The sequence below is a fragment of the Dermacentor andersoni genome, chromosome 1 (assembly GCF_023375885.2).
Source record: "Dermacentor andersoni chromosome 1, qqDerAnde1_hic_scaffold, whole genome shotgun sequence".
NCBI lineage: Eukaryota > Metazoa > Arthropoda > Arachnida > Ixodida > Ixodidae > Dermacentor > Dermacentor andersoni.
Window position 1 is genome coordinate 196,697,022 of NC_092814.1, and position 144,179 is coordinate 196,841,200.

The 144,179-nt window shown below is 46.4% G+C and overlaps 1 protein-coding gene across 1 annotated transcript; it reads right to left on the reverse strand.

The window, feature by feature from the left end:
* Positions 1-5,512: 5,512 nt before the first annotated feature.
* On the reverse strand, positions 5,513-76,310 carry LOC126547441 (cytochrome P450 4C1-like). Its single transcript, XM_072288112.1, has 12 exons — positions 76,208-76,310; positions 58,124-58,236; positions 45,588-45,700; positions 38,690-38,880; positions 30,863-30,932; positions 30,600-30,726; positions 26,977-27,007; positions 25,309-25,550; positions 19,063-19,236; positions 15,900-15,966; positions 7,750-7,929; positions 5,513-5,703 (listed from the first exon to the last, which is right to left on the reverse strand). Exons 1-12 carry the CDS (start codon positions 76,308-76,310, stop codon positions 5,513-5,515), a joined length of 1,602 nt encoding a protein of 533 aa, XP_072144213.1.
* Positions 76,311-144,179: the final 67,869 nt, after the last annotated feature.

Genomic DNA, 144,179 nt, shown 5'->3' on the forward strand with positions numbered 1-144,179 from the left:
GTTCTCGCACAAATATAGTATCGTGAGCTGTCTAAGGGCTGGCGATGATAGATCAGCTTTTTTCGAGATACCAGGTATTGTGAGGTTGATTTTTGGCTAAGCGAGGCACCATGGAGGAATCGAAGGTCTCGCCGCCGGAGTGAAACAAGCTGGCAAAGATTCATCATAGGCGGTTATCGTTTGGCTGAAAGATGTGTGTGGCCTGTCCGCTGTTAGGCAGGCCAAGTGGTGACGAGGAGTCCTGGCCAGATGCCTTATATGGGTCCTGAGTACTTCAATTTCAATGTGGGTCCTGACAAGGTGGTCTCCAGCGATTGCTATAGTAGCACTCTGAGGCAGGCCTAGACAGATCCGGAGAACTTGACCCTGAAGACTTTGTATTGTGCGTGGGTTTGTTTTAATTGTGTTGTTTATTGCTGGTAAACTGTATCGCAGAAATGCTAGAAAAAGCACCCTGTACAGTTGCAACATGGCACTTGGCGACATTCCCCAGGTCTTGCCAGCGAAAAACTTGAACAGGTGACAGATGCCTGTCAACCGGCTTTTGACGTATGATACGTGTGGGCTCCATGACAAGTCCCTGTCGATTATGACACCTAGAAACTTGTACGATCGCACCCGTCGTATTATTTGGCCATTTATCATTACACTGTAGTTTGCCATGGGTTTGCGCGTAAATGGCACTAGTGCGCATTTTTCGGAGGAAATTTCCAGGCCTCGATTACGGAGGTAGATAACAGTTTGTGTGGCGGCTCTCTGAATTCTCGCTCGCAACTGTAGGCGTGTTACTGCAGACGTCCATATGCAGATGTCATCCGCGTACATTGATAGCCTGACTGTAGTTGGCACGTGCTCAGGGAGAGCAATTAGTGTTAGATTAAATAACACAGGGCTAAGTACACCGCCCTGGGGGACGCCGCAGAAGCTATAATGTAGACAAGTATGGCGTTCCTCGGTGCTTACAAAAAAGGATCGCATGAATAGATAGCTCCGTATCCATTGAAACATCCGACCACCCACTCCTACCTCTGCGAGAGCAGAGAGGAAAAAAGTAGAAGTTCGAATTACTCCGATGTTTTAACATTCTGATAAGGGCGAAATGCAAAAGCACTCATACACTTAGATGTCAGAGAAACACCAGATGGTCGAAATTAATCCAGAGTCCTCCCTCCTTCTCAACCCATTACTCAGCGTCTGTGATAGGTCTTTTGGGACGTTAACCCCTATAATTTCTTCTTTTCAATAGACCACTATACTTCGTTTCATAATTATGTAAATATTTATTATATGCTATGCCAAACGTTCTATATCTTTGCTTTTTGCTTGTATATTTAAATTTTTATTCAAATGACTACTCTGCCTGTGCTGTCGAAGTGCTAAATTGCAACTATTAATTCCACCCCACTCCTTGCATTCAAAGAACTTCATTCTTGGGAGATGCTAGCAACTTTTTTGTTGCCAACATTTCGCGATGCCTCTGTCTGTCTGTCTGTCTGTCTGTCTGTCTGTCTGTCTGTCTGTCTGTCTGTCTGTCTGTCTGTCTGTCTGTCTGTCTGTGATTGAACTAATTCTGAAACAGTGGTAAAGCGCTGACCTTGAATAACAATATCTCACCCTGGAATGCAAGAATACACAATCTCAACCAATGCTATTCAGTCCATCCTGAAATAAGTATTTAAGATATAAGACTGGCTGGGAAGGACTACACCCTTAAAAATAAAGTTAGTAACTAGCTAGCAAATACACGCTTTTACTAGATTACGTATACTTTACTACCTTCTCAGTAGTTCTCTACTAGCCAGCGGCTAGTAAACCTAGTAAGTGCTGCCTTTACTAGCCAGAAAGGCTTCTTAGTAGATTTTACTAAGTAACAACTAAGCCACTACTACATCGTCTGGCCGTGGCCTATTGTGATGTCATAGTAACAGCCTTATGCAAAATTGAGATAAACTGCAGCGTTGTTCATTATGTTGGACTAACGGTTATGTGCGACGTGGTAGATGGTAAGCTTTAGAAATTTTTGCCCAAAGGTTTGATTATTTAACCAAATACATAGGTGCTCATCGATGCAACATGTGTTCCCTCAAACTAAGGCTATAAATACTCTTGGAGTTGCTTTTTCAGTCAGTGTTGCGTTGCACCTTTGTCGTTCTGTATGCGTGTTCTTGCGTATCGTTGCTTGTTGGAGATATGTAGTATTCTTGCCCGGAGTCACTATGGCTTAATGTCCCCGGTAAACATTACGTATATATAACCTTATATTGACACCTTAATGTAAGCGAAAGGACACGATTGCCTTTTTTCATGTATATTTATTATTTTACTTTCTTATGCTTTTACATTACCATCAACTTCGTATGCCAATGCGAGCGGCACTTATAAATCGAATAGGTCCCATTGTATTGTTGGCAATTATATTTCAGTTGTATTAGTAACTGCACTACCAAGGTAGTATTTATTTAGTACTAATTTAATGCTTTTCGCTAGCTTCAGCAGGTAGTAAAAGTGCTTATCATCAGTTTATTACCTGTTCTTACTAAGAATGTCGTGCTTTTTGGAACAAGTAACGTGTTAATATTTAGTTAATGAAAATGACGACCTTTTTTTAAGAGTGTAGGGGTGAAGATAAACGGCGAATATCTCAACAACCTATGGTTTGAAAGGGAAAAATTTTCATCCACCCGAATTCGTAGCAAGAAGCCATAAAGAAAACCCATGCGGGTTTCTCAGAAAGAAAGCCTTGCAATTGAAAAACGTTTCATCCTGATTCGGGATTAGAACTCGGGACCAACGCCTTTCCAGGGCGGTCGCTCTACCATATGAGCTAACCTAATATGTCATCTGAGGTTAGATGTCATCTACAACTTACCGTTTGTAGGTGACATTGTCCTGTTCAGCAATTCCCGGGGTGAGTTGCAACAAATAATTGAGGACCTTAGTCAAGAACGTGTAAGAGTAGGGCACAAGATTAATACGCAGAAGACAAAGGTTATGTTCAGTAGCCTGCTAAGAGAACAAGAATTCATTATTAGCAGTCAGCCTCTAGAATCTGCGCAAGAATATTTTTATCAAGGTCAATTACTGACAGGGGACCCTCAACATGAAAAGGAAATTCACAGAAGAATAAAAAAAGGTGCAAAGGGAAGGGAATAGCAGTCGAGAAAGGCATATAAATAGGTGGTGTGATGAAATTACAACATTTGCAGGCATAACTGGGAATCAAGTGACAGGTGTAATTGGAGGTCCTGTTGGAAGTAGTTCCCAACAGGAGATCTGGACGAAGCCATTCCAACTTGCCATGGCAGGCAAAGCACGGTGTGCAACCGAAGTCAGCCGTGTGCGAGTGGCTGCGATATAACTTGACTTCGGCTCACCAACGAAGAGTAAATAGTTCATACGGCTATTGGGCTTTGGTCATAATCCAAGCAATTGTTAAGAAGCCATTCGAACTTGACAAAGTGCGCAACGTAATGAAAGAAGTACTTTGCACATAGCACTTAAATTCAGTACATTAAAGCGAAGCTATTTCTGCCTGGAAAAACACAAACTCACGTGTGTCGCGCGGGACACTCGCCCGCCCCCTTGTGCACTTGTTTTGTTCACCGAAGGTCACATATCAAGCTGCGCATCATGTGACGAGCACTTGGGCTTGCACCGACTATGATGAATCATCCGTTATATCTACTATCATCATTCCCGGATAAATTAGATCCATTGATGGGAAAAACTTTTGTTCCTCAAATTATTTTCATCTTGGTACTTGTTTCATCTTCCATGCTCTTCACCATCGTGGCCAACCTAAAACCATTATGGTTGAAAGGCGTACGGATCACAATGAAAGAGAAAGCAGGACGAGAACAGCAGGCGTTTCTTTGCTTGCTTGCTTGGTTGGATGTTTCTGACTTAATTATTCTGGCAGTGAGAAGTAGTGGAAAGATGATGATGATGATGATGACGATGATGGTGCGCACTTCAGTGCTTCATTTCTTCCACGCTGTATTTTTATTTTTGTTTGTTTGATGAAAGCGCCACCGCCCTGCTACATGCCCACGCTGAGACGCCTTAATCGCAAGTGCCCCGTGAAGCTCGGCGTGGAAGAGCACCAATAAAAGTTACAATCATGAGGTATTCCTTCAAGATGCTGTCTCAATTTATTTGGCAGAAAAATTGATGATTTTTATTGAAAAAGAAAGCTGGAAATTCAATTTTTTTTACTTTAACGCGCATACTGTAGCGCTTGTACACCAGGCTTACGTTGCCGATTTTACGGGCACTGTCGACGCTGTGAAAGTTCTCATAATGCGCTATTCAGTCTGGTTCCTTTAAAACGACCAAACGCGCGATCGGAGATCGTTGTTCGAAACGCACGTTCAGTTTGCGCTCAGTTTCGCCTCACGCGATTGGCCTAGGCCGCGCCGAGCCGTCAGCCGCCGGGCACGGCTACGCACCCCATGTCATCTTTTACTGATAAAAGACAGTTTTAGCAGAGCGATTGCTTGCGCTCCGCTCCGCACACGTTTCACGCGCACCGGTGGCTGCACAGAATGCATAGATTTCGCTTATCTAACAAGAGCGCCTTCCAGAGATACCACTGACGTTTTACCGCCAAGCTCTCAGCTTGGCGGTAAAACGATTACGAAAGCAACTACACGCTCCCTGACGCACCGCTAAATCAGGTTCCTAGCGGAACGTGGTCAGCGTCCCACGTTCCGCTGCCGCTATGTGTGCTGTGCGCACGCGCGTCAGCGTTCCCAGTAGCGTTTTGCTGAGCGGTGGCGTGCAAATTGTTGTGATAGGCCGGTCTGAGCGGAGCGGACCGTAAACGCTCTGCTAAAACTCTCTAAAATTCCCGAGAACACGCTGTCAAAACCACGACTTCGGCGCAGCTATGTGGTGCGGGAACTTTAAGATGGCGCTGCCAACATTCTGTCACTATATATATATATATATATATATATATATATATATATATATATATATATATATATATATATATATATATATATATATATATATATATATATATATATATGTAGATGAAGAAAATATATATATATATATAGGTGAAGATGAAGTATATATATATAGATGAAGAAAAAGAGTACGACGTACGTTCAATAAGCATAGTATATGTCACTGACGTTGCGGCTGGTGTACCAGCCTTTGTCAAAGGGTCCACCAGCCGAAACGTCAGTCAAATATACTGTGCTTATTGAACGTACGTCGTAGTCTTTTTCTTCACTATATATATATATATATATATATATATATATATATATATATACATATATGGGTGCGTGTGTTTGTGGCTTACCAACTCTCCACGCATGGTACAATTGACATTCTTGATATTAGAGAAGTGTAATTTGTGCATATAGTTTAACTTAGTAGTCCTGTTTAGACCTCCCTTGAGCCTCCCAACATCATTGCGCTTTGTTACGAGTCCTCTTGAAATGAGCTTGGCAGTCGCATGTTTGAAAATATTTTATTGCCGTCTCCTACAGTCACCAATTCAAGCATTGTGAAGTTGGAGTGTTCGCCTCGGTGTGAACTTGACCCTGATGCCTCCGAACACCGATCGTGGGTGAAGAATTGGCTGTGGAGCAAGTATGAGCTGGTCCCGGTGGTCGAGCGAGGTAATGCAGAAGTGTCTGAGCACTGTCGCCACTACGACTTTCTCTTCTGTCATGGCAAACTTCTGTCCTGCAAAAACAAAAAGACGAAATTATTGGCAACACAAAGAATTTGGCACCACGATATCGTTGTGCTACTCTACTCCTCAACAACATGCATTGTGTGGACAGATGAACATTCAGAACTGACAGCGTAGCGTATTTAACACAGTATAGAACTGTGTCTTGTAAAAAGCAGTTGGCACAGCTCAAACTGAAAGCCAAATTCGTAGGGCTTTCTTTCATCTTTCGTTTCACTGACGCCGACACTTTGGTGCATTGCGCGCTGATACGTAACTTTCGCAGTCACCTTTCGCTTTATGTTAGCCGCATTTTGATACAGTAGGTTACACTCGGCCGTACGCTTCATTAAGACGGCAAGTTGGACCCGTTGGTTGGGATTCATAGCAAGATTCGTTACCATGCTACTGTGTTAGTAAGGTTCGTTACTTCGTGTCGTCGTTTTATTCCTTCTTTTGTCCGTGTCTTTTGTTGCGCTGTAACGGACCTTACTATGTAAGCTTCATTATTTGAATACTCTTACTTGTATTCTCAGTTTTACATCTAGCTGGGCAATTTGCGAGCTCTAACACTCAGCAAATGAGTTTATAACGACTCACGATTTACCGTCACACCATGCAAACGCATAAAATAGAACTTCCAATGTCTCGAATAAATGAACAGATCTGGTGTGTTATAAATAAAAATCATGAGCCATTCCACTCTGTGAAGGTGAATGACCAGCGAAGCCGTTTAGTAGACGACACAGAGGTGACATGTAATTTTGAACAAAGGTACGAACACATTTCTTGTCTTCACATGTGGTCATCGTGACGATAGGCATGCACACACATTCTCGTACCTCCTCTGTTATTATTATATTAATGTTATCGTATTCGCCTATAGGCTGAACTCCCGAGAAGCAACGCGTATACGAAGAGCGACGGCACTAACAGAGACTAGAATGCAATCGTCCCCGGCGGGCGGCAAATACCGCCGATGAAGATCGTGCACAAAACGCCAAGCGCATGCGGGGCGTCACTCTTCTTAGGCGCGTTGCTCCTTGAGAGTCCGGACTGTATGCGGCCTCCCCATACCGACAACACAATTCAAAATCGAGAAGGGCAACTTGTCGTTCTGATTTTTTATATACATTCGCGTGGATGACAGGACCGCCGCCCCGAGGAGCAGGAAGAAAGTAGACACGCGTGACGTTTCGACGGCACCGCCACCACGGGACAGCGGAAGGAACTAGATATGCAAGCGCTTGGAACGCCGACAAAGAGAGGTCGGTGCGACCGTAGACTTGACCGACGCGGTTCGGCCTTTTGGGCTAAGATTCGATCGTAAGGCCCGTCTCCCTCTGACCCGGCGGTATCAGCGCGTGACAGTGCACGCAGTTATCGTCGTAGCCTTGGGCTCTTGGGACGCTGCCAACGACCTCGTTATGGGGTGGCTCTGCTCACGGTCCTACCTAAGGCTGTTCAATAGGTTGGTCGTCAGCGACGTGATTGCCGCATCACGGGAGATCTACCAGCGTCACGTCGCTCACCGATAGTGCACTACTGTTTTCGCTTCACTCATGCTTGCTGGACTTCAATGTCTCTTTCTTTTTCATTCCCATTGTTTTCTTGTGAATTTCAATTCTTTTCTCCCTGTTATTTGTGGGATCAACATTCTAATAAAATCTGTTTTTGCCCTTGTGCCTGGGGCCTCTTTGGGTCACAGGTGTGACAAGGGTAGTTCAAGGGCGCGTTACAGGTCCCGGAGCCCACAAGCCGGAGTCCACAGGAGCATGCGCCATTGTGCTTGGACCCTTACTGCACTATCACCAGGATCGGCCCACATTTTTGTTGACGCAGAACAAAAGTGCGCGGAATCCTAGCCATGAACGGCTTCGCTGTAAAATGGTTGCTGTAGAGATAGTGAAAGGTGGAGTACCTGGGCTTCTCAATTTCTATATGTTCTACAGCAAGGAAATAAACAGCTATTCTATCACTTTTTTTTTTCTTTTAAAAACACATGCGCCACCATCTTTTACTGCGTATTTGGACGAATTGCATGATTTGATGCTTACCAACACAATTTCTTGGACCGGCGGAGAAAGGCAGAAAGGCGTACGGATGCCTGCCCTTGGAGTTCTCCGGCAGGAACCTATCTGGGTCAAATACGTTCGGATCTGGAAAGTACCTCGGGTCCTTGTGCAATATTTGGCCAAGAATGACGCATGTGCTTCCCCTTGGTACAACATACTTTCCTGTTGATACAAAGCAAGAAAAGAAATAACCACTAACGCAATGAGATGTCTTTTTTTTTCTTTTTTCGAAGGAATTATTTTGCAAATACGTTTCTTAAAGCATCAAAATAGCCATGATTTTCCAAACAAGTTGTAGATGGCCGAGGTCAACATGTGGGCGTTCTATGGAATGTCCCGGAGGCTAGTCGTTATTTTGATAGCTCGATCTATCTTTGTAAACACTGCATGCCTTGTTGTGTTTGTCATGAAAGCTATAATTTTTTTAAATCCTCTGGCGTTAGCAGAATTCTACTTCTTGAGGCATTACTTGCACGGGAAATCAAAATTCATAATTGACTAATTACCGTATTTTTTAAAACAACTTTTAAAGGGTATTATTTTAAGGCACGTGTTGCAATTTACGAATTGAAGCCGGTGACTTAGCAAAGCATATCCACTTGGAACGAACCATGCCCAGGAATTTTGGACATTGCCCCTTCGGCAATCTACTGAACTTCACCACAGCACACCAACTTATCTGAATGGATAGCATATTCAAAAATTATATCTCGGACGACTTCCCTAGTTCGAACAAGTTTTCGTTAGCAACGTCGAGAGGGTACTTCTCTCCAATAACATGCGCGTTTACGGCCCTTATTCGACGCTTAGTGGAGACTTACAGCGGGGTTTTGTTGCTTACCAAACACAGTGCTCTAACAGAGCACTAAGTGCCAACTAAGCGCCGTAAATGAACATGTTATTACGAGGAAGTAGCCGGTCTACGTTGCTATTTGAAGCTTGTTGAAATTCGGCCGAGATATTGAACTATAATTTTCTGGAAATGCTGCCTATTGAATTACCTGGTGTATTGCTGTTAGGTTGAATAGGGGCCATATAACGTAAAACTATTCCAACCTGTTCTTATTCCAATCTCCTGACGCCAAATTGGCGTAACCACCGACGCAAGCATTGGGCGCTAATCTACAGCGTTGTTTGAAAAGCCCAATCAAACACGGTCCTCGTTTATAGGAGGGCACTTATTTTGCTTTCAAAACGAATAGCATTGTCTACATTGAGCAGTTTTTCTTATCTAATTGGCTGACACGAGGCGAGGAGCACGCTCAGGTAGAGAGGGATTCGATGGGGCCGAGCCAGCACAGTGAAAGCAGGTAACCGGATGAGAAGGGTGGTGTCGGCGTCTGCGATTGGTCCGTTTTTCCTTGCTTAGCTTGCGGTGGCTGGTCGAAAATCGCGGCGGCGTGCAACGGAACGTTAAAAATGCCGCCAAAACGGATCCCCAGCAAAGAACAGTTGACAAAGCAACGCCGTATACGGGTTGAAAGGGCTCGATAATTTTACACTGCCGCGCAAAAATGTTTATTATACGCAAATAAATACACGTACCCCGGCTACTCCGACTTGCCAGTGCCAGAGTGATCGGCGGGTAGCCATCTTCTATTGTTTTAAGAAAGGGGCACTGCCAGGCTAAATTAATGCGCCTTTAAAGCGAACACTTCACGTTGAGGCGGTGAGTTTTCGCGGCTTTATGACTTCGCGTGAAAGATAGACGAAGTGAGCGCAGCCCAAAACCCTTTACCAATAGCAGAGGGCTAATGATGAAAAAGGCGTCAAATCGGAAATAATTACGTTTCTTTCGTTTCGTATATTCACACATAATCAGTGTGCACATATCATAGAGTGTTTTCGCCGTTTTCGTGATGTCGCGTGACGGACAGGCGAAGTGAGGGTGGTCTGAAAATTCTTTGACCAATCGTGGAGGGCTGATTGCAGAATTGGAATAGAAAAGTTTGGAATAGCTTTACGTCATAGCGCCCCAGATTGCCAAAGGGGCAAAGTAAGAAATTCCTGGGCATATCTCAGGGTGACACCGGTTCCGCAATACGCGTTCAGAAAACATTGGTCTTCAAGTTATTTTTTAGTTTAAATGCATGGAAAGACGTTTTGTTAAAAATGTCAGGCAAACATTTTAAGATTATTCAAAAATTGGTGCTAATTTCAAATTTGTTCCAAGTGGAAGCGCATTCAGAGCTCACTGCCTTCAATTTGGGAATCTCAATATGCATATTAAAGGAATTAGTTAAACGTGGATAAGGGAAATTTTGCATAATTGTCAATTATGCTTTTATTTTAGTTCTTGTGCAAGTAATGTCCACCTCCTCGAGTATAAACCAGCTCAATGAGTAGACTTGAGAAAGTATTTTCTTTTAGGTTCTGTTAACGTTAAACAAACAGCCTTGTGTAAGTGCGCGTGTATATATAATAAAAACATTTCCGTGATCGCTCACCAAATGGCGCGACGCGAAAGTCCCCTGACGTCCTGTCAAGTGTGCTAAAGAAATTGCGTGCTTAAACCTCCTGATGCTTTTGCTCTAGAAAGTTTCGCACATGCCATTTGTCACAGTTATATGTTTAAAATCCAATATTATTTTTATATTTCAATTAATAGGTCAGCTCAGAGCATCAGGTGTGAAAATAGATTAGGAAGCCTCTATACACACACGCTTAAAAGCTGTTTTAAGGTAGTGATATCTCAAAATTTTCCGCCGCTATTTGCTGCTAAATTTGGCAGACCGCCATTCTGATTCTCAATTTGTCTTGAAGGAGTGTCGCAATGCAACCTGTTTTGTCACGCGCCGATACATGCGGATAAGAACGCGGGATTGATCAAATTTCTTTAGTTGTATTGCAAAGTGCGCACGCAACCTGTATACGTCTTCAACATGTATATTGCCTTTATATGTTATCTGAATACATGACATTTATGTCTTTACATTGCCATGTCATACAAAAAAGTTGTGGAACACGGTGGCACACACTTGGTAGCATCCCTTCTCATCAAGAAAACGCGACATGCATTAAGCCCTGGTCATTCCCTCGCACTCTCGGTAATAAGGAATGTCTCTAAGGAATAATTTTCTCGGTAATAAGGAATGTCCTATTATAGCCTGCTTAACATGCACGGTAAACAGGTCGTGTGTAGAACTCACGCATGCTATATTTTTTGGTGGCTGGGTGCAAAGCTTATTCAAGAAATGTGATTGATCACTGGCACAGGATGAACGTTCGCGGGAATCGTCGCTTATGAAGGTCATGGTCTGCAAGACCTCTTGGCGGACCATCAATTTGAGTCTCAAAAATCGCTAAATTTAGCCGAAAGCCAAGCATTTAGCGGGCGAGGCAGTTATCCTTTCAAAGGCTGGCACCACCCTAACACAGGGAGTAGACGTGAGCAAGAACATTCCCTATAGATGAAGTGGCAGCGCCATCTCTTGGTACGAAACAAAAACGCGACGTCTACCTTGAGCAGAAGCATTCGATCCCCACCACGAGAAGGCGTAAGCACTCAACACTTCAAGCATTTGGAAAATTGTCCATCGCGTAACGTCAGAGCTAGCGTCAGTGCTTGAGTGACTAAGTTCTGTATTGGATACTTGATTTTGTCAGTCACGAGTAATTATCTCATATGCGGGACGCATAGACAATATAGAAACGAACCTGAAAGCTAATTAGCGATATTGCGGAACGTTCCTGCGCCTATCGCTATGTACTGTCTGGAATTGTTCATTTGATTGGCGAGATTACAGTGTCGCTATAGCAAGGGAAAAAACACTTTACAACGTTAAACATTGATTCATGTTTACCTACTTTTTCTTTTGTAGAAGGAGCTAATAAACAAGCCACTTTTCTTTCTACTATACAGTGGTCGTTTTCAAGCAGACATTGTAGCAATAGAATTTTGCAGACCGCGACTTTTTCTCTGACTGTAAAACCGAACATAATGAGCACCAGAGTAAGATTTCCTTCCCTTAAACTTCCACTGTCTAATATGTCATCAAGGTCAATGTGTTTAATCCATAGATTTAGCTGGTAGCTGCTAAACCAGGGGAACAAAAGTAGTAGGGAGTTAACTTTCTCTCTATCTTTCCCACAAATTCAGCTTGCCGTCGGTGGCTCAGTGCCTATGGCGCTCCACTACAGAGAACGAGGTCGCAGGTTCGATTCCCGATGGCAGTGGCAGCATTCTGACCAGGCCGAAATGCAAGAACACCCGTGTGCCGCATCTTCGAGAAACCAAGTTCATGAAAATTAATGCGCAGCCATTTATTACCGCGTCTCCTGTAGCTCCTCTGCATCGTTAAGACGCTAAACGCCTCCCGCTGTATCTTCTGTATCTTCGAAACTTTGCTTACATAACATTCCCTCGCGCAGAACTTAAGTACGGCTCGGCAATATGGAACTCACATCAAGAATACCTCATAAACTCGATCGAGGCCGTTCAAATCCGCGCAGTTCGTTTCATCACGCCACACTACGACTGTTATCAAAGCGTCAGCATCATTAAATCAACCCTGGAGCTTCCCCCTTCTCGCTCACCGTCAGATAATCGCTCGAGTGTGCTTGCTTGATAGCGTATGTAAAAATTTTACCGGCCCGCGGAATTTTTTTGGGGGGGGGTGGGGGGGGAGAAATAGTCGCAGTTTAGCCCGAGAGGCGGAGCATCGATTGCGATAGCAAATTAGTAGACAGCCATACGAAGTAGGGATAGCAGCTTTATCGGCCATATAAACTTGGGAACATGCGCTAACTGAATTAACAAGCATGGTGTCAGCGCGCACAAGCACACATAAACCCATGACACTTGATGACCGCGGACACTCGCTGTCAAAACGATGGCGTGAGCAAGCGCGGCAGCAGAAGCGAGCAAAGTGGCCTTTGTGCTGCCTACTGCTTCAACGCAAACTGAGCGGCGTGAACACACCACGCAAAAAGGTGTGAGCCGTCTGCAGGTCGCTTTCGAGATACGGCGCGCGCGTTTCTGCCGCGCACAGTACGCAGATGCTGGCGGAATCGAAGACGTTCCACCCCTCTCCCGCGCTGCCTCCCCACTTTCCTCCCTGCCGCGCGCGAGATTGAGCCGCGATCGTCAGTTGCTCTTGCACCCGGCCACGAAATACACAATTACTGCCGGAGCACAATGGCGCCGCCCTCCCTCCATTCCATCCCCCCACGGGTTTCCTCCCTGGCGCGCGCCGGATTGAGCCGCGGTCGTGGGCTCCCCTCGCGTGTTCTCACTCGCACAGGCAGTATACGGCGCGCGGCGACGGTGTTATCGCCCTTGGACTTTATACGGTACGTCACGCGGACGGCGAGCTAACGCCGACGGCGATGGCAAAATACGCCTGGAGTGTCCATATAATTACTATTGCAATAAAAAAAAGCGTTCACCGCTATTTATCAATTGCCGTTGGTCAATTTCTGTTATCTGCAGCTGCCATTGATGGTTGAAATAAACTCTCCAGATGATATTGTTAACGAGAGGAAACCTCAGAAATTTAAAGTAATTATTACCTTCTACAGGTTCTAATATGCATTAATCATGATTTCCTGTATTACACTGTATATGCTTTATTGCGATAGCAATTATATGGACGCTCAGGCGAATGTTTGCCGTCGGCGTCAGCGTCGCCGTGATGTTCCGTATAAAGTTCAAGGCCGATAACACCGTCGCCGCGCGCCGTTTGCTGTATTTACGAGTGAAAGCACGCGAGGGGAGCGACGATCGCGGCGATCGCGGCTAAATCTGGCGCGCTCGAGGGAGGAAAGTCGTCTTCCGTCGCGGCGTGAACGGCCGTTGCCGGACAGGACGGAGGGGGGGGGGCGGTGTTGTGCTCCGGCAGCAACTGCGTATTTCGCGGCCCGGCGCAAGGGGAACTGATGATCGTGGCTCAATCTCGCGCGCGGGATGGAGGAAAGCGGGGAGGCAGCGCGGGAGTGAGGGGGGCGGGGCGTATTCGACTTAGCCAGCATCTGCGTACTGTGCGCGAAAGCGCGCAGTCGCGCGCGCCGTGTCTTGGAAGCGATCTGCAGACGGCTCATACCTTTCACTCTAAGAACAGTTTAGCGTGCCCCTTCTGCCACACAACAATAATCGCCATCTGCCTTGATGCGTTTCCTTTCTTGAAAACGCCGCGCCCGCTACTTTCCTGTCGGGAATGCTATCATGCTGATAACGCGCATGCCGTTCGTTACTGGAAAGTACCGGGCTCGCAGCGTAAAAGAAAGGAAACACATCAAGGCAGATGACGATTATTGTTGTGTGGCAGAAGGGCCACTCCAAAGGGTGTAAACTCTTCGTAGAGTTGTGCATGGTGAGTTTTCGCCGCTCAGTTAGCGTTGGAGCGAAAGACAACACGAAGGTCACTTCACTCGCTGCTGCTGCCGCGCTTGCTCAAGCCAGCATTTCGATAGCAAATGTCCACAGTGATAGAGTGTGATGTGTCATGTTTGCTTGCGTGCGCTGACACCGTGCTTGTTAATTCTGTTAGTAAGCGAATGTTTCCAAGTTTATATGGTCGATAAAGCTACTATCCTTATTGCGTAGAGCTGTCTAGTTATTTGCTATCGCAATGGATGCTTCGCCTTTCGGGCGAAACTGAGACTCCTTTTTTTGTTTTAACCTATTGTTTTCTGCATAATTATTTGAAACCTTTTCTCTTTAGTTTCGGGCCGGTAGCACTCTCAGGCTTCTCTTTATTTTGTATTGTTTGCTCCAACTTTATGTAATGCCCCGCATGAGCCTTTCATGGCACAATTAATCATGAAAACAATAATGAAGAAGATAAGGCTGAATCAAGTAAACAAAACGAGCTGCGAACGGAGTCACGAGAACCGAAGGATTTGCGCTACGCACCTATTTTAATAGTACGCCAGCATCACTGCATCGACTCTATGAGAGGCTTAAGTAGAACTATAAAAAAAAAAAACATTGCTTAGCTAAGATTTGGCGTTGTTGGTGAGTCGAGAGGCAACAAGAGCCTGTAACAACAATTAGTTGAAAACGTAAGGAGCGTTGCAGGAGCGAGCTTCGAAATATACAATAAGCGCATTTCTGCTTTGGCGTTGCCATGTTCTACCCGTGCCACACAATATGGTGGGTTTGGCGGGCAAGTGTTTGTCATGAACAAACTAACGAAGAAAAGATTTATCATCATCATCAGCAGCAGCAGCATCATCATCATCTCTTAGAGTCGGTGCTCTATCTTTGACATGTAACTTGTCAGTCACAAAAAGAAAACACTAACACGCTAACAGCATTGCGAACAAAAAAACGCTAACAGCATTGCGCATGTGCCCAGTGGCGGCCAGGTGTTTTTTAACTTCCCATGCATGCAGAGCTGGTATGATGACTACTTTAAAGCTATCTAATAACTGGCCATCTCGTCCGCCCGCCACCTGTCAGGGTGCCGAGAATGCAACTTCAGTGAAAGGCACGTAAATTATCTTAACTCGTCTTTGCCCGCCCTGACCGAATTAGTAGCAAACTTAGCGTAAAAACAGTTGGCGACGGCAGGAATGTGGCTAACAAGCACGTTTCATTGTTGCAAACTTTGATGAGCCCATCAAATCATGCATCGCTTTAAGCAAGTGTAGTTCACTGCACTTCGGACAGTTCTGTACATTCTGTCCTTAGGGCAATTGTGTAACGTTAGCAACGGAAGGACAGGGCTTCCTCGCGTGTCATGTGCGCCCAGGGCCGGGGATAGGAGCTTTGCAGCAACGGAAGGATGATACACTTGTTGTCAGCTGTTGTCTGTCAGCGAGCACCTGTTAATTAGGCATTGGTCTAAATCACTGCCACAGCTCTCAACCCTAGATTGGCGTCTATGGGAGTGATGAGAACAGGGTGTCAACGTTATTCGTTCTATTTTGACCATTGGAATTAAGAACGGTGGACAAGGCAATGCAAATACGAAGAAACACACAAACACATACACACACACAAACAGCGACAGCTCAAAGGGGAGAAAGTCCGTGGTTCATAGTTAATGACGGCACGGGTACGCAGCGCCGCCTCGCGATGTGTCCAGTCTTTGAACAATAGACGTGGGAAATTTGTTTGGGCGCTACAAAAAGCGCACCCCCCCCCCCCCCACCCCCCCGCTCCCCTGTTTTCTTGCAAACGTACTCACCCACTTGGAAGTCCTCTTCTATTTTCCGGCCGTAGATTGGAAGTATGGTGAATATTCTTTGAGACTCCTGTGACAAGAAAAAAAAGTGAAGAGCGAGGTTTTTGGAAACAGTGCGCCATATCCGATTCTGCACGAGAGTACGGACCCTGAATACAAGAACGCGGAAGCGACACCCAGTACCTCATTCTCCTTGACTCGGGAGCACGGCGACGCCGCAACAGAAGATAGCATTCCAACATGATTATGATCAGTGACAACGACGCCGTCATCTTTGTAAGACCTGACTAGTGCTAAAAACGCAGGACGATGAACGAGGAAGGACAAAGAACCTAACTACACGCCGACCTGTCAGCAGACAAAGGAAAAAGCACGCGACATTTCGCACCTACAGAGAGGAGGCGAGATTTTCATGCTGTCACGTGAGTGCCGCAGCGGCTCGCCGCCAGTTGGTGGGGCCTCCGATTTTACAGCCAAGCTGAGAGTTCGTCATTGGAAACAACGCCTTTCGTGCAGCCACTGGTGTGCGTGAAGTGTGAGCGGAAGGGATCTTAAAGGCGTGGATATACCCTGCAATTCCAGCGTGTCTGGCAGTGGCTGGCGAAGTCGGGTACCTTACGCCGGCCATAGAGTTTCCTGCAATTAGTACAAGCAACCCTGGCGCTGCGATTGGTCAGCCACCGTGCAATTGATGGGTAGTACATGGATTTGTCTGATATTCGTGCTTGGGACTTCGGACGTTCTTGTTGCTTCGATTATCACGCTTTATCATCGTACTTTCGTTAACAGCGGAAGGGGACAGGGATAAAAGAAATGCAACAACATGGCGCTTCTTTCTTTTGTCAGTGTCCCTTTGCGCTTTTACCAAAAATACGATGAATCCTAACCAACTCGCCCACCTTGCTGTCTTGCTGCAGAATATTACGCTTTATCTTTGACTAAATTTCAAAAGCAATTTACCTATACTTCTCAGAGCGCAGCTCTTAGCCACCAGTTCCTGCGGCGAGCGCAGGCGTTGGCGTAACCGAGCGAACGAGCACAGCGAAGGATGAAACAGCGAACGCGGAGCACAGCGTGCGATAAAAGAAGCATGGGGGAATGTGGAGGAGGGGGGCATGGCAAAAGCGTGAGAGGAAAGGCGTAGTGCGTCGAAGATGGCTACGAGATAGCGCCATAGTAGCGCGCGTCGTCTGGGAAGTCTCTGTTCACGCTACTGCATCCGACGCTCTATGTCCCGTCGTGACGATAAATGTAGAACGCTCCGCGAAGAAACGTCGAGCTATGTTCGTTCACGCTCCGTAACAAAGGTTCTGAGTGTGCGACGGGCATCAAAATTAGTAAGTGGAATGTTTTCTAAATGACAATATGGGGCAATATGTTGTCTTGTCTGATAACTGTTGTATATGAATACATGATGTCGTGCGGCATTGAGAATGATTCTGTGGAGACGTTTTGTTTATGTTGATATACATAGGTTGTAGGATATACATAGGTGACTGTACGTTGGACATGGTTCATTTCATCCGCTGAAACATGTTTTGTTTGGTCAAATGTATTGGTTGCATTATTCTAGACGAATAAAAGTAAAGTTGCTTTTGAAACCTCTGTGGCACTGTCATTTGTTTGCATCCTATTCTCTTACCTTGCCAAAGAACCTACTGGGGCAATTGCCGTCAATAACAGCCTAATTATGTTAAATTAAGACAAACGCCACCGCTATAGTTTAATGACATGCTGACGCTGCTGTAACTGCTGGCATAGCGGTCGAAATGCCGGACGCTAAGGAAATTCAAACATTCGCGCCAAGTGGCATAAGATCTTGACGTCACTGCCATTTCTGGTTGTGACGTCATTTCCTATTTTTCTACTTTTTTTCTTCCTCTTAGTTATCCCCCGATACGTAGATGACGACGGCTACAACGAGGCGCCATTTTCTTGACATGTGGGCTTCTATGGGAGCTTCGCTCCCAGTTTACATATACCTTGTTGTCTGCGCCCGCCAATATATCACGAAATGAACATGTGTAGAGCTGTGCTCACGGTTCGCATTAGCGAGTGTCCTAATCGCCGGTGAATTTTTTTTTTATTGCAGAAGGTAATAAGAATCTGTAAGCATGCATAAGCGCTGCTAATTGCAGTGGTTCCGTTTGTCCGTGCGTCCGTGGCGCAATGGTCTCAATATCAGGATTCTCTGCTAGAGGTGCTGTGCTCGAATCCTGCCGTCTGGCAATTTTAGTAATGTTTACATAATAATTTATTACGCAGTGCATTCTTGAAAATGACGAGCTTACACAGTCACGAAGCCGTTTGAAGGCAAAAGTACGAAGTTTAGACAAATCCATGTACTTCCCATATACCCTGCTGGGTCAACCACTCCCATTGCAGCCGCTTTAGACACGAGCGCCAGAGTTCCCTCGAGTAGTTATTGTACGAAACTCTATGGCGCAACTGGGCCGCACCTCACGCGCGCCCAACGTTACGTCGGACTATATTCGCATCCGCACCCCAAAACAAACGCTCCTCTAAGTCTGTGTAATGTCTCGGTGGAAGGCAACAGACAAGCCTAGAACTGTTTTCCTGAACACTTCAGGACCTTTCAGCTTTTTGAAGATCTCCGGGAGAAGACCTCTCCTCTGCAGGCTGTCAGGCTCTTATGTCGTCGAAGTGTTACACGTTGCCCATTTCATGATATAAAGCACAAGTCGTGGAAGCAGAGCGTCCCGTCCTAAATAACCACGCTTCTGTTTAGGCTCCCCATCCCGAAAGTACCCTAACTAATTTTTAAATACTGTAGTGTTAACTATTACTTGTTACCGTAACAAGTGTATCGAAAGACAAGGTTATTGATGTTGAGAAAAATTAAATGTTCTGGTTAGTTCAAATAAACAAATACTACGCTTTCACGCTAGCATGTTAGGCACCCGGACGTACACATCACCTCCATGGTTGGACCTGATACAATGCCTCCGTGCACTGAGGGGAAAAAATTCAGCGAAACCTCTAAAACTGAGAGCATGCTTTACAATGTATCAGTTTTTCTATATACGTTCTTGCATGAACTGTATCATCTGAGGAACAATTATGCGCCCAGACTGGTTCACGCCCATTCGCTCTAGTGCAAGGGGGGAATGAGTCACAAGGGCTGTAACTACAAAGTGAAACACACCTTGATAACGCATTCGAGGTATTTCATAAGTGAAGCGTCTTCTCTTGTCACGTCACATTCCAAGTTTCCTTGAAATATCGAATTGATTTCGTCGACAACCTTATCTTGGACGTCTTGGTGGAGTCCTAAAATGTACAGCAGATATGTCAGTCCGACGGCTGTCGTTTCATGGCCCTGAAATCATAGATTCACGTTTAGAATTTGTAGTCGAACTACCTAAATCTGATTACCATCATGACGGAGTGAGTGCAAGATTACATCAAACTCAGTTAAACACGGGGCCATGTAACGTGAACGTTTGTGGCACACCCAGAGTTAATTCTATACTAGAACTTGAATTATTTGTAAAATTGATGTGATAATCTTAATCATAACTAATAATAAAAATATTAAGCGATGGGGTATTGTGCCTCGAACCGGCAACTATACAGCTGTGTCCGTACTCACCAAAGGATATTACGCTAAAGTTGTTCGTAAGAGAAAATTCTAGCCAATCATGATGCTGGATATAATATTAACGGAAGCGGCCAGTCAATAGCAAGGAGCAATTACGTGAGAAGAGCTTTGTGAAAGCGGCACAATCGCCTCAGGGTTACTCAATAATTTTGACTACCTAATTTATTTTTTACCTGCAATGAAATCTCAATGTACCTGACTTTTCCGTTCCAGCCCCATTAGCGCAGTGCAGCCGCCAAAGAGAAAAACCGAAAGAACTCGTGATTAGCAGCAGAACAGCATAGTTGCTTAACCTCCCCCCCCCCCCCCCCCATCCCACCTTCTCCTACTATCGCGATAAGTCAAAGAAACTACTCAACGATGAGATTTGTCTCTTTCTTTATTGTACTTTTCATAGCAGCTCACGCACTCGGATACGAAGCCTTGAGCATGACTATGCAGAAAGAGTGCTATTAAGTATGCGGCACAGATACAAAGCACAAAGCGCGAACTCCGCCTGAGGTAACTGTCCTAGAAATCGGATCGGACAAGCCCGCTTCTTCAGTGCTGAATGGTTTCAACATTCCAAAGTACGGCGCTATAAGGAGAACGGGACCATTGTTATACAGCATACACGTATGGTCTTATCCTAGTTATATATGTCACGTGCATGGTGCCTTCTCCTCGCAAATGAGCACACGCTTTCTCCGGCGCAAGCTGCCGCTATTTCACTCTTGCCGCTCTCTTGTCCCTCTTTTCTCAATTTTGTCAATTCGCAGCCCGCCCCAATGCTGCTCACGTCATAGGTATACTTGCAGTGCTGCGAAAAAAAAAAAAAAAAAAAAAACGTCGTTTCACCTCAACAAATCTATACTTAACAATCAAACATCAACTTTCTTGTCTATCAGTAAGTGTAGCAACAAAGCATGTCCACGGATGCCGAGAGCATGCTTTCGTGACTCACTATCGCGTACTAGTGTTTACAGGTCCTGCCTGTTTGTGCCTAACCGCTGTGCTGCCTCATGAATTACACTATGCGGCCGCGTTTGCGCTGCAAGGTGTGGTGTAAACTACGTTGCAGGCCTGTTATTTCCTTGAAGTAATTCTGAGACTCTAAATTTACGCACGTTAGAGGCCAACGTCTACCTCTGCCGCCGTACACGATTGAAAACAATCGTGTCCAGGATTGAAAACGCAACTACCCGTGGCCTGTTGGCGCTTTTCGTAAGTAATATTAATAATAAATTGTAAAAGTAATACTAAATCGCCAGTTTCTCCCCTTTACAGCCATTTGTCTTTAGAACACTTCAATCGGAAACTCAATAGGTTGCCTAAACAGTTTATTGAAGGCTATAGTAACTCAGCAGTAATTCTATACATTGTCAACAAGTATATTCGCAAGGTATAACTGCACAATGTGGGGTTTCTGAGGTTGCCGGATTAGTGCAGTGCGGATTGTTACGTTGACTAGTTTGAAAATAAAGTAACAGGACCTGTAGCGCCATCTAGCTTTGGTCTGTACAGCAGTGATCACGCGGATCGCGGTCATGAGTACTGGGCGCCGGCTAATAGGCAAATTAAGAAATGCTTTTACGGAACAGAGATTTTGTGACGAGCCGAGTATTCCAACCAGATTTCTGAGGTTTAGTACGCGCGCATCTTAAACTCTTCACCACGATGCTAACGATGCAACCCGAGCACCAAATACTTTTTCATACTTTGAAGGAAAGGGAATTCTTTTTCAATATAATCTGTGAAAAAAAAAATGCATTGTGCAAGCGCGCAAGGAGAGTGAAATCACTGTAACAGGAGCTCTCATGTAGAGTACGCAAAGGAAAAAATGCGGTAAGGCATAAACATGTAACTAAGTAAAAAGCATAGAAACAAAGAAACAAACAAACGAACAATCACAACCTGCATTGCTAGTAAAGCATTGCTAATCCAAGACGAAACAAAATTCACAATAAATGTAAACGCAAAACAAGCAACCGCAAGGAACTGTAAACAATCAGATGGCATGCTGATTATAAACCCGTAACTAAAACATCACTATGCATACTATTCAAAATACAACATGCATTGCAAGTACAAACTGAAGCCTTGAAGCGATGAAAGGTCATGTGATGCTGATCACAAATTATCAACTGCAGAGAAACAAATGTATGACCTCAGAGTACGTTCAAACGTGTGTCGTTCACTGAAACTGGCAAGGGGGAAGTGCCTCAAAAGTTCTAGGACTTGATCCAAGAATCATCTTGCCAGCATAATAATAATAATAATAATAATAATAATAATAATAATAATAATAATAATAATAATAATAATAATAATAATAATAATAATGTGCGGAAGGTGAGAGAAACTATGGGAAGTCGGGAGAGGAACGCAGTTAGAAAGAAGGCTCAGGAGAAAGTGCGAAGCTCGGAACAGAAAGACAACACGTTTTGAAAGATATCCAGATGAAGAAAGTGTCAATTGTAAAGATTTTGCATTCTGTGGAGAGACGAGTGTCTGCTGAAAGAGGCAGGAACCTGGAAAGGCCTGTGTTCCCTCGTAGTCTTCTGCGGAACCCGCAGTGAAACAGAAGGTAGTAGAACAGAACATGTAATAATTCCATGAATGAGGATGTACGAAAATAGGAAATCGCTACAATTATGCCTTCAGCTAATAGACGGAAGTGTAGGATGATTACTTAAACTGGAAAATTTGTTTGTGCGTGAGGTAAGAGAACGATGTTTATGTCTACTCATGAACTTTTCCTTCACACGCTAAACTAAAATGCAATTTGGATTGCTTGTGGAATTCCCCACTACTGCTGATGCATATTCAAGTATCGGGATACATATTGGTGTGAGCACTTTGCGGAAGGGAAGTCGGGCACTAAATTTTCTTGTATGTCTGCAGACAGAACCAAACGTGCCCAGGCCTCGGGATACTATGAGCTTAGAATGGGTGGAGAAGCTTAACGTGCTATCACAAAGCACAAGGTTGATTATTTGAGCAGCCCTCGTCAGCACTGGATAAGCAACAGGACAAGGGAAGACGATATTGTGGATTTTACGCGAATATGACACAATTCAGACTTTCGATGAATTTAGAGTGGGCCCTTTTAAGTGGTACCATTTAGAGAATGAGGCTAGGTTCGACTAGGCTAGGCAGTGCTCGCATCCCCTTAAATATTTTGATGTCGTCAGCATAAAGAAGAAATGACGACTTCTGGATTGCTCAGAAACGTCATTGGTGGAAATGAAGCAGAGAAGCGGGCCCAAACACGGAACTTTAAAGCATGCCCTCCACCACTAGATACTCAATAAAACAAAAGAAAATTGATCATAGACGCTCACGAAACAGCACCTATCGAGGAGATAGCTGGGTAGTATAGCTACAATAGCAGCTTCAACACCGTAGTGCGCAAGCTTCTCGAGTAGTAGGTGGATGACTGACTACGACAAAGGCTCGGCTGAGGTTGTAGTACACAGCATCAACTTGCCTCCTTTGCGTGACGGGCGCGAAAACCTGCATCATAAAGGCGACAAGGTTGGTGGTCGTTGAGTAGCCAGAAATAAATTTATCCTGATTTTGAACAAGAACATTTTAGAGCGCAGCCCTTAGGTGCCGTTCCTACGACTAGCGCCGACGTCGGCGTCCCTCGGCGTGCTCGGCGTAACCGAAAGAACTAGCACAGCGAAGGATCATATAGAGCGAACGCGGAGCGCAGCGGGGAATGAAAGACGGCTATAGCGAATAGAGCACGAGGAGGAGGGTATGGCGAAAGCGTGAGAAGAAAACCGTAATCCCGCGCAAGACGAGCTCTGCGGCGACGATGGCTACAAGACAGCGCCAGAGTAGTGCGCGTCGTCTGTTCATCGGTGGCGCCTCCGATACCATATATGGAAACAAAGCGCTGCATGAGCGGAGGTCTGTCTGCGACGGCTGCTGTGAATCGCACCCACGCGTAACACAAGCGCAGCCTCTGGCGATATCCCGATTAGCGAGGCAGTCGCGCCACACTTCGCTCCGTTGGCAACGTGCCGCACGAGACAAGTTTACCGCGCCAGCCACTATATCGCTAAATGAAAACATGTATAAAGCTGCGCTAAAAGTAAGCACAGTGGATGGTCAGGTCAAAAAATCATGAGCCATTCCACTCTGTGAAGGTGGATGACCAGCGAAGCTTGTAGCACACGACAAAGAGGTGACACCAAATTTTGAAGAGCTACGAACGCATTTATTGCCTTGATCGGTGGTCATCGTGGCGAAAGCTACGCACAAACATTTATTTTTATACATCCGCGTTCCTTCATGTCATACATTCGTTATATACATTCGTGCTTTCATTTCGCAATAAATTGAGGCAAAGAATTTGAGACGGAAATCACTGCACCGACCGGAAGCGGGCCAGTGCCGTCAGCGCCTTAGGAGATGGAGGGCCAGTATGGGAACGCTGGCATGATGAGCGGCAACGGAGCCAGCTGTGCGGTTCGCGCCGTTACGCCTAGGCGCGCCAACAAACCAGCAGTGGTAGAAGACGACGACGAACGCGCGAGCAGTGGCACGAGCCATTGCTGATGATGATAGTTTTAGCTCACAGATTTGTTGAGGGACACGAAAAGAGCACGGAACCCTAGCAATAAACAGCTTCGCTGTGAAAAACTTCGTGAAGCTGGCTACCCAGAATCTGTTATTAGAACAGCCAGCTTGAAGTGCCTCAGGGCCATCAAGGTAAGAGCGAAGTGTGCACCAAACGAAGGGGTAGAGAACAGAATATGTGGTAATGCCGCAAATTCGTGGGCTTTCGCATCGTCCAAAAAGAGTGGCCTCCCGATGTAATGCTGATGTTTGAACTGCTAAGAACAAGCTGGGCGCTATTTGTCGATCTCTTCAAAAGCGCATGCGCAGGAAGGGAATTCCAAAACAATTTCATAGTACCATGAGACATGGCATAACCTCCGTTCCTTGTGCCTGTAGTGTTGCGTACCTCATTCTTTCTTCATGTGGACGAAAAGACATCGGGCAGACAGACCGCTGCCTAAACATTAGACTTAGAGGGCACCACAGCTCCATCAAACGGTCACCATATTCGCATCTTGCCGCACACTGCCGACAATGCGGATGTGAACCCGTTCTGCAGACACATCATTTTTTTTCCAGCACCAAGATAGGACAACTAGGCAGGTTGTTGAACCTTTTTACATAAAAAAAAATGGTTCCACGTGTGTCAGCCAGCCCTCGATAAACCTTCACACAAGTGAAATAGCATATCTCGAAGAATCTTTTTCGCTGCAAATCGAACACTATCAGTGCCCACACAATAAGGGCCTCAGTCAGAGCTTCTTTCTATATCTAATGCTCTCAGAGTTTTTTTGAATAAGCATAGCCGCGTCCCCAATAAAAATTATAGAACTTTATTAGACTATTTAGGGGGTATGGAGCACGCTTGCCCAATGGTGTACTTTGCTTTGGATCTGTTTCTACTGATAAATAGGCATTTTCTTGCGAGAATAAAATTTTGTTCGAAGTAGTGCTCGTCCTGTCTGGTCTTCCTTCTTGTGTCCTCGCTTTTATTTTTTGCTTTAAGTCGAGTATGGATACATATACATGCACACTGCGGCTACAGAGAATTGCCACCAGGGTTTTACTATTTTGCGTCGTTTTCGCCTTTACGGAAGTTAGTTTATCGTAAAGTCCCGCAGTCATTATTTGCGCAGGCGTAGCAAAAGAAATTCAAACGACTTGTACAACTGCATTGCATCCGCTTAACTTCCTTAAAATATTATTGTAATATCAGCGTAATGAGTTCAAAAGACTCACCGCGAACAAGAACGTGTTCACTTCTTCCATAATGTCGTCTTCGGAAAGGGTAGAGTCTTGCAAGTGATGCCTTAGAAGAACATCTAGGAACGCTTTCGAAAATTTGGAAGTCTGGTCTTTCTTGTCCCCGTTTTTTTCTTGTCTGAGTATCTCTTTTCGTTTTCTAATAACCTTTGTTGCAGAAAGATAAAGGAAGAGATATTGATCAAACAAAGAAATCCAGGAAAGCATATTTCGCAAAGCTCAACGAATAAGACGCGTAGCAGTTTACGAGAAACTTCGCTTAGAGATTTCCCTTCGTGTCGTAAAGTCAGCTAAAAAAGAAAAACAAAAAAAAAAAAAGAAAGAAAGAAAACGAGGCGAACAGCGTGGCTAATGCTTCTTGCTTGTACAACGGCAATGAACATGGCGATCACTATAGGAAGGACTTAGTGCTTCTGATAATTAAGCTTCTTTCATAAGAATTTATCCTTTTATTTGCCATGTGCCATTCGGTGGTATTCGATGGGTACTGCATAACTGCTGCTTGTACTAATGCGGCTATAGAGCGAGCTTTAAATGACGTGTCACAGTTTAGTTCTCTTCCGTCTGAAGACACTTCCTCCATTTATGTAAGACCGACGTTCGCAAAACATGTAGGCGACTCAATCGCAGGTTCGATAAAACGAAAATACCAAGTTCTCTTTAGTTATACTCTTTGATGTCTGCCCCGCGGGCGACCGCGGCTACATTCATTCTGAAGAAAAAAGAGACAGTCGCCCAGCAGTCGCGGTGTTCTGCTGGCCGCTGGATGGATGGATGTTATGAGCGTCCCCTTTGGAACGTGGCGGTGGGTTGTGCCACCAAGCTCTTGCTATTATACTGTCTAATGTTCTACCTAAGTTAAAAAAAGAAAAAAAGAAAAAAGAAAACCCTATCAACTCCCACAACCAAATTTTCTGATCCCCTATTGCAAACTTTGCTTTTGTACGTCTCCGTTTTTTGCCGTTTCCCTGCTTTTCTTCCACCAATCTTCCAATTGCCTCTTGCTAATCTCCATTGTGGACACGTTTACTTTTCCACTGCTCTCGCTGAACCCAAGGGCTTCAAGGAGGCCAGTGGTGCCTAAAGCAACGGCTGGGCTGACGTCTTCGCATTCTAACAAAAGATGCTCCATCGTTTCCCTAGCTTTACGGCAGCAAGCACATGCTTCTTCTTCCTTCTTATATCTCGCTTTATAGGTGCGTGTTCTAAGGCATCCTGATATTGCTTCGAAAAGTAATCAGCTTCCCTTTGAAATATCATAAATTGTTTCTTTCCTGATTTCGTTTTTACCGCTTAAGTAGTTACTCATGGCAGGTTTCTTTTCCATTGCCGCCACCCATGAGATTATTTCAGCCTCTGACTTTCCGCTTGACGTTCTTTGTTACTGTGTTGCCCACCCTACAGGCCGCATACTTGTTGGTAAGCTTCCTAGTTCTTTTCCTCCACTGTGAATCAATGTTTTTCCTGTACAGATACATCAACACTCCCCCAGCCTGTTTACTTTCTTCCATATTGTTCAGTCGTTCTTCATAACCAATTTTACTGCGAGCTTCTCTCACTTCAGAACTAGTCCAGCCCATATCACCCTGCACAGCTTCCTTTGTTGTCTTCCCGTGAACGCCCAATGCGAGGCGTCCCACTGACCTTTGGTTCTCATCGAGTCCTTATTGTACCCCTGATTTAAAGCAAACAACCGGCATTTCCAAAAGTAAGTCCTGGAACCATTACACCTTTCCACATACATCATAGCACCTTGTACCTATTGTATCCCCATAGCTCTCTGTGCTTCATTATGGCTGCGTTTCTCTTCCCCTTTACTGTTATTGTTTCTTCCCGTGTTTCCATATATCTATTTCCTTCGTTTATCCATATACCAAGGTATTTATATTATCTTACCCGAGGTATTTGCTGGCCCTGTATTGCCACTGTCTTTTCACTCTTTTGATTGAATACCATAACATTTGATTTTCTAACACTAAACTTCAAACCTAAATTATTGCCTTCCTGTCCACAGATATTAGCCAGACGTTGCAAATCACTTTGCTTGTTAGCTAGCAACACAATGCCGTCCGCATGAAATATACCTGGAAGCTGCTGCTCTGCTACTGTACCCGCCTGTTTGTATGAGAGATTAAACGAGATATTGCTTCCTTCTAGCGCCCTCTCCATCTTCACCATCTACATTATAAATAGCAATGGGGATAAAGGGCACCCCTGCCTTAGTCCCTTCTTGATATCAACTTTCTCCTCGCTCCTCATCGCTTCCCATTCAACGCAAACGGTATTTTCTAAGTAAATCTCTCTCAAAAACTGTAGACGATTGTCACCTAAGCCTTCCCCTTCCAGAATATCCCACAAAATGTTGCGGTCTACGTTGTCATACGCTCCTGTAATGTCTAAAAAGTCCACATATAACAGTGTGCTTTTTGCTTTTGATATTTCAATGCACTGAGTAAGAACAGATAAGTTATCATCCAAATGTCTACCTATTCTGAAGCCATTCTGAAGTTCTCCCCAAAATGCTATTGTTTTCTGCCCATGCTTGCAGCTTTAATTTGATTGCCTGCATTGCTAGCCTTTATATTACCAGATGTAATGGTCGACGGCCTATACGAATGAATTCCCTCTTTCTCCCCCTTACCTGTATAATTTTAGTTCATTCTACTTTGTCGTCAACTGTCTGGTATTCGTCTATCCTTTAAAGTTTTTTACACTGCTTTCACCAGAGCTTCCTTACTTTTTGGTTCTAGTTAATCAATCAGCCTAACGGGAACCTCGTCTAGCCCTGTGGCTGTGCACTTAGGAATTTTCTCTTCGGCTTTCTTCCAGTTGAAACTTGTCAGCACCAGCTCCTTTTCCACCTAGGTCCCTTTCATGCTCTTTTTTTCTTCAAATACAACCTGGTCGTTGCCTTGGAAAGACTCGGCTATTATTTTTCGGATGTAATTTATTGCCACTTCCCCTTCCAGTTTGTTTCCATCTTCGTCTGGGATATGTTGTTGGATTGTTGTTGACCTCCTTCCTAATAATTTTATGTGGTTCCAAAATATTCTAGGTGCGGCCTTCTTTTTCTCACGTATTTCTGACAACCAACGTTCACCTTCACCTTTTATCGTTGCTTGACCAGTATTTGAACCATATACTTTTTCTCCTGCTATATTTCCCATTTACTGGTTACTTCATCCTGCGGCAACTGCGCCTTCTTTGCCTGCCTGTGCTCTCGGGATGCTTTCTGTCGTTCGGCAATCGCTTCTCGTATCTCCCTGTTCCATCAGTTTTTCGGTTTCTTTTTTCCTTTCTAACGAACATGTTGTTTCTCTTTCCGTATTTCTGTCATTACTACACTTAGAAGCGCACTATATTCCCACTCTTCACCTGGCCATTTGCCAAGTTCTTCTTCGACTCTAGTGACTACATTTGTTATTTGTTCAGCGTTCAAATTTGGACTGGCCATTTTGCCCTCCTTGCTCTCTTTCCCAACTACATATCCCATTTTCAAAATGATGCGTTTATGGCCGCTGTGTGGGGGCAGCACCACCTGGTGGCTAAGCGCCATTTTCGCTACCGACCATGCGGCCGGCTGCAGCGCTACAGCGATCATACTTCTGGGATAATGAATATTTTTGAAATAAAAGCGACAACTAAAAGCCGGAGTTTCCGTTAGTCGCATGAAAATGTAAGCATCGATGAATGTTACTTACACTGGGCTATTAAACCACTAAGAGAATTTTCAAAAGCTGCCAAATATAGCGTCCGCACTTTCGTGCCCAGTTATGCGACGTCGATGCATTCATTGTACTCGTTTTCTTACTACATGTGCAATTCTTTATACTGCTTTTGCACAAGTTTACAATTATTCTACAGTGAAACGGATTTTACATCGCAATGGGGCATTGATCACATTCGGCTATAAACGCGGTATTTTATTCAGCTGCACCAAATTTTAAAAAAATTGCCTGCGACAGATAGGAAAATTCTAACCCTTGATCTATATTACTGAATAAGGCGGTCATTGCTTCTACGAGGAATCAAAATGCTTAATTGAATAATTAACATAATTGCAATACATAAATTTCAGTTAATAATTTTACGGCACATATTTCAATCTACAAATTGCGGTCGGTAAGTCTGCAAGGCATATCGACATAGAACGAATTTTGAGGATGGCACTGCTTTCGTGATATGCGCCGTCGAACTGGCGGTAAAATATTGACTGTTGTTCCACTTACTTTTTTAAAGAAAATGCTGTTATATGCACTGAAGCACTAAAGTAACTGGAACGACAATGCATTTTGTGAGGCATTTCAAAAAAATTAATACCTCGAAACTACCGTAGTCCTGAGAATTCGTTCTAAATCGATACTACTAGTTACAGTTCATAGAGTGAAATGTGTACCACAATGTGATTCATTAAAAAAGTTAATGAGCGCAAATATGTTAATTATTAAAATAAGCATTTTGTACTCTAGTAGTAGTAACGGCCGCCTCATCGAGTACTTTAGAAAGAGGGTTATAATTCCGCTACCTGCACGATAAAATAAATAGTGCAGCTAAAGAAAGGCCCTGTATATATATATATATATATATATATATATATATATATATATATCGAGGTGTTTTAACTGTAACTTTTGAATTATATATGTTTTCCTTCTTAAGAATGCAATTGCCACAAGATCGCCAAGGGGCCAGAAAAGAAAGAAAAACGACTCGAGTTGTCTTATTGTTGGATACAAGATAGCACAAAACCTACCACGTATGTGTTCTACTGAGCAGTTCACTAAATTTGTCAATCTCTAAAAACAATTCAGCAATTTCGCCACCGTGGTCAACACCTCTTCACTACTTTGGCCTTTCATGTGTTCAGACAATAAGATATAACAACACATGTGGAGAGGGCGAATTCTTAATAACAGCTTGCAACGGCTGATTAATTCATTAACGGCTCGAATTCTCCGTTGAGAAACAATGAGAAGCGATCACGGAGCTCAGGCATAAAAACTTGCCTATGTGGTACATATGAGCAGAGAGAAAATGATTCTCAATATCTGAATAATGTCCATCGTGTTATAGTATGGCAATTGAGCCTTTATCACCCTGCATGCTAAGTGCTGGTGATGAGCTACCGACGTGCTCTTGTGTGGCTCTCACCGATTGAGATGGATTTGGCCCTATGGTAAGGGCCAAATTTTTCTTACACTGCTACAGAAGTGCACAGAACACCGATCGACTGTTTATCCCACATGTCCCGGTTTTCATAAGCATACCTCATTGACAAAATTGTTGAGGTCCTTGGCAGCCCTTGTAAATTTTCTCTTTTGTCTAGACAGGTTGTAGGCTGTGTTCCACCACAGCCATGGCTTGCTTAGCCTCTCCATGCCACAGTTCAGCAGGCTGCAAGCGCTCGCGGCGACACCGGAAAAGCTCAGTAAAGTACTTGTAACTTTTTTTTTTCATGCAGTACAGTTTAGATACTTATTCAAAACACCTTACAGGCCCGAAGACTGGATATTTTATGGGATATACTTACGTATGCAGGTTCTTAAAGTAGTTATGTTGACTGGTCCCCTGTGCACCCAGCTGTATTCCCATGGATGACTCTATGAGAAATAAGAACGCTCTGAATAAATGGAGTACAACTTTTTGTCACGGCATTACAAACAGCTACGCAATATTCTTCGTCCGTGACTTTTTGAAGATGTTAGCCAGTGTTTAAGAAACGCTGGGCTGTTCCTTCAGAAACGAAGCCTTGCGTTATTCATGGTTTAGCTTTTTTTTCCTTCTTTACTTTCTACTTACTTATAAGTGTGTCTCCTAACTATTGAAAGCGTGTGAACTTACAATAAACCCTCACTATAACGAAATTGCCTTAGTCGAAGATTTACGACGCGTCCACTCCCAATCCACCTAGACTGGAGCAGATCGTTGAAAATGAAGTGGTGCTAGACTCCGCTTAGAATGGAGTGCTACACGGGACACGAGACAGTTCGGCGCAGCATACGCGGTGGCACTTCGCTGTACTTCGTATCAACCTGGATACACCAACGAGCGCTGTGAAGGCCGAGTAATTAACGCAAAATGCTGGGCCAGTTGGTGTTCATGCATTTGCTGTGACATAGTTACTAGCGCTAACAAGACTAAGGGGAAAAAAGGTGGGACAGGACAGAGTGCTTGTCCTGTCCCACATATATTTTATTTCGTTAGTCTTGTTAGCGCTAGTAACTATATCACAGCTGCGAAGGTCCCTCCAGGACGTGAAGGCAGATCCTTGGGATTGGGGCTACATCAGGACGATCATAACCGAGAAACTAGGCAGCTGCTGAAGGACGTGAGCAGAATTTTTCTGTTGTAACGTATGCGCTTATCGAGCACATCTTTCTTTCAATGGGCTACGTTCTACGAGCTATCCGACTGTTCGAATGCACTCCCCGCGTTACTACGGCTTTTTTAGAGCCTCTTGCTTTAAAGTAAATACCCCTTATAACAAAGTCCACTTTCATGACATGATAAGAAGTACTGCTGTATATTTTGCACCCCACTATAGTATCAGACGATATTAGATGCACTATTAACCACATAACACAAGAGGTATACGATACGAAAGCACTCTATGCACGCGAAAGCATATTTGCTGGGAACAGGAGCACTGAGAAGCCATTATTAAACATAGCGAATATTTGAATTTTCAGAAGAAGGAATAAAATGTCTTTGCTTTGAATTGAAGCATGTGATTTCAGAAATGACATTTTATTTCTCTGAGTATACTGTTGAATAAAGGCCGCATTATACGAGGGCATCGCAAATATTGGACACTGCCTGCCATGGAAGAAAGTTTATGTATAGCTCCTTTCGTTTCAGCCAATTCCCCGAATGGGCCTGGAACCATTATTTTAAAACTTAGCCTCTCTATCTTTGTCTCGCTATCTTGTGAACGAACTGCTTCAAAAGGACGTTCTCGGTCGTGGCGACTATTTACTATTTGCTCATTTGCAAGTTGTAGAACCGAAAATATCTTAATATATCGCTGCGTGCATCTAATGAAACATGTTTTTATACTAACTTTCCTAGCTGGGTACTGTACCATCACCCCCCTCCCTTGTTTTTGAAGGATAAAAGTATTCAGTATAACCCTCCATTTTCGAAGCTCATAGGTATCGAACATTACAACTGGATTCACTTTCAGCCAACTGACTGTTTAAATGCCCTTAACAACTCTTACCGCTTGCTGCTGGGAGTGGCGTTCACGAACAGTTACTTCTGTCGTATGGGAATGGCTGAGAGCGCGATGTGTGACTCATTTAGGTGCGAGGAAACCATCGAGTACATATCGTGTATTTGTCCTCTCTACGACGTACAACGCCTCTCTCGCCGGACAACTTTAAACCGACTGGACTCGAGACCGTTCTCTGAGTTAAAGAGATTCCGATCGTGGCCACATCGGTCACTGGCACAAAAAGTGATTCGTGCACTAGTACAGGGGCCATATAGCGTAAAACTATTCTAATCTGTTTTTATTCCAGTCTCTTGGCGACAAATTTACGTAAACGCTTACGCAAGCATCGAGCGGTGAGCGGCAGTGTTGTCTGAACAGCCCAATCAGACGCTCTCCTCGTTTATGGGAGGTAACTTTGCTTTCTCAACGATTAACATTGCCTACATTGAGCATTGTTTCTTATCTAATTGGCTTACAAGAGGCGAGGAGCACGCTGAAGTGGAGAGTGGTTCGATGGGGCCGAGCCAGCGCAGTGAAAATAGATAATCGGCTGAAGAGGGTGGTACCGGCGTCTGCGATTGTTCTACTCCCCCGTACTTAGCTTGCGGTGGCTGGTGCAATGACTGGGTAAGAATGCCGCTGAAACGGAGTCTCAGTAAAGAAGAGTAGGAAGAGCGATCTCATAAACGAGCCGGAAGGGCTCGATAACATTATACTGCCATGCAAAAAATTTTATTACACACAGATAAATCCATGCTTTCCGGCAGGTTCGAGTAGCCAGTGCCTGAGCGATCGGTGGGCAACCATCTTTTATTCCTTACGGAACGGGGCAGTCTCCGGCTATGCAGAAGAAAAAAGAAAAAAACTTTTGTTCGGCATCTTAATGCATCTTTAAGCCGCACATGTCACTTTGACGCGGTGAGTTTTCGCGGCTTTGTTCGCGTCGAGGCAGGAACAAGATGGGGCCCCTCGGAGTCGTCAATACTCCAATTGTACCAAGCACTATTCGTAATGTATATACGGTACAGCATTCCGGCGCTCTCAAGCATGGGACTTAGCTGTGTGGGCACGCTGGAGAGCATTCAAGCTCAAGCATTGCGCACATGTTTAGGCCTCCCACGATGCACGTCAACCAATGGAACAATAGCGGAAGCTCGAGCTTGTCCTATTGGGGTATACTTGCTCTGTGAGCCTCTTCGAATGTACCTTCGCGTGTTGACCCGACACAGGCACCATCCTCTGTCATCGCTCCCTGCCACCCGCCCAGGTTCCAGCTTTTCAAGGACTATATCGCGCCATCACAGCGTTTTGCCATCGAGATTTTCTCCCGCCTGTATTCCAAGAATACCCCCGTGGGTTCTGCCTAAACCTGTCGTTACATTGCAGATACCTGGAATTACTAAAAAGTCATCGGTTGCATCTATTGGCCTCAGGCAACTCACCCTGTGGCACATTTCTGCAAAGTACGGAGATACTGTACACGTGTACACCGATGGCTCTGTCACACCATATGCCTCCACTGCAGCCTTCGTCATTCCACATATGTTCATCGCTCGGCGGTTTAAACTAGACCATAGCTCAACATCAACTGCCGCAGAACTTGTTGCTATCCGGGAGGCACTTCGATTTCTCTCCGAGGAGCCTCCTAATGCATGGGCGATATTCTGCGATTGCAAGCCAGCTCTTCAAACGATTGACTGTGTCTTCAGACGATCCCGTATTATTCCATGGCTATAGAAATTATAGAACGCCTCGACCACGCAACTAGAAATGGCCACAATGTCACCTTTCAGTGGATACCCTCACACTGTGGCCTGATCGGCAACGAACAGGCAGACGCTGAAGCGAAAACTGCTTTAGATAATGCTTGTGAAGTACGCATTCCGTTCTCACGTACAGACACAAACGCCCTACTTCGTCGCGTAAACCGCAACTCTACGTTAGAACACTGGACCCAACCAGATCGACGACACAAGCGATTACACAAATGGGACCAAGAAATGATATTTCGTATGCCTCACAAGCTCAAATGAAGCCACACGAGCATGGTGCACTGGATTCTCCTTGGTGTCACATTCACCAACCGTTATAAACATATGATAGGTGCCAGTGATACTAGCCCAAACTGTGAATGCTGTGAGGTGCCAGAAACACTTGAACATATATTTTGTGTGTGTCCCGCCTACGCGCAAGAACGACAGCAACTTGTCTCTTCCATTGCAAAGATCCACGAGAGACCGCTATCGGACGAGTTTCTTTTAGGTCCTTGGCCTAATGCAAACAGCGGAGCCCTGGTAACAAGAGCCGCTATAGCTTTTCTTTAAGCCACTGCGCTGGACGCACGGCTTTAGAGAGTCCACAACTCTGTGAATTTGTATCTACGCATCTCTTCCTTATACCATCATCATTCATCAGCCCTTTCCCTCCCCGTCCCTCTTCCCCAGTGTAGAGTAGCAGGCCAGAGCAAGTTATAGCTCAGGCCGACCTCTCTGCCTTTCTGTAAATAAATTTCTCTCTCTCTCGTGACGCTGCCTTCTGGATAGGCGAAGTGGGCGCAGCCCGAGAGCTTTTGCCAATAGCTGAGGGCTAATGTCGAAAAGTCGTCTAACTCAGAAATAATTTTTCTTTTGTTCGATCTAATCATGCATATTCAGTGTGCACACGTCATATCAAATGGGGAGCTATCGCGGTTTACGTGACGCAGCGTGACAGACAGGCGAAGTGGGGGTGGCACGAAATTTTTTTCACCAATCGTGGAGGGCTCATTGCAGAATTGGAATAGAAAAGCTTCGAATAGGTTTACCTTATAGCGCTTCTGGTGCGTTATAACGTAAAGTTATTCCAAACTTTTCTATTCCAATTCGCTCTGTCATAAGCTACTCGCACCTGCCGGAGAGCATGGGTTTATTTGCGTATAACAAAACTTTTTGCGTGACCGTGTTACGTTATCGATCCATTTCGGCACGTATACTACATCGCTTTGCCAACTCTTCTTTGCTGAGTATCCGGTTTGGCGGCATTTTTAACTGTCCGTTGCACGCCGCCGCGATTTTAGACAAGCCACTGCAAGCTAAGGGGAAGTGGACCAATCGCAGACGCTGGCACCTCCCTCTTCGTGCGGTTATGTTTTTTTCAGTGCGCTGACTCCGCCCTATCGTAACCTACTCCACTTGAGCGTGCTTCTCTCATCTTGACAGCCAATTAGATAAGAAAAATCGCTCAATGTAGGCAATGTTATACGTTTTGAAAGCAAGCAAAAGTTACCTCCTATAAACGAGGAGAGCGTTTTATTGGGCTGTTCAGGAAACGCTGCGGGTCACCGCCCAATGCTTGCGTCGACGGTTACGTAAAGTTGAGGTCAGGAGATAGGAATAAAAAACATATGGGAATAGTTTTACGTTGGTAGGCCCCCAGTACCTGAAGTGAGCCGATCTCAGAGACCGCTTATAGTGTGCCTGTGCATCCTCTCCCGTGCGCTCAGTGCTCCCTCTTTTCATCATTCTATTCCCCCGTTCCCTTACTCTCAGTGTAGGATAGCAAGGCGGACTCTCGTCTGGTTGACCTCCCTGCCTTTCCTTTCCTTGCTTTCTCTCTCTCTTAACAATTCTCAAGTTAAGTGCATCCTCTTTAAACTCGCACGTCACTGCAAGATTTCTATTGACGGCTTTCCAACAATACCAGTAATTAAGGAATTGTTCTGTGTCTAGTTCTTTGTTCAGAGTGGAAGGAATGCGTAACTTCTAAACGGGATCAACTATATACCGCCCATAGTCGGTGTGAATATTTACCGTGCCCTCTCGATTCAAATTTATTTGTCCACTACAGTATCCTCCTTTTCGAAGTTCCACTCGCCTAAGCGGAAGTGTGCGTCTTCTGTTTGTTGAGTCATGTCGGTAGCTGTTTCGTTGGGCGTAGGAAATTCGCATCTAATGTATGATGGAACTCTTCACGTGGGGCTTGTCCTGTCTTCCTGGCTCCTTCATTGCCAATGATCAGCTGCCAATGTAGGTGGCTCGTACCCAGATCAATGCACAAAAACTTAATGAAACTCAGCCCCGATTCCACATATTTAACCCATTGATTTCCATTCTAAAATTGAGCCGCAACGATGTGCTTTCTTCTTTTGTGCCTCAATGCAGAAACATTCACATTGTGTTTCACAAGGTAAAACGGTGTTGTGCATGGAGCTCATTTATGCTTATTATCCGTCTTCACTTTACATATATAGGGTGTCCCAATTATCATGCATAAAGATTTAAAATATGCAAATGCCACGTAGCTGGACAGAACTAAAATAGTGTTGTTTGCCGTCACTTGGAGATACTCAGATTATATTTTGCATTCCGCCTAATAACATAATTAGTTTTAATTAATTAATCAACTTTTCAAATATTATATTTAGATGAAAATCGTTAGCGAGAAAATTGTACAGTGACATGAAAAACTCCCGATACAGCTTTCTGTTTGCTCAATATGTGATACTAAAAGTGTTTTCTTGAGCGTGAAACAAGTCCGCGAATACACGCGAAACTGCTTCGAGCGGCCAGTCGCACGACAATTTATAGGGAGTTTTTCATGTTGCTCCACAATTTAAAAAAAATTAAATTATGGGGTTTAACGTGCCAAAACCACTTTCTGATTATGAGGCACGCCGTAGTGGAGGACTCTGGAAACTTCGACCACCTGGGGCTCTTTAACGTGCACCTAAATCTAAGTACACGGGTGTTTTCGCATTTCGCCCCCATCGAAATGCGGCCGCCGAGGCCGGGATTCGATCCCGCGACCTCGTGCTCAGCAGCCCAACACCATAGCCACTGAGCAACCACGGCGGGTTCTACAATTTTCTCATTGACACTTTTCATCTAATTATAATATTTGAGAAGTTGATAAATAATTAAGAGTATGTCTTTAGGCGGAACGCAATAAATAGCCTTAGTATCTCCAAGCGACGGCAAGCAACACTACCTTGGTTCTGTCTAGCTGCGTGGCATTTGGATACGTTTCAATTTTAGTGCATGATTGTTGGGACACCGTGCATACAAAACAAGGAATACCCGCCGCGGTTGCTTAGTGGCTATGGTATTGGGCTGCTAAGCACGAGGTCGCGCGATCGAATCCCGGCCACAGCGGCCGCATTTCGATGGGGGCGAAATATGAAAATACCCGTGTACTTAGATTTAGGAGCTCGTTAAAGACATCAGGTGGTCTAAATTTCCAGAGTCCTCCGCTACGGCGTGCGCCATAATCAGTTCTGGTGCGTAAAACGCAATAACTTAATACTTCTTAAAACAAAGAATAACTTATGCGACAAATTATGCAGAACGCATGCGTAATTGGGACGGCATGCTTCTTTGAGGTGCCCGGCAAAGCAAAGTTTACCGGAACCCCTCTAAGACAGGCTCCCGCCCCTATTTATTCAATATATTATTACCTTCTTTCCTTTAAAGATTGAAATGAACGGGGTAAGGACGCTGTTTTCTTTTAACATCATTTCCCATGCACAGAAGCCTGCATTACTCTGTAATGTTTACACGGAGAGCACGCGACCCTCTACACATTTCCTCATTTAGGAGAGCTCAACATAAAAGACAATAATAAAAATTTTGACTTAGCGACACACTGATGTTCTTTTTTTTATTCACTTTAGAGACAAGTGTCTTTATTTCTTGTTCTTATCTTTAGAACATAGGAAATAACAAATCAAAGGCAGCGAGTTCCGTAGACCCTCATGGTATTCTATACGTCAGAGAACTTTATAGGGCATGTCTTCCGGATTGAACTCTGATGTAAAAAAGGACCTGCAATCCGACATGAGGCAGTTTGCTGACATTACACTACATTCGCATCACTTTTAACTATGGCATTGGCAGTGGCTCCATTACAAATGACAGCCCTTTGCAAGGCCACGTCCAGTTACATACATTTGGTCGAGTAAATATCTATGCTAAATTGTCATCAGCCAAGCTTTCGGGCAACCACACCCTTTATGTGCGGAGAGGCATTGATCTCGCTACACAGTTCGCCTCAAACTATACAATATACGTACTGGGTACGTTAACTGCGCGCGTTTGTGATTCCAAGACACCGTGTTTGGCATTAGCGTTGTGATTCGCGGAATATTGTTTATATAAGCTGCCACTTTACCGCACAGCACGTCGAGGGTAAAGTGTGTCATCATGGGAAACAGGTCGACGAAGTCCAAGTGCGACGAGTCCCTGATCTTCTGCACCAGTACCCGGGTCTGCTCGTTGAATATGCCTACGCAACTGTCGAGGACGCGAAAATGGAATGCCGGTGTCAAAAGCTTCCTTCGTGACCGCCACTTGTTCCCTGTGCTGGTAAAGGAATACATGACAAAGTTTTGTGAGGTCCTTTTGAAATGAATTTGTGGATATCTTACAGCTGTCAAACATCAAATTTCCTCCCTAATCCACAGTGACTTGTTAATTCCAAAGAGAATGCAGAGAGGAAAACGTCGTGGCTAAGCTCCTTGTTCTAATGAGAGAACGGCTGGAAATTGACACATGCAGGCATCTGGAGCAAACGAAAGATGAAAACGAAAAGATAATATGTTTAAACCCGCCAGAAATATGAGGTGCTGCAAGAGGATGCGGCGCACATATATGCGTAGCCTCTGTAGCCTTCTATGGGACCATTATACAGGCAATGTGCAGATTGCACCGCTACTGTGCAAAGGCAGTATACACATATATACAGTTCGTGATGATCTGTTCAACAAAGATTCGCGAAGTTACCTTATATGTGTCTATCTACTTTCAGATCTGACTTCATGTGGTTAACGTCGCCCGTTAACTTAACATGCCGACGTATTCTGAATGGATTTACTCATGTTTGAGTAACCATAGCAGTTCATATTGTTTTCTTACTGACTGCTTTGATTTTTCACCCGGGCAACTGCTTTCTTTTGAAATACTGCAGTTCTACGATATACGCCTACTGAAAGAAACTACTCTTTCACTCTATATGTTATTTTTATATGAGACACAATTTCACTACGCTTGTAAAGGCTCCACGCCACCGTCGCAGAGTGTCATGGCACCAATCTAGAGTATTGCCACCAATGATATCAAGCACAGGTGACAGTACGGAGGGCAATCACAGGGCGCATGACGCGATCAGTTTGTTTTAGCGCGGTTTTGAAAATTTTCTGAGTTAACTGACCTTTTGCACGTTAAGAATTACAACCCTGCTACCAGCGCAATTGCACTCCCGCACTAAGGAAGTGATGATAGCTTTAGCTTGTGCGCATACGTATTGTCCTTTACAAAATATCGGTTTAGCAGAGACGTGGACGGCAGCAAAGCAACGCTGGTAGCGACGCCTTGTGATGTTTGTGCACCCACAGCGCGTTCGAAATACCTTTGTGAGGCATGGGCGGTCTTGTCGAAGAAAAATTAAAAGATGTATGTATATTAACGATCATATCACTGATGACACTTACGAAAGCAGTGAAGTATATGCAAACCTGACTGACAGTTGCAACAAGAGCACTGTGTTCACGCTGGTTACACAATACGCCACAAGACGGCGCCACAAACGTGGCTGCTCTAGGGCAACACCGGCTAAAGAACTTAAGGCCTTCTGGCTGCACCCTCTCTCTTTGAGCTACGTCACGCAGAAGAGGCCCACATAGAAGTTCCGTGCAGCGTGCTACGAAGCTACGAGCGGCGCACCTGTGGTGAAAATGAGACGCGGAAGACCGAGTGGGCGACGATGGCGATAACAATTGGATTAATTCCGGGAACCCTGCCGCTCCTTGCATAGCTTTGGGGTTAGAAAAGTCCCGGCATGCTGCGACATGCTTCCGAGCGCACTTTTTTTCTGGACGTGAACCGTGCATGTAGTCTCTGCGCTTGTGCTGCGATTGCGGTTGTGTGTCCGGCAAGCCTTCATTGCCGCGGATTGTGGATTACGTTCATGCCAGGATATGCCTAATAAATTCTGCGGGACAAATTGCTGGAGCAATTACAAATCGGGGCCGAAAAATCATGCGTTCGTCTTTCCGCAAGATCAGTTAGAATATTGGGTGCCAATGCTAAGGCAAAGAAGAGAAAAGCTGGAATTCTGCGGAATAAGGCAGCTGTTTCTTTTTACACAGTTGCACGAATGTTTTGTATCTCCATTGCTAAACTCATTTGAGGTATTGTAGATATGTGGACTGCGGTACTGTGTGTAATAATGCCTCGAAAGCGAAATTATTCGTTTAGAGTCTAATCTAGACTGGAATAAATACATGTGTCCCAAATGTGAAGAAGGGCACACCGGTGAAGTTGTCATGAGATATGTGTTATGCTGCAGTGCTAACATTTTGTTGGAGAACTTCTGTGGTCGCATGAACGGCAAACTCTCTGACGCCTACGATAAATCAAGTCAAAGAAACTACTCTGAAGAAGAGGGCAGCACTGTGACTTTTCAATATAAGCCATGCTCCCTGTCGTCATTTACCCGAAATTCTTTCTCAGTCCTAAGATTGAACCCTCTCATTATTAGGGACGGGCCTTTTAATAATGCAGCACGTAAATAGTTTTGCATAAATAAAATTATCATGGAACACACTCTATTCTCTGCGGGCCATTTGCTCAACTATGCGTGAAAAACAATAACTGCGCTCTGCTTAACGTTACCCATAAGGGCGCGATCCCTTCATTCAACCCGTATCCCCGACCACGCCGCCGGCCTCTTCTCCGTGACGTCGCTCGCCGAGCGCTCAGGCCTTCTCTTGTCTCGGTGGTGTTGTCTAGGGTGCCTCGGTGCCCTCCTCGCTCGCCGCTGCATGCAAGTAGCGGCGGGCGAGGAGGAAGTCGAGGCGCCCTGGGATGCTCACGTTTACGTCTCCGGTAACCCGGTTATATGGACGAGGTAAAACTCTCTAATGGATCATTCAGAGCGAAAGGACAAGCTTAACCACACAAGGTGCGACCCTGCTGTCGGAAGGCAGGAAGAAAAAGAAAGCAAGAACAAAACGAAAGGTTCTTCGCATAAAGCTAGGCGACTGAAAGGACTTGCGCTGACATGTTAAGGTGTCCATGTTGCACATGGTGCCGTTAACGTTTGCGTTTCTCCACATCAATCGTTGCTTCAGGTGCACGTTGGCGAACGGGAAGAAGCAAGATGCAGATACTACGCGCTTTCAGGGAAGCAGCTGCGTTTGCTGCGGCATGATATTCTGACACCACGTAGCGAATGACGTCATTAGGCGAATGACGATATTTTTGAGCTGCCTTCGACATTTCGTCGCACACCTTTGCGCCTTTTTCTGCCTTTTCTTGTAACATATACAGCGCGTACCACGTAACTTGTGCCAAAATGTTTTTTTAGAACTATGGGAGTGCCACGTAGCTGGACAGCACCAAAGTAACGTGACTTGTTGTCGCTTGAAACAAGTCGGGCTATCTTAATTGGGGGTGGGCGAATAGTGATTTTTGAGAGCGAATCCAATACGAATCGGATTGCGAATCGAATCGAATACTTTGCGAATAGCTCTAGAATAATGAAAAACCATGATCACAATTAATAAAGACGAGCTGCACATCGCAGTAGTCTTAAATTTAGCAATTTTCTGTCATTACATAGTATCTTATGAAGCGTTGTTTATTAAAATCACAAATGAAGCATTAGGAGCAGGCAAGTAGTTTCTCCGCGTGCACAGGGCTCTGAAGAGAGTGCGAATCATCGCTGTCTATAAAGACTGTAAAGTATGGCTACTTAAGTGAGGTTGCCTGCTTCACTGCGCAAGTTCTGATGTCTTACGTCTACTCTAGGCCCCCAGGGGCCAAAATTTACCGTACTTTTGCTCCAGTTTTGTGTTTATTCGGGCGCAGTTAACGTTTTCAAATATTCTAAATGTATTCGAAAATATTCCCATCTACGATTAGTGAGTATTCGATTCGAAGACCAAATCGAATAGGAGACTATTCTATTTGTTATTAGGGAATTTCGAATATTCGCACACTCCTACTATTTTCTCCCATTTCGCTTAATTAGACGATCATTTATTATTAATTAAATAACTTCTCATATTCACTTCTCAAATATTTGGTGTTCCTCAGCAGTTTCCTAATCAGAGCAAAATTGTCTATCAAAAGTAGGCCATCACGAAAGATTCGCGATTCATCTTTCTGTTGCTCTATACGTGCTATATAAAATATTCTTTTTTTCAATCCTGACAGAAGCTCGCAAAAGCTCGTGAAAGGTAACGCACGAGTAGTCACGCGGCCCTTTTTCGTGTGTTGCGGGCTTTTTATAAGGCTTGCAAAAGCACTTTTACGTAGCACGTATTGAGCACCAGAAAGATGGATCGGGAATTTTTCGTGATGGCCTACAATTTTCTGGTTGACAAATCATATGCTCTGATTGTACTATTTGCGAAGTTAACTAATTAATAATACCTTTTTATGTACATACGGAAAATACCAAAATATAGTCTGCCTAGCTTCAAGCAACGCTTAAAGAAAGAAATAACCGGGCAACTCACACTCCGTCGCGCGAAGTTTGAAACAGCGAAGCTGGTCTATTAGGGCCACCTCGTTCAAACGCGGTAGTCCCGCTGGCTTGGATGGATACTTGCAGCCGCTTCTCAAGCTGAACTGCGGCACCTTCCCGCGTAAGACCGTTTCTCGACAGGTCCTACGCAGCCGCCTCTCGTCGTGGTCGGTGGCCTCCGGAAAGATGTCTCGCAGCACACACATGCATTGCCTTGTGCACGTTTCTCGACAGACCGAACCGTGTCGATCGTCGATAGGTTCGAGTCAAACCACAGTCGATTGCACACTCGGCAGGAATGTCCAAACTCCAACGAAAGGAACTCATGTTGAAACCGAGCGTTGGCACCCCCGGTTGAAGCGCGAGCTCGGCGTCGCTCGTACACGGCCTCCCGCCCTGTTGTGTCTTGGCGTAATCGTCGATGCTTCGCAGCGATCCTGGCTCTCTCTCGACTGGCATATTCTGGGTCTTCGCGTAGTCGCCGCCTTTTGGCTTCGGCCTCTCTGGCCAATTAAGTAGGTTGGATCGGCCCGACGTTGCCGTTGTTTCTCCCGCATCGCACCAAGTCTAGCTTCGCGATGCGCAGCCTCTTCATCAGCAGTACGAACGTACCTAGGCCGCCCCAAGGCGTTAACTGACCGTGCGCCGCCGAGCACAGGCTTTCATATCCTTTTCAAAGTCAAGCGCATGCGCATTCCTAACCGTTATCATGGCGCATGCGCAGATCACGGCGCGGCGGCGAAACCGGTGCGCGCAGTGCCTCCATCGGTGGGCGTCGGTGGAGTTTTGTGATACGCGGTCCAGTTTGCGCCGAGCAAGAACAGCTTCGCTGTTAAAAACATTACCTTGGTTTAGCACAGCTACGTGGCACTCGCATATTTTTAACTTTTGGCAGAAGTTACGTGGGACATCCTGTATATGACACACAACGAGCTTCAGAAAAGATCCTTCAAATAACAACGCGAACATTGAGCACAACTTGTTATCGAACGTAAAATCACCATGCTATTATACTTATGACTTACTGGGATATTGAAACTTCGTATACGGCATGTTCAATAGCCACTAAAGATATGATTACATAAATACTACTTCAAATCAACCAATCATTAATATATGTTTATTGTTTGCAAAAGATGTTACACAAGGGGTTGAACACACAAAAGGATGTTCCCTAAGGGCTGCAAAGGGACCGCCTATTTTGGAGTGAATGGAGAGAAGTGTTAAGCAGCAACAGCGATACAATTATTACGCTTGCAGTAAACATGAAATATCAATGTCCACTTTTTATTAAAAACAGCAATAAAACGCTAAAAAAAATTGACCGCCCTTACACTACTGTGAAGAGGAGTGCAAGCGAAGCTCGGGATCCGCGGCTCTTCGTTATCGTAACGCCTCGGCTTTGCGCTCCCTCATGGCGAGGTCGTCACGTTGACGATGAGCCCTTTCTCGAGCGAGTGCCGAGCGGCGTCCATCAAACGCCGCCTGTTCTACGCTCACAAGTATCAAAATAGGCTTTTTTTCTTTTGAAGGTGTTCGTTATAAAGGGGCTGCTTACTATCCTGTTGAACTCTAAGGTAAACGTGTCTTTGGTAGAGCATGCATGTGCTGTACCAATGTTCTCGAGCAGTGCGGCCTGCCTAGGTGGTCTCTCGCCATTTTGCACGTACGCTCTCGGCTCCGCTGCTGCTTTGCTCACCGCTCACGCCGACTGGGGTCCAAAACCTTGGACGCTTAAGATTCGCCTGTAAGAGTGGAACACGATAGCATTCCAGGATCTCTGACTGCTTCTCACGGTTTCCGGAAACTGCAGCTTATGTAACCGTAGTATTTACTGGGAAACGCTGACGGTGAACGGTATGCACGAAGGCGAGCTTTGTAGTAAAAAAGTGGACTCTTGTGTGGGCAGCGATGCTGTAGGGGGCCTAAGGTGCGGCGGAGGCGAGCGCCATCTAAAGGTGTTTGCAAGGAACCGGGCGCGCCGTTTATGGCCTCTGAGCTTTTCGCGTGCCGGCGCACTCAAATCTGAGGGGCCATAACTGCTCTATGAATGGTAGAAATGATGGAAAAGACGCTCGTGCTTGAGTTTCCGGGTAAGAGAATAATGTTTCCTGGCATCTTCAAATTACAATCCGATGCTACCTTGTCTGTAGGTTGTGTTTAGGTTGAATTTTACTATTTTTCTGTTGCATGTAAGTTTCAGGAATTCAATTCGTTTAGTAACGTCTCTGCGCCACGCAGAGGGCCTGGTTGGTTGTTTATCCGGAATGTTTTTTCGCCAAGCGACGTCCGACGGAGAAATTGGATTTTTTTGTGATACGGGGCTCTTAACGCGCGTTTAAGTGGTGCCGCCACCGTGAAATGGTAGCAGTGATGAGCGGCGGGAGGCGGCATGGCCTTCGTCAAATGGGACATCACCGTCATAGACGTAGTCTTGCTCGTATGTAGGCTCCCTAGGCCGATTAGTGTGTCTTTATGCAACGGAATCTGACGAAACCTAGATTTTTTGTCCGAGTCGGAAAAAAAAAATCTCCCACACCGGAGCAGTGGGAGACCCAGCTCACCAACCTCAACCCTTATGACCAGCATCAGCTGGTGAACAGGGCAAGGCAGGCCACCAGACCACAAGGCTTCCTGAACTGAGGTGGCCACCTGCAATGAAGGCAAGAACACAACTTCGTCTGCTCTGAATAAAGTTCAGTCACCATCATCCTGCAAACTCTGCCTCTGTGTCATCGCAGCGAAGCATCTGGAAGTCTTCAGATTCACATGAATTTTTCTGCGATCCACGCATATTCGTAGCCTGCCATCTTTCATTTTGATGATAAGTAACGGACTTCCCCAGTCCGTTCGTTCCTTTAACTTGGCTCTGATGCCTGCCTTCAGCAACCAGTTGAGTTATGCCCGAAGTGGTTTCAGTAGAACCAGGCGCACGCATCTAGTCATCTAGACGGTATGTATGGCGTTTTCTCGGAATATCCTGCTGTACAGCTATTGAAGGCATATCCGGTGCTGGTGAAGACGTCCTTGCATTGCTGCATGAATTGGGCAGTCGCATTTCCTGCCATTGTATCGATCAGCTGGATGAAGAGTCCCAGGCAATAGCTCTCTTCGAGATAAATACTCACTTGTTCCTTTTATAGGAAAAACGAGTCGAAATCGGTTGCTGCCTCGCCATCATTTTGGAAACTCCAAAGTGCACGACGATTCCTCTCCCATATGAGCGTAGCATAGAGTTTATCTCTCTTATTTGTGCCGCCGGTCGAAGGATGGGGCACATACTGGGCGGCAACAGGTTGACTTGTGTGCTGGTGTGCACCTTCAGGTTAAGGTACTTGTTGCCGACTCACGCTTTCGCTACGAAGTCACGATGGCGTACGACGCTGCGTACTGATACGTCGAGAATTGTGAAGTCTTCGTCAGTGCTAATTTCGGCCAGTTGCCTATTGCTCTTGGAACTTATGGCAAAATGGCTCCTGTCTCACATCTTCGGCAGGTACGACCATACGCCGGGCAGTTCCTCCGGCCGTGCTCATGACCACCCACACGACATCAAAATACTGTCGGTGGATCAGTTTCCTTAGGACTTGCTTATAGAAGTTCGAACTGCCACTGTTCGCGTGCCCAGAGTTGATATTGTGCAGTCCATAACTCGGTTGCCTTGTGCATCTGCTCTGCTCTTGACAGTGTCAAATTATTGTCCGGAAGCAGCTTCTTGCACACTTTGTCGTCGCTTGTTCCAAATACAATTTGGTCATGGATTATCAAATCTTCCTAACACTGGAGTTGCATTATGGTGCCACCTGTTTTAGGTCCCACACGAAAGGTTCGAAAGACATACCTTGTGCTCGGACCCGTTGATTAGATAGGTACCACTCGTGTACTTCATTCAGCTACGCTACGCAATACTCATCACATTTTTTCATTACGGTAGCAAAGTCCTTATTTTTTTGCTCGTCTTGGGTAAACGTGAAGTTGGTCGTAAAGTACATCGTCACCAGCCAGGCTGAGCAGGATTACAGTTTACGTTGCTTCATCGCGGGGCTTGTCTCTTAGTGCCAAGTTTGTTAGAAGAGCTGAAACTTTGGCTTAAAACAATTATATTGTTTAGCGATGTCACCCTTCAGGTGTCGCGGCTCGCAGAGCTTTCACAAATTTTATACCGGCTCCTTCTGTTGCAAGTGAATGGCGACGGCCGTCGAATCCCACTTCTGACACCATGGGCGCTATAACGTAAAACTACTCCAAAATGTTTTTATTCCAATCTCCTGACGTCAAACTTGCGTAACCGCCGATGCAAGTATCAGGCGGTCACCCACAGGGTAATCTGAACAGACCATTCAAAGGCACTCCACGTTCATAGGAGGTCACTTTTGTTTGCTTGAAGAACGAATGACGTTGCCTACACTGAGCGGCTTGTCTTATCTAATTGGCTGACAAGATGCGAGGAGCACGCTCAAGTAGAAAGGGGATTTGATGAGGCCGAGCCACTGCACTGAAAATAGATAGGATGAAGAGAGCGGTGCCGGCGTCTGCGATTGGTATGCTTTCGATTACTTAGCTGGCAGTAGCTGGTCGAAAATCGCGGCGGCATAAAACGGAAGGTTAAGAATGCCGCTAAAACGAATCCTCAGCAAAGAATAGTTGGCAGTACGACGTCTTAAACGTGCAGAAAGTGTTCGAAAACGTTACAGGGACACTCAAAAAGTTTCATTATACGCAAATAGACACATGCTCTCTGGCAGGTGCGAGTAGCCAGTGCCTGAGCGATTGGCGGCAGCCATCTTTTATTCCTTCCTGAACGGGGCAGCCTGCGGCTATTCAGAAGAAAATTCAGTTTTGTTAATATTATGTTATAATTTATATATAACATTAATATTATGTTATAATATTAATGATTCTTGAACGCGTACATATCAATTTGACGCGGTCAGCTTTTGCAGTTTTGTGACGTCGCGTGACAGGCAGGTGAAGTGGGTGCAGCCCGAAAACTTTTTACCAATAGCCGAAGGCTAATGGCGAAAAGCTTCGAATCGGAAATAACTATTTTTCTTTTGTTCGGTCTAATCATACATAATCAGTGTGTTCCACTCATATCAGATGGGGATATATCGCGGTTTTCGTGACGTCGAGTGACAGACAGGTGAAATGGGGTTGGTCCAAAAAAGTTGTTGACCAATCGCGGAGGACTGGCTGTAGAATTGGAATAGAAAAGTTTGGAATACTTTTACGTTATAGCGCGCCATGTGTCGGACCGTTCAACCAGGCAGTGCAATCGAGCCAAGTGCAAGCCGATGACTGCCGTCATGGCTTATTCATGTGCTTTATTCGCTGCCCCATGTATACAGGGCAGTTAGGAGAGGGAAACATGCTTGAGGGGATTTCTGGGTGCACGTGTGTTGAAGCAGCTGTCAGCCGCGCGAGTACGGTGATAGCGGTCAGTTCGAAACTGTGCACCCGATGCGCTCGGCTTTATCAAGCTCGATACACAAGCATTTTCACACGCTAAACTGTAACCCTTGACGGGGTATTCAGAAGCTACAACTTCCTTGCAGTCTCACTGTGCTACGGCGTAGCTTTTTATAGATCAGTGCCAATGTTTTATCTCGAGCTTCAAGCCTCCACGGTGCTTTGAAGAGGTACGTGCTGCATGGAATGCCGGACAGCCAATACGTTTGCAATATAATTTACTCTCGTTCCACAAGGGATCGCGTACAGTCCTATTCGTGCAGAACCATTAAAGGGAAGCGCAAAGTACGGTGACCTGTACAAATGCCTCAACTGTCCAAGTCATTGTCCTTATATAACCTACCCAGGAACGCTGACGCGAAAACCCGAGACGCGCAGAGGGATTGCGCACTAGTAACAATTTATTATTTCATACTTGAAGCTCGTCGCTCATATATGCAGTCAAGAAACAAAAGAAACAAAACGTGCGGAGTAACGCAGCGAACTATATAACAAATTAATGCACTTGAGACGATGCAACAAGAATACCAGGCGCACATCATCCTACGCATAACCTTTCAATAAAGAATGTAACTATATCACTTTTCTTAAAACCACCGACAGAGCAATAACTGACGTGCAGTCACACAGCTATATAGGACACTAATGAAAAGGGAAATATAAAGAAAACACAAATAAAAACGTTTCTAATACATTTCTGTCTCTCCGTACCACTGTACACCAGTTCCTTCGCCCTGTCAAGCTTGAAGTGACCACCCCAATTTTGACAGTGCTCAGCTGGGCTTCCCAATATTGGTGTCTTGCATAACATATTCTCATGCTGCTCGAGTATTTTTCAAGCATTTATTGCGTTGTCTTACGTATTATTTGCCGCAAAGAAGCGGGATTTCTCAAATAACTTTTCCCACGCAATATAGGCGCCTTTATCGAGGCTTGACTCACATGAGTCGAGTTCAGGTTATTTTCAAAAGTAATTTTCTGAAAGGTTAAGCGAAGCTAGGAATACAACTTTTAAGTAATTTCTTTTTCCAGATTTGTCGAGGCCATTTGATACCCTCTGTAGATACGGTATAACTGTCTCCTTTCTGCACTTTTTGTCTGTCTTAGCTGTTTTGTGCTGGCCACAAAGGGCTGACAGCACTTAAACAGCAGATAATTAGTCTTTGAATTACTGCACCTAATTAGTCTTTTTTTCACGCGCGCTTCCATACTCTCAGCTGTCATGTGCTCGCACGATATTATAATTGCGTGGCTGATGCCGCATGGCATGATTCCTTTTTGCAGCGCATGCTTGAATAAGAAACTAAGGCAACATGAGAATGCATTACGCAATACAACAGTTTCAGGCAACGCAGTCGCACACTTTTAAATAAGAACGAATATCACGCGGTCTTCAACAGGATGAAGAAACTGCCTTACGATGGTACGGACAGAAAAATTTGAGAAATAACAGAAGTGCTTCTCTGAAGTGGACCGCATATACGTTAGTGCTTCTTCGGCGGAGTTAGGAGCAGAAGTAGTCAGATGCCTAAAGGAGGTCTTGTGTGATGATGATGATGATGATTAATATTATGTTGATGATGATTATGTGCCCCATGTCTTCATGGTATGTGTTTAACTTGGCTTCAAGTGTATGGATTTGCTATTGCCACGTGTTTGGTTGCATCACTGCGCACATTTTCTTTCTTTCGTTTCTTGACAATATACGTGTACGACAAGGGTCAAGTGAAATATTAGAGTTCCAAGCAAGGAGGTCCACGTTCGTTTCTTTCAATGCTGAAAACAGCACCAAAAATACTTGTAAGAGAAAACGCGAAAGTCAGAAAATGATAAATGAAAGGCAGGAAGGTTAACCACAACTTAGCCCAGTTGGCTACCTGCAATGGCCGATGGACAAATTGAAAGAAAATATTAAGAGAAGGAGAGATAGTCAAGTGTGCATCCGCACTGAAGTCGCCGATGTAGTGTAAATTCTCAGTTCCTGTGTCACAGACGGTCACAAAGTTCAGTTGCCTTCAGAAATCGCAGCAGTGCTTGCATTGCCTTCTAAAAGGGACGTTCCGAAAGTAAGTTTCGTCATTTACTTTCACGCGGAAACTATGTTGCCAAAAAAGGAAATTCGCCATGGCATCATAAACTATACATTTTGCACTATTTTTCCACATAGTCATCTTGAGTCACATTGGGTTTGAGTCACATTCAGACATTTGTCGCAGCTGTGCAATCAGTTTGAAGAAACCACTCTGCTAAAACTCTGCTAAAACTCAGAGGAATGACGCGCATGCGTCATTCCTCCTCCGCTGACGCTTCTTCCGTCGTTGAACCAGCAACGGGAGTGGCTTCTTATGGCAATTGTTTGTTTCTCCTGGTGTACCACCTTCTCATTAAGAACGATGACGAAACTTACTTTCGAAACGTTCCTCGTAGTGGGCGAGATCACAGCCCCAAGATCTTGTCCAATGAGAAAGATCTTCCGTCTAGCTGGTTTAGAGCGGTGGTGAAGGCAAACCTTGGACATGCACTAACACAGAAGGCGTTCTGAAGTTTCTTCGCTACCACAGACATTGGACTCAGCGTTGAGGTTCATATCAATTGAGAATCAGTCACGTGAATCATGAATGTGCATGGACGAGTGAGGAGGAGATACAGGTAATTGTGTTCCTCTGCCCCTTAGCTGAGCAGCATGACTTTAACGGAACCAAATAACCTCCCTGGTAGTAGTTTCACAATCCCTTTGCTATTGCAATGCCTCACACCTCACGTCGATATTTCACTGGTGAAATTTTGAGTGTCTCTTAAAAATGCTCAATATAGGTTCATCACAGGCCGCCGACGCTCACACAGGGCTGCGATTTGTAGCGATGCCATTTCCGATGCTAATGCTTTTGGGCACTTTTCGCGTTCGTCAGTGGTCAACAGATGCACCGCCTCGGATGGAGCGTTGAACGCGGCCACTCACAAACGCGAAAAATGCCGAAACGCATTATCAGGAAAAGGCATCGCCCCAAAATTGCAGCTAGGATGAGGTGCGTTTAGTAATCGCTGGCATAGGAGCAGTCGAAATTTAGCGAGATGATGGTGCGAGAAGGCGAGCTACCATCAGGGAGGCTTTGCTTTGCTGCTTTCACCAGCACCTGGAAGCGACATTCCTGTTCTGTGTCATTCTTGAATGTACGTCACCTTTAGGTCACAAACCAGGCCGTTCTTTTCTAACTCTCTCTTTCTTCATTCTTTCTTGCTACATGACGTATTTCCGGTGGCGACAGATGTGAAAGAAATGAGCGCTACGAAAGACAACACACAGTGCAATGGAAGACAAAGACAAGCGCTTATCTTCCCTTCCACTATGTACTGTATTTTGGTCTGCTAATTTCCCTCATCAGCAATCCAAGGCCAACTAGACCAAGAATTAATCCTTCCGTATGTGGTTTCGCGCGCGTTGCGTTTCGCAGGAATCCCAGAGTTGACGTTGCTGTGACTATTTGTGCGCTGCAGGCAGCACCTGTGACGTGTTAGCGATGCATTTGGCGTCACTGTTGCTAGCGAGGAGACTAGCCGCTCTGTGAATGAGGGCACGCAGGTATTCGTTAGAGTTTTCAGCTGTTATTGAGGGGCACATATGTGCAATATATTGCATGCACGGTCGTTATACAACGTGGTCGACGCATATGTTGCTTGTTTGGAATGGCCAATTCTTGCGCCCCTCACACGCATTGGCCAATGCAAACAAGCCCAGTGCGTTGGCCACTGAGATGAGGAGCTGTCCTTTCTTTCTATCTTTTTTTTTTTGGGAGGGGATGCATTGGCGACAAAGAACAGAACAAACGTATTGCATTGCTCAGCAGCACCACTTCACGCTGTCCCGAAGTGCTTCCAGGGACGCCAGCAATGAATTTAACGAGGCAAAAGAGCGGCTGCTTGAACTGGAGGCTCTGCGGGGTGTTTCGATGTCTCGCCTACAATCATAAGAACTTCACACGCCCGTCCTCTTAATCACTGCTCAGTTTAGGCAGGGTTGCTAGAACGGGCACCAACCAATAACGGCAGCGAACTTGTTATTAAGGTATACCGTCAGCTAACAACGACAAACAACGGGTGTAACGAAAAGGTTTTTTAATTCTACCACTGCTTTTTCTTGGTAATGGGTTTCAGTATTCGGATAACGTATGACAACGTTCTTCTGCACCTTTTACCTCTTTTCGTTATCTGTAATTCCCTATGGGCTTCCAAGATATTCCTCTCGTAGCCTTAAGGGACTATTACTGTTTTTTTCGGAGGCTCGAAGGTTCGCCGTACCTGTTTCTGAAAGCGCTTCTCCCACTAGCTTTATTAGTAAAGCGCAATTTTCGAAACCCTATAACATCCCACAAGGCTATTGAGGCAGCACACTGCAGGGTGTTTTTTTAGCTGCATCAAATATCTAAAGATTGCTCGTGGCAGTTAGCACAATTCAAAGCCTTAATCTAAATTACTTGATGAGGGGGCCATTATTTCTACTAGAAATAAAATTGCTTAATTGAATAATTAAAATACTTACACTAGCGAACATTTAATTAAGTTCATTACGGCACAAATTTCAATCTACGAATTGTAGCCGGTGAGTTTGCAAGGCATATCCACTTGGAACGGAGTCGCATGACTTCACCAGTTTGGAGAGATTGATTTTCAAAGTGTCAACAAAATTCATTGGCGTTCCACTTACTTTGGTGCTTCAATGCGCAAAACAGCGCTTTTTTTTAAAGTGGAAGAACAGGGCATTTTTTTTTTACCGCAACTTCGATGGTGAATATCGCAAAACCAGTGCCGTCCCCAGAATTCACTCCAATTCAATATGTTTTGCAAATTCACTAGCTGCATTTCATAGATTGAAATATGTGCCGTAAAGAAATTAATTAAAATGTTAATTTATGTAATTCTGATAATTATTCAATTAGGCATTTATCATTGCTTATTGAAATAATGACCGTCTCATCGAGTAATTTAGTTCAACGATTAGAAATTGACAATATGCCACAGGGAATTAAAAAAAATGATGCATCTAAAAAAAAAACGCACCCTATGTAGCGGTAGTGCGGTGCTGATTATGTACATTCACACTTGCCCTTTTTCATTATTTTAGTTACTATTTATTAATTTTTTTTACTGATAAAGCAACCACGGTAAAGTACCAAAAAAATCTGGCCCGCACAACTTCGCTGACGTACAAAGTGTTCCGCTGATGTTGGAAACAGCGGTTCATAAATTGGGAAGAAATTTCTCACCTGGTCAACAATCCTTCGCCGAGTACCGGGCCGAGAAATTGGTAATGCCCGGTCTTGGAGATGTTCACGGTGCTCGTCAATAGGGGCTTTATGAAAAAGAGACGAAAACAATAAACGAAAATAGTAAATACACATTTCCTTGCAAGTGCGTTTCTTCGTATTCGAGGACTCTACACAAGAGAAAGCCAACATTCAAGGCTCAAGTGCTTCTGTTTCATATCGGACTATCAATTTCGAGTATTTGATATCAAGTTTCGTTGAAGATTCAGTTACGCAGAATACATGGGGTTAATATGATCGTTCTAGTGCAAATGCGTGGAGGAAAAATCATGCATTTCATGAATATTTATTGGCTGTTTGAAGTTACTGCTGTCATTGTATGTCACTAGCGAGGAACATCTCGATATTCATCTCGGCATTGAGTGAAACATGATGGGCTGTTGAAATTGTTATTGCTCAGAGGAGCACTAATAAACTGAATGAGCACGTTAAGCATTTTTTCGCGCGAGATAGCTTGAGCTAATCAGGGTTACTTGATAATGAGATTAATTTATAACCAAATGCTGACAACAATGACAATAATAATGATAATAAGCAGAAAAGGAAGAACAAGAATGTTGTTGTTGTTGTTGTTGTTGATGATGATGATGATGATGATGATGATGATGTGTGGTGGATGTTAAATTTTATGCGGTTGTCACATGGCGCATTTTCGATCGCAATCAAACCCAATCGGGATCGAGTTTCTCTGTCGCGATGGGCTCCTGTGCGCAAGAAGCGAGAAGGAGGCAATCGCGGTAGAGAAATTTTATGCGGGTGTGGCTCGATCACGATCGAAAGTGGCCGTGTGTCACCGGTGTTACATTGTTAGGCCCCCCCCCCCCCCCTTCTCCCCTACCTCTCCACCTCAAATCACTTGCATGTCACATATGCATACGCAAGTATGGGGTAAATTTCCTTTTATTTTTTGTCACTGGAATGATCACGAAAATTTCATTATTGCATTGTTTTGCTCCTGTGCAAGCAGCAGGATTGGACGGTCCTGAAAACAGTAAGGCGTGTGTTGGAGGCCATGAATGAGGGGAAGTCTTCATAAGATTGTTCAAACGCTAGGACGCTTCGAAAGAGCCAGCAAGCGCCAGCGTCGCCTACCGTTCTTGCGAAGTTACCGTACGCATAGGCTGAACACTCCCTACGAGTCCCTGCGCCTTGCTCCTCCATACATTTATCCTGGCGTGGTAAGTTTTCGTGGAAATCGTACTGACAGCTTGAAATGTCCCGATGGTATTAGCACCATCGAGTGTGGCAAAGAAATTACGATAATAAGTCATTAAATCACTTGTGGATTGATAGTTATTATACAAGATGCCTACAGCCCAATATTACGTAATAGTGATATATCTTGGCTAAGGAATATTTTGCTGTATTGCTTCTAAACTGACTATTCTCCCACCCCGTCACACCGATCCCTATATTTCCGGTGTCGCAGATATACGCCGGCTATGGATGCGAATACATTCAGAGTTGCCGCACTAGGAGAGAAAAAGAGGGGGAAATAACATATATTAGTCCCAAGAGGAGACCCTATAGTCCGGTCCTCCTGGTAGGCAGCACAAAAGGTCGTTAGAATAAGGGTTGCAGGTACTTCATAGTGGTGCTCGAGTTGTAGTATAATCAGCACTGTTCTAGAGATTGATATGCTTGCATGTTTATTTGAAATTCTATTTTTCATGAGCTCATAAATTTTTTTTCTTCAATCACTTCCCTGCATCGATATTAGTTTCGCTCTTGTGCCTCGCACCAGCCGCAGCAACAAGCTTAGTGTTCAGGGCAAAGGAAACAAATAGAACAACCAAGCAAACACACAATAATAGTATGGTAGCTGCTACCGGAAGCTTCAGTAATTTGTTGCGGGGCGGTAGAAATGATTGCCGGGTTAACATGGCCCTAATAATAAGGCACCGTCCAAAGCTCGATAAAAAATTGACCGTTAAGATAGACAAAACGAGTTCACGTAGTACTATCTCGATGTACTTCCCAAATGTGTTTCGAATGAAACTTCAGACGCTCTTTCCAACTGTCTTCACAACTAGCATTACGAACAAAAATATAAAAGGTATATTTACCACAAGAATGGCATTTTGTAGCGTCTTTGCTTCAGCTTGAAGCACGCTTCGTCATCTTTATTTTTTACCCAGTGTTCTTCACGTAGGCTTCCTATGAAATGTACTGTATTTCTTATTTCTTTTCAGGCAATTCACAAAAGACACCTAATAACATTTCAGTGATTGCCTAGCCACCATAGCATCCATGGAAATTATCAAGCGGACGCAGCCACCCGATCTGCCCATGATGGTGTCCGCTGTGCTGCCATCCCTCTTTTGAGAGCCGACACAGCGGGAAACCTGACCGTGGATCAGAGGAATAGATCCGAATCTACAAGCGCGCTCGTCTTCGTAACCTGAAACCTAATTTACAACTTCGTATACTGTCCGGCTTCTCACGACGTGACTGCACCCTTCTAACCCGTCTAGTGGCTTGGAGTAGCATTTTGAAATTCGTCCTTGTTTATCATTCGAATGGCCAACAGCCCACTTTGTGAGTTTTGCGGATGCAGCAAAATGGTCGCCCACCTTCTTTGCAAGTGCCCTCACTTCAACCAGCAAAGGCAGCGCTCGCCTCCGTATTAAACTCCAGCTGTACAAGCGCCCACTCGCATAAAGCAAAATTCTTGGACACTGGCCTACACGGACACCAGCGCGAGTCGCTATAATGGAACTGTTGCGTTGCCTTTAGAAACACCGGATTGTGGGATAAATTGTGAGTGGGCACTTTCTCAGTGAGACGTCGACACTGTGTATGACTAAGTGGCGCCTTTGCAGACAGTTCTGTATTGTTTTTTTTTTTATTTTCGTTCCTTCCTTTTCGCTCTTATTTCATACCATTTTTCTCTTCCCCAGTAAAGGGTAGCCAACCGGCGATATCCTCTGGGTAATCCCCCTATTTCCTTCACTTTCATTTCTCTCTCTCTCTCTCTTCAAGCCGCTGTAAGAGTCACAGTATATGTCGTCAAGCCCTACAGCAGGGCTACTGTAACACTCCTGGTGTTACGAAGACAAAAGCAGCCACGGCAACCATCTCTCCCAAACATTTGTGCTTTCAAGTAAGGAAAGTTTTACATCAGCCTCAGTTGCGCTATCCAAGACGACAGGTTCGGTCACACACGCAGGGTCCATGAAACTTTTTACGAGGAATGTACAAAGCTCTGTTAACATCTGCACGTGAGTGCATAGCCGTCACTACCGTCCGCGGCGTCTGAGGGGCGATAACCGGGCACCGGCGCTATTGGCTGAGTCATGAATCTGCACTGTCAAAACCAGACGCCCGTCTTTGGGCCGCGTCCATATTGCGAAAGAGGTAAGAGCTGGTTCCCGCCCATGCTGGCACAATGCCAGGCGAGTGCAATTACCATAGACGCAGAACACGCAAGCTGCTCCCGTGGAAAGCTGCATCAGTGAGCACCGGTGACCAGGGATGAATGACATCGCTCGCGAAGCCTACGACTCACTTTCTTCGCAAGATGGCCAAGGCGAGAAAAAATAATGCCTAAATTATGCGACGCCCGTTTGTGCCCTCATCCACAGTACCGGTGGTGACCAGCAAACGACCTTGATGGTATAGATGGCTACGCGTTAGCCCATTACTATTAATTGATGCGTGCGTTGTATTGATAAGTGTTACTGTATCTCCCTTTGAACGAGTTCCTGAAGCGTGTGCACTGCATAAGTTATTATACACAAGATGAGAACTAACGAACACCCTGCCGCTTTTGTCGAGCCTACAATCGAGATCATAAGCTCGATCTCGTGACACCAGCCTTCTAACGGCTACGCTGTGAGCTTGTGCACCATTGTCAATATGCATTGGAATGAACTGCTGTTCGCGAAACGCGTGCCGCCTCTCGAAGAAAGAACAAGTGTTGAAGACGAAAAGGAGATGTGAACTAACTCTGAGCTTGTCAATAAACACAGGAGTGAGCGAGAAAGACAGTGATGATTGTGCTGCTACTGGTGATTACAGGAGGAGAAGTAGTCATGCAAGATATTAAAAAAAAAAACGGTTCAGTATTCCGTCGTAGTTATACATGTCATGGCGACTAAGGGCATCACCAGCGCTCGTTGAAGGTGTAATGAGAAGCATTTTACGCCTGGCGAAGCTTTCGTATACGGAATCGGCAATCAATGAGCTAAAATGTAGTCACTGTGCTGAAAACATCCGCGTGGTGACAAGGGCGAACTTCCCATGCCACGTGCTGCCTAAAGGTTGCCCGGCGAAAGCAGCGTACCTCTATAGTGTGGGCGGCGTGTAGCACAACAAACGGCTGCATCCCGATCCAGAAATGAAAGATGCCCTCTTGGCTTGTGAGCTCCGCGAATCCGTTGAAGCCCTCGTACATGACTGCAAGCAAAAGACCATAGCGGGTTGAATGACATATCTGCCCCTAACATAAGGCACACAGGGTAGTTCGTCGTCTGAACGGCACGAAAAACATGAGCAGCACGCACGAGACTGCTAGGGTACGAATCCTGCAAAGCGCATCCCTCCTACTTTCTAGACACCCACAAGTACACGCACGCTCATTATTTTTCGGCTCCTATATACGAAAGCTGCCTTTCTTCAATTACAGGCCTCTTCAAAGGGCAGGTTATGGAGCCCTTTTCATCCTTATAATGGAGAATGTAGTGTACCCAAGGTAGCATGTAAATATTTTACGAGTAGATTACCACGAGTCATTCATTATGTGCGAAAGAAATTTTATAAAACTATTATAAACTATTTAAAATTGTATAAACTATTATTGGATGCCTATTTCGTCCGGGGACTGCGAGAGTGAATTATGAAATGTGTGGTCCGTTAGCAATCGCGCATAGTCGTAAGGTCGGTCAGCTCTTGACAGTCCTGAGTAGGAGCAGACAGTCTAGCTTTTCTCGGTAGACGTCCCTTGTCTGCACACCTGCGTACCAGTCCTAATTTTCCACAGATATAGGTTATGATTCTATTGCTCCTTTTTTCACATGCTACTCTCACACGTATAATGTTTCCTACCCTTTGGAAACTGACATGGAAGAAAGCATATAGCACAAATCAATGATACAAGAAACAATGAGCCACGGCGGCCGCATTTCGATGGGGGCGAAATGCGAAAACACCCGTGTACTTAGATTTAGGTGCACGTTAAATAACCCCAGGTGGTCGAAATTTCCGGAGTCTTCCACTACGGCGTGCCTCATAATAAGAAAGTGGTTTTGGAGCGTAAAACCCCATAATTTAATTAATTATTTATTTTAAAGAAACAATGAATATGTGTACGAAACCAGTGCCTATTCCTGACAGGCACCCTATCCTTTACGAATTTGTTGCGCCGTCTACAAAGTAGTCTAAGAAGTAGACTTTTGTTTTCTCATGAAACAATCGTTCTTCTTTTTTTTTTTCTTTGTCTGGTCGTATGAATGTGATTTTCGGCGAGCACGCAAAGGTGTGTAGCGGGTGATCGCGAAGAATGCAGGCACTCCTATAGCTGAGCGCTGGGCCGTCGCGAGAACTACGCTGGTCTCCTGAATTCGGCGCGTCCTGATAAGATCATAAATATGATACTAGCATCAATGAATGTCAAGATGACGTCAGATCATGGGAGCTTATATTGAACGATAGATACTCGCAAAGCCACCCCGTGCTATCTTAAGCTCTTCTACAGCGAGGGTAGTTTTCCACCTATTGACGACTGACTCATTTTTTGTGCCGACTACGTCGTCGAGGTGTTGACAATATAATAGATCTTATTTACAGTACAAGTAGCCAGAACTGGGCGAATGCTAATATACTCATGATCTGTCAGCGCAACAGCTAGACAAAGACGAAAAAGAAGAAACGATCACAGGCGCTGCCTAATCGACTGAAGCTTTGATGCAAACACGTGGTCAATATAAACAACGCTTTGCCCCAGAGCGGGAAAAACAAGAACTAAAACCAACATCTTGTTCAACAGTGTCACATACATCACGTGTGATTAAACCTGATTTAAAAACATAAATCTGTCCTATGTTAAAGTGATGGAGGGTTCACTTACGCATTCGTGCAAATGCTTATGATTTGAAAAGCCTCACCTCTCTCGCGTGTATGCTGCTCTCTGTGCCTCATAACGATGATGGTCCTATCGAAAAGCGGTGCGCAACCACAAATGCGACAGTGGCTAGATAGATGACAGCTGGGTGTGCCCTTTAGCAAAGTATGGTATTCTTAAAGCGTACGTTGATGCACTGTCCAGTCTGGCCAATGCAGGCTTTACCACAAGAAAGTGGAACTTTGCACACAACACCAGTACCACAGGGCTGGGGGGCGTAGCCAGGGGGGGGGGGGAGCTAATGGGACTTCAGCCCTCCCCCCCCCCCCCCCCCGAAATTTTTTCGTGCTGTCATGCGCCACCGACGAAAACAACCCCGGCGCCGGAAATCATGCTCGATTTTGTCTAGAATGTCCTTGTCACGCTCGAAACGACATTTTAGCGCGAACATTGCGAAAACGGGCTGGATTTCGCGGCAACGCCCATGCACCGGGAGTCACATATCGTACCGCAAGGAGCTCCATCCAAGCACAAAATTTCAAAGGCTTTTGGATGGTGAGCGGGCTCGTCGCGGCATCTCGCGGAGGCAGCAGAATCTAGGGAGCGCTTGGATTTCAATTCTGAAACGTGATGGGTATAACGTTCTCATAAACATTTGATGCGAAAGGTGCATCGACATTTCCAAAGTCGTACTTTAGATTTTCAATGCCGAAACTAGGTGGGTTTAATGTTGTTATAAACATTTGAGGCCAAAGGTGCATTGACTTTTCTAAAGTCGTACATGAGACTATACAATGAGAGAAGCCAAATCAGCACACTAACAGACAAGTTGACGAAGCACGCAGCGAGGTGCGATGAGACGAAGCGTTGTGATGGTTCATTTGTGCCCGTCATGTCCCAGAAAAGAATATCAACTTTTTTCACCTGCACCAAAGCATCCACGTCATGACACTAAAGCCAGCAAAGGTAACTACGTTCTTATTTATTTTTCTACTCGGACTTCTATTCGCGAGGACACATTGAGCCGCTTTTTCTTTTTTGTTCTCGCTACCCGCGGGCTGCCGAACGAGCCAGAGCGCATGTATTTTTCTCGGGCTGCATCGACCACCACGCGGCGCACTTGGGTGCGCGTTCGATTTTCTCTGGCCTAGTGGATTTTCGCCTGACAGAGTTTTGGACACTTTCTGGCTAGCAGACGAGAAAAAGAAACAATGCATGGTCGCTCGCCGGCATCACTACGGGGACTCGACGGATTGCAACGCGTTAACTTGAGCGCAACCTCTCCGTAAGTTTTCGTCTCGCTGGTGGATACCGAACAGTATGCGTATGGTTCTCTGTGGACCATGCGTCTCACGCTTTTTTTTTATATTCCTTCGGTAGCGACACTAGGTGCCCAGAGTAGGCATTCGATTGTAGCCAACATGCTTTCATTTGCGTTATTTGATTTCGGCGCCCCCCTCCCCACAAGATGAAAAAAAAAGAAGACTGTCGTGGCGCAGCGAATTGTCCCATGGTGAAAGTTCGATTTTATTACTTCTTTTGAGGAAAGTAATGGGCCACGGGATGCTTCAGTCGCAGGAGACTCTTATATTATTGCGATAGCAGTTATATGGACACTGCAGGCGCATTCCTGCTGTCGCCGTCGCCCTCGTGTTCCGTATAAAGTCCAGGAGCGGTAACATCGTCACCACGCGCCGTATGCTGTATGTGCGAGTGAAAGCGTAAGCGGGGAGGGGGAAGGGGCATGTGTGAGCCGACGATGGTGTCTCAGTCTTGTGTGAGCAAGGGAAATAAGTGGGAAAGAAGCGCGCCCTGCATCGGGGGAGTGGAGGGAGGGGAGGGGTGCCTTAGAGTTCTGTGATCTGTGAATCTGTGGTTGCGCAACATGTTTATTTGCCTTGTTTGACGCATCATATATAGTGACTTTTTCTTAGATGCGTAGATTTATTACTTATAGGTATATTTAAATATCTTGTGAGGTTTTGTGTATATGTGCAGTGAACTTTGTTTCCAGTGACACTTTTTTGCCCTTTATCAAGCTGTATCTTCGCATTTCTAATGTACGAAGTCGAGCCAAATGAAAGTGAGCCAACCCACCCTGCGTAATATTGGTGCGGTTCATTATCTGCGAGGCATGCACGTGGCACAGAGGCATCTCTTATTTACAAAAGTAACACGCAGGTGTGAGGATCAAGGTTCTTTAATACTCTCATACACTGGGTTGAACATGGTTGTGCGACATAATGAACACTCCAAAAGTTGAACAGCGTGGTGTCAGAGGTTCTTGACAGATGAAGACGTTTCCCAAAAAGAAATTAGTCACCGTATGGCTGCCGTGTACGTTGAACATTGCATTCATTGGCCACTGTAAAGCGTTGGACCAAACGGTTCAAAGAAGGACGTGGAAGTTGCAAAGAGAATCCAAGACCGGGCCAAAGCCACCGTGCAATCACCCCCAACACAATTGCAAAGGCTAGTTAGACAAGAACGGAGGATAAGCATCGATTAATTGGCAGGGCGTGTGAACATCAGTGACGGTTCGGGTGACACCATAATTCATGAACATCTCGGTTATCGGTTCTTGTGTGCGCAATGGATGCCCAAGATTTTGAAGCGCCGCCAGAAGACGGAGAAGTTCAGTGCTGCCTTGACTCTTCTAATCCGGTATCACGATGAGGGCGAGGAATTCTTGTCTGCAATTGTTACCGGGGACGAATCATGGTGCCACTACTACGAGCCTGAAACACGACGGAAAAGCTTACAGTGGAAATATTTGAATTCACCACCCCCAAGAAAAGCAAAGGCCGTCATTTCTGCTGGAAAGGTGTTGTTGACTTTTTTTTTTTCGATCGTCAGGGGCCATTATGTATCGAATTTGCTAAACCTGGAGAGGCTATCAGTCGTTTGCAAAATTGTGAAACGTCGGATCGGCTGCGTGTCGCAATCAAGAACAAACGACGCGGAAAATTGAGGAATGGGGTCATCTTGCTCCACTACAATGCCCGTCCCCACGTCGCTAATCTTGTTAATACAAAACTGGCAAAGTTCAAGGGGGAAACGCTGCAACATCCGCCATACAACCCAGACCTGTCGCCTTGCGACTTCCACATTTTGGAGCATTTGAAAAAACAGCTCAAGGGAACCAGATTCGTGTCGGACGATGACGTGAAAGAGTCAGCTACATAGTTCTTGAAGCAGCAACCCAAGACGGGAATCGAGAATCACGCGACTCGTTAGTCAGTGGGACAAATGTCTAAATGCTCATGGAGACTACTTTTAGATAAAGTGCCCCGTTTGTCATACGTTCGCATTGGCTCACATTCATTTGATTCGCCCTCGTATACTTTGCAGAACTCCTACTTTTTATATGTGCGCTCTGTTGCGACTACAATTTCGGAGCAATTACAATAGACGACTGGTAACAGCTGCTCCTGCGCAATACGTTTAACAAAGGATGGTGTCATTGAGATTTTTCCCTGGTCGTTGCATATGTACAAAAATCTAAACAAGGTTCCTGAATGACAGGGAGAGAGAGAGAGAGAGAGAGCTGCAAATGAGAGAAAGGCATTGAGGCTCACAAATTTTATTAAAGTATTTGTCCTAAACATGTTCATTTCATGGCCTTTACATTTTTCATAGCAGCGACATGCACTGTTTTGCTGGTTTCAAATTGATATAGTTCTAAAGATTGTGTGATATTTGATTTACTTGTTAAATATACAGAAAACATGGAAGTATTGATATCAGTTATTTGGGCCTCAATTTTTTATACATACGAGTAATTCTTTTATGAAAAGATACATATTTTACTTGTCTTGACAGTGCGTACCGTTAAAGAATTTGTTCTTTAGCGGTATCATTGCTTTGTACCGTTACCATTGCTAATAACTGCTTTGCCACTGCCATCTTTGGCAATGGCAAAGTAGTTATTAATAATGTTTAATGTATTTGATCCCTCGACAATTTCTATAAGGAGGAGGCCGAGCTGCAAATACAAAAGTACGAAAAAAATAGAAGCACGAAGTTTAGAAATTAATAGCTCTGCATCAAGAACAGGTATCGCGGTTTTGTAAACGGCATCCATTAAATTATTCTAAGCGAACAAATTCTGTATGTCAATTTATATCTTATGTTATATTGTTACGTTGTGTACAAGGGTTCTGCAAAAGTTGCATTTAGATATTACTAATTTTTTTGAGATTCATGTGTAAGATATCAATTTTGTCCGCTTCAGATGTACTATTAGATGCAATTCACAGAATTCTGATATCGTTTTTCATTGCTGAGTTACAGAGTTCTAAACTTGATGGTTTCGTTTTCTGAAAATTTGCGATATTTGCCCATTTTTAATAAAGAATTGACGATCTAAATCGAACACTTGAAACAAACAGTCACTAGATTTTAAGCTTTTCTTTTAAGTGCAACAAACCTCGTCAAATTTGGCGCAGTGGTTGCAGAGAAAAACGAATGTTTTTTTTTTACATGTATATAGATAGGATCACACTAGCTAAAGCTTCCTCCTAAGTTTCGCGTCATTCCAGGCTAGTTGAGTGTTCAAGACTAGTCGAAATTAGCAAGACTCGACCGCTGCGACATAAGCAGGGTGGTAAAAGCTTAATTCCTACGCGGGCGGCCACGACCGAGCGTGAGCAGAAGATTTTAGCTTACTTCAGCCTGTTTATTAAACTTGGTCAATAAACAAGTACAGTAACAGTACGAAGAAGCGCACTGCATGATCGAGACACCCTTCTTGACTGACGTGAGCTATTGACCAATACTAGCCGCGTATGGGAATTTTCTATATGACGAAATAAACGTACAGAAAAAACTGAGTGTTGAAAAGAGAGCCTTTGAAAGTAGACTTCGCGGTCCGCTTGCGAGCTCCACGCGCCACGCATGACTGCAAAACTTTGATTAGATTTTCACAGCAGCTTATGCTATCTGCGGACTATATGTTTTCGCCAATCCCGAAGGCTGGTTCAGGACCCTTTTAAATACCTTCAGAACGTTGACTACCGGCATTGTATAGCTATCCCCCCTCACAAAAATCAAATATTTGTCAACAAAGCGGAACACATGTGAACCCTAAGCCCGACAAGTCCGACTCAAGGTCATGGTCAATCCAGCTTAAGAAAATGCTGTTCATCACTGGAGCCACCCTTAACCAATACAGATACGCCATAATGCTGGACAGACAAATTATTCCCCCAAGCAACAACAGCCGACGCAAGATAAAAGGACAAGAACTTCAGAAAAAACCCCACAGAAATGCCACAATCACTCCTGAAACGGACCTTGTCATTAGCTAATTAAATTCTAGGGTTTTGCGTGCCAAAACCACGATATCATTGTGAGGTGCCTGTAGCGGGGGACTCCAGATTAATTTTGATCACTTGGGGTTCTTCCCAGTGCACCCTATGCACGGTACACAGGCGTTTCTGCATTTGGCCCCATCGAAATGCGGCCGTCACTGCCGGGATTCGATCCCACACCCTTGGGCTTGGGCGCAACGCCAAAGCCACTAGGCCATCACGGCGGGTCCTCATCATTGTCAACAGGTATCGTTTTGTTTTTTAAAGCACATCATTAAATGGACATGAGGATGCGAATAAAATAGGTCCTGAACGTCTATTTTAAAAGCGCTGCACTACCTGGGTTGGAATCCTTCAAAAAAAAAAAAGACTACTTGGTGTGAATTATCGACTAGAAAGGGTCCAAATCTAAAAGAATATAGTATCGCACCAGTATGTGATGGAAACTTGTTACCACGATCCGAGTAGAATGTTACGTTTTGCCGAATATTTGCGGCCACCATCACAAATATGTTTTCACTAAGCAGAGAATAGGTTTTGTAGGTAAACTCCCTTATGAAATAAATATAGAATCTTCCATGTGCTCTAGACTATTAAGGCGGAAATATTTCGTATATTTCAGACTGGTTTTATAGTTCTTTTCGTTTTACACTATCTGTGTAACGTTGTATTTCCGGCACACTTCAGTAAAAATTGTACTTTGCTACATTGAAACATATGACGCATTTCACGTGCCTCAAGATTATATCTTTAGAAAGCACCTTTCTTTATTTTTATTCATACAGCATAGTTTTAGAACATTGACATTGTTTTCAATAAAAAAACTCATATTAAAACCTTAAAAGGTCGCTCTTTCTATGACAAGGAAAGTGCAAACTGCTGAGTTTCACGGATATGACGGCATAAATTGTAGTGCAAATGAACCTCGTCGTTCTTCAAAGTCCCTTTGTCCCGTAAGGCAATTGGCCTTAAAGACATCCTTCGTCAACAACCGCTTTTCACAGGCTTAATTTCTAGAAGTCGCCATGATGCGCCTTGCCGCAACTGCGACGCAGGCGGGCCGTTAAGCTAATCCCAGCACGATGCACCTTGTCACCTGGCGCAAAGCTGTTTGCAGCTTATCAATCGGCTGCTAAAAGAAAAAAAATCTTGGCAAGCTCGAGGGCAAGTTAAACCGAGGGGGGCACCAAGACACGCTTCGCTCTTTCCCGTTGTTTTTTTTTCGATGATTAGAGAAGCAATTTTAAGAGGGGACAACTTGATGTGCAATCACGCAAAAAAGAAAGAAAAATACAAAATTCAATTAAGTACATACAATGATGTCGATCATAAAGTCCCAGCAAATAATATTTATTATTACGATTCATATTTCCTGTGATAACTGCGGTTTTTGTGCAGGTCATATCTACCTGATAATGTAAACTTGCTACAATTCATGAATCGCGGTAACCATTGTAGACGTGTCACGAAAACAATTGATTTGTGTTGAGGTTTGGCCAATCTATGCTGTAATATTGCAGACATTAGTATGTCACATCAAGGCTGTTCTGCAAGCATAAAAGACTAGGGTGTTAAATAGGAATACTCATTCTGTCTATTCATGCGTTGGCATTCTTTGGGTATTTCACGCACTTTGCGGAACCAAGTATCTGTTTATCTATGTTTTTATCTAACCCTCTTCTCGCCTACCTGGGTCACTGGGTGGTCCGCGGTCGAATGGGCAGCGCATCGGACTGCTCATTGAGTATGTACCACTGAGTGTGCGGCAAGTGAGGGACCAATGCTCAGCGTTTGCAGGCACCGGTGCATCACGCTTCTAATCTCAGAGGCCACGCGTGGACTGCTCGGCGTCGTCACTAGATGGCGCAACGCATCCATAAAGAAGCGCAAGAGGAGCCGGGTTGTCCCATGACGGCGTATCTCAGCGTTCGCACGGCCCGGCAGCGTATACGGAAACGATATCCCCTGGGGGCCGGGGGGTCAGAGCTGCGCGCCTATTGGCTCTCGCCGCAGGCCACTTCCGCTAGCATGGCGGCACCCACGGCTGCGGCCTCCGACATTGCCTCCGAGATTTAAGTTTGTTTACGCGCCTACGCTGGGCTGCCGCCGCGGCGAACGCGATGCAGCAATGGGCACTGATGCCCATTTGGTAATAGGAGCACGCATCACTTGCATTCTGGTGTATTGGAGACACGTCAACCAACTTGAAATGGTTTAAGAAACGCCTGTGCAACGTTGCGCAAGGGTTGTTTGCCGGCCTTTGACAACGCCACGCCTCGCTGCCGAAAGCCGCGTCGCTCCGTTTTCAACGACGCTGAAAAAGCATTCATGCGGAACGAGGACATGCGCCACATCGAAAAGGAAGAAGACGGCGGTGGCATGATAATGGAGTCATGTGTTGAGGCCACAACAATAGCGAGGACACGGGAAGTTTTTGTTACATTTCAAAGTGCATATTTCCGAGAACGCTAGTGCGATCAGGTAAGACTTAACGCCGCATACGTTACGCGGATCGCCCACTTGTCCAAAATATTTCGAAGCCATACAGAGTGACTGAGTGCATGTCACGTGCTATGAGAAACGCGCATATATTTGCAGATGTGTGTTCATAAGCCTTCAAAGCATGCTTCAAACCATAAGCACTTTCCTACTGCCTCGCGTGTGGCTATATATACATATAAGTATTCTGCAGAAGCTTTTTAAAGCACATTCACCATCACGAAATGCGTTTCTTTTTGTACGTCTTTTTATACAGTAAATGGCGAAGTAGGCTCGATGGCACAATAACAACATTCAAGTCTAATGTTGCTCATGAGGACAACGCTCTGCAACGTTATACGTTTGGATGAAAGCATTTTCATTTAGCGCACTTCTGCACGCACATACAATGAACTCAAGCTTACTTCAGCATGTCTTGAGAATTAAGATCAAATTAAAAAATGCTTCCCTTTCAGTGCACTGTTTCTTTTGGGATAGCTGAGTGATATCCGAGTTAGAAGACCAAGTGTAGAACCAATATGCTACCATCAAGTGGATAACCTCTCCGCTTGCCCTGTTTTATCAGGTGGTTTCTCTGAGGTCTCTCGTTAGCGTACCAAATGTGGTTCAAGTATTTCCGCTTGTACTCATAACTGCAAGGCATTATAGAATTCTCCAGACTTTTTGAGATTATACCCCTTGTTTGAATAAGCATTGGTTTCAAAAAATTGTGTCTATACAATGCCAATAAAACCAAGACATGTTCGGGATGATTTCTGAAGACTACGTTCCTGTTTCTGCATCCATTTCATGGACGCTTTCTTGCGTCATTTGTGATATGGCAGGTATTGTTCTTGTTTTTTTAAGGGGCAGGGAGGGGGAGTTAACGCATGTCATAATGGTGAATGTGCTTTAAGAAGCTTCTCCACAATACTTGTATGCGCTGTGGCGAAACAGTATAGCAAGCGACAAAAAAAATAATACCGGCAGCCGGAGGCCTCAGGTGCGCATCTGAGATAATAATAAAGACTACAACCGTCGCCCAGTGGGGTTTCCAGTTTTTATAACATGTTGCTTACACTTAGTACACGCGCAAATTCTTTCTTCGCTTCACTGCAACACACCGTATGCTTCAGCGCGGAAGACTCAGGTGAGCACCTGAGATAATAAAGGCTAGAAGCGTGGCCAAGTGATGTTTACAGTTTCTATAATAGCGCGTTGCTTACACTGCGTAGGCGCGAAAATTCTTACTCACTTCACTGCAATACACTGTATATTTCGCCGCATCACAAAAGTGTCGTGCGTTGAAACAATCAAATTATTGTTTTCCTATTTTTTTTTTCCATAACAGAAGAATCGTAGCAAGCTCGGTGTTTCAGTAGAGTTTCTCGCTTGGTCTATGCTTTCTTTCCTATAAGGGACGATACAATAACGTGTTGGCCACGCGCTTTACCTTCACGCATAGCTGGTATAAGAAAATCATGTTCCACGAAGAATGGGAGGTCAGAGCTAAGCCGCAAGCGCGGCAGCAGGAAAGTGCTCATGGTTTGAAGCATGCTTTGAAGACATATAGATGCACATCTGCAAATATATGCTCGCTTCACATTCCGCGTGGCATCGAAAAATTTTGGACAAGTGGGTGATCCGCGTAACGTATGCGGCGTTAAATCTTACCTGATCGCACTAGCGTTCTCGGAAAAATGCACTTTGAACTGCAACAAAACTTCCCGTGTCATCGTTATTGTTGTGGCCTCAAAAACTGGTGATGATAATGATGATGATGAAACCTCAAGTAATGGCACAAACCCACTACGGGGATAGGCCACGAAGCGGGTGGTAATATGAATGAAAAATGAAATAAAATAGTTAATAAAGAAATCACAAAAAACGGAAATAAATGAATAATTTAAAATGAAAAATAAACTATTAACAAATGAGACAAAGTAGTGTTTAATACGATAGACAGCCTTGCCTTGGTAGGAGTAGTAACAATAACTTATTACTGAAACACATAAAGCAAAGGATATACTTGGACATGTACAAGGGCGCTATAACGTAAAACTATTCCAATATGTTTTTATTCCAATCTCCTGACGTCAAATTTGAGTAACCGCCGACGTAAGCATCAGGCGGTCGCCCGCAGGGCTGTTGAAGAGACCACTCAAACGCTCTCCTCGTTCATAGGAGGTCACTTTTGTTTGCTTGAAAAACGAATAACATTGCTTACACTGAGCGGCTTGTGTTATCTAATTGGCTGGCAAGAGGCGAGGAGCACGCTCAAGCGGAGAGGGATTCGGTGGGGCCGAGCCACTGCACTTAAAATCGATAACCGGATGAAGAGGGTGGTGCCGGCGTCTGCGATTGGTCCGCTTTCCCGTACTTAGCTTGCGGTGGCTGGTCGAAAATCGCGGCGGCATGCAACGCAAGCTTAAGAATGACGCTAAAACGGATCCTCAGCAATGAAGAGTTGTGAGAACGAGGTCGTACACGTGCTGAAAGTGCTCGAGAACATTATACGGCCGCGCCAAAAGTTTTATTATACGCAAATAAACCCATGCTCTCTGGTAGGTGCGAGTAGCCAGTGCCCGAGCGATCGCTGGCAGCCATCTTCTATTCTTTTCAGAACGGGGCAACCTGCGGCTATTCAGAAGAAATTCAATTTTGTTCGGCATATTAATGCATCTTAAACGCGTACACGTCACTTTGACGCGGTGAGTTTTGTGACGTCGCGTGACAGGCAGGTGAATTGGGCGCAGCCTCAAAATTTTTGACCAATAGTCGAGGGCTAATGGCGAAAAGGCGTCGAATCAGAAACAACTATATTTCTTTTGTTCGGTCAAATCGTGCATAATGAGTGTGTGCATGTCATATCAGATGGGGAGCTATCACGGTTTTCGTGACGTCACGTGATCGACAGGTCAAGTGTGAGTGGTCCAAAAAAGTTTTTGACCAATCGCGGAGGGCTGATTGCAGAATTGGAATAGAAAAGTTTGGAATAGATTTACGTTACAGCGCCCCAAGTTAAATTTTATCATATTTTAAGTGTGAATTTTAGTTCTTAATTTTTGAATCTTCTAAAATGAAGTAGAAGTAAATCAAATATGGAAACTAGGAAATATTAATAAGGCAGTCTTTCTGTGTCCCATAGGAAATTAAAAATGGCTAGGCAAAGGTTCCTGTTTCTGTGTCCTAATACCTTTGCTCCAAGGTAGAGCATAACAGTACTGCCGAAAGGCAGTCCTAGATTTCAATGCGGAATTTCGAGACATCGTTTTCGATGAGTAGAAAACCACCGACACGATAATAAAAAATGATCGATGGATTCCTACTGATTGCAGAGGTAGCAAAAAGGTGATACCACCAGACCACATCCGTGCAAGTAAAAATTAAGCGTTGCAATACGGCAACGCAGATTTGTAAATAATACTTCGAATATTGCCGGTTAGGACACCATTGTCGGTTCCAAGAATAATTTAGATGCATGGAATCTGTAGATTTTGCTATTGACAGGCCTTTTTTTGTCTTCGGTCAAACTGCCTATATATGGGTGCAGTGATGTACGCAGTTGCCAGCAGCACAGATATCGCCGGACCTGTTAAAGAAGCTCGTGTCATTCTGACAGTGCTCGTGTCAGAAGTCATTTGTTATGCGCCTCTGGGTGTGTGCCCAGTTTTAGCCAATCCTCCAGAATGGGCACATGCCACTGTAGCAGAAAGGTACATAATTCCTAAATTTAGCAATATTATGAGGAACCGCTTTATTCCAGCCGAGATCATGCCGCCACAGAAAGCTGAAGCTTTGCAGCTCATGATGATTTATACAAATGAGCAAAGTGTACAATGGATGATGATATGTAGAAATGATGAAGACGAAAGTCAGGCATGTGTCGCGCTCGCAATGTATATGTAGTAATACCCTGTGCTTACACCTGTCATGACCATTCTTCCCTCGACAAGCATCATACATCACCTTCGTCCTCGTGACACCACTGCGTAGGTGTCTCACACTGTGCATCCGCCCAACCTGGTGTTTGCATTTCATCGTACCCTTTGAGCGGTCTAGCCCATAAACATAGATGTTGCATGATATTAAAATTGTGACCTTTGCGGTGAATAAACGTAAATATAGTATGAAGTTGCACGCCACGTAAACCAACGTTACTAGACTAGCTTCAGTTTTAAAACTCGGCGCCGTTGCGCGGAAGCGCCACCCGCCCGCGCCTTCGTGGCGCTGCAGTCGCGCCCGGCTTCACTTCCTCACTAGTCGGGTACGCGGGCGGGCCGGACTGAGCATGCGGTGCAGGGTTGGTGTATTCTGTGGTTCGTTGTTGACGGCGAATTTCAGCAAGCATGTCATCCGCGGAACTGTAGCCTTTGCGGAGTTTCTTAAGATTATGAGCAGACGATGCCGACGGGCTGCGTACCTGGCTGCATAGGCCGCTATCGGAACGATGTCGACAGTTCGGCGCACCACTTTTTCTGTGCTCCCAGCAATGCGACGCTTTGCTCGGCGTGAAACAGAGCGATTCCTCGTGCCGACCGGGAACTCTCTGCGAAATCAACGGCACGCGCTCGTGCCACTGCTCCCGCGTTCGTCGTCGTCTTCCGCAGCTGGCTGCGTGGCCGTTCATCTTTCCAGCGTAGAATTTCACTTCACTTCTGTTGTAATGGGGAGACCGCGTTTACGGGGGTATGAGCCATTGCTTAAGGGAGTATGAGCCATTCATCGTCTTACGTAACGGAAATATTTAATTTTGAAGAAATTTAATTTCGAAGAATCACAAGCGGCAAATCGCAGGCGAAGGCTATCTAACCACGCCGCCGAGCAAATTCGAGACATCGAACGCAAGCGACAACTGCGGACTGCGAAATTAAATTTCTTCAAAATTAAATATTTCCGTTACGTAAGACCATGAGTGGCTCATACTCCCTTAAGCAATGGCTCAGTGGCCCCCGTAAACGCGGTCTCCCCATTACGACGACAGAAGTGACGTCGTTCTCTCCGTCGCAGCCGATTGTGTGTGTAACCTCATAACTGAGAAATACTTTAATGAACCCTCGGGATTAACCCAGCGATAAACACAGGGGCCGCACGTTTCAGCTTCACTGATTAAGCATCTTCAAAGTATGAAAAATCCGACTTCGTTATTATTATTTTTTATGGCTTGTGTGTACAAAGACCGACCTCTTCTTTCTTTTTGTAGCGCTTCTTTGGAGTGGTGAGAAGCTTCGGTGGGGATGAAGATCATCCTACAATCACGCACTTTGACCAGATATTCAGGCTCGTGAGCCTAAACTGCGCGAAACGTTATGACGACAGGAAGAAACACACGACATTTAGAAACGCAGCTTCTGCGCTTCGCTGTATGCGTTTCTTCCTTTCGTGCAGTTTACCCTTCTTTCAGTATTAACAAACTGGCGCGATAAATTTTATTGCTGTAGGTGGACACCGCTTTCTTGTGGTATCACTAATGCGGACAAGGGAGAACGCCAGCGCGCGTGAAACACGCGCAAACTGCCCGTCCGCGCGAGCTCAAGGCTGTGACGAGGCGTCTGCAGTGGAGCCCGATGGAACAGCGTTGCCGTCTGGCGGCTGTCACAGAAGTGGCGACAGCGTCTGTATACGCGCAGGCGGGGAGTTTTACAACTGAAGCTAGTCTAGTAACGTTGACGTATACGATGAACATATAGACAGTTGTAGTTATATACGATTTAATATATACCACTTGGCAGAAGTTTCGCATCACGTGGATTGCAATATTCATTTGTGTTGTATCTCCATATTTTTTATGTATCTCTGTCAGTGTAAATCTAGAGCCATACTCGATATCATGGCGTTATTATTGCTCCAAGATCCCGGTTTTGATTCTTCAATGCGTTTTTCGATCGTGCACTGTGTGTGGATCACCGCAGCGGTGGCCTAGCGGTACAGCATCCTTCTCGTATGCGAGAGCTACCGAGTTCAAATCTCGGCACCGTCGGAAGCCCACCGGTATTTTCTAATGGGTAGAGATGTTTCCTGGCCTGGTGCTCGGCCCTTATGGGGGTTCAGATCTCGACTTGAGGGCCCACTAAATGTTTACGAGTTGCATCTGGGCGCCTGATTGTCCAACCACACACGGCCCTCCTGAAGAGCATCCGCTGCGGCTGTGGGAGGCAAATGCTGTCACCGGGTACCTACCGGTAAATTAGGTAGGAGCGCTCCCGGCCTTGCGCTCGGCCGTTATGGGACCTCAACTCTTGGAAAAGGGTGTTTGTCTGCAATCCGAAGGCGTCCCCACCTCAATAGGTGCATTTGAGGCGCCACATGGGAAATGGCCGCCGTGGGAGCGGCCAGAACATCACTTATTTTTTTGTGCTCACGAGGGTTTCGACAGGAATTTAGGGCGCAGGCTCCTTTCCTCAAGCGTATCACCCCTGAAGAAAGCCGGACACTATAGGCCGGGGTACACTTGTGCCCATTTGAGAACCAGTGGGTGCCCTGCGGCGGTGGGAATCGAACCCACAAACTCCCGCAGCCGAAGCGGGCGTTCTACAACAGTCGCTCCAGACAAAGCGAAAACAAAGGCCAGTTGCGCAGTGCTGTGCAGAAGCACATGTCATTGCGAGAATGTCATTGCACGCGGCATGCACTTTACCACATGAACGAGCCTCCTAGAACATGTTTGAAGCTCTCCATGGCTTCCACAATATTTGCGCAGGTCAAACGTTGCAGGATTAAAAAAAAAATATTCAGGTAGAAAATAAATGTCTCGGCGTTTCCTTTTTAGACGATTGCGAACAAATGTCCAATGTTTCACAAATATTGCCTCAGAAGGAACACAACAAAGAACTGCCAGTTCGTTCCCGCATCTGCCTTCATCCCTCCACACAGAATATATATGGCGCATACGACCTGTACACGCGTTAGAAAAGCAACCTGGGAATTCTGTAAACTAGCCTAAAGAAATCAAATTAACTGGTGTAATGTTTGAAGGAACATAAATTTTGGCACTTTCGTGTTACATTTGAGACTTTAGCGCAAAAGAAACAGACGGACAGTATTAAAGACGCAGATCACTTCGTCATCGTAGTTTGCACTGTCCGTGTGTTCTTTTTTTGTGATTTAATGCTGTTTGAGCGACTGGGCATCTCTGGCCGATATAATTGTCCGGTCGGCACGGCGTGCCTGTACATGACAGTCACTGTTAAAGTAATCGCTAATGTAGTGGTTTCTAAATTGGGAGCCGCGACCTCACTTCCCCCATTTCCGGAGAAAGGGGTGGTAGGTCGCGAAGCGGGTCAGGAAGAATGGGCCGCAAACGATGCCCTTAGACTACGCTCGGCTTCCTATTCTGCGTTGGGAGAAACTTGCGGTAGAAGACCACGAGGTCTCTTAACGAGCTTCGTCTTTTACAGCTACACGACAGTTTCGAGGAATTACACTTTGTCCACCATTCGTTTTGTTGAACGAACAAAGTCGAATGAAGTATTTTGGTTTACTGAAGGCAATGTGCTCTAAAGCTTCGGAATAAGCGCACCAGCATTGGGGTCAGAAGATGGTGCCAGCCTGGATTAGAGATATACAGTTAACGCGGTATCCCCTCCTGGCGACTTCCGTGCGGCAAAGGGGAAAAAATAAATATGTCGACCTGATGTCAGGTTCAAATCATTCCAGTTGCGTGTGTATATATACATATACAACCGGAAAGATTACGGACGCTGAAATATCGACCGGTGAAGTATTGACCGCGGTGATCGTTGACCGCGGTGATCGTTGACCGCGGTGATCGTTGACCGCGGTGATCGTTGACCGGTTGACCGCGGTGATCGTTCATCGGTGACCGCGGTCACCGATGAGCGCGAAACTGGCATGGGCTAGGTAAGGAAAGCTTCGGTTTGAAAAATTTTGAGAAACTTCGTTAACCAAGAAGTTCGTTTGTTTACTTCATAAAGCAAGGCAGCTCTGTTTGAGAGATTAGACATGGTAAGTCAAGACAGGTTAACACATTGCGTTTACAAAATGGCGCACAAGTATCTTTTGTAGAAAGCAGAGGTTTGCAATGAGAAAAAGACGTAAAAGTAACAGACTTATGTCCACGAAGCCTTCCTTTCCTCAAGCAGCCTCATATTACTACTGAAGGTTAATTAGTTGTTTGTAAATAACAAAATACGTATTATTCGAAAATTAAAAAGAAACATAAATGCACAGTTTTCGTAACATTTTCTGCATGAGAAGGATGAAAACCTTAAAGAACGGCGATGTATGTGACGTGTCCTGACTACGTCGTTGCGCAGACGGATTGAGTGCAACAGACAGTTGAGAATTAGAATTACGATAGTGCAAGCTAAGAAATTAGAGCTCCGTACTAAAGGTGGACTATAGTTACAACAGATTTGCCTATCACTCTAACCCGATTCATCAAGTGCCTCTGATGCACCATGGAAATAGAATAAGTTAAATCACATGGCTGTAAAAAGATCACTGATTAGTGAGTGAAATGTAAGCGTCCTGCGAATGCTCGCCAGGTCATCATTACCGACAGCTGGATCCATAGGATTGCGGAGGACGGCGAGCACTTTGCTGATTCCAGAAGCAATGTAGTGGCCAGAGTCCTTGGGCATGTCCTTGAGCAGGTTCATTTGTCGTCGGAAAGCCCGATATCGCCTCCACGCGAGCGCAAGGAGAAACACAAAGGCGCACACTGCGATCGCGAGCAACAGCCACGGCCTGAAGTCGGTAAAACGGATCAACCGTAACGGCCGCGTCAGGTCGCGCCATGCCTGCTTCACCATCGCCCACAGAGACTAGACTGCACTAGGGTCCGTGGTAGGCCATCATTTAAGACACTTCCAAACACCAGTATTTGCTTCATACGAAAAGAAATGACAAATAAGCATGCTGTTACAAAGAGTGCCTCTTCAGACGTCTGGGAAAAGGTTGCTCGATGCAGTGCTTGTACACGCAGCTATCTTATGCCAGTCATACGCGACGTCCGCTCGGCTGGCTCTGTGCACCACGCACTGTAAATGCGGTGGAAAGGCGTAACCTCAGGGCAAAAAGGGAGCTTGCGCGCGCAACTCGACCGGGAAGGCGCTCGGGTGTTTGCATACTTTCAGCAGCTCTGCCTTTGTGAGAGCGATTGTTTTCGGCCCTGGAAGTGGCATTAAACTTTCAGGCACGTGTAAGCACCTTCTTTGTATTATTCACGGCTCGAGAAGGAGCAGTTGCTCGCTCCCGGGAAATGAGTCGAGCGAGCCAAAATGGCAAGCTCTCGCGCATGGGAGGGTGAGCACATCGGTTTGTTGGTACTTTTGAAGGACCTTTCCTTCACAAACAAACGGCGCGCGACTACCGAAGGCAGACGCTTGGGCAAGAGAAGAGCTTACCACAAATGTATAAAGGGAAACTGCCGCACCTTTAGGGAAAACAAGGTGCCGTTACGGTGTAAGAGGCTTGTCGTCTTTACTACATGTATAGTTCGTTGTCGTTGTTCTTCTCTTTTTCTGTCTTTTTACCTTGTTGCGTCATAACGAGAAGAGTTCATAGTTGCAACTGAAACTTGTATGCTCCTGTAAGAGCCTGAATTCTTTACTTTACGTTTTCCGTTACTATATAACCCCCTAACACAGCTCTACAAACCCATGTTTCTTAGTCATAACTAGGTAGGACTGTGAAGGTAAATATACCTGGTAGCGAAGCTTCCATAGAAGCCCATACGTTCCAAACATGGCGGTTCATCGGCGTCCATGGAGCTTACCGCCATATGTGTGACGAGGGAACACTTACGGGTGGAACAAAAAATAAGGTGACGTCTTATCCGTTAAAAACACCATACACGTCATTGAAGTTGTCAAAGCAGTGAAATTTAATGTCGTGGCCGGCCATTTGGCAGTATTTTCAAATGTCACGCAATTCGACACGATGGCCGTTTCGAACTTTAAGTTCGGAAAGGGATACAACGAAATGTCAGCCGTACGGCTGTCGCGATCGCACCCATGCACGGACCATTGCTTTACTGTGAACCGAAGAAAGGCTTTCGGTACTGAGTAGTCGTCGCATTTTCGGACGCCAAGCCCGTCGGCCAGCGCAGCCGCACGAAGGCAGCTATGTGAAAAATTATATCGCGACCGTAACTCCCTACTTCTGACTCAACCCATGATGAAACGCAACTTGCAAGAGCAACGCCACCATAGCTCAAAGACAAGCAAAATAACACAAAGTGTGAAAGGGGCGTATTGCAGCCGGTGAAATTTACGAGTGTGCCTTTCTGCGTACTGCACGAGCTGCATTGCATTGTAACTGATAGCGGGTGACCACCCTTAGATTAGCAAGCGCTAAAATACAGTGGCCGAATTCCCAAAGCTTTTCGTTCGTATTTGCTGTCTTTCATTGGCAGATCACCTTCGCTAATAAAATGTCCTACACCAATATTGGCTGGCACGAACGCTTTTAGTGTAAGAACGTTTTATGAATACAGGCAGGGGCGCTATAACGTAAAACTATTAAAAACTTTTCTTTTCCAATTCCGCAATCAGCCCTCCGTGATTTAAAGGAAACTTTTTTGGACCACCCCCGCTACGCCTGTCTGTCACGCGACGTCACGAAGACCGCGATAGCTGCCCATCTCATATGACGTGTACACACTGATTACGCATGATTTGACCGAAAAATAGTTATTTCTGATTCGACGCTTCAGCATTAGCCCTCGGCTATTGGTCAAGAGCTTTCGGGCTGCACCCACTTCATCTGCCTGTCAAGCGAGGTCACAAGAACGCGAAAACTCGTGGCATTAAAGCGACGAGCACGCGTTAAAGATGCAGTAATATGCCGAACAAAACTGAATATTCTTCTGAATAGCCGCAGGCTGCCCCATCCGAAAGGAATTAAAGATGGCTGCCGCCAATCAGGCACTGACCACTCGTACCTGCCGGACAGCATGGGTTTATTTGCGTATAATAAATCTTTCTGCGTGGCCGTGTAACGTTTTCGAGCACTCTCGGAACGTTTACGACCTCGTTCTGCCAACACTTCTTTGTTGAGGATTCATTGTAGTGTCATTTTTAAGCTTCCGTTGCATGCCGCCGCGATTTTGCGCCAGCCACCACAAGCTAAGTGAGGGAAAGCGGACCAATCGCAGACGCCGGCACCACCCTCTTCAACCGGTTATCGATTTTTAGTGCCATGGCTCGGCCCCATTGAATGCCTCTCCACTTGAGGGTGCTCCTCGCCTCTCGTCAGCCAATCAGATACGAGAAGCCGCTCAATGTAGGCAATGTTATTCGTTTTTCAAGCAAACAAAAGTGACCTCCTATGATCCAGGAGAGCGTTTGATTGGTCTGTTGAGACAACCCTGTGGGTCACCGCCTGATGCTTGCGTCGGCGGTTACCAAATTTGACGTCAGGAGATTGGAATAAAAACATACTGGAATAGTTTTACGTTTTACTGCATAATATAGAATTGTCTAAAAATTATTTTTTTATTTATGGGGTACATTATGGGGTAAATTATGGATAGTATGGTATTATGGCGTGCCAAAACCACGATCTGATTATCAGGCGCGGAGTAGGGGGTAGGGGGGTGGGGGTCTGGAAATTTCCAACACCCGGGGTTCTTTAACGGGCACCTAAACCTAAGTATACGGGTGTTTTCGCAGTTCGCCCCCTTTGAAATGCTGCGGCCGTGGCCGGGATTCGATCCCGGGACCTCGTGCTTAGCAGCCCAACACCATAGCCATTAAGCCACCGTGGTGGGAAGAAATTTTATTTTCGTTGAATACATTAAAGTTGTGTCTTGTTTTAAAGCGGAGCTTTCTTTGCCTCTTAATTCCTTCGACTTTCCCGGGTGTTGCTGCTGCTGCTGCACAGCGCCGCTGGGAACCCGACAGAGAGAAAAGGCGACGCGAGAAACTCGTTTAGGCCTTTGAACCGCGTCGAATGTGCACAATACCCTCTGGAGCTCTATGGGCATCGCCACATTATCCTCTTTACAGCTGCACTGTAAAAATGTTTACACCCTTAAGTGTGTTTTTCTGTCGCACTGGTAACACCCTTACCGTTAGAGCCTTACAAAATTTTATAGAGGACGACAACGGATCTCTAACTAGACGTGCGATGACAAAAGACGTAGTTGAAAAGCATGTAATTATTCTGATAGCCTTGGATGCACAGAAACATCCGACAGGAGAGTTTTATATCTCTCGCTGTAAAATGGTCTTGTCGGATATTTCTGTGCGCCCAAAGCTGTCAGAATTAAAAAAATTAAATTATGGGGTTTTATGTGCCATAACCACGATCTGATCATGAGGCACGACGTAGTGGGCGACTCCGGAAATTTGGACCACCTCGGTTTCTTTAACGTGCACCTAAATCTAAGTACACGGGTGGTTTGGCATTTCACCCCATCGAAATGCGGCTTCCGTGACCGGGATTCCATTCCGTGATCTCGTGCTTACAGGCCAAGCACCATAGCTGTCAGAATGATTACATAGTTTTCAACTACGTTTTTTGTCATTGCACGTCTAGTTAGAGCTCCGTTGTCGGCCTCTTAAACTTTTGTAAGGCCCTAACGGTAAGGCTGTTACCCGTGCGAGAAGAAAACACCCTCAAGGGTGTAAACATTTTTACAATGTATAATTATTGAGACCTCTCTCAAAAGCATTAGATAAACTGGAGCGCTCAGATTTCTACTCACGTGCAACTCCAGAGGGGACGTGAATAGAACAGTTGAAAGGAGAGGAGGCAGAGAATGGGTAGAAGTGACGCAGTCGCGAAACGGGTGAATAACAGCCTTGCCACTCTCGCATTTCCCATACAGGGCGGGAGAGGGAAAAGATGACGTGAGAAGGTAAGGAAAGAGCTGTTGCGGGCAAACTGAAGGTACGGTAGGTAGGCTTCTGCTATTTCCTAAAAAGAGACACCATCAAATTTGTCAAGCGGACAAATGACGTCTGACGTGAAGACGCAAAGCCGCATTAAAAAAATTGGAGGACGCTTAAGCTTCGCCTTCAAGAGTGGAACGCGAGAGCGTTCCCGTCGACCCGCCAAGGGGTGTAAGACAATGCGCTACGGCGCAGCGATCACTTACGAGGCGCCCCGCATCGGACTTTGCACCCACCAATAACGCGGTGAGCGCCGAGCAACGCAGCGTTCGGCGCGGCAACGAAACGTGCGCCTGAGCAAGCGGAACGAACCAAAGAACTCGGTGTCTCGGAGGGAGAAACGATCTACGCGAGCCAAACGTTGTGATCGGCACGTACAGCCGGGTCGCGACGTGCCATGAAGGCGGACGCGATCATGGGGCTGACGCCTCGATGGGATCGTCCTCTATCTCTCTTGGGAGCACCACGCAGACGCATGACTCCTCGCCAGCAGCACGGCACACATCGCAGGGGACGCTTTCCCACCAGACGCGCTACGGCGCAGCGATCACGTCACAGGCGTCGCGCATCGGACGCTGCACCTAGGAATCGCGATGTGAGCGGAAAGAGGAGCCGCGTCGCCTAAACACGAGGGTTCGAGTGACGCACGCTGGAAGTTGGAAGGGGAGAGAGCGAGAAAACTTATTAAACACAACGGTATTGTGGCATCCTCGCACCGGTTCCCGCACGGCCCCAATGCGCTCAAACGAGACGAAGGGGAGAAGCGGACGAGTGGCACGCCACCTGTTGGGGCAACGTCGTACATTGCCAGGAGGGGGTCTTCTGTGTTTGCCGCAAGATGGCTCTGCGTGTGCGCCAAGCGCAGATGAAATGTAGCGGAAACGTACTTCGTTACTCGTTTAACTGCGACTTCTGTAATTTACATGCTCATAATTACCGATATACACCGCAGTATAACTTTCTACGGCACGTTTCTAAGGCAACACCGCATTCACTAGAGGCGCTTTTGTCACGCTTTGAACCATCGAACTCATGGCTGACATGTCATCTGCCAAGGCGTAGCCATGGCGTACAGAGGATGCACGACGCGGTTGTTAGTAAACAAGGGGGTGGGAGCGCGCATCCAAGTGCAACGCTCTGTGCGTCAGGGTTGCCCCCTGTCACCATTGCTTTTTTGTTTGTATATTGAACCTTTTTGTTTGAGCGTTATTGAAAGCAACAGCGTTCATGGTTTTCGTTTGCATGCGGCGGAGGTCCGCATTCTCGCGTATGCTGATGACATTGCCGTATTCTGTGCTGACTACGAAAGCGTTCGTGTTGTGGTTCAAATTGTGAAAGACTTTTGTTCTGTGAGCGGGAGTGCTGTGAACTGGGCTAAGTGTTTGGGGTTCTGGCACGGCGACTGGCCCTTAACCCCAACGAATTTCGCAAACATGACTTGGACAGCAACCCCAGTAAAATATTTAGGAGTGCCGCTGGAGAATTATCGCGACAGTGAGCCATATTGGAAATGCCAAGTTGCTGAAATGCGTGAGAAGGCCGACAGGCTCAAAGGCTTCAGCTGGTCTATTTTCGCGCGTGCCACAATTTGTAACCTTTTTTTTGTAACCAAGCTGTGGTATGTCTTGCAAGCAATTCATTGTTCTCGCGTCAATGTGCAGAAGCTGCACCGTGTATTTGCGGTTTTTGTGTGGGGAAGCACTTGGGAGCGGACACGACGCACCAATCTGTTTCACCGCGTCCGCTCTGGAGGACTAGGTTTGGCCCATCTATATCTGCGCCAGTTGGTTAACCGATTTATGTTTTTTCGCGACACGAATGACCCCTTTTTGCGAACTGTGTGTCAGGTTAGGTTGGGCAGGGTTTTGCCAAATTTGGTTGTTAGTTCGGAGAGTATGCAAGGGAGCATTTTTGGCTTCCTTAAAGAGGTGTACATGGCATGTCGCGTCTTGCAAGTGCGATTTTCGTTTGAATATTTGTCAGTGGTGTCGCGAAAGAAACTTTATAAGGACCTGTGTGAGGTCTTTCTTCCGGTACCGTTGTACAGGTCGTTGTACTGTGCAGGTCCATGGCAGTCAGTTCTAAAACGTGTGAAAAGAATGACTGTACCAGGCGGAGTTAAAAGTTTCTTCTTTAAGCTCCATACGAACACTCTTGAAGTCAAGACGTATTTGGAAGCGAAGGGTTTCTTTGTGCCTTGGGGAAATCATTGTTTCATATGCCGGAAGCCGGAAACTATCGAACATGTTTTCTTAGATTGTTGGGAAGCCCTTTTCTTTTGGGACATTCTCCAACGCACGATTAAAAAAGACTTACCGGTTGATGCTTTCGGAATTAGATTTCTACCCGTCGAGAGTGAAGACGGGGTTCCTTTTGACATGATTATGATATTGGGCCTGTACAGTATTTGGCGATCCAGGATGGCGGTCAGCCACGCAGACATTGATGCCAGGCCGATAAGACAGTATTTTTGTGAATCTGTTAGCAGAGCTATTGAAGGATACAAGATACAAGACCCAGTGCCTGAGTGGCTTCCAAGAATGGAAGCTTTGCTACACATGCGTGAATTTTAATCTCATCACGTAACCCCAAGTGAGGGTGACGTATTTTTAGCATACGCGTTGTGTTCTTCGCGCGGACTGATTTTGTAAACTGACGTGTTGAAGTCGGCAATAAAGAAGAAAAAAAAAAAAAAACTCATGGCTGAGTGGTAGCGTCTCCGTCTCATACTCCGGAGACCCTGGTTCGATTCCCACCCAGCCCATCTTGCAAGTTATTTTTTTTTTATGAATTGCCTTCCGGGATTTTTCGCTCACGGCGAACGCTGCCGACGCCGACGACACCGGCTTTTCCGCGACACGAGCTCCTTAACGCTGTCGCGTTAAAACACTGTAGGGTCCAGGAGACACCACGGACGTGGTCGCACGTCGAAGCAACACTTCTGTGCACACCGCGGTAGCTTGACGGCTATGGAATTGCTCGGTCGTGGGTTCAGTTCCGATTGTGGCCGCCGCATTTCGACGCGAGCGAAATACAAAAACGCTAGTACACTAAGATTTAATTGCACGTACACCACGGTGTCAAAATTAATCCGGAGTCGGCGACTATGGCGTGCCTCATAATCCAATCGTGGTTTTGGCAGGTACAACCCCATAATTCAAATAAAGTTTAACACTTCTGTCTCGACGGGATTTGCCATGTGAGGCAATTATGCTCAACCCTCTCAGAGATTGTGAACAATGGCGCACAATGCCCTCATGCAAATACATCTCCCTGTGTGTTCTTCGTACTACGCAGACAAACAGCAGTGGTACACGCAAGGTAAAGTTTAATATCAACTTACCACTCTAGTATTGAGCTAAACGATCATGAAATTACACATTCGCCGTTAACATCAGCGCTAATTATCGTCAATAAAAGCAAACAGCATAGAAAGGTTCGCTTACGTCGATTCCCACAGTGCGTGGGATCCGCATTTTTTTCATTAAAAGGCAGTTTTTCGTTAACAGTGTTTGTTCCCTCCTCACCTAGTGGCGCTTGAATCGCTGCTCCTATAACCACACTTGCTAGTGTCGGTGACCATTGGTTCTGGACCGCCCTTCACCCGAAGCTTCGCGACCCATTTTGATCCACCTTGTGACTGCACTCGAAGCTAATACTTATTTTATGTACTGTTGAAGCAATGAGAACTGCAGTTGGGTATCCCCAATATGCAAATGGGAAGTTGCCGTCTGCTTTGAGCACCGTTGAATGAAGCGAGGGCGCTCTAACTTAAAGCTATTCCGATCAGCTTCTAGTCCATTTTCGCCAATAACCTGCCGCGATTGGTGAAGAATTTAGGGGGCATGCCCGCTTCACCTGTCTGTCACGCAGCGTCTATGAAGGCGTGAAAACTCGCCACCTCAAAATCACGAGTATGCACTGATTATGTATGATTAGGCCGAACAAATTAAAGGAGAAAATTATTTCCGATTCTCCGGCTTTGCTGAAATTAGCGCTTCGTTATTTGTCAAAATATTTCACGCGGCGCCTACTTCCCCTTTCTCTCAGGTGACGCCACAAACCTGCGAGAAGTCACCACGTCAAAATACCTGTGCGCGCTGAACATGAACGAAACTCAGATGTATTTTTAATATCCAAAGGCTGCCCCACTGCAGAAGGTATTGAAGATGGTTGCTCGGTGATCGCCCTGGCTCTGGCTGCTCGGAGCCACCGGTAGAATGGATTTATTTGCATGTAATAAACGTAAAGTTCCAAACGGGACATGAAACGGAAATTAGAGAACATTCTATGTGAAACACCGCACATTCACTTAGCCTGTGCCCCCACTGAATGAAGCTACGTGAAATTATTATTGTTCACCTTGTTAGACTCTTTCATGGTTTCACCTGCATGATTACAGCAAACAAATTACTCCTGGATCGAAAGTACACCTCCGTAGCCGAGACGCCAATTTAACTCGCCACGCTATATGCAAAAGTAAAGGAAACACGGTTTTGTATTATTCATCAGCTACTTCCACAACGGCTGCCATCTTGCAGGCACTGACCGACATAGCTTGGAAGCGGAGTCGACACATATGCATCTGCAGCTTTAAAAATTTGAGTATACTTGCGTTCATATTGAACTGCATTCGGAACCACTTTTACGTTTACGTAGAAAGGCTATAAAATAATTTTCCTTTCAGCAGCGCGCAATTGTTCATTTATTAAGCGTCTCTGTCGACGGTAATGCGAATAGCAATCGAAACAATACAGCACCAGACCATATTCTTGATGTCACGTTTGTAAACACGCGTAGTGGTTATTCTGGGATCTTTGTTGTTTCGGCTATATGTCACATACTCCGATATTATCTCACTTTGCTATGGAATCCGCTTGCCAAGGTCGCCCACGAGCATGGAGGCATGACGACGACTGTATGACGCCGACGCAGTGACAATGGAACGGCGAAGAAGGAATGATATCCATCAAACGACAAAGGCGTATAATCACAATGACTTCACGACAATGAGATGCCCATTCCTAAATTATGACAATGGCATAACGACGACATGAGAACAATGAGATGACGACGGCTGTTACGTTTTGTACGACGACGTCAGCGTGACGACGAAGGTATGCCGTCAAACGAATGAAGGAAATGACGGCGATGGCACAACCAAAAAGCCATGCCAACGACGGTATGACAACGGATGCTTGATAGCACCTGTATGACGATGACACAATGACGACGATGGCGTGACAATAGTGGCATAATCCCGATTGAATGATGACAGCATGGTTATGATAGAATGACAAACGAGGAATGACGTCGACTGATTGACGAAGGTGGTATGACGACGACGGCACGACGACGAGAGTCGGATGTCGAAGTTACAATGATTTTGATGGAACGAGCGCGATGGCATCCCGACGACGGTATGACAACGAATGCACGACGATCAATGTATGACGACGAAGCAGAGACGACGATTGCATGACAACGGCGTGACGACAATGGGATAACGACAAGTGTATGATGACAACGGCGTGACAATGTCTGTATCACGAAACCTGTATGACGATGATCCCATGACGGAGACGGCATGGCGAGAGTCGGATGACAAAGCTGGAGTGAAGATAATGACACGGCTACGACAGCATTACGATATGGCTTGAGAATTAGTCGAGGTGTGATAGCGGCTGTCTGACGATAACGAACGAAAGGGCGGCATAATGACGTTTGAATGACGACAGTATGACGACAATACAATGAAGAAGAAAGGTTGACATCGATGGAACGACGAAAGTGGCATGACGATGAGGACATGACGACAATGGGATGACGCTGCTGAAGTGATGACAACAATGAAATAACAACATGAAGATGCTGGCGTGACGAAAACTCTGTCATGACGACGGGATAACGAGAGTCGGATGGCAACGCTGGAATGACAATGATAACGACCACAAGGGAATTAGACCCCTAACACCTACCTATTGGCCCAAGCTAGTAGATAACTTCGATCACTGGGTTGGAGTAGAAGGCATGGCGACCACAGCATGTCAAGAGTCAGATCAAGAAGCTTTAATGACGACAATTTGAACGACCAAGACGTCATCACTATGGCGGCGGACAACGAATTCATGACTGCTGTATAACGAAGATGGCGTGACGGCGACGGCATGAATAGTGTCGGGTGAAAAAGCTGGAATGACGGCGATGGCAGCCACCACGACGGCATCACGACCAGGAACCCATACGCCCAAGTTATTAGACAGCTTGGGCCACTGGGTCGGGGTAGAAGGCATGACGACAACGGCATGACGATAGCAAGATATCATGAAGGAGGATAGATAGATAGATAGATAGATAGATAGATAGATAGATAGATAGATAGATAGATAGATAGATAGATAGATAGATAGATAGATAGATAGATAGATAGATAGATAGATAGATAGATAGGCAGGCAGGCAGGCAGGCAGGCAGGCAGGCAGGCAGGCAGGCAGGCTTAAAACAGCTGAAGTAGGCGAAGAATGGTATTAAATAATCTTGAAGAAACCATCGAAGATAACTACCTAAATACGCAAATAGCTATGTTACCTTTCGGAATGGTCGTTGGAATACTGAAATGAAACGGAAGTACTAACAAGATTCTCAAGGCATTCTTCTTAAGGCTTTAATGATTTTTGATGTGAAATACATTAATTAATGGCGTAATGTTCTGGACAAGTAAAGGCAAACATATTCAAGGATAAAGAGTGCGATCAATGATGCAATTTATTACTTTTTAGACTGTGTATACTAACTGTCTGAATGGAGTAGAGCCGATCACCCGCACTGCACCAACACAGTCGCTAACAATGTGCTTCTCGAAGTTATCCCCATGAGTGGGTACGTGCCACTGCTTTTAAGGTTATCATCATGACCATCATAATTGTTAGCGCAGCAGTCGCAGAATGTCACTGACGTTCCGCCTCGCGGCGCTGTGCGCTGAAATAGAAGATAATATCTTTGGAGAAAAAAATCTTATTCACTAACTCAGTGAATAGAGATTTCAATAGCTAAGAATATACCTTTATGGATATCGTTTCTAAATATTAAGCGTGCTTACGAAAATGTAGAAAGGGCATTGCTATGGGATATTCTCAAGCGAGAGGGCACAGACGCCGATTTCGTGGAGCATGCTGTGGGAGACACATAGGGACAACCGAGGACAAATCGTATGGGAAGGCCGAAAATATAAAGAACTAGTGGAACTTAACCGAAGACTAAGGCAAGAGGTCTCCACTTTTGTTCATGTTTTACATTAAATGCATAGAAAAGCGTATGGAAAACAATGAATCATAATGGGCAAACGGCGCACGGAGAGTTCTTGGGCTGATGCATGCGGCGACAATGTTACTAGCGGACACTGCAAGGGATGTATCGAGACTTGCGAATACGTTTGGCAATGAAGCGACATATCTAGCCCTTAATTTTAGCACCGAGAGATCGGGAATTATGATCATTAAGGAAGAGAGAAGTAAAGACGTGGTTTCATTTCAACAGCAAGTCATAATCATTGTCAAGAAATATAAATACCTAAGCGTTCTTTTTTTAGTCTAACGATGGTGAGCTTGAATTTCCCCTCCTCACTACACCTGCAGGTGTAGTGAGGAGGGGACTACTTGTCGCCACCTTAACTCTTTCAAAACTGCTGAATGCATTGCTTCTACGCTACTAAAGTCACTTTTTCAACTGATGTCTTTTTGGGTCTTTTATGTTACTCGCGCACTGACCGCCTGACTGGCTCTTCTAAAGCCACAAAAACATGCCGCCACGACACCCCTGACTCCTGCCTAACCTCTCGCTTCTCCAACACCCCTCCCCCATGCCCCCCTTGTTATTTTCTTGTTCTTTCTTTTTTTTTCCCCGTCCCCTCCCTTTTTTTCTCTCATTTTCTTTCTTTTCTTTTCTCCCCGCCTTCCCAGCCTCCCGCTTTTGTCCCCTCGTCTTGGAAACCACGTTCACAGACGTCAGGCGACAGCACTCATTCTCTTTGAAGTCTCTCTTTTGCAACCAGCCGCACCGACAACAACCGCACGTGACGTCACCGCACTAACCCTTTAAAACTAACATTCCGAAGATGACGAGGCCGCCTTTGACGAAGATAGGTCCTCCTATCGAAACGTTGGCCAGCCTTTCTGAGGCACCTTATCCCTGTTTATAACCTTTATAGGACATGGTGCAGAAAAGCAAGCCATCCTGAATACAACTTTTATCATGAAGTTATTTAAGCTAGCTAAAATTTATGAAGTAAGATTTGCTAGATGCATGTTCTTTGTCCTTTCGGGGTATGATATCAGTCTCTTTCAGGGCACAGGTTGTTGCGTACGAAACTGGGCCCCGTCCGTGAAAGGAATGCGCATCGGTTGGTGGCACAAGACAGGACTGGGTTTATTTTCTACAAAAGACACAGGTGAGTGCCGCATGTGTTCGAGCGGGCAAACCCTCAGTCACTGCCCGGTGGTCTAGATGCTGGAGGCGGAGGAGGGTTCTACTCAACTCTGGTGAGGTCGCTTCCCGTTTCTGCCGCGGTGGTGCTTCTTCCAGCTGAGGAGCGATGGCGCGTCGCTACTACACAACAGACGTCTTTAATGAGACAAGGCAAACTCGCCTAAGAACCCACATCAGCCGATAGGTGCGCGTTATTTCCTGGCAACGTCCAAACGCGTATACTGTAAAATAATTTCTCTGCAGCTACTAACCTTCGCGAATTCAAGCTTGTGTCGTATACGATGAACTTCTGCAGCTCCTATATCTGTGCTTTACCAGCATGCTCAAGTCCTGATGAAAACCAAAATCATGCTTTGGTACAGTGGCACAATTGCGGCGCAGCTGAAGCAGGGTAACGATGGTAAACTGCCTCTGACGGCCTCACTGATTAAGACATTGTACGTCGCCTGACTAATTGAAGCATGCCACTGCCTCTCTGCGAGGCTGCAAGTTCTCTGTACAGCATTTGAGAAGACTGGCATAACGAAAGCTTGTACAGCTTTCTTTTAGGGGGGACTGGCAAAGAAGCATGCAAGGTAAAATAAGTGTTTAGTTTTCAACATAGTGTCCATTTCTCTATCCTGAAGATACCCGTTCCCTTAAATTTGGCGACGTTTTGCGATCGCGAAATACGCGTAAATAACGGGCACGTGCAAATAAAGGTTTATGCAGAATGTTGCGTCGGGTTGATTTTTCTCTCGTGCAGCTGCCCAGTACACCCAGAGAAAGCAACCTGCAATTTAACCTAGGGAAAGCAAGGACAATGAGCGTAACCGTGAACCCCATTCACACCGCAAATGACACCTTTCCCGCCAGGACTGCTTTGGTCAGACGACTAGACCGTGCGTTTTGTCGTCGTTACCACACCTGCTGGGCCGCTCAGCAAAGACTCGACGGGCTTCCCGCCGCGTCACGCCGCGGGATGATTTCAATAGGCGCTCATTGGGGCACCGGTGTGACAACACGCGGTGACCCAATTCTGGCGGCGTGTATTGCGTCGTCCCTTTTTTGCGCGCGCATGTCATCGAAATGGAAGCGCGTGCCTGTGACGCATTGTGCGCGTGGGCCGGGGCGTGTTTACTCTTTCTCGGCGAAGGACGCAGACGTCTCCTGCCTCAGCATCGCCCACATGGAGCTTTGCCTTCCCTCTCCCGTGCTACCACTGCCGATTCACGTAACGCAGCATACGTAATAAATGCGCCGCCCCTTTCGCGGTCGATGTTAGTGAACCTGTATACTACGATCCCCACAGGGTGGTGTCATGTAAGCGCCGTCTCATTCGAGCTCTACGGCTAAGGTCGCTCCCCCGGCGGTGCGCGCGTTTATTGTAGCCGAGGCGAGGGTGACATGCGCTCAGCGGAACGAATGGAGCCGAGTATGCAGCCAATACAGTGCGCCCCCGAGATCAGCTGGGAAACTTTTGCGAGTCGCGATCCTTGGGAGGACAATACCGCGTATTTCACGATCAACTGTACTGGCGTCGTGAGTTTTCACAGGGAGGGAAGCGGTGCTGACATCGAGGCACGTTAAGTTTGCACGCTGCACGCCCGTTGCGGAGTGCTGCGTGGGCGCTACTTCACGCGTCCGGTACAGGGCCTATGGGCGTTAGGAACGGGGGGGGGGGGGGCGGGGGGAGGCAAAGAAGGAGCGGCTGCCCCCCCTGAAATTTGGGATAATATTTTTTATGCACTAGCAAAAACTACACAGCTTCAGTAGCACACTCACGTCCTGCATATTTGTATGAAACGCCCTTCAGGAGTGCGAGCTAACTTTGAACGTTACACACTATAAATAATCTTGCCAGTCATATCACAGCAGTGAAAGACAGATTGTCTCTGGTGGTGGCTTTTGAAGATAGCTAACCATTCTGAGAGAAGTTTGCCGTTTTCTTTTAAAACGACACATTCGTTTCCTCTTCCTTCGACTTTTGCGCTGCTGTTTCCTTGCACACCACGTCGGGGGGGGGGGGGGGGGGGGGGGGTTCAGAGCGTGTATATACATGACAGGAGTGTGGCAGAGAGAATAGACGACAAGCTCGCTTGGACCTTTCATCGCGTGGCATGTGCACAATGCTCTCTGGAGCTCTCTGGGTGTTGCCACATTACCTTCTTGACAGCTGTAATTATCCGTGGCAACCCTCAAAAGCATTGCAGAAACTACAGCACTTACCTTTCTACTGAGTGCAAGTTCAAAGGGGACGTAGATAGAACTGTGGAGAGGAGAGGGAAATGAGGCAGAGAATAGGTAGAACCGACGCAGTCGCAAAACGAGTGAACAACAGCCTTGCCACTCCCGCAGTTACCATACAGGGCGAAAGAGGGAAAAGATGACGTGAGAAGGCAAGCAAACAGTGGTAGCGGGCAAACTGAAGTTACGGTAGAGTAATCTTGCGCTATTTCTGAAAAGTAAACACCATGCAAATTTGTCAAGCGGGCAAATGATGCGGAGCTTGCAGACGCAAAGTCGCATTAAAACACCGCAGGGTCTAGAAGACACTGCGGAAGAGGTCGCACGACAAATCAACACCTCTGTGCCTGCCGCGGTAGCTTGACGGCTGTGGCATTTCTCGAGGGGGCGAGTTCAGTCTCGACCGTGGCAGCAAGCGGGGGAGGGGCGAGGTGAGGGCGCGTTTCCTCTAGTGCGGAGGCGGCTGCGAATGGCGCAGATGACCGCGACCGCGCACCCCCTATCTTGGATGTAATCTGCTGAAGGTACAAAAATAACGCTCGCCGAGAGCTCCGCGTTGTAGCGGGGGGTCGCTTGAAGGGCAATTCGGTCGCCGATGCTGCCGATCTTGATTGCGCCAGTTTTGTCATAGCTAGTGTTCGCGGTCATCGAGCGAGATCTGCTCACGTTTGCTCGTGTACACGTGACAACATGCTTGGTAACATAACTAGTAAATGAATGTTCATTGCAACTTGCACGACCAATGAAACTATGAGCCTTGCTTCGTGTTCTCCTCTAATACTTTGCCATCGCGATTAATGCTTGGCGTTTCGAGCGAAACTGCGTTTTTTTAACGACTGCATTACGCTTCACTTGAATAGTTACCAAATGAAACTACATCAGGAACAGCATCCATTTGAATAAGCTTACAGCAACAAAACATTATAATAAATGAAGCAAAACATTTTAAAACAATAAAAACGCCTAACGGTCACCTAACATGTTCATCACTTGTCGACACTTGTTCTTATTTGAAGCGTTCTAGCTTATCAACTGCTCTATGATGCGGCCGCCGCTACCGTCGGTTCGTGTCTGGTTGTAACTGGTTAGCATCCGGTTAATGTGATCGGATTAGTATCTTAATAAAATAACACTCATTTCCTATGCCTAATGTCAAGCATATACATAAAATAAGGAAAGTTGCAGCTTATCACCTCATGAACATGGTTTCTTGCGCGTTCTAGAAAAAAAAAAGGAGTGGGACTCATCTGCCCACTTGCGCGAAATTCGAGTTTTCAGGATTGCGACCTTCATAACTCAGGAATTCCATTTACAAAACTTCCCTTACGCAAATGCTATCCGCGGTAGTCCATTGCCGAAGCAGTCTTTTCTTGATGACATCGATCGCTATTAATAGTGGTGGGCACGCGGACACCAGCCAATAAGGAAACGCTGTTACGAAAGACACATATTGAAATATGCGCCCTAGTTTTGGAGTCGGGTAATACCGTACTGAGAGCAGAGTTACTGGAGGCGCTCCGTGGAAATACTTTCATCTGTAGTAACTTATAACGAATTTTTCTTTGCACGTGTGTTTCTGGGGCTAGCATAGTGGACGTTGCGTAACAACACGATTTCCTTGTTGATGAAAAGCGATTGAATTTGTGGGGAGATATATGTCACATTTCAGAAAAACATTCCACCTCAATTCGATCCTGTGAAAGTGGATGTACAGTGAAGCTGTTGCCGATGTTATGTGTTTAGAAAAAGTTTATTTCAACAAGAGATGATACGAACACTGAGTCACAATCACGGCACAAGTCCACGAAGACCTTAACATACACAAAGTACGAAGCATTATATACACGGCACGTTTTCACAGAAGTGTCCGAGTCCTAACTTACTAACATATAACCACCTAGACCCATGGAAACGAACGTTTAGAGATAAATTAATTGTCACAATATATAATATGATGTTCAATATACTATATGATCAATATACTATATATCAATATCATGTTCAATAGTGTACGCAATGGTTATGTAGAATGATGATGTGACAGAGACACTTTACATAATTTTGTAGTGATGCTATGAGATGTGCATACACAAAAATGAACATGTTTGCGAGAGCACGCGCGCACAGAAATCACGGGCACCTACATTCTATGCACATTCAATGAATACTTTTGATGACCGGGCTACAAGAACCCGGCTGGTCGAAAATTAAGCCACACGCGTCCATCAGTCACCGACAGGAAACGGCATGAACCCTGTCAAAGAAACTCCTCTTCCTCAAGGAAGAACAACTCCTCTGATAGAAACGACAGTAGCTCGGAGTAGAGCCTCTCAAGAAGTGGAGACAGAGCGCGGCGACGATATTCCGCGGCAACTGTCTCGCACCTGTTACGCCATAGACAAAAGGCCCCCGCAGCAATTAAAAGTCGAGCGAAGCGGCCACGTGAGCAGCGACAAGATGTAATAAAGTGGTTAACTCCAAGGCCACGGAAACCAGCATGCACGGCCCTCTAAAATACACTAGCAACGACGCATTGCAGCAACACATGTTTATTGGATTCTTGAAGGGGGAAATTAGGACACAGCAAAGACGGGACTATGCCCCACCGCTCTAGCCTGTCACGTGTTGAGAGCACTTGCCACCCTACACGCCACATAAAGTCGCGTAGGTCGCCAGGCACAAATGACGCCGTTATCGCACCCCACGACATATTAATGGAACGTGCGCGGTGCGCTGGGAAAACTGGAGGAATCAGTAAGGCTGACATTGTATCCACAACACGGTTTTCGAGAACGTCTACATCAGGACATACCTGTTGTACGCGGCGATAAAATGCCACTTCCGTAGAGTAAAATGCAGCTGCGTTTGACACTTGTGGTCCGCGATTTAAGTGCACGCCCGGTAACATGTTACGGATTTTTGTGCCAAGGAAACAGCAGTCGAGTTCACGCGCGGGACATTGCTCACACTGTAGCAGGCGGAGAAGAAATCGCAGAGCAAGCGGCCGGCATGCGGTCAGACACGGATGGGAACGCGAACCCACCGCGATGGCGCGGTAGTCCAAGCGCCGTGCGACAAACCAATTCTGCACTGCCTGACCAGAAGAAGGAACCAAAAAGGAACTGCAATGACCTAGTAACCCGTAATGGTGGCTGTACAACGTGACAAACGTACCACACACGGCCGCAAAATAGACTGTGCTAAGTATACCTTCTTTCTAATAGGGGTAAATCATACCTTTGAAGATCTTGAATATTTCGCCTTACATCTGCAAGAATTGAGAGCCACACAGAGTCTGGTATGCCATCATAGGTGCAATCAAGGCCTAAAATACGAGTAGAATCGCTCTTTTGAAGATAGAAGAGGGGACTTAATTAGCGTGTCTGTGAAAAAGCTGTGAACAAATAAAAAACATTTTGAAAAATTTAGCGCAGCACCTGAAATATTTCCGTACTCGGTGAAAATTCGAAGGCTACGCGATAAGCTTTCTTGATTCTTGAGATACAGTGTGATGTCATCGGCGAAGGCTGTCAGTTTCACAACACCGCTGCCAGATAGTGGGAGACCGCACACGTAAGGGTCTCTCAGTAACGCGCGCAGAAATGGTTCAAGTGAGCACGAAGAGTGCTGGGGATAGAGGGCACCCTTGATGAACGCCACGTGTAATGGTAAATGGGGAACTTTCACGACCATCGAGAAACAATGTACATAGGATATTTCAATAGGCATTCCTAATAAGTTCAACAAAATTGTGCGAAAACCCAAACGAGGTCAGTACATAAATATGTAGCTATGTTCAAGGCGATCAAATACCTTTTCTTGATCTAGTAAAACAAAGAGACCACGTGCTGACCTAACCAGCGTGTAGGTCATTAAATTAAATTATGGGATTTTACGTGCCAAAACGACTTTCTGATTATGGGGCACGCCGTAGTGAAGGACTCCGGAAATTTCGACCGCCTGGGGTTCTTTAACGTGCACCTAAATCTATGTACACCGGTCTTTTCGCATTTCGCCCCCATCAAAATGCGGCTGCCGTGGCCGGGATTCGATCCCACGACCTCGTGCTCAGCAGCCCAACACCATAGCCACTGAGCAACCCCGGCTGGTTGCACGTCATTATGTCAGGCGTAGCAAACGAGAAACTGTGCATCTCTCTGCCAGGGACCGAGCATGCCTCATAGCATCCTCTATTAAGGCATGATCTATGGTCTATTAAGTAATGCCTCAGGCTTCCCAAGCGCCGATTGCCAACAGCTGTGAAGGTTTTGCAGTCAACGTTGAGAAGAGTGATTGGCCTCCATTACTCTGGACGAACTGATGATGGATCATGCTTACGTATAGTGCAATACGACAGTCGCGAAAACTAGCCGAGAATTCAAAGTTCTCAAGGTAGTGGCTGATAATAGACATGAAAGTGGCACAAGCACTTTCCCAGAATGCTAGATAAAACTCAACGGGTAACCCGTCCAGCCCTGGAGTCGAGCCACGCTTCAAGGAAGATAATGCTTCCTTGACATCATCAGCTGACGGTCGTGCACAAAGACTGTCAGCGTCCTCAGATGGAAGTTGAGGCAGCCCACTAAGCATTTCTACGTTACCATGATCCATTGGCAAAGTAGTAAGCGTAATTTTTGCAAAATGCTATAGAAAGAGCGAATAATAACGCGCGGGCGGCGACATAACCGGCAGTACTCTTGGGGCCACAGAACCGAATGTATTCGGCTGTCTAAAAAGCCAGTTTCTTGAAAAGCGCTGAACTTCAGGGTGTGCACACGGATTACGTCTACATCGCCAAGCAGCAGCTGACAAAGACGACGCTGCGATGAGGCATTAGAAACGCCTCCGTAGATCACGCTGCCATGACCGCATCAGCGGAGTCAGTCGAGTGACCCGAAGGGCAATACGGAGCTTCGTAGCAGTATCCGACAGTTCTTCTGACATACGTCTTCTGAGTGCACGTCCTGCAACTAACCAATGCAGACACCACTGTACCTTGAGCACGTTCCATGACTGTGGGTCAGGTCTAAAAAGAGAGGCGCACAAGGCTCTTGACAACCAAGAGGGCGAGCGCGCGTCATGTAGAACGCGGATGTCGAGGCACCAAGGTTTTACTGATGAGAAAGCAGGGAAGTAAATTCAAGCATAACCGATCTGTTATTGGAAATATAAACAGGAGATAAAGGTAAAGTTATCAAATCAGATTGTGAGACATACTGAGCTAAATTGCTTGAAACATAGGCACTGTCTAACCTGCTTAACGAAGCGCCACGTCGCCACGTCCAGACAAATGAAGAGAGAGAGAGAGAAAATAATGCAGAGAAAGGCAGGGAGGTTAACCAGGGGTAGTTCCGGTTGGCTACCCTGCGCCGGGGGAAGAGTTAAGGGGGATAAAAAGAGAAACAGAGTGGAAGGGGGAGATAGAAAGAAAGGGAGACAAGCACGAACAAAGCGCGTATACTACAGAGCGGTAGGGGGCGGCATTCTTAGAGTCTATCGTGAAGCCCCGTAGACCGCAAGAACCTTAATAGCGCGAGTAAGGCCTTCAACGCGGATGTTCTTTGGGAGCATTGGCCTAAAGCTTTTAGTTCTGAAAGTGGGCGACTGTCCAACTGGTCCAGTACTCTGCACATCACTTGTCTCTCAGCACTCTATCGCGGGCAGACACAGATAATGTGTGCGAGCGTCTCGTCGATGTTACATGTGTCGCACGTGGGGCTGTTGGCCATTCCTATGAGGAAAGCATATGAGTTTGTAAAGGCAACGCCTAGCCACAGACGGTAGAGCATGGTTTGTTCACGTCGTGGTAATCCAGGTGGGAGGTGCATCCGTATGTCCGGAGACAACGAACGCAACCGACACATGGTGAAAACATTTGAGTCCCACAGGGGCAAAGTACACTCACGGGACATCAATCGCAGCTCAGCCGCAGCGTCTGTTCGCGAAAGCAGAATGAAGACTCGTTGACCACTTTCATGTGCAGATCGGGCGGCTTCGTCGGCGTGGTCATTCCCGCTGATGTTACAATGTCCTGGAAGCCACTGAAAGATTATGTTATGTCCCTTGTCATAGCTTTGATGATATATGTGCCGAATTTCTGAGGCCAGTTGTTCATTGGGTCCATGGCGCATTGGGCTTCGTATGCACTGAAGGGCTGCCTTGGAGTCACTAAAGACTGTCCATTGTTGTGGTGGCTTCTGCTTAATGAAATCAAGTGCAGCACGGAGCGCCGTGAGTTCTGCACCCGTCGATGTGGTCACACATGAAGTTCTTAATTTGATTTCCTCAGATTGTGCCGGGATGATGACTGCAGCAGCAGAGCTGTTGAGTTTTACTGAACCATCTGTGTATACATGTTGCCGGAATCTGTGCACGTGGTGAATGTGCTACAAAGTTGCTTGTTTTAAAGCTTGCAATGGCGCTCCAGCTTTCTTTCTGATTCCTGGAATTGTCAGTTGCACTTGCGGCCGGTGCAGACACCACAATGAATCTGACAATCGTGTAGCGGGCGTAAATTCTGATGGCAAGTACGACTGATGTCTTACAATAGTTTTGGCAAAAGTTGAAAGTGGCCTTTTTGCTGGCAAGCAAGCAAGATGGTGTGAGGGAATCCGAGTCAGGTGTCGGATGTGCGCTCTCAGGACATCTGTATCAATGTAGACTGTCAAAGGAGCGTCTCTCGCAATGACCACTGTCGCAGTCGATGATTTAGTGTTTGGCAGACCGAGACAAGTTCGGAGTGCTTGTGCTTGCACACTCTGGAGTTTGCGGATATTTGTGGTGCAAGTATTTCCTAGTACAGAAAAGCTGTACCGCAGGAAGCCCAAAAACAGTGCTCTACATAGTTGCAACATTGATGGTACTGTTGCGCCCTAGGACTTCCCGCTGAGAAACGCAAGAAGGTCCACAATGGCGGCCAAACGCTGGGTCATGTACGAGATGTGAGGACTCCAAGACAAACCTTTATCAATGATTACGCCAAGAAATCGGTGCTTTCGTCTATATTGCATAGTTTGGTCATTACTCCGCAAAGAATACGGGGCCATCGCTTTGCGAGTAAACGCAACGAGTGCACTTTTCTCAGCTGAAATCTCCAGGCCTTGCCTTCTTAGGTATGTTGACACAGCCGTTGAAGCTTTCTGAAGTCGTGCGCGGACTTGTACACGTGTCACACCTCAGGCCCATATGCAAATGTCGTCTGCATATACGGAGAGCTGAACGGTTTGCGGCAACGAATCAGCGAGACCAACGAGCACCAGGTTGGAAAGGGTAGGGCTGAGAACTCCGCCTTGCGGTACACCACGACTGGTATACCTAGATGGCGTTGGCCCGTCTTCAGTCAAAATAAAGAAAGATCTTCCATTCAAATAGTTGCATATCCAGCGAAAGGTGCGTCCACCAATCCCTACAGCTTCTAAGGCGTCCAGAATTGCATGATGATCTACATTGTCGTAGGCACCTTTAACATCAAGGAATAGGGCCGCAGTGATTCGTTTCAGATGTTTCTGGTGTTGTACATATGTTACCAGGTCGATAACGCTATCTATTGACGAGCGGCCACGTCGAAAAAAAGTCTATATGTATCCAGCAACAAAAAAGTGGCACAACTCCCGTGCGTTCTAATCAAGGCGACCCCAGCCCGGAGCTTGCACGTCTGCTATCGTGTCTAAAACACAATTAAAATCCCCAAGAAGCACTCCGCGACAACCGTTCAGGAAATACACGTCCAAGTCACGAAAAATATCATTGTACTTAGAGGCCTGCACGGCTCCATAGATGTACAATATACGTAACCTAAATGAACATAGCATACAATAAAATGTCAATATCAGCCCTGTCCCATCATAAAAAAACATGATCTCCTCGCAAGAAAGCTCCATTGAAAATAATAATACCGACTCCATTAGAACCTGATGTCGCGAAAGAGAAAAAAATCATAACAATCTAGGTTGAAAGTGCCTTAGAACGCAACATGTCCAATGGCGAAAAAGTTTGTTTCTTAGAAACACAGACTGTCACAATTTTTAGCGCGGGCCATGCTAACAATTTCGGCGTGTTTTATAGGAATTCGGAACCCCTGTGCGTTTAATGAAATAATATTCAGGATGCCAGCCATATTTAGTTATAAAAGTGCCACCGAACTGACCTGGTCGTGTTCAAGAGGGCGCCCCGGGAAGAAGTCCAGGGGACATGCACTACATACGTCACAGAGCACACTTCAACCCTCCCGAAGAAGGCCGAGGATCCTTAGGCCCCTGTAAGTCGGCGCGTCCGAGCCAGAGGCGGGCGCGTGGGCACGCTTTACGTCTCGTGGAACCGCCATTTCACGTCGAGTCCATGCAGGCTTGGCGAGAGTCCAACGCTACTGTCAACTCCGATGCTGAAGCAATTTTCATCATCTGATGATGATGTCGGTAGCGGTTAGGCTGCGGGATCGATGTCATTGCCGCCGACAACTTGGGCAGCCGGGGGCACATTCATATGCAACTGCGCAGTGGCTTTCGCCGAAAAGCCACAAGTCAGATGTGGTGTTGTAAGCGACGCAATTGAGGCGAGTAAAGCCACAGCAGATTTCGTGGGTGTATTGAGCTTAGAGGAGTGCTGATGGCAGCAGCCGAGGTGGAGGCGCTGTCGGCCGCAGCATGCGTCACCTTCGTTGCTTGGGAGGCCAGCGAGCCTGTCGTGTCGCGGTCGGCCACGTAATAACAGCATGGTCTTCTTTTTCGGTCTAGGAGGCCGGCGACCATGGCGTGTTGAGTTTGCCCGAGCTGCATGCTTCTTCTTTGTCATTTGCCGACGCTGGTTGATGCGGTGTAAAGGCAGTTTCTTTGGTTACGACGTCACGCGCAGTCACGACCGCAGCTGACACCGGCGGTAAGGGGGGAAAGGCTCCAGCAGCAGCGTCTGGGTATGAACGCCACACAGGGCACATGAACGCAGGGTGACCATTCCCGCAGCGCCGGCAAGGACGGTCACATCCGTAACTTTCTTGGTCATGAATACCGCAGCGGCCACAAAACGCAGCGGTGCACTGTGCACGGCAGTGGTCGCTGGAACCGCACCGACGGCACACACGTTGCAAGCCGCAGTAGTCAAACGTCACACAGTGACCAGACACCTGCAGGAAGTTGTAGTTGTGGTGCTCATTTCCATCCGAACGAAGCGGGTGCCCGTGAGCACGCCACGTCGTCTGCTCATAAGACCAGTGTTGACAGACAGAATCTTGTCGTATGGTGATAGTACCTGGACGAGGACTTCGTTCAGAACGAAGGATGTCAAGAAGAGGCAGGTTACGTTGGTGACCTTCGGACCAACGGGAACGACAGAACAACGCTCGCCACCGATGAGAAGGCAGCCAGCATCGACGATTTGAGTCATGAAAACCATACTCTTGATGGTGACTTGGAAGTTGAGGCCTCCCATGTGCTGAATGTAGTGGACCTCAGAGAGGCCAACTATTCAGGCAGTCGCGTGGACGACGGTCTCGGGACCATTCCCCGTAGGGACAACAACATGGAAGACTTGGGCCTTCGAAGAAATCTACGACAATGTAGGCGCCATGGCGTGAGAGGTGGACGTCCCTGGCGTGAAATACGCAAGGACGTCAACAGAAACCCTTCTTCTTCCTCTTATTCCGGCGTCACACGTTCAGCGTCGACCATCCTTTTGGGAATAATCATTCCCGGAATGTGGATGTACAGCGAAGCTTTTGCCGATGTTACATAAGCACCACAACTACAAGCGACGTACGTCACGAACGCACGTGTGCGGAAGTGCAGCATGCTTCCTCATTCTTTTGGGCCCTCGGCCAAGCGCTAGCGCATCACTTCACTAAATGAATATTTAAAGCTACATTGTGTCAGAAAAATGCCTAAACTACAACTTACACGCAAGCTGCTGACATGATAGCTACAGATTGTTATTTGGATAAACGAGAAAACATAAATCTGTTACGTGGAAACTGAAAGAAAAAGCCCTTTTTTCAGCTGCCATTGCAGCTGCCGTTTAACGCCTGTCTGAGCCGCCGCGGCCGCTAGGTGGCGGTATCGTTAACACAGCATATACATCCTCATTTCTTGTAGGCAGCCCGCTGAGCGCATGTGCATTATTTAAACAACTGAATTTCTCAAAGAAAAATGCGTCATAAAGTTATGTATGAAAGTCCTAATCGATTTCGCAACCAGACAGGTAATCCTGTCGAAATCCTTAGCCTCAAAAAAATTTTGAAAATTCGTAAAGTACGACTAACAACCTGCAGACATGGTAGCATTGGATTGTAATTCGAATATATGGGGAACCATAATTCTGTTACGCGGAAAATCAAACACAAAGCCCATTTGCTGCCGTTTGTTTTTGTGTGAGCACCGCGCACGCGGACAGCGAAAATCCCGACCAACTAAAGGCTGTAAAAAGGAAGGCTTCGGCAATGGGCAGGTAGTGGCTACCAGCAGCTGCTACATCGTGTCGACCTTCAAGTGGAAAGAGGAAACTAGTAGCTATCACGTGCGCTGGCAACGGCGTCCCTGACGAGAGCGGATAATAGCATGGTCATGTTTCTCGCAAAGTTCAAGTACTGCACGCGGCCCATTGACGAAATGTCTAGCCTCTTTTCCAACGCTCTTGTAAATAACTTTACCGCGACATATTTTATGGGTTATCCTACATTTGCTTTTACTGTCTGCCTGCCTGCCTGCATGACCTGTCTGCCCTGTTGGCTCTGCCTACCCTGCATGCATCCATACCTGCCTGACTTGCCTGCCTGCCCTGCCTGCCCTGCATGAAGCATACTTGCCTGCCTGACCTATCTGCACTACATCTACTATATGCGTGAATGCATGGCTACCTGACCTTTCTGCCCCACCCGCCGTGGTTGCTCAGTGGCTATGGTGTTGGGCTGCTGAGCACAAGGTCGCGGGATCGAATCCCGGCCACGGCGGCCGCATTTCGATGGGGGCGACATGCGAAAACACCCGTGTACTTAGATTTAGGTGCACGTTAAATATCCCCAGGTGGTCGAAATTTCCGGAGTCCTCCACTACGGCGTGCCTCATAATCAGAAAGTGGTTTTGGCACGTTAAACCCCATAATTTAATTTTAACCTTTCTGCCCTGCCGGTCCTGCCGGTCCTGCATGCATGCATCCCTGCCTGCTTGCAGTGCCTGAGTTGCCCTGCCTTCTTGCCCTGTATGCCCAGCCTGTCTGCCAGCTCTCCCACCCTTATCCCGCTTTGTTTCTACACAGGACTGCTGGCTACCTGCCCTGCCCTTTGCAGCCCTGCCCTGCCTTGCCCTGCCCTGTCCTGCCCTGCCCTGCCCGGCTTGCCCTGCTTGCCCTGCCTGGCCGGCTGGCTTGCTTCTTTGCCTCTCTGACTCGCAAACACTTTCACTGTTACCACCACAAGCCCCCGAACACGATCCTCCCGCACGCTGGAGGAAAGACGAAGTGGCTCTTGTGCGGAACCCCGTTTTTCACTGCTCTCATTTTACGACTATTTTTGCGTGTTTTCGGGAGGCGCTGTTGCCGAGACCTTCGGCGATGAAAGCTGAGTCAGCTAGACGCCAGGAGGAGACCGACGTCACAGCGTCAAGCGCCCCGAGGAAGCGCAATTACCTCATGAGCGACACTGGCAGCGAGGACACCATGCTGTACTACTGTGCTTCAGACGAGGATCTGTCGGATGACTGCGACTACATGACAGTTGTGAGGCAAAAAGGAAAGAGGTGAATCGTCACAGTCTCCTCGTCTTCAACAAGGACGACGGTGGCGGCAAAGGCCAATTTCACAGCTCATATCATACTTTTCTTGCCCCAGACGCCGACCGACGACCTAAATCGGCTAAACAGGCAAGCCATATCTGTCACGCTCGAGGCTCTTATTCCGAATGAGATTACGGATGTGAGGATTAACACCCATAAGAACATTCTCGCGGTTGATGTCAAGAACAGAGCAGCATTAAATATCTTGAGTACAGTCAAAATGCTGGGCAAGATAAATGTTCGCACCATAATACCACAGGACAGCGATACTACATAAGGCGTGATTTATGATGCCGATGAATCAATCAACGACAACGATTTGCCTGCTTTGGTTAAAGCCGCCACAGCAGATGCAACTATTACTGAAATCTGTCGCCTAGGAGAATCACGCTGTGTGAGGATAATCTTCAAGGGTGGTAGCTTGGCGTCACACGTGAAGGTTGGATTTTTCCGTCATCTAGTGCAACCGTTCGTTCCAAGGCCACTTCAGTGCCGTAATTCTTTGAAGATCAGGCATGTCAGCGGCATATGCAAAAATTCGACCGTGTGCGCAAGATGTTCTGAGCAGCACAGCACTGATGCTTGCCGTGCGACTCACTTCAAGTGTGCCAGTTGCTCCGGTCCCCATGAAGCATCGTCGAAAGACTGCCCGAGACACAAGACAGAGCGGAAAGTCCTAAAACAAATGGTGAGAGACAACTCGACTCATAGAGAAGCCGCCGCCAAAGTGCGACGGCGTCGTGTCCGTTGTCGACGCAGAGGATCTTCGTCTACTAGCAATACGGATACCATCGTAAGACAGACGCTACCTTCTGCAGCTGGTGCTCCCAAGGCGGTCACCCACACTAACAACATGGTGTCTGGTGACGCAGTGAATACGTCCACTGCAAACGACTGGCCTGCACTTCCGGCATTAAATCGTCCAGTACAACAAAGATCGACGGTGGACTACCGACGCACCAATGACGACTCAGCTCGCGTGCGAGGTCAAGACAAGCAAGTAATCGCCATAATGAAATCTCTAATGAATGTCATTTGCGTGTTGATAAATGACATGCAGACGCCATCTGCTGGAGGTGCACGGTCTGGATCCGGTTCTTGCGAGCCTCGAATAGCAAGCACAATGGCTCTACCGCGTCAACCGTTCCTCAGACAAGTCAAGGAAGCGTATATTATGCAATGGAATGCCCGTGGACAGAAACCCCGTATTGCTGATTTTCGCCATTACGTTTTCACTAATCGATTCCTCATTATTGTCGTCTGTGAACCGAACATACAGAAACCCTTCCGGATCTCAGGCTATGAGCCTTATGTGTCATCGACTTGTAATGACATTAGCAAAGTGATCATCTACATATGGCGTGAACTGATTTACGTTGTTCATCCAGTGCGGCCACATGATAGTAATCAGTATGTCTGTTTCACCATGAAAAAACAAAAACTTGCGTTTAAATTAGCGGGGGCTTACCTTTCTCCATGAAGACGTTTCGATAGACAGAGACTGAGTGACATTATAGATGCGACTCCTGGTCCATGGATTGTTGTCGGGGGCACAACGCACTTTGGGGAAGCAACAAGGTAAATTCCAAAGGAATAAACCTCGTGTCCTTTGCTTGCGACCACGAACTTTGCTGTCTAAATGATGGCAGTCCCACGTTTCTGCGTGGCCGGACCTACGGTAGTTTAGACTTAGCTTTTGTTTCGCGATGCCTCACTCACTGCGTACATTGGTTCGCAGATATAGAAACCCACGGAAGCGACCACATTCCTACCTACCTGAAGATAAAAGGCCTAACGAAATACGTTCCATCAGATTTTAAAGAAGCTATACATCGGCCCGTGTTTAAATAACTTATAGAAGACGCATGCGACGAAGCCACTTCATCCACACTAGAATTTGAAATGCCAAGGCTATGCAGGATGCTATGCGTACATTTCGTCCATTGGAGAAATACACAGATTTTGATGCGGAAATACAGAGCCTCCATGCAATCCGCCGGCCAGCGGAGCGACGGTACAGACGGACTAAATCGGTCTATGACCTTAGAGAGGCCACACGCATTCAAAAGAAAATTCAGCGTCGCTTTGCTGTACTGCAAAATCAACGCTGGAAATCCTTTTGTGAGTCTCTTGATCCGCGTAAACCTCTGTCGGCTGTCTGGAGAACAATCCTCGGACTTCGAAAAGCTCCTCAACAGCGCCATCCATTTAAAGTCTCTAGCCTCTTGCCTCTCGTCGTCGCATCTCTCGCCTATGCCTCTATCACAGGTTTTTTTTATTCCATACCTCGTGACAGCCAGCTGGTCCAGCTGGCTCGTCGTGTTCGTCGAACAGGCCATCCGAACTCGGTAATCCCACCACAAGCCCGCACCACTACGTTCCTGCAGTCATTCTTCGTCCGAACTGCCCGAGACTGGAATGGCCTTCCCAGACAAACTGCACTCATCCGCGATACAGCGCGCTTTAGATCTGCCATTCAGTGTTCCGGCTCATCTTTCTAATTTCATCATCATCAATACCGCCTTTTACGTGCCCACCCCTCATGTAATGTCCTATTTTGGACCCTTGAAGTATTAATAAATAAATAAATAAATAAATAAATAAATAAATAAATAAATAAATAGCCCTCCATCAAGGACGCCGAGAAGTCGACGTAGCCGAAGGTTACTGCGCAAGGATCACGGGTCCGGTTTTCACGTATTCACCTTGCGCACCTGTTCCTATTGTCCCCCCTTGCTCCCGAGATCCTCGTATGGACGCTCCTTTCTCCATCGAAGGATTGGAGGCCACCCTTGCTGGGTGCAGGCGATCTTTGTCACCAGGACCCGATGGCATCACATACTCTGCGCTTGCAAACCTCGTTCAAGAGGCCAGAGATGCACTTCTCGGCCTATACAACGCATCATGGCGTGACGGCCTGGTCCCTACCACGTGGAAATCCAGTCGCCTTGTTCCACTCCTCAAGCCTGGCAAGTCGCCGCTGGAATTGTCATCTTACCATCCGATAGCACTGGCCAGCTGTGTCAGCAAGGTAAGGGAGAGAATTATCTTACACGTTTAGAATGGTACTTGTAATTTTACAACGTCTATCCAGAGGTAATGGGTGGCTTTCGACTTGGACGCTCGTCAACAGATAGCGTTATTGACCTTGTCACATACGTACAACACCAGAAACATCTGAAACGAATCACTGCGGCCCTATTTCTTGAGGTTAAAGGTGCATACGACAATGTAGACCATCAGGCAATTCTGGACGCCTTAGAAGCTGTATGGATTTGTGGACACACCTTTTGATGGATACGCAACTATTTAATGGAAGATCTTTCTTTATTTTCACTGAAGGCGGACCAACGCCATCTGATACCAGTCGTGGTGTACCGCAAGGCGGAGTACTCAGCCTTACCCTTTTCAACCTGGTGCTCATTGGTCTCGTTGATTCGTTACCGCAAACCGTTCAGCTCTCCGTATATGCAGACAACATTTGCATATGGGCCTGAGGTGTGACACGTGTACAAGTCCGCGCACGACTTCAGAAAGCTTCAACGGCTGTGTCAACATACCTAAGAAGGCAAGGCCTGGAGATTTCAGCTGAGAAAAGTGCACTCGTTGCGTTTACTCGCAAAGCGATGGCCCCGTATTCTTTGCGGAGTAATGACCAAACTATGCAATATAGACGAAAGCACCGATTTCTTGGCGTAATCATTGATAAAGGTTTGTCTTGGAGTCCTCACATCTCGTACATGACCCAGCGTTTGGCCGCCATTGTGGACCTTCTTGCGTTTCTCAGCGGGAAGTCCTAGGGCGCAACAGTACCATCAATGTTGCAACTATGTAGAGCACTGTTTTTGGGCTTCCTGCGGTACAGCTTACCTGTACTAGGAAATACTTGCACCACAAATATCCGCAAACTCCAGAGTGTGCAAGCACAAGCACTCCGAACTTGTCTCGGTCTGCCAAACACTAAATCATCGACTGCGACAGTGGTCATTGCGAGAGACGCTCCTTTGACAGTCTACATTGATTCTGATGTCCTGAGAGCACACATCCGACACCTGACTCGGATTCCCTCCCACTATTTTGCTGGCTTGCAAGTACAAAGGCCACATTCAACTTTTGTCGTACTAAGACATCAGTCCTACTTGCCATCACAATTTACGCCTGCTACACGATTATCAGACCCATTGTGGTGTCTGCACCGGCCGCAAGTGCAGTTGACAATTCCAGGCCTCAGAAACAAAGCTGAAGCGCCGTTGCAAGCTTTGAAACAAGCAACTTTGGAACACTTTCACAACGTGCACAGATTCCAGCAACATGTCTACACAGGTGGTTCGGTAAGACTCAACAGCTCTGCTGCTGCAGTCATCATCCCGGCAAATTCTAAAGAAATTAAATTAAAAACTTCATGTGTGATCACATCAATGGGTACAGAACGCGCAGCACTCCGTGCTGCACTTGATTTCATTAAGCAGGAGCCACCACAACAATGGACAGTCTTTAGTGACTCCAAGGCAGCTCTTCTGTGCATACAAAGCCCAATGCACCCCGGACCCAATGAACAACTGGCCTCAGAGATTCGATACATATATCATCACAGCCATGACAAGGGACACAACATAATCTTTCGATGGCTTCCAGGACATTGTAACATCAGCGGGAATGACCACGCCGACGAAGCCACCCGATCCGCGCATGAAAGTGGTCAATGAGTCTTTATTCCGCTCTCGCGAACAGACGCGGCGTCTGGGCCGCAATTGATGTCCCGTGATTGTGCTTTGCCCTTGTGGGACTGGAACGTTTTCACCATGAGTCGTTTGCGTTCGTTGTCTCCGGACATACGGATGCACCTCCCGCCTCGGTTACCACGACGCGAACAGACCATGCTGTACCATCTATGGCTAGGCGTTGCCTTTACGAACTCATATGCTTTCCTTATTGGAATGGCCAACAGCCCGACTTGCGACACATGCAACATCGATGAGACGCTCGCACATATTATCTGTGTCTGCCCGCGATACATGACCCAGAGACAAGTGATGTGCAGAATGCTGGACCAATTGGACAATCGTCCACTATCAGAACTCAAAGCTTTAGGTCAGTGCACCGAAAGAAAATCCTCGTTGAAGGCCTTAATCGTGTTATTAAGGTTCCTGCTGTCTACGGGGCTCCACGATAGACTTTAAGAATGCAGCCCCCTACCGCTCTATAGTGTACGCGCTTTGTTCGTGCTGGTCTCCGTTTCTCTCTATCCCCCCCTTCCACTCTTCTTCTCTTTTTATCCCCTTAACCCTTCCCCCGAGCAGGGTAGCCAACCGAAACTACCTCTGGTCAACCTCCCTGCCTTTCTCTGTATTCTTTCCTCTCTCTCTCTCTCTCTCTCTCCCGTACGCTCCTGACCCTGCTGAGTGCTCGCCTGTTTCTGCTGCTGCTCTACACAGCGAGGAATACCGATGAATGACCCGTGCCGCGACCTCCGTTGATCAGTGCCTCCAAAAACATTGTCCCGACCTCATCAAAAGTACTCATCTTTTCACGTTGACTCTAGGTCCCACCTACAGTGCTCTTTGTCCTTTGGGCCAGTTTCTTCGAAAGCACTACAGCCTCGACAGCATGGCTTCGCAAACGTGTCTACTTAATTACGTGTTTGAACCTGTCACATATTCAGAACACCGTCATCACGGCCGCCTGACTGTACACACTGGCAGGCTCAAACCGAACTACGATTCCTTCACATCGTCCTTCCCTACGTCTCAAGGATGGCTGCTTTTCGTTGACATGGTTGAAAGTAGCGCAAAAAAGTGAAGAAAACAGAAGGGCGAAAGGACAGACTTTTTCCAACTTCTTGCGCTACGCTACTGGCTGAACTAGGAAAAGGCGCAACTCGTGCCTTTAGCAGCATGAACGCAGCGCAACTGAAGACAGCGCCATTATCAGAACGTGATTACGCTTGAGCCATGCTCGCCCCATGGTGAGGCTTAACCAGCCATGTTACTAATAGGCATCGGCTAAGGGCGTCGCAGTTTTGTGCTTTTCGGCTGTTCAGATTTAGTTATCTGCATGAAATTGATCGGAATTCATTAGGCAGTAGAAATTATCTGCGTAAAGTTTTTCCATGTCTGAAAACGGTTATTAAATCTTCGTATAAGGAGCTTCAAGTCTTCCATGGGGACAAACCATCTGGATTTCTTTTTGGTTAACAGTTGTCATTAAAATGATTTGTATAGTAATTTGACTAATACCTACTTCTAATCACTTTAAATGAATGCCTCCATGGTAAAAGGAATCCTCAAGAAATGATTTAATCATCGCTCCTCCTCTATATTTAAGGAATATATAAGGCACATCTTGTGAAACACCTTGTACATTTGTTACTGCAGGGAGAAACGTGTTTCTTGGTAAGCAGTCTATCTTCACTTATGTCTCAGGACCAATAATATTTAATCACCGTCATAGTGATTGGAGCGAATGCTTAGATGTGTGCGATACGTTGGAGAAACTTCCTCTTTGCTATCGTTGCCATTAGTTTGTTATTACATGAAGCCGCCATGTAACCTGCCATGGTGGCTCAGTGCCTATTGCAATGATGCTACTTGCCCTTGCCATTTCGGAGCAGCTTTTGGAGCAGCCAACAATGCATTTCGGAGCAGTAAAATGGACTTTCGGAGCAGGTTTATGAAATCAGTTGCAAAATATATATTATGGGGCTTTTAGACCGGGCAAGCCACGTAAAAGCAATAAGTAGTCGCTGGTCCACCAGCTAAAATTCACCCCCAGAAAATGCGTGAAGTACCCTATAAGAATGCTAATCGCATTAAAACACTAGTGTACCGAGCTTTTCGTGCACATTAAAGAGCTGCATGGATGGATGGATGAATGAATAGATGGATACAACTTAATTGAACGTGCAGCAAGGTTTAACGCGACCCGGGCTTAGGTCTCCCACGAGGGAACGTCAAGGCCCTGCCTCAACGCCACCTCACGGGCTTGCTGGACTGCCCACGTCTGCATGCCGAAGTCTCAGCTGCGCAGAGCGGCGGCCCACCTCGAGGACAGGGTCACCGGAATAACTGCCATCCTTCCAATAAATACATTGCATGCCCCCATGTCTTTGAGTGTTGCTGGCCCTTCCTGGCAAATTTCCACGTCTGGACCTGATGCTTATCTGAGAAGATACGTTTCAGATGGAATGGGTTGGGGAAAGTGTTCGTCTGGAGCTGTCTCCAGGCGACGGCCTGCTTCCTATTCAGTTTGGGACTCGGCGGTGGGTATATCCTTCTGGCGTTTAGATATGCTTTGGTTATGCCATTGTATCTGTGAGCCTGTCGCGTTATGCGTGAGAAGTGTTCGCTATCGTGCGAGAGGCGTTGCCCTGTTCGGCGCGGCGGGTCATGTCTCGCGCCGTCCGATGCGCGACAAAATTAATCCGTTACATTCCACTACGGCGTCCAGGCGTCATAACCCAGACTACCCCCCTCTCTGTTAAATGCCATAATTTCAGTTTTAATTTTTTGAGGCCACCACGTTTGTTCACCGACCACTCTTCTTGTCCGCTTTTATGGGGGCCTTCAAAAAATGGCGTGGAAACACTGGTGCTATAACGATGCTAAGCAACGACTGAACAGAGCTCAGGACCGAATAACGACGAGTCCACAGATAGACATAGCTGAAGGAATGTCATCAGCGTTATCGACGGACTTGATCTGTCTACCGACGGCTGCGAGCTCCAAACAGGCCGAGCCGATTACGAATAAGGCACACCGACACTGTCAGGTGGTTCCAAAGGTGCTTAATTTGAGTTTTATATGGATTGATGCGGCGCTCACCGAGGCCACGCCCGCTTATTATCAGTTCAGTCGTCAAGCAGGAAGAGACGCCCCGAATATTGAACGTACCCGTCGAAAGGAGTATTCCTACCAAAGAGCTCTACGATCAATATTTATTTATTTATTTATTTATTTATTTATTTATTTATTTATTATACATACTTTCAAAGCCCTAAGGCACTACAGAAAGGAGTGGTATACATAACAAAGCAATGTGATATGGAGACAATGGTATGCAGACAACGTGAAGCGATAGGGTGGTAGACTGCTGTTTTGAATGAAGATATATCTGTGATCTGAATGATGGAAGCAGGAAGGTGGTTCCAGTCGACACATGTTGCCTAGAATATCGGGACAAGATGGTTTCCCGTGGTTCGACAAATTACAGCAGATTCAACGCGCTTGTTGGAACCGATGCGAAGCTTTCTTTAAACGTTTCATACAGATGCTATGCAAAGAGACACATGACGCCTGCAATATTTTTTTATCCCAAAACTGCGCACGAGGAACTGACTGCTCACATTCGTTTAGTTTCGCGCTAACGCTCATGTAACTATTCTTGTTTTGCCCCTTGTTTTACGCTGCGTTCAGATTACGTGCCTGCCCCGCAGGACGGCACGACATGGAGACCCCCACCACGCGATCCTCGTTACCCGTGCAATCCACGTGACCACCGATAACTTGTTTCGCCTACACCATCTCCCTGAGTGGCCCACATAACTCGGCGAGAAAGCGACCGGGCAGGCGTGCCAAACTCTTAGAGGAATGCATAGTAATGTTTGATTTAAGAAAGGAATTACGCACTTGAAGGGATGCATTTGCTGCAGTGAGGATGTGCAGCTACAACTTGTTGTTTCCTCGCGTAATTCCACAACAGAGCCGGTGATCGGCGCATATTTAGGGATAGTACAGAGATGGCTATATAAGCAGATTTATTATATGCGTGCAGTACTCTACATCTGTGAGCTATTCGACGAGACACCGGCAGCTGCAGCCACGGTCGGCAAATTCCGCAAGGGTTTCCAAAGATAGCTTCGTCTAAATCAACTTCGCGCTTCAGAGCAGGCAAACAATAAAGCATAAAGACTCATCGTATGTCTTCGGGAAGAAAATTACCAAAAGTCTGTATACGTCCTTTGCGTTTAAGTTTGCCCGAAGATTGAGCACGAGATTGTGCATTGAAGTGGGAGATCATCAGACCATCATTTCACTGCAGACGCTATAACTACGATTATCACAAGCACATAGAAGAAACCGATAATGAAGAGGGAAAATGCACGGTAAAAGAAAGCCGTAAAGTAATACCGCTCACTTACGCAGCCCTGTAAATGACCGGTACTGCTAGCTTGCGCATTAAGAGGCTGCTATCTTCATAAGGTGGATTAGGTTTTGCATTTCGCCCCCATCGAAATGCGGCCACTGTGGTCGGGAATCGAATCGGCAACCTCTGGCTAAGCAACAGAACGGCATTGCCACTGTGGCATGGGCTGCGCTGTGTCATGTGCTGCGCTGTGCCACCGCTGGGAGTACGAAGCCCAATTTCTCAAAACCTAATTTCTGAGAGAGTCGGGCTTAAAGTCATACAGCGTCAGTAGGGTGCAAGTGGAGTGTGACAGCCCAAATTATTTGACAAAATTACGTTCCTATACTACGCAGTAATGTTGCCATCCGTAGGGTAATTGCCTTACAGTACAGGGCATTTTCGGCATTTTCACTGCTTGGTAGAGTTGCACGGCCGTCCAACAATTTTTCGACGAAATTAAGGTATTTTACCCTGCCCTTGCATTTCTTATGGCCCTCTGAAGTAAATCATGGGCAACTAAGAAAGCGCGGAAACTCTGGCCAATCTGTATCTAAAACGAATATGTACCTACAGATGTTGTTGGTTGACTTACTAATGAATTTTCTGGATAACTGATCCTTGTGTAGCCTTTGTCCAACCATGAGTGGCGCTTATATTTATTGATGCACATATTTTGCGGCTATTAAGGACAGTTCACACTATAGGCTGACCCAACACTTGCACCGACAAAAGAACGACAAGAAAACGATGCTGATGATCAGCCGACTAATCGGCAGACTGTGTCACTGAGAGGCATTCGGTCACATTAGGCCGACAACGACTCCGACGCGACCAACGACAGCGAGTCGTCGCAGTGTGACAGGATTTCGAGACGTCGACACCGACAAAACCAGTATGCAGACTTTCGTTCGGCCGGTCTTCGTCAAATCGGCTGCAGAGCAAGAACATGACACCGACAACGTGACTGCCGCATCACCAGTGCTTTAACCTATACTTAATAGCACTCGAAATCAATAGAAACATACTTCCGAAGTTGAAATGCATGATCGTCAGCAATTGCGAGCAGTTTGTGTCGAGCTAGAGCCGGTGACAATTTTATTCAGCGGAGAGCCTACCTGAAGCTACCTGCGGGCCTGAACTAACAGCCCATATGGGCCTGACAGGTTCCCACGGCTGCCCAGGTGGCGCCGTGGAAACGCCTCCGCGCCACCCTTATCAGTTTCGGGTCGTACAAAACGCAAGGCTCTGCGGGTGAATGCAAGGCGCCGGGGTATATCTACTCGTCTTAGCAACGCTGCGGCGGGAATTTCGGATAATTTTGTCCATGTGAGCCTTTGTGCGATGCCTTCTGTCGCCAAGGAAGCCATTCGCTTTGCGAAAATGCGTGCACTGCGCACGAGAACTCGCACACGCAGTTTCGCTGCGCTGCAGCGTTCATGTGTCTCTGCTCAAGTCACGCCAGGTAAAGCTGGAAGGGTACACGTTTGCAATATCTGTCTATCCGCTTAAGCGCGCGCATCAACTCAAAACCGTGGCCCCTAAACAATGTAGTAAGTAAATGATCAAACAAATATGAGAATTGATAAGTTGCTATGGCGTTAGCACAGGGGCAGCTTGACCGATTCTGGTACGTGTTGAGCACTGTGACTACCGGCCACTTACATATGCTTATGACGCAAGGGCATATTTCCAGACATGGCCATCGGTAAATATCACGATTGAGTGTGTAAGTACCGCTGACGCATAGGGATCTTGCTTAGAGAAAGAATGATGCAGCAGCAATAATGGTGCTTTTTTGTAATTCATTTGTTTACAGCAACATATGTGACAGCGGCTGTTTAAACACCGCTTTTTAAGTACAGTCTCGCAACTTCATGTTGTAACTGACTGTTTGCATCACGTCAGTCAGTCGATAGCGTTTCTCTGGTCTGCAGCAACGTGTTCTGAAGCAGCTTCAACCGCTCTCTGAACTTTCGCTTAATTACGTGGACCGCTTCACCATCACAAATTCCCTTAAGTCCTGTAAATTCCTGTTTATGGTAGTTTTTTAATTAAAAAAGAAAAAGGGAAATGCCATCCGCAATTTTAGAGACCCGACTGCATTTTTACATGACTAAGTGAAGGGCGGGGTGCACTTTCGACGAGATGATACACAGGCAGCTCTCAGCGAAAGCAAGCGCCTTTTCCCGTAGCTTAAGACGAAAAAACAGCAACCGAAATGAAGCCTGAGCACTCAAAGAAAGCAAGAGAGACCAGCTGTAGGGCCCCGTGACAGCGTAACTTTATGTGGAGAGCTGCGACTTGTCTACTACACAACCTATTTTATCGCTAGCAGCATTTTATCGCTAGTTGCAGCATGGTGTATTCAAAACTCCACCGTGTCAATTTCATGACCCTCATGACAATTCTCCACGCACCTATAACAAGGGTGATGAAGCTTGGGGACCGAGCACTGCTCAGCGTAGTCTGGCGCAGTCGCCAGGTCCACTCGCCTTCGGCACGGTTTGTCGGACAAAAGAGCCCCGCTTTCCATTATATGTGTTACAGGCGTTAGCGCACAACGCAGTACATACGTGTCAAGCACTTATCGAGTGCGAAAACTACGCCCATAACTCAAAACGAAACATGAAACGAGGGAGAGCCGTGTTACTCTACGGGACGGCCTCTTTTCTGTACTTCATGGTCACTGAGATTGGCGCCCACCGTCTCGTTTTGCTGCAGCCGTCCCATTCCCCGCGCTCCCAGCAAAAGTGTAATGCGGCGCGCGCGCCCGGCTACCCCGAGAGGGCGCTGTTAGCCGAAGGCTAACAGCACCCTCTCAGATCAGAATGTCTTAGAACACGCATTTATAAAGCGAAATACAACAAAGAAGGAGAAGCATGTGCTTGATGCAGTAAACCTAGGGAAACGATGGAGCGTGTTTTATCAGAATGTGAAGATATCTCCTCAGCGGTCAATTTAGGCCCCTCTGGCCTCCTTGAAGCCCTTGGGTTCAGCTAGAGCAGGTGGTGAGTAAACATGTCCGCAATAAAGATTAGTAAGAGGCGATTGCAAGATTGGTGGAAGAAAAGTATGGAAACGATAAATAACGAAGGAGTACAAAAACAAAGCTCCCAATAGGGGTTCAGAGAGTTTGGTGATGGGAATTCTTCATGTTTCGTTTTTGCATTTCTTTTTCTTTTCTTTAAAATGGTAGGGAATTATCCATTATAATAAGAGCTTGGTGCACAACCCACCGCCCCGTTCCAAAGGGGACGGTCATAGCATCTATCCATCCATCCATCCATCCAACCATCCATCCATCCATCCATCCATCCATCCATCCATCCATCCATCCATCCATTCATCCATCCATCCATCCATCCATCCATCCATCCATCCATCCATCCATCCATCCATCCATCCATCCATCCATCCACATTCCACCAGCGGAGGCCGCGTTGGAAGGCAGACCGGATGGGATCTGAGCGTGCGCATTGCCTCTTTTTTTGACGTCTTGCTGGGCGTTCTCACAGGCAAGGGGAAGGAGTAGCACACAGATCCTCCAAATGCATTCAAAGTAAGTTTTTTATTGCGATAGCAATTATTGAACACTCCAGGTGCATTCTGCCGTCCGAATCGCCGTGATGTTCCGTATAATGTCCAAGGGTGATAACATCATCACCGCTGGCTCTATGCTGTATGTGCGAGTGATAGCATGCCAGAGTGAGCCAACGAAGACGGCTTAATCTTGCGCGCGCAAGAGACTAACGAAGGAAGTGCGCCGTCTTCCGTCACGCGCAAGGCAGCGGCGGAGGGGGGGGGGGGGGGGGGGGCGTTCTACTCCAGCGGCTTCTGCGTATAGAGCGGCCGCGCGGGCCCTATGTTGAAAGCGATCTGCGATGAGTAGAGTTTAGGTGTGCCGGGGCCTCATAGCTTCGTGTGCGCTGTGTTCTCATCGCTGAGTTCGCCTTCAAGCGAGAGGCAACACGAAGGTTAATTCGCTAGTCTCTTGGAGTGATCTGCATCATTCTGGGCAAAAATTGGAGAGGTTAGAGATGAACGTAATAATGGAATATGAGTTCAGAAATATGTCTACGTTGGCCCAACCCACCGTAACAGATTAATCGCACCTTTAATGCTCGACTAAAAAAAAAAAAGACATCTCCATTTCCACAACTGAAAAAAAAAAAGAAGACATCTCCATCTCCACTATAAGTGATGTCTAACCAATAAAAGCGAGATAAAATTGAACAGGGAACCTGATCATCGTTCTTTTAAATCACCTTTCACTGTAGCTGGCTCAAAATATCAATGTGACTGTTGATGGAATAAGAAAAAAACAACAGATTATACTCTAGCGAAAGGAAATGTAGTAACAAAAAACATTTGCTTGAATTTTAGTAATTATTTAACTGGTTATTCTACCTTGGTGTTATGTTCGTTAAGTCATAAAAGACAGCACAATTTTCAATATAAACAGCTAATAATTACTCATTAGGCTTTCTCCTGTGTTACCATACTGAAAGCTTGATCGTTTCAATTTCTACCACAGCAATTCTCAAAACAGTACCCATGAAACTATTCCAGCTAGTTTTCGTCTTGCTAGTGGAAGCGAAACGCAAAGCAGGTCCTGAAATGCGCGAATTTTTGTCATGAAGCACTGCTTCATAAATGTTGTCTTGTCCCCTCTTAATGTGAACACGCGAACGCGCTTCCACGAATTCGCGTGTTCATCCCAACAATAATGAGACTGTACATGTCACAAGTTGCAAGCCGCTTCATTTATTAGAACATGCCTTTTATTATTTAACGGTTGCGATAATTTGTTTCGAGAGGCTGTTATTTATTATTAACATTCCTGTTGTTTTGAATCATGTAGTTAGGGATTTCATTGAGAAGTACGGGCACATAGGGTCAAACATAGGGTCAAGCCGAAGGCCGCATAGGATAATGTAGTATTTTTTTTTTAAGTGGTTGGCAAAACTGGTGCGCAGTAATGCTTGCAAATAGAAGGAAGATGAATAAAACGTCGCGTTGGTGTTTTCGCTACATCAAAACACCGCCAAAGAGGGAAGAATATCATTATTGCCTTTAGTAGCACTTCGTTTTCAAAATCACCAGGCTGCTTTTTTTTTTTTTCAGTACATTACTGCCCACTATTCAGTCGATGACTCACGGTTAATATTTCCCCACTTCGATTGGTTCTGACGCCCTAAGCGTATAGACTGATAGTCGTCAGCAGGGCTACGTTGCAACACCGCCAAAACATTACTGTAATTCAGGCGACGGACGAGGAGACAGGAATAGCGTGACCAAATAAATCGAGCTACCGCTACAGGAAGGAAACGGAGAAAAAAATGAATAAAATAGGCTGTGAAAAGCACGAAGCGGTGCAAGTCCGGCGCTGAACCAAGACGGCGAATCAGCAATGATAATGGGGAACCGAGCGGTCTCGCAAGGTGTCATTCTCGTCATCACCCCCCCCCCCCCTAACACACACACACACACACACACACACACACACACACACACACACACACACACACACACACACACACACACACACGCATTCTCCCTCTCTTTCTTCTTCGCCGTGGGGATCTCGTACACGCTTTCGCAGGCGTGGTCTGACGCGCCGTCATCGAGACTGGCAGGGGCTGCGGCGGAAGGGGCTGTGAAAATGTGACGGACGCGTCAAGCGCTGTTGTGTCCTCGCGGCGCTGACGGCCGCGCCACTCAACGGGATAACCGGGGGGCTCCTCGTCGGCGCAGGCCGCAGAGTGCGCGGCCTGTCCGCCCTCTTCTCACCCGCCTTCGCGCTTCCTCACACTTTGCCTGTTTTCCTGCTTGCGGCACGCTTATGTCTGCCTTCGTCAAGGAACATGTGTGCAGACAAGGGAGGACGAAAAGACTCGGAAAAAGAGGGCATAGTGTGTGCGTTTGTTTGTACGTGCACCGACGATCAAGAGCTAATGACGATGATAGGGCTAGGTCGCGACGTACAGCGAGGTGAATATCGCACCGGCCCCACGGCAAACGCCTTCAGCCGTGCAGCCGAAATATTCGCGTGGCTACTGCATCGCAGCGCCAAAGTTCAGCGCTGTGTCAGCTGTGTTTCACCGCCTTCGGGATTGAGAACTTCGAGAGAACGAAGAGAAGAAACGAAGAGGGGCAGGCTTGTGCGATGTTTCAAAGTCACAACCCGAATTTCATTGAAACAGGGGTCGAAATGAAATGAAGTCTCCGGTTCCCACGGAATGTTTTCTCCGTTCACTATCGCCGCGCGTGTGTCGAACCACAGCTGTTGTGCCAGCGTTGGCGGCGGTGAACGTGCGGTAGCTTGAAATAAAAGGCCCACTGCAACGAAATTTCGGACCACGTAAAAATACAGGAGCTTTTGACGTTTGAAATACAACGAAATTTGACGTTTGAAATGAGAGTGGACGCGTCTGGAAAAGCTTTCAAAAATATCCGTCTTTGTTTAAGTTGAAGTTTATTTGTAGCAATAGAAAACAAGCATAGATCTTCAGCAGCACATTAGGAGGTCCCAAAGTAGACTGTCCGGGGGACCTCCTGTTTCAAAATGCATATAAGATAATGGTATAAACAGCAGTAGGATGCATTCAACAAACGATTATACACAGCAAATTGTTTTATAAATACAAAATAACAAGATAATACAATGAAATGAAGAACGTTGCCAATAAAATATGTTATTTCAATATGATAAGCTAACAGAAGCATAAATACAGATTATCAAGATTCTTTATCAAGTATTTATAACAATACAACCGGAAAGTATTTGCTTAAGATGAATGTAAACAATAAGAGTGAGGAAGTTTATACATACTAGAAATTGCTACAAAGGTACTAGAAAACACGCGTCCGCAGAAAAAAAAAAGCAAATCGGCAAAAACAACTAACACACAAAAAACGAGAACGATCGCAGTGCACGCAGCTCCCTTAACAATCTTATTCTTAATTTTCGTTTAAAGGAGTACAAAGAAGGGGTAGTCTTAACGTCTGCAAGAATTGCATTCAAAACAGCTATACCACCGATTCTGAGGGTAAACTTTCCATAATTAGATGTGATTTTGGGTTAAAGAGGCACCGCGGTGTTGACCACGTTGTGGCGTCATCGTCACCCAGGCTACATGTGCTCAAGCGAGTCGCTGGCATACGCTGGGGCAACCACCCGACGTCGATGCTACGGCTACATACAGCGTTGGTTACCAGTCGGATCCTGTATCAGCTACCTCTGATGTCACCCTCAGACAGCCAATACGAGTGCTTAGAAGCCATCCACAGAAAAGGTATCCGACTTTGCCTTGGAGTCCCACAGCCAGCCTCAAACAAGAAAGTGCTCTACGAAGCTGAGTCACGCCCTCTACGACTTCAGGCTTCCCAGGCTCTCATGATCCAGCTACTACGATTGAGTGAGTCTACGCCCGGTAGAGCCCTCTTACGACGTATAAGTAACAGGCCGCGCTCACATTTTTATGCAGCACTGAACACGTTTCGCTTATTAGGATTGCGCTGCTCGAGACAGAGGGAAAGGATAGAACCACCCTGGACATTCGAGGACATGACATGCAACTTAAGTGTACCACGCTTGCAGTCAAAGAGCTGCATTCCATCTGCAGAAGCCAAGTCATTAGTCCTGGAACACCTGAACACGACTTACCCGAATCACCTACAAGTATACACAGATGGCTCTGTCAAGGCAGACGAAGACCGCTGCGCAGCTGCATTCTATATTCCCTCTCTAAGATATACGTGGTCTGGCCGTCAGGACTGTACAGCCTCGTCGACAGTTGTGGAAGGCGTAGCGATAGCTTCTGCTCTGCGCAAACTGAAGACTTTGCCTCCGCAGAATGTGGTTGTCCTTACGGACTCAAAGGCCGCGTTACAACAAGTATACCGTGGTCTGCCATTCCTCAAGTTACCACGCAAATCACTAGCCATCGTGAAAGAACTCAACAACAAAGGCTTCACAGTAAAGTCGCAGTGGATTCCCTCCCACATTGGTATCTCAGGAAACGAAAAAGCTGATGCGCTTGCATACGCAGCGCTCTATCATCCTCCCAAAATCAAGGCTCCAAAGAGTAATCAAGTGCAAAAATCTGACATTCGAAATCACTTTGCGTCGCTTTGGATTACACCGCATATGCCCTGCGTAACTAAGAGATTGCACCGAGAGGGAGCCTCACTTCTATATCGAATAAGGACAGGATCTGCTAATGCACCGGCCTGGTTATTTAAGACGGGGCGAATCAATTCTCCGAACTGTACGGCATGCAACGAGACAGGAGACATTGAGCACTTTTTGTGGTCCTGCCAGCAATTCCAAAATGAAAGGGACGCTCTCCTGAAGAACCTGCAAAAAAAAAGGACCTTCCGCATACGTGCCTGCAACACCTTATATTTCCCGAGGGATCAGTTATAGCCCGCAAAGAAACTTCACGTCTCCTTATCGAATTCTTAAGAGAGACTGGTTTGATGGACATATGGTGAAACCCTTCAGCGGTATTTTGCGAGACGCTCGGGCGGAGCAATTGCCGGCCTTGATCACCAGGCTAAACCCGCCTGTTGCTACAATTCACCACCACTACCACCACCAAGGTTATTCTGTTCAGAAAACCTAGTCTTGTATGAACTAACGATGTGACGCAAGAAAGGACATCCATAAGTTTGTCAAGATGAACGAAGCGAAACATGAGAAGTGATAACCTAGATTGAAGTAAGCACCGAAGGGGTAGAATACGAAGGTGTTGGTAAATAGGCAGAGAATGACAGCGCAGTGGTCTAAATGTCATGAGTTTCATTGCTTGGTTTTGAAGGCGTTCTGAAGGCTTGAGGTGAGTCGGATATGTGTTTCAACATGTAGAAAAACAGTATGCTAAATGGCTACCTACCTATGCATGATATTGCCACATGCAGTGGCACAGCAAGGGGTCAAAACAGGAAGAGAACGAGGTTCGTCTCGGCATCGCGCATCAACGGTTTCGTTTCGTGAAGGACAAACGCCTGGATCCCCATTCAGTGTGTATACTTCAGCAGAGTATACGCGAAATTTTGGTGGAGCTTGCTGGGTACACCCAACTTATGCAGGAGACCCCACTGGGCAGCAAGAACCTCGCACAATTGGAGTTGACTCCAGTTCACCGCACAAACCGGCGAATCCGAGGCCTCGCGCCAGAATTTGGAAACCTCCCGGAAAAAGTGATGACTACGACCACTGCGACTTCTACGGAAAGGGTGACACCGACTTACCTAACCTTCTGCGTACCTAACGCTGCTGAACCCCCAAGTGCCGACGGCTTTTCATGGCGACATATTTGAAGACGTGGAAAACTGGCTGGCGGAGTTCGAGCGCGTGGCTGCGTTTAACGAGTGGGACAACAACGCTAAACTCAGGAACGTCTACTTCAGCCTCCAAAATGGTGCTCGCACGTGGTTTGTGAACCGCGAAAGTGCCCTGTCATCCTGGCCTGAATTCCAGCGCAAGCTACTGGAGACTTACTCCAGCCCCGATCGCCGGGAAAAAGCGGAGCGAGCCCTTCAGTCACGCGTCCAAAAGCCAAACGAGAGCGTCACGATGTACGTGGAGGACATGACGCGCCTCTTTCAGCGTGCCGATCCGAGCATGTCGGAAGAGAAGAAGGTGCATCATCTGATGAGAGGCGTAAAGGAACAGCTCTTTGGCGATCTTGTTCGGAATACGCCCAAGACTGTCGCGGAGTTCCTCACCGAAGCCACCGTAATGGAGGAGACGCTTCAGCAACGGCCGAACATGTACAACCGACAAGTAAATTCCGCCTGCACTCCGGATACGCCCGTAGGCTTCGGGTGCGACGTCGCCTTGCTTTGCGAGCTGATTCACTCAGTGGTTCGCGACGAGCTGCAGAAGCACCACGGTACGTCGCCGCCACCAGTCAGCTCCCTTGCCAGCGTCGTACGCAACGAAGTACAGCAGGCACTGCAGGCATCTCTTTCCAGCAGTGGAGCGCCACCTCTGCCAAGTGAATCCCAGCGCAAGACTTACGCAGAAACGTTACTGAGCCCCGCCCAAGCTTTCGCACCTACTTATGTTGCGTCGCCAATCGCGCTGCAATCGGCGCAAGCCGCTCCAACAACTCCGCTACCGTACTTCGACGACCGCCGAACACCCGCGAGGAAATCAGAGGTTTGGCGAGCACCCGACCGACGACCGCTGTGCTACCACTGCGGCGAAGCGGGTCGTGTGTATCGGGAGTGCCCCTATCGACGACTCGGCCTGCGGGGTTTTTCCATCGATTCGCCTCGACCTAGGTTTGGCCAGAGGCCTCCCGACATCGCAGAATTCATCGAACAGCAGCGCAGGCCGGGTACATCGCAGCGGCAGTCACGCTCGCCCTCACCGCGGCGATATTTCCCTGCTCGTGATACCACTTCGAGGACGACGCAAGGGCGATCACCAAGTCCACGCCGGGAAAACTGACGCCAGCGACCTTCCGAGGCGGGGCCGCTGATACTCGACGCGCTGAAAACCTCGTATCGTGCCGACCGCAGAACAACGAGACCACGACGGCGCCAGAACCAGTTCCCGCCAACAAGATTTCACTGGACATACCTGTGTTGATTAACGGCAGAAAAATGAGTGCACTTGTAGATACCGGCGCCGATTACTCCATTCTTAGTGGCAAACTGGCGAGCTTTCTGAAAAAAGTTACGTTGCCCTGGAATGGGGCACCAGTTCGTACGGCAGGTGGCCACGTCGTCACACCGCTTGGCTTATGGACGGCGAGAGTAGAAATTCGCGGTGCTGCCTTTCTCGCCACTTGTCTGGTTCTACGCGAGTGTTCCCGCGATTTAATTCTTGGGATGGACTTGCTCCGGGAATGTGGCGCCATTATTGACCTCCGCGAGCGCTGTATCACTTTCTCGACACAAAGGGCAACAACACAGACCGACGCCGTTGGACAAATCCGCACTTCGCGTTTCGGACGACAGCATCACGATACCGCCGCGTGCGAGTGTTATGGTCCCGGTCAAGTCCGACGAGCTACGAGACGGTGAAGCCATTGTAGACGGCAACATTTCTATGTTGCTGGCCCAAGGTATTTGTGTAGCACGAAGCCTTGTGGAACTTCGTGATAGCCAGACAGCGATCCTCGTTACCAACTTTAGCTTTGAGCATCGGCACATTTTTCGTGGCACTGCCGTCGCCTACGCCGAACCATCAACGGACATCGTCGAGTGCTTTGCTTCTGAAGTGGACACAAACGACGGTTCACTCAGAGACGTCGATGTAGACTCCGAGCTTACGGACGACCAAAAGAGCGCACTGCAGGAACTCTTGAACGAATTCCGCGCGTGCTTCGCTCGGTCTACTAAGGTGGGCCAAACGCCAATCACGAAGCACCGAATCACGACATCCGCCGACGCACGCCCCATCAAACAACAGCCTTATCGTGTCTCGCCGAAAGAACGTGAGGCAATTCAAGCCCAAGTTAAGGAGATGCTAGATGATGGTGTCATTCAGCCTTCGCACAGTCCGTGGTCGTCTCCGGTCGTTCTGGTCAAGAAAAAAGACGGAACCCTTCGTTTCTGTGTTGATTATCGACGCCTCAACGATGTCACCAAAAAGGACGTGTACCCACTACCACGTATCGATGATTCTTTAGACAGGTTGCGGCGAGCTAAGTATTTTTCGTCTCTCGATCTAAAGAGCGGTTACTGGCAAATTGAGGTAGATGAACGAGACCGCGAAAAAACTGCTTTCGGCACTTCAGATGGCCTTTACGAATTCAGGGTACTTCCTTTCGGGCTCTGTTCGGCACCAGCAACTTTCCAGCGAATGATGGACACCGTTCTCCCTGGTCTGAAGTGGCAAACCTGCCTCGTCTACCTCGACGATGTGGTCGTTTTTTCGGCGACATTTGACGACCACCTGAAACGACTGCGGCAAGTTCTCGAAGCCATCCGTACGGCTAACCTCACCCTTAAGCCTCAGAAGTGTCACTTCGGCTACAAGGAGCTTATGTTTCTGGGACACGTGGTCAGCGCGGAAGGCGTTGGCCCCGATCCCGCGAAAACTGCCGCTGTAGCCACATTTCCAACATCGACCGACAAGAAAGGCGTCCGACGCTTCCTGGGCCTTTGCGCATACTACCGGCGTTTCATCGAAAATTTTTCGAAGATGGCGGAGCCGCTGACTCGACTCACGAGGGACGATGTATCATTCGTCTGGGCCTCAGAGCAAGAGACTGCTTTCACTGAACTTCGACAGCGTCTGGTGTCAGCACCAGTTCTGGCCCACTTTGACGAGGAAGCGGACACGGAAGTTCATACAGACGCCAGTAACGTTGGTCTTGGCGCGGTACTTGTACAACGGCAGGAAGGTATTGAAAGAGTGATCGCCTACGCAAGTCGCACACTCTCGCGTGCAGAGACCAACTACACCACTACGGAGAAAGAGTGTCTTGCCGTCGTATGGGCACTGGCCAAATTTCGACCTTACCTCTACGGCCGCCCATTCAAGGTTGTAACCGATCATCACTCGTTATGTTGGCTTGCAAATCTGCGGGACCCTTTTGGACGACGGCGTTTTCCTTGGGGCCGTAAGCGTTACTGATTTGTCCACACGGCAGCGCGCAGACAACTCACTACGACCTATATTCGAACATCTGGAAGGACGAAACCCATCAATACCCCGGCACATCGCTCGAGGATTGTCGTCTTTTTGTTTACGACATGGCGTCTTGTATAAGAAGAACTCCGCTGCCACCAAGAAGACATACCTTTTGGTCGTTCCCGCAGACCTCCGTGCCGAAGTTTTATTCTCCTGTCATGACGAGCCTCCGTCTGGCCATTTGGGTTTTACGCGCACGCTTGATAGAGTGCGCAAATCCTACTACTGGCCGAAACTTGCCGAGTGTGTTAAGCGGTACGTCCAAGCCTGCCGTGAATGCCAGCGCCGAAAGTCGCCAGCTGTGAAGCCTGCGGGATTGCTGAATCCGATTGACCCACCTGGCAAACCTTTCGACCAGGTCGGCATGGATCTTCTGGGCCCGTTTCCACTGTCATCTTCTGGCAACAGGTGGATAATCGTCGCCACAGACTATTTAACGCGATATGCTGAGACAAAGACGTTGCCTCGAGGCACAGCTTCCGAGGTTGCCCAGTTTTTCATACAGAACATCGTCCTACGGCATGGCGCCCCATCGCACGTCATCACAGACCGAGGCAAAGCCCTTACAGCGCAGCTCATTGAAGATGTTTTTAAACTCAGCTGCACAACCCATCGACGGACAACTGCCTATCATCCGCAGACAAACGGTTTGACCGAACGACTGAACAAAACGATGACTGACATGCTGTCTATGTACGTAGACGTACAGCACAAGACGTGGGACGAGATACTCCCATACGTAACGTTTGCGTATAATACTGCTACGCAACAAACAACACGCTTCACGCCGTTTTACCTCGTTTACGGCCGTGAAGTGCAGACTATGTTAGAAGCAATGCTGCCATGTGACAACATCGATCACCTCGATCTCGCCCAAGATGCCGAACTCTTCGTGCAACGAGCGGAAGAAGCCCGTCAGCTTGCCCGAGTGCACATAAAGAAACAACAGAGCATCGATGCACAACGTTACAATCTCCGCCATCGAGAAGTCGAGTTCCAACCTGGCGATCAAGTTTTGGTCTGGACTCCCGTGCGCCGAAAAGGACTATCCGAGAAGCTTTTGAGTCGCTACTTTGGACCTTACAAAGTGCTGCAGCGGATTAGCGACGTGAATTACGAAGTCCTTCCTGACGGAAGCCAGCCTCCACGACGTCGACAACCGCAATCTGAGATTGTGCATGTTGTGCGGTTGAAACCGTATCATAACCGCTAAAATCCGACGTCTTCAGCCGCTTAGGTTAGTTTTTGTTGTTGCTCGTCCCTCAGTGTCTTGTGACTATATCGCACACCACAGTGATTGTTACTATCGCCTATGTGTTCGTCCTAGGCCATCTCGGCGCTCTCACGTCAAGCCTATGTATGTTTTCATTCTTTTATTTTTTTTTATGAGGGGGTAGTGCCACATGCAGTGGCACAGCAAGTGGTCAAAAGAGGAAGAGAACGAGGTTCGTCTCGGCATCGCGCATCAACGGTTTCGTTTCGTGAAGGACAAACGCCTGGATCCCCATTCAGTTTGTATACTTCAGCAGAGTATACGCGACAATATAATGAAGTAAGAATATGTGGCGCAAGGTATGCACGTGTTTTAATGAGAACATGAATAACATATGACATTTTGTGCAGTAATGAATTGACATGACAGTGGTATTTTATGTGCTTGTCAAGGGTAACACCAATAAACCTCACTTTTACAGATATTGGTAGTTCATAATTGTTCAAAGAAATTGTTACAGCATTTACTATTACATTTGGTGGACTGAGGAACAGGACAAAGGTTGTATTAACTGGATTTATACGCAGTTGGTTTAAAGTACACCACTTGTGGACGTTGGGGAGGTCAGTATTGAGCATAGCTTGTAGAATGGTTAGTGTGCGCTGCGATGAGTATAATGTGGTATCGTCGGCATATAGCTGGCAGTCTGAATCCGGCAGTACATTAGGTAAGTCACTTATGAATAATAAGAAAAGCAACGGACCTAAGATAGAACCCTGAGGAACACCACTGGTAATTAATTTATTGGTAGAGTAATGATCCTTTACACAGACAACTATGGAACGACTGGAGAAGTAGCAGCGGAAAAGTTCGAGAGGTGGACCAGTAATGCCAAATTGCTCTAGCTTGTTTATTAGAATGCAATGATTTAGTGTGTCAAATGCATTTGTAAGATCAATAAATATAGCTCCTAGAATTAGTCCCCGATCAACGGGTGGCTTAATTTTGCCGTTTAAGTGAACTTGCGCTAACTCAGTTGAATAGCCATGTCTGAACCCAAACTGGAGGGGTCTGATAAGCCTCAACTTATTTAGGTAGCTCGTGAGGTGAGTATTGACAAGTTTTTCAACAACCTTGCTAAAAATGGCAAGACACAAATGGGACGGTAATTGTTAATATTTTCACAGTTGCCTTTTTTGAGGAGAGGAATTATTTTACTGACTTTACGTGAGTTAGGAAATACCCCAGGACGAAACATTTTGTTAATTATATCAGCAAAAACAGGTGAGATGTCAGTAGAAACAAGCTTCATATAAGCTGGCCTGATAGAATCAAGGCCAGGGGCCCTATAACGTAAAATTATTCCAATATGCTTTTAAACCAATCTCCTATCGTCAAATTTACGTAATCACCGATGCAAGCGTTGGGCGGTGATCCGCAGCGTTGCCTGAACAGCCCAATCACACGCTCTTCTCGTTGATAGGAGGTTACTTTTGTCTGCTTTCAAAACGAATAACATTGGCTACATTGAGCGGTTTTTCGTATTTGACTGGCTGACAAGAGGCGAAGAGCACGATAAAGCGGAGAGCTTTTGGATGAGGCCGAGCCAGCGCACTGAAAAATAGATAACAGGTCGAAGAGGGAGGTGCCAGCGTCTGCGATTGGTCCACTTTCCCTTAGCTTGCAGTGGTTTGTCTAAAATCGCGGTGGCGTGCAGCGGACAGTTAAAAATACCACTACAGCAGATCCTCAGCAAAGAACAGTTGGCATAGCAATGCCGAATACGTTCCGAAAGGGCTCGAGAACATTATACGGCCACGCAAAAAGTTTTGTTACTCGCAAATGAACCCATGCTCTCTGGCAGGTGCGAGTGGCCAGTGCCTGGGCGATCGGCGACAGCCATCTTCTATTCCTTTCGGAACGGGGCAGTCTCCGGCTATTCAGGAAAAAATGCAGTTTTGTTAGGCATATTAATGCATCTTTAACGCGTAGACGTCACTTTGACGCAGTGAGTTTTCGCTGTTTCGTGACGTCGAGTGACGGAGAGGTGAAGTGGGTGCAGCCTGAAACCCTTTGACCACTAGCGGAGGGTTAACGGCAAGAAGCCGTCGAATCAGAAATAATTATTTTTCTTGTGTTCGGTCGAATCATGCATAATCAGTGTGTACACGTCATGTCAGAATGGGAGCTCTCCCGGTTTTCGTGACGCCGCATGACAGACAGGCGAAGTGGGGGTGGTCCAAATAAGTTTTTGACCAATGGCGAAGGGCTGATTGCAGAATTGGAATAGAAAAGTTGGGAATAACGTTGCGTTATAGCGCCCCAGGTGCAGTTGATTTTAAGGAAAAAATAACATTGTAGATTTCACGTGGTGAAACAGTACCAAGATAAATCAGCATGAGCTACGCGAAATACTAGGAACTGCAATAGCTGGAGGACTGTTATCAAAAGCAACAAAGAGTTCACTAAATGTGTTAGCAACGTCAGTATCTATGGTGCACTCATTATTATAGATGACACTTTTTCAGATGGCCGGATCAGGCTCTTTCATATTAAGAAACTGTCAAATTAGTTTCCAGTTAATTACGCCTGATATCGTTTCCGTTTTCAAGTATTTTGTTTTCGTAGTAGTCTCGTTTTCCGCGCCTGAGAACGGCAGAAAGAATGGTTGGCTATGTACGGAACCGATTTTTCAAATTTATGTTAAAGGCTGTGATATTACGTTTTGGTGAAGGTTACTTTTTCTTGTTATGGAACTCAACATTGCATCTGTGATCCAAGGATTTCTTGTTGTAGAATACCAATTTGTGAATTCTGAATAAGTAGTACACTGATCAATGGATTTAGTAATTCTGGAATGGAACATAGAAAATGCCTTCTCAGGAAAACCTTCCATATTTTTTCTGCGTGCTGTATTAGATATTTATTTTATGTATTGTAATCCTGTGCTTATGTGCTTATGTATTGCTGCTGTATTGTTTAACCCATGTTAGCTTCTTAATTATTCCTTGCCTATTATCACACTGATATATTCGAGTACGATTGCCCCTCCCTTCTGTAATGTACTGTAATGTACCCTGAGGGTAAAATAAATAAATAAACATACGTCATCCCAGTTTGTGGCATAAACTTGATGAATAAACAGCTTTTGTCGAATGAAGATTTAACATATCTTTGAGAATTGCTAGCTGTTTCTGAATCTACACAAAAAACATGAGGCAACGATCAGCGATTGAATAATCGATCACTCCAGTAGAGCAATCAGAACCAAATGAAGAAAAAATGTGATCAACCAGCGTTGAAGAGCGTGAAAGATCACTCCTAGTTAAAGTCTCAGTTAAGGAAGAAATCCCATAGCTGAGTAGACAAGTTACATAGTCAGAGCAAGACTGACAGTTGAAATCGAGAATATTAACGTTTATGGCTCTGCAAATTGTTATATTTTTTTTTATTTTGATTCGTTAACGAATGTAATTTATCTTCCAGCTGAGAACAGAAACTGAAAAAAAAAAAAGGCTGCCACATGCAGGAAGGAACGCGTAGGAGAGGCACCGGCTAGCGCGGGCGTGTTGGAGAAAGTGTGGCGGAAGTCACGTGCTGTTTTTCGAAAAGGAGCACTGGGACTGGTACCCCAAATGAGAACGTTGGCACAACGACCACACTCCTGAAGCTCTCCCTGCTGCTCTAGGCCCCCTAAAAGTGAGATAAGTTTCTTTAGCCCGTGCCGTTCTCGTAGCACATTCTGTTCGCGACGCAAGCTGTATTTGAAGTGTGGCGTGTAAGCTTGAAAGGTGTGTGTTGAAGATGAGTGTGAGTGTCAGCCAGCAACAGAGACACTCAAGTAATCACGGCGCGCGTCTCCGTGATCTTCTTCAACGTGCCACGGAGAAGCACAGGAGAGCGTCTGCTTCACTAAAACTGTTACAGAAGTTTCGTAGGCTTTGCTCTAATGTGCGTCGGCAGCACGCACTGCCGGCGGCTCTTAGCAATGAAAATACAAAGCCTGGCGTCTATCTGCTCCGGCGAGCTGACTGGCACACCAACATGGCTGCACTTCCGGCTTCAAAAACGTGACATCAGGGCCTCTACTATTTTGTTTCCTTCCGCCATACGCTGCCATACTCGCCGGAAGTGACGTATTACCTAGAGCGCGCAGTTCCTCGGCATAAGCCTGAGATACGGCGATGCCCGCCGCTGCCGGCGGTAGGCGGAAAAATCTGCGAAACGCTGTGCTGGCACTTACTTATGTCATAGCGATACGTACCAGCTTAGGTGCTGTTAAAGGTTGTTAAGAAGAAAACTATGCAATTACCAGCACTGCGGCTTTGCAAAGATTGCTTAGTGGTACATACTACACATATATAACAAATTTAGCCAAAATAGAATTTAATTGCAGTTGGTTTTTAACGTTTTCAAATTATCGAGGCCGAGTCAGTGCTGCAAAACTCAACGAGCGTGATCTTAAATACTCAGAGTGCTTCCCATTAAGGTGCATATTTATACGGCTTAGAAAGGTTGACTCCTACTTTGAGTAGTACCATTTAAATAATATGGAGTAAACGTAGTCTGATTTCAGCTTTTCAGTGCGTGGCGGACGCACAGATATCTAGCAGAACAACTTATGAAAAGGGGATAACGCTTCTGCTGCCTATCTAAACCGGCTTTCTTCCTTGCGGGGACTTTCCATTCCTTCAATGTACCACTTTCTGTCCTGTTGCTTTTTGCCCGTATATTTATGAGTTCTGCCTGTGTGCTTGAAGCTCCTGATTGACATAATTGTGATCGCGTCGCTCGTGCTACAAAAAGAGGAAGTGACAAAACACTCAGCGAAACGGGGCTGGACGTTTCGCTGAGTGGATTTTCGAGGACGTTAAAAAACACCAGGCTTTATAAAATGTACAGTACAAGCACTGGGACATGGTGCTGCAAAAGTAGCACAAGCAGAGTGACCACACCACAATATAAACGCCATACTATAAATAACAGGCCGCTATATATACAGGCCGCCATTGGAATCTGAACCTGGCAACGTTTAACGCTAGAACGTTATCTAGTGAGGCGAGTCTCGCAATACTATTGGAGGAATTAGAGGGCAATAAATGGGATATAATAGGGCTCAGTGAAGTTAGGAGGACAAATGAAGCATATACAGTGCTAAAAAGCGGGCACGTCCTGTGCTACCGGGGCTTAGTGGAGAGGCGAGAACTAGGAGTCGGATTCCTGATTAATGAGAATATAGCTGGTAACGTGCAGGAATTCTATAGCATTAACGAGAGGGTGGCAGGTCTTGTTGTGAACCTTAATAAGAGGTTCAAATTGAAGGTCGTACAGGTGTACGCCCCTACATCCAGCCATGATGACCAGGAAGTCGAAAGCTTCTATGAAGACGTGGAATCGGCGATGGGTAAGGTCAAAACAAAATACACTACACTGTTGGGCGACTTCAATGCCACGGTAAGCAAGAAGCAGGCTGAAGACAAGTCAGTGGGGGAATATGGCATAGGCTCTAGGAATAGCAGGAGAGAGTTATTAGTAGAGCTTGCAGAACAGAATAACATGCGGATAAAGAATACCTTCTTCCGCAAGCGGGATAGCCGAAAGCGGACGTGGAGGAGCCCAAATGACGAGACTAGAAATGAAGTACACCTTATACTCTGCGCCAATCCTGGCATCATACAAAATGTGGACGTGCTCGGCAAGGTGCACTGCAGGGACCATAGGATGGTAAGAACTCAAATTAGCCTAGATTTGAGGAGGGAACGGAAGAAACTGGTACATAAGAAGCCGATCAATGAGTTAGCGGTAAGAGGGAAAATAGAGGAATTCCGGATCAACCTACAGAACAGATATTCGGCTTTAACACAGGAAGAGGACCTTAGTGTTGAAGCAACGAACGACAATCTTATGGGCATCATTAAGGAGTCTGCAATAGAAGTCGGTGGCAATCCGTTAGACAGGATACCAGTAAGCTATCGCAGGAGACGAAAGATCTGATCAAGAAACGCCAATGTATGAAAGCCTCTAACGTTACAGCTAGAATAGAACTGGCAGAACTTTCCAAGTTAATCAACAAGCGTAAGACAGCTGACATAAGGAAGTATAATATAAATTGAATTGAATATGCTCTCAGGAACGGAGGAAGCCTAAAAGCAGTGAAGAAGAAACTAGGAATAGGCAAGAATCAGATGTATGCGTTAAGAGACAAAGCCGGCAATATCATTACTAATATGGATGAAATCGTTCAAGTGGCTGAGGAGTTCTATAGAGATTTATACAGTACCAGTGGCACCCACGACGATAATGGAAGGGAGAATAGTCTAGAGGAATTTGAAATCCCACAAGTAACGCCGGAATAAGTAAAGAAAGCCTTGGGAGCTATGCAAAGGGGGAAGGCAGCTGGGGAGGATCAGGTAACAGCAGATTTGTTGAAGGATGGTGGGCAGATTGTTCTAGAAAAACTGGTCACCCTGTATACGCAATGCCTCATGACTTCGAGCGTACCGGAATCTTGGAAAAAGGCTAACATAATCCTAATCCATAAGAAAGGGGACGCCAAAGACTTGTAAAATTATAGACCGATCAGCTTACTGTCCGTTGCCTACAAAGTATTTACTAAGGTAATTGCAAATAGAATCAGGAACACCTTATACTTCCGTCAACCAAAGGACCAGGCAGGATTCAGTAAAAGCTACTCAACAACAGACCATATTCACACTATCAATCAGGTGATAGAGAAATGTGCGGAATATAACCAACCTTTATATATAGCTTTCATTGATTACGAGAAAGCGTTTGATTCTATCGAAACCTCAGCAGTCATGGAGGCATTGCGGAATCAGGGTGTAGACGAGCCGTATGTAAAGATACTGAAAGATATCTTTAGCGGCTCCACAGCCAGCGTAGTCCACCATAAAGACAGTAACAAAATCCCAATAAAGAAAGGCGTCAGGCAGGGAGATACGATCTCTCCAATGCTATTCACAGCGTGTTTACATGAGGTATTCAGAGACCTGGATTGGGAAGAATTGGGGATAACAGTTAATGGAGAATACCTTAGTAACTTGCGATTCGCTGATGATATTGCCTTGCTTAGTAACTCAGGGGACCAACTGCAATGCATACTCACTTACCTGGAGAGGCAAAGCCAAAGGGTGGGTCTAAAAATTAATCTGCAGCAAACCAAAGTAATGTTTAAGAGTCTCGGAAGAGAACAGCAGTTTACGATAGGTAGCGAGGCACTGGAACTGGTAAGGGAACACATCTGCTTAAGACAGGTAGTGACCACGGATCCGGATCAAGAGACTAAAATAATCGGGAGTATAAGAATGGGCTGGGGTGCGTTTGGCAGGCATTCTGAGATCATGAGCAGCAGGTTGTCATTATCCCTCAAGAGAAAAGTATATAACAGCTGTGTCTTACCAGTACTCACGTGCGGGGTAGAAACCTGGAGGCTTACGAAAAGGGTTCTACTTAAATTTAGGACGACGAAACCAGCTATGGAAAGAAGAATGATAGGTGTAACCTTAAGGGATAAGAAAAGAGCAGATTGGGTGAGGGAACAAACGCGAGTTACTGATATCTTAGTTGAAATCAAGAAAAAGAAATGGGCATGGGTAGGACGTGTAATGAGGAGGAAAGATAACCGATGGTCATTAAGGGTTGCGGAATGGATTCCAAGAGAAGGGAAGCGTAGCAGAGGGCGGCAGAAAGTTAGGTGGGCGGATGAGATCAAGAAGTTTGCAGGGACAACATGGCCACAATTAGTATATGACCGGGGTAGTCGGAGAAGTATGGGAGAGGCCTTTGCCCTGCAGTGGGCGTAACCAGGATGATGATGATGACTATAATTAACGGACTACTGACGGGTTTCTAGGTGATGCGCCTTCATGAAATTCTTACAAAGGATTTGTTCTCGTTCGAGAAATATGGTTCTGATGCGGTAACAGGAAGTACAGCTGATGTGACCGGGTGAACATGATTAAAAATATAAACAGACCACAATTTATCAGATGTGTGAGTCGAATAATGCTATGTCCTTGTACCGAAATCTACCCTAATCATACTATTCAATATTACCCAATTTCATTATCGTTGACTCTCATTGTGTGACCACTTTCCATGTATCAGCTGCTTTGGGATGTGCCAAAAAAACAAAACATCATATCTCTCTGTTTAGATGATTACAAGTGCAACAATTGTGGCACAGCATTCTACAAACCTCGCCGCAACGAGCTATATAATCCTTGGTTGTTCATTCAGTTTTTATGCTAGTTTTTATGGCAACACCCGGATGCTGCTATACCAACTTTACCGTATATACAAATATACGTGAAAGTTACTAGATTTGTGTGCGCATAGGAAAATCTGCAGGCTTAGAGTGGCGCCTCACACCTGCAAAAATGCCGAGAGCCAGTGGTGCTATACTATTCGAGGAGCAAGCAAATTAGAAGGGCGCACTAAGCTTCAAAAAGACACCCCTTCACTAGGACAGGAATCGGCCTCCCTCATGACTCCTACAATTAACCAATGGCTCTCAGTCCCCAGAGGCTCCGGAGAACCTGACCAAGGCGGCGGTAAGACCTGCGCCGCGGCAGAAGGTGCAAAGAATCTCTGGGCCCGGACAAGCCGCCACAGGAAACTGAACCTGACAACGTTCAACACATGAACCCTCTCGAGTGAAGCTAGCTTAGCATGACTCTTTGAGGAATTATCAGGGATTTCACGGCATATCATTAGCCTTAGTGAGGTTAGAAGAACTAAGGAGGTTTCAACAGTGCTGACTAGCGGCCATGTCATCTACTACAGAGGACTTCCAGATAAGAGACAATACGGGGCAGGATTCCTAATCCATACGTACATAGCGGGCACTATTGATGAATTCTGCAGGATTAATGAGGCAATAGCAGTAGCCGTAATAATGATGAATAAGAGGTGTACAAGGAAGGTAGTACAAGCCTACGCTCCAACCTGCAGTCACGATGGTGAAGAAATAGAACAGTTTTATGAAGATGTACAATTGCCGATGAGAAAAGTGCAAACTCAGTATACTGTAGTCACGGGCGACCTCAATGCGAAAGTGTGGAAAAAGCAGGCTGGTGAACAGGCAATTGGAAAGTACAGCATCGATTCTAGGAACACCAGAGGCGAGATGTTGGTAGGATTTGTGGAAAGGAATAAGCTCCAAATAATGAATACCTTCTTCAGGAAGCGTTGCAACAGGAAGTGGACCTGGAAAAGCCCTTAATGGAGAAATAAGTATTGAAATAGATTTCATTCTTTCTGTTGATCTCAGCATAGTGCAGGATGTAGAAACGTTAGGTAGGGTAAAGGTGCAGTGATCATAAGTTAGTGAGGTCTTGGATTTTCCTCAATATGAAGAGAGAAGGAGTACAAAAACATGTCAACCTAGACGCAATAAGGAGAAAAGTAGAGCAATTCAGGCTGGTGTTTGCAAACAAATATGCAGCTTTAGAACAGAGAGAGGATGATGACATAGAGGTAATGAACGAAACCGTAAATACACTCTCTTCAGAAGCAGAAACTGCATTGGGAGGTAACGCATCAAGGCAAACAATAGGTAAGCTCTCCCAAGAACGAAGGATCTAATAAAGAATCGACAAAGAATGAAAGTGTCCAACTGAAGAGATTATATGGAATTCACGGAATTGTCAAAACTGATCGACAAAGAGAAAGCAATGAATATTCGAAATTATAATGTGAGAGAGACTGAGGAAGCGGTAAAAAATGGACGCAGCATGAAATCAGTGAGCAGAAACTTCGAATAGAACAAGCCAAGATGTATGCACTGAAAGGTAAGCAGGGTAATATCATCAGCAATTTAGAAGATCTTGTAAAATCAGCGAAAAGTCTTATACTAACCTGTACAGTACCCAGACTAGTCAGGCTACCTTCGTTCAAAGTAGTAATGAACAGGATACAGACGCTCCATCTGTAACTAACGGTGAAGTTAGCAGGGCCTTGCAATTTAGACATCACCCGGGGAAAACCGGCAGGAGATGGTATAACAGTCGATTCAATCAAAGGAGGAGGAGATATCATGCTTGAAGAGCTTGCGGCCCTCTATATGAACTGCCTGACGACTTCAGGGGTTTCAGAGAACTGGAAGAATGTCAAAATTATACTAATTCATAAAAAACGAGACGCTAAAGGATTGAAAAATTATAGGCTCATTAGCTTACTTTCAGTATTGTATAAAATATTCACCAAGATATTCTCCAATATAATTAGGGCAACACTTCACTTCAGTCAACCGACCGAGAGAACTGGCTGGCTTCAGGAAGGGATACTTTACAATGAATTTCATCCATCGCTTCAATCAGGTAATCGAGAAATCTGCAGCGTAAAGTCAACCTCACTATATGGCTTTCATAGATTATGAAAACACATTTGATTCAATAGAGATACCAGCAGTCATAGAGGCATTACGTAATGAAGGAGTACAGGAGGCAAACCTGAATATCTTAGGAAATATCTACAAACATTCCACAGCTACCTTAGTTCTCCACAAGAAAAGTAGAAAGATACCTATAAAGAAAGGGGTCAGGCAAGGAGACACAATATCTCCAATGCTATTCACTGCATGCTTGGAAGAAGTATTCAAGCTATTCAACGGGGAAGGCTTAGGAGTGAGAATCAACGGCGAATATCTCAGCAACCTTCAGTTTGCAGATGGCATTGTCCTGTTCAGCAACACTGGGGACGAATTACAACAAACGATTGAGCACCTTAACAGAGAAAGTGTAAGAGTGGAGTTGATCAATATGCAGAAGACAAAGATAGTGATCAATAGCTTGGCAAGGGAACGAGAGTTCAGGATCGCCAGTCAGCCTCTAGAGTCTGTGAAGGAGTACGTTCACCTAGGTCAATTACTTACAGGGGACCCTGATCATGAGAAGGAAATTCACAGAATCAAAATGTGTTGGAGCCCATTCGGCAGACATTGTCAGATCCTGACTGGAAGCTCACCATTATCATCGAAACGAAAGGTGTAGAATAAGTGAATTTTATCGGTGCTGACATAATCGGCCAGAAACTTGGAGACTGACAAAGAAGCTTGAGAACAAGTTAAGGCCCGCGCAAATAGCGATGGAACGAAGAATGCTAGGCATAACGTTAAGAGACAGAAAGAGAGCGGTTTAGATCATAGAGCAAACGGGTATAGCCGATATTCTAGTTAACATTAAGAGAAAAAATGGAGCTGGGCAGGTCATATAATGCGTAGGTTAGGTAACCAGTGGACCATTAGGGTTACATAATGGGTGCCAAGAGAAGGGAGGCGCAGTCGAGGACGGCAGAAGACTAGGTGGGGCGATGAAATTAGGAAATTTGCGGGCTCTAGTTGGAATCGGTTGGCGCAGGACAGGGGTAATAGGATATCGCCTGCCTCCTGCAGTGGACATAAAATAGGCTGATGATAATATATACGTATTGTAAAGGAGAGAAGCAGACAATCATTGCGATTGCCTGCTTTACCCTTCTTTTGTCATTATCCTCTTTTATAGCGAGCGTCCACACCCAAGTGCATCTCTTCATCTTCACACTCGGCCACGCTACACGTTTCCTGCACGGCTTTCAAACACTCCACTTACCATGGAGACAACTTGCCCAAGGTGTAAGTCATCCTTGGTGAGCCGGCCAGCGCGCAGCCAGCATCTCTAGTGGGCGGCACTGGCTGTTGCGCACTGGTCGAAAGTCTAGCCGACGATCACCACGCCGTAATTCGGCACGTACGGCAAGAGATCCTGTGCTATGAGCAGCCGCTCTGCTTAGCCTTCGCGAGCTTCCTCGCCGCGTTCGCACTAGCTGATCGAGGCACGGCGATGCGCTCGATTCAGTCGAGCTCGACGAAACACGGCGAGCCTGGCGCATGTGGTCTTTTGCTCGTCTCTTGCAATCGCTTGCGATGGTCTGTGGCGGTGGCATATTGCGTATCTTGCGGTTGCGTGCGCGTCTTGCTCCTTGCGTTGAGATCCAAGGACGTGTTTCCGACGGTTCCGGCAGCATCTCATTTCTGTTACCCGTCCACAGGTCGGGTTGTTGGAGCGGTAGCGTCGGCGCCTCCATACGCCCTCGCGTTTGTGAGTTTACAGCCGTTTGCCGACTGCTGCGGACGGATAGTGGCCTCGGTCTCTGGTAGTTACTGCATAGCATCGCATGCCACCGCAGAGTCCGAGACCCATGATGGAAAACATGGCTTGCATCCGGGATCTACAGAGGGGCATGTGGTGATGCGATCTGTCGAAACCTTCCTGTGTGCAGCTGCTGAGGGGAGATGGTACTGCTCCCGAGCCCTGCAGGGTTTTTGTCGCAACAACCAAGCTGGCGTAGATTGCGAAGTTGAAGAATGTAGTGGTGTTCTTCTGCTGCGTGTTTATGGATTTTGGTGGGGGCAATGGCGTTGGCTTGTGATGCGCCGGCGAGGGAGCGGTTGTCTCCATGCGCTTCTCACGGTCTTCGGTGTGAGTGACGGCGACACCCAGTGCGCCCGCGTCTGCGGAGGGGCACCCCGCGGCCCTCTCTGTCGAGGCCCTGCTGGGAACAATGCCGCGCCAAAGTGGTGCACCTCAGAGCCTCCGGCCGCGGAGCAGCGCTGGTCTGGCTGGTCTCAGGCATGCGCGAGCTGGTGGAAAAAAAGCCATCCAAGCTGCGCTCCATTCTGCCCAGGACCGGTGCTGGTGGCATGCGTAGTTGTCCCATGCCTTGGCGCCACCTCGAAGCCGCCCCGCTTTAACCACTCATGTGGTGTTGTCTGACCAGGCATGGAGAGCGCTGAGCGTGCCTGGCTACCTGCACCCACAGACTGGGATCATTATGAAATCCGTGGAACTACGGTTGTTCAGACGCAACCGGTGATGTTAATGTTGCAGGTGGCAAACCGGAGTTGACCGAAACGATGAAAGTCAGCTACTGCGACAACAGCGAGATGGCTCGCATGACGTCCGTGAAGCTGCCGTCTGCGCCGCCCACATCCGCCGCCCAACCTTGGCGGCGGATGTAGAACGTCCTTTTTCTGCCGCAGGCATCACGAGTACGTGATCTTTTTGGGTGAAGGGAACTCGTCAATAAACCAACATATGCTACCTGAAGGCATCAATGTTGCCAGATTCGAGGTCCTCTTCATGTAATGGACGAGAAGAAAGGGGGTTGCCCGAGGGGCCCGATTTTAATAACCATAAGAAGCCAACAAATAATGACACCAAGGAAAACATAGGGGAAATTACTTGTACTTACTAAGTGAATTAAATAAATGCTAAATGGAAATGAAAGTGGATTAAAAACAACTTGCCGCAGGTGGCGAACGATACCCCAACTGCGGCTGTTGGATGTTCCACATCCACCGCCAAGGTTTGTGAGTGCTGGCTAATACTCCCAGTGTTAGTTCTAGTAGTGCGTAAAACATAAATACCCAAGAAAGTAGATGGGATAACGGACCGGTGTAGCTCAATTGGAAGAGCATCGCACGCGTAATGCGAAGACGTGGGATCGTTGCCCACCTGCGGCAAGTTGCCACCTGTGGCCTAGGCCAATCGCGTGAGGCGAAACTGAACGCAAGCTGAACCCGGATTTCGAACAACAATTTCCGATCGCGCCACACTAGAGCGGGCCACTGTGGTTCGCGTAGCGAACGCCATTTATGAAAGATTGACGTGCCAGTCCGTGTGACGTGAGGTGCATGGGCAATAGGCATAGCCCTCAAATTGTGACTGACGCGCTAATTAATGTTTGCGTGTGGGTGGTATGGCGACGTTTTCTTGTGTTTGATACCCAGAGCGGAACACGTCTTGGTGAATGTGCGACACGTAAAGTATCGTTGTCAGTTATCAACTGTGCCAGGAAACGGAATCTCGAAAACACTTCCATGAGTCAATTCAAGATATTTTGCGCAGTCAGTGTACGCAAGGGGTACAACTCCACCCAATCTGTGAAGTGATTGCTAATAACAAAGGAATAGCTCTTACCACAAGGGCTGCTGGGAAAAAAGGCCCCATGGCATCACAAGCCGCAATCTGCCAGGGGCTTTGTCTAAGAACGGGCTGCATCAGTCCGGGCGGCGGACTACCACGGGGTTTCTACCGCTGACATGTATATCAACGTCTTGCATACCGGACAACATCCTGCCTCATGCCTGGCCAGGTAGCAGACTGACACAACACATTGTAAGTCTTACTGTGGTGGTAATCCAAAAACAGTCCTCTACAAGATCGTCGTAATACAAAATCGTCTATAAAATCATCGTAATACAAAAATAGCCGTTGTCTTTCTCCCCTGCTCCAAAATTCTTAGTCCGATATCTTGACGACTGTTTTTATATTATTCGCCGCAGTGACGTCCAAAAGTTCCTGGCCCACCTCAACTCATTCAAGCCCAGTAACCAGTTTACGGTAGAATATGAAGAGAAAAGGCGCATTGCTTTGCTTGATGTTCTCGTGGAATGTATGGATAAAGGGTTTGCCACAACGCTATACTGAAAGTTCACGCACACGGGAAAATCCCTCGATTTCCTTTCCATACACCCATAAGGGCTCGGTCGTGTCATCCCTGTTTGACCGCGCCTTCCGTCTCTGTTCGAGCCCCACATGACGCAGAGCAGAACTCGACACGGTATGGAAGGACTTGTCGAATAACGGATACCTACCTCAAATGCTCAGAGAGCAGGAACGTCGTACCTCAGCAACCAACCGCCAAGCGGTTACAAAGAAGTGTAAACGCGCAGCCATTCCGTATGCACGCGGGGTAAGAGAGGCTTTGGCAAGATTTTTCAATGAGAATGACGTTTGGGTTGCGCATGTCCCGTCAAGCAAGTTGCGTAGTCAAATGATGCGCGTAAAAGACCCCTTGGAACGATCGAGGTACCCTTGCGTTGTGTATAATATACCTTGCAGAGATTGTGACGTAAACTATGTCGGCGAGACAGGTAACTTCAAAAAACGCATAAAACAGCATCAGTAGGATGTCGCCAAGGACAACTCATCTTCAAACGCTTTATCAGAACACCACGTGAACACAAGTCGCTTCATAGACTGGGAATCGGCATCCATTATCGCCACAGAGAAGAAACTGCCTGCAAGACTAATGCTTGAATCACTGCACATTCAGACAACGCAACATGCGATAAACAGGACGCGTGGGAATCTGCCAGAAATCTACACACGCGCACTGCGCCATCTATCTCATATTTAAACAAGAGCCACTGTGTTTCCTTTGTGATCAAGGGCCCTACGGGACCTGAAACGTTAAGTTTTATTTTCCTATACATATCTTTCCATTGGCGAGTGTTCGTTTTATTTCACTATGCTCATTCCTCGCCAGACGGGTTTCCGTCGAAGTCTGGATTATGGCTATCCTCAAGTACTTTTCGCGGAACTCGCTCACGCTTTCTCTACAGTGTCATCTCTTACACTACTCGCTCGTGCTAGACACAACACAAACACGCAATGACCTTAATGAACGTAATAGTTCTGCGGAAACCCGCAAGGTGGATAGAAATTAACTACAAAAGGAAAAATGAGACATCCACCCAAACGTAGCTAAGTGCTACAAAGGAAACCCATACGGGTTTCTCTAAAGAAAAGCTTCGCAGTTGAAGAGAAATTTGTCCTGGTCCAGGACTCCCACCCGGCACCACCGCCTTTCCGGGGCAGCCGCTCTACCATCAGGGCTTTTCTTCAACTGCGAAGCTTTTGTTTCGAAGAACCCGTATGGGTTTCCTTCGTAGCACTTAGCTACGTTTGGTTGGATGTTTAATTTTTCCTTCATTCATTACTTCTCTCCACCTTGCGGGTTTCCGCAGGACTATTACGTCAAACTCTTGTCTTCGCTTCTGAGTTGTTCATAAATTCGACATTGCCTACCATCTGCTAGCCATCTGGTTAGCTCAGATGGTAGAGCCGCTGCCTCGGAAAGGCGGTGGTCCCGGGTTCGAGTCACAGACAAAGACAAATTTTCTTCAACTGCGAAGCTTTTCTTTCGAAGTACCCTTATTGGTTTTCTTTGTAGCAATTAACTAAGTTTGGGTGGACATCTCATTTCCCCCTTTATTATTGACCTTAATGAAGTAACAATTACAAGCTGGTTGACGTGCTGTCGTTGTACATTTCCGCTAATCAGCAGGATAGGAACGTGGCCCCGTATTTTCTGACATTATCGGTCTACAGCCTCGCTCAACAACACCGCTCATTATTCATCACTTTTCCTTGGTCGACAAGAGCGTACTGTACATCGTCAAAACTGAGAGCTGCGATTTTGTACAGGCATAGAGCTAAAAAAAAACAAGGGAAATAACGGAAGCCTTTTGCATGTTTTTGGAGGGCGACAGATGCATCAGTCAACTCTCGATAGCTTTGCCACAGGCAGAAGTGTCTTACCTTCGGGAGACTGTGCAAATCAGTTCTTGACTAGCCAGCTTCGCTGTTGCCACGCGTATGTTATTCACGTTTTCTCTTGCACACTTGAGAGGGTGGTTGTTCTCCTTTGAAGGTAGTTTTCTACTTATTCTGTTTCTTTGGAAATAAAGTGCTAGTTGCGAGTGGCGCCCGTATTTGTCGTTTCTGTCTTTCTCGTCTACGTCTTTTTCGCGCACTTTTTTGTTAAGATGATACTGTATTTCCTCTGTATATATTTTCGGCTTTAGGTGTGACGTTGCACGCCCGTTTATTCCGTTACGCTAACGGTGACCGTTGAACGTTAGGGCGCCGCCTGCTCCTAAGCTTCGCCATCACCAGAGAGCACAGAAAGTTGCCTTCACAAACAAGCCACCAGGATTCGAGCCCATGTATTTGCAGCATTCTGCATTTGGGACCTGGACACGCTAACCCTTCGCCGCCAGCTCCCCACACCACTTTCGGTTTATCTGCCTTCCCACTTCTCGCCTTCGCCGCAGACGCAGGCAGAACGGACGCAGAAACGAAAAAAAAAGTACAGAATACTTGAGACGCTAGCTGACACATGACTGACTTTGGCAAGCTACTCTCATTGGAACGCATGTGGGCTTGCGGCTGCATGCAGATCGTCACCTTAGCTTTATCGTAAATTTGCTTTCACTGACTCTATTCGCTTCAAACTGAAACGCTGGACAAAAATGAGACCTACTGTTTTATTTTATTTTTATTTTTCTCTAGGTTTAAACCAAAAACGGGCATTCGTAACTTTAAAGCAGTAACAGCTTCATCATCAGCGACATGAACGCTCATTTACACAAATAGTAATTTTTTAAAGAAATGTCATAAGGATACTATATGTCGAGGTCCTGTCGCTGCCAATACGGGCCGGCACCACGTATCAACGAAAGGGCATAAGACTGGCCGATGCACACGGCAGGTTACTGAATGATGAGAATACAAAATACGACTGTTCTTCAGTTTTTGCAACTTATTATACACAGAACACAAGGCACCCGCCACCATGACAAATCTTTTTTCGACAGCAGCGACACACAATGGCGGACTGATATTCTTAATAAAGGGGTTTAATTTTATTTGTTATCCCGGAACACCAAGCGCAGGGAGCGCCGCACGCATACCGCGACCACGTACTGTAGCCGCGCTCTTTTTCCTCTAGCAATATGGCCGCCGGCGGCTTCACGCGCTCCCGTAGGCGGCGGCGGGGACTGGCACTCCAGAAGTTAAAGTATATAACCTCCTTGCATAGAAACAATAGCGTGGTTGCTAATAGATTGTCGCCTCGGATATCTTTGGCACAAGGCCCAAGGCGGCACTTTGTCTTCGAACGCGTTCTTACGTTTGCGTTCGCGTGTTTGTCTTGAATGGACGCGCACCGTAACGTGCTGCAAGGGCGCTTGCGTTGAGCGTATGTAAAGCTAGAAACGCTGTTCTAAACTCTGTTTTCTAACTTGTGCAGAAAATTCATCTTTATAGTGTTTTCGCAATCGCAGGAGTGACGAGTATGGTAACCGAAACCGCAACCACAAGCGTCAGGGTACGGTGGTAACTTGTCGCGACAGCACAGTTGTAATCCACAGAGCCTGCCACTAAAGAATACGCGAACAGGTGTGGCCGATGAATAATTAATTGCCAATATTGATATTTAGTAAACGTTTATTACCAAGAACGGCAGGTGCTTATGCTACCACAAAGGACGGATCCTGGGTGGTGACTCCAATCATTTACTCGACACATCCCACATCTACACTAGAA

What these genes read in the sequence shown, in the direction of transcription:
- LOC126547441 (XM_072288112.1), bottom strand. Translation starts at nt 76,310, where the DNA reads ATGAACCTGCTCAAGGACATGCCCAAGGACTCTGGCCACTACATTGCT. An exon ending in TCCTATGGATCCAGCTGTCG is followed by an intron (nt 58,237 to 76,207) that starts GTAATGATGACC and finishes TTTTGCTTGCAG; the next exon opens with TCATGTACGAGGGCTTCAAC. An exon ending in ACGCCGCCCACACTATAGAG is followed by an intron (nt 45,701 to 58,123) that starts GTACGCTGCTTT and finishes CCTTCATTGCAG; the next exon opens with GTGGCCACCTCAGTTCAGGA.